The sequence below is a fragment of the Dufourea novaeangliae genome, unplaced genomic scaffold (genome assembly GCF_001272555.1).
Source record: "Dufourea novaeangliae isolate 0120121106 unplaced genomic scaffold, ASM127255v1 scaffold139, whole genome shotgun sequence".
NCBI classification, from domain to species: Eukaryota; Metazoa; Arthropoda; class Insecta; order Hymenoptera; family Halictidae; genus Dufourea; species Dufourea novaeangliae.
Genome location: NW_015374013.1, coordinates 70,518 through 197,568, shown reverse-complemented (window position 1 = coordinate 197,568; position 127,051 = coordinate 70,518). Strand labels below are relative to the sequence as shown.

Genomic DNA, 127,051 nt, shown 5'->3' with positions numbered 1-127,051 from the left:
AGTGGTACTCCGCGATTAAATGCGATTTTAACAGTGTTCTGGTCATTTATTGTTATTTTCAATGACAGGGGATTAATCTACGTTCTTTAAGCTTGAAACTGAATGCTTGATCAAGACGTAACCTGTCCATATAACGTTGGAAGAGCTATTCAAAGTGAACTAACCGGGGTACGCATGGCGAGATACAGTGTCAACCGTTGCAAATAAATTGCGATTTTAACAGTGTTCGGGTCATTTATTGTTATTATCAATAATAGTGGATTAATCTACGTACTTTCAGCTACAAATTGAGTGCTTTATCTAAACTTCCTAAATTGATATCAAAAGTAAATTCTGTAATCTCCCCTGTATAAAATGGCGTATCGTCCGGTTGCAGATTGTTGTAATTGTTTTGAAGTAATAGCAGTCCAGATGTTCGATCATACACGCAAAGTCGTGTAATTTTTATTTCAAAACAGTTTCTTCCTCTCTTCGTCGATACAAATTCGTCCTTTATATTCACATTAAATACTCGATGCTTTTTCACGTGAGCAAATTGTGGCACCTCAATAAATAATGATATAAACATCAAATACGTTTGCAACGTGTTACGTTGATTGAACGGTAAACCGCATATGACGTGCTTCTATTTTCCGTTTCTTCGGAAGAATAATCACGTTAAAATGCTGCCGAACAGGATTGCAGGCGACGGACAAACAGCAGCGATACAAAAAGCTGAAGGTAATTGAATAAGCGATATAAGAGTAGAGAAATGAAAGAATACTGCGTGTATTTTTCTACATGCTGGCTTACATGTCCTTAGAAAAAAGAAACGGGGTGAAACGAAATCAAAATACTGTTGAACATAGAATGCACGTTGTATTAACGTATAATACAAGCAGCTCGTGTTTTTCTTTCACAGTGGCTGCTTTCTTTTTTATCGATAAAAAGGAACTTGAGTCAACATAAGAGACAATAATAATAATAATTAGTCATTATATAATAATAATAATAGTAATAATAATCATAACGCGTGTATAGCGTAAAAGATCGAGGAGATATACGAGGAAGCGTACGTCCATGACAAGAATTCCGAAACTCAAAATAAGCTCGAACTCTACAAACGACTGATTCGAGCATTTTTTAAATTCTTTCCGACATGTACGGAACTTCCGCGCGTTTCTCTGGAACCCTAAGGAACCACTTGTAGCTGGGTTAGGTCTTAGTACATCGAGGACCACAAACAGACGCGTCTAAAATTATAGAGGTAAACACAACCGCCCTGATCTCTCGTCGTTAGACATTAAATATGCGGATTAAAAATACCCCGTTCGATTTTAAAAATCGTAATCCTTTTTATTCTTCCAGTCAAACACAATATACTTTTGCGTATTCATTTGAAATTTGTAAAGTCGAAGGATTCTTCGGTAATCTTTCCTTCCATCCAAGTTCTGCAATTCAAGTGAGGTCATATCGAAGTTCTTTGTTTCTGTTCTTTTTTTTTTTTTTGTTACCCGTTCGAAGGGAGATCCTCGATGCGACAAGAACGCCTAAAAGGGAGAAGAGAGGAAGGGAAAGTGGTTGCGGATGCCGGATTAATTGCGCGCGCAATTTAAAGTTCCTTCTCGATCTTGATCAGCTCTGCGATACCGTCGTGCATCTCCTTCACAGCCTGGTACTCGGTCAGGCCGAGGCGTCGTTTGTTGGAAATGTCGTAGATTCCACCCTCGGCTTCGGTGTGCTCTCCGCGTGTTCCGCGGACTTGAAGATTGAACTTGGAGGCAACCTCCTCGAGCTTCTCCTTGTTCGCGGCCAGCTTGGGCACCTTGATGTGCACGGAGGCGCGCACCGTGGTGCCCAAATTCGTTGGGCAGAACGTCAGGAAACCAAGACGATCGTTGTGGGAGAACGGTATCCGCTTCTCGATCTCGTTCACGGCGGTCACAAGACGTCGGTAGACCTAAACCAGGACGAAGAATAGATATTTGCAAATTGCAAAGTTACATTCTATAGGAGTTGATGAGTTTCAATGCGAAGTAATCTGTTCGAAGCTTTGTAACAATATACAGAGAACACATTCGAATCCCAAACGACAGACGAGGTATAGGAGTAGACATTTCATCCAATGTATTTTCTGGGCCCACTTTTCTGGAGTGACGTCGCCACCATTTCCATTTTAGTTTCACTACGCACCGCAGGTTCACCGTTCTCATAACATAGAGGTCACTAAAATCACAGGGTTTTTAAGGTGTCGGTACTAGAAGGTTTAGATTGGCCACCAATTCCCACAAAATGAAAAGTCTATTCTTATACCTCGTCGTTGCTTGAACGCAAAAATTTCCGAAAGACTAATATTTCTACCTGTCCAAGATCACCACCCATCTGCATGGAGATGATACGTAAGTGATCTTCCTCATTGCACCAGACCAAGAATGTCTTGGCATCGTTATGGAAAATACCACGGCCTGTGGGCCAGAATCGGCAAGCGTTTGCGGCCTGCAAGAACCGATCGCCTTCCTTGAAGAGGAAATGGTCGTCGATCAGCTCGGATAGAGTGTTGGAGACTTTCTCTTCCATCTCCTTGTACTGAGCTTCGGTCAAGCAGGGGTTGAACGGGTAACCTTCCATGGAACGTCCGCATCTCACACGAGTGGAAACGATGTATTCACCCTGCAGAAATAAAGCGGTAGTCAGTAGGTTGTAATTAACGGTGCAAATAATTAACAAGAGTTGCCGATCTTTTTCTTTCTTTCGGTACTAACAGTGGGGTCAAGGTTTCCAAGGGTGTCGACGTCGCCGAAATCTTTAGGTGGGTGCTTGTCAGTCTTCTTGAAGCCACCATGGTAGTCTTCGATAATGGGGTCGAAGAGGTCAGCGAAGACCGTGTAGGACTCGGCATCAGGAGCATATATACCGACGCCGGAGTCAGGGTTCTCGACACCAGACTGAATCACATCGAGAAGGCTGGAGCCAAAAGAAGTTTTTTTCGTCTTCAGCTGATCGAACACTTCCTTCGTCAGATACTTCTTCAGCAATGATTTGCTGTCAGATCCGGACACCTTAGTGAAGCTAGCCTCGAGCTTATCCAGAACTGCCTGGTCGACCATATTGCTGTTTTTCTTGCTGTAACAATGATGGAAAATTATTATATATTATTCAGTGAACGAATGATTATTGGTACGAAACAATAACCAATCACGTGACACTTGTGTATGCTTGGTTTTTCGAAAAATTGTACGTCGACCATTCGATTCGTTAAGACAGATTTTCGTCACCGATATATTCCCAATACTTGAACAATATTAAAGGCAATATTAAATTCCCAATATTTTCACAGTTATTTTACATTAAACAATTAGTAGGTTACTACCAATGAAATTTAAACGATTTCTGTAGCGAACAGTGAAATACATAACGGTTCTCGTTACTGTCAAGGTGTTGAATAATCAATCAACAATGGTCTCCGATGAGCTCGTTGAAATCATTATCATAGTATCTTATCTCTGCGGTTTCGCGATTATTTGCCCGCATTAGTTATAGTAGATTATCAACAATATTCGTGAAGATAACAATTGTTCGTTATCACAATGAAGTGCGGTGCCTGAGGATAACATTAGTATTATTGAACAGATATAATATCGCTCTTTAGCGCGTTCAATGCCGAGCAAAATACAAAGTTTTGGTGGCTGATACTCTCTCTGGACGTCCTCAGGATTGGCTTAACAACGTAACACGATCGGTTATTTCTTTACTCGCGAGGAAAACAAAACAATTAACACTCGACCTTTAAAATAACCTTTGACCGTTAGTATAAATCTGGCTAAAGGGGACCTACGAAACGAGCAACAGATTTCCAAGTCTTCGCGTTACTCACGTTCGTATCAGCCTGAACGGCGCTCGAATTGTACAACGGGCCAAAGGTCGTGTTAGGGCTTCGTTCGAGGTGCAGAGTGTTTTCAAAAGCTTGCACGGGAGCATCGAGAACTCGTCGGCTAACGATCGATTCCTGATGAGATGCCAGCAGCCCTTAGGGGCACGTACTTTCCGACCACGGGTACCTCGTGCGTGCTTTACGAAAGGATGCATCATCTCGTTATTCGCCCTTCGTGGCTCCTATTAGGGCTAACGCGTGGTAACTGTTCCCGAGAGCAAACGAATCACGTGAACATGGCGTTCGGAAAAGTTACAGTTAACATCTGATCGATCGACGAGGGGCAGAGGGGCCAGAGACAAATTTGAACATAGTCAGAAATCACTCGAGTAATGGATCGATCAAGATAACAGAACCTTAAATCATTTCCAATTAATACAGTAATTTTTACTTCATTCAATGTATAAGGTATCTTAGAATTCAGGTTAGAACGTTGGTAAATCGAGGATGCTGCGTTGAAACGCGGATTTCCTTATCGATGCCAGCTTAGGCATTGGAATTTCGGGCATTGAACACCATTGGTACACACATCGTGCGTTCGGTGCCGAGGGCGTGTGTCTTCGTCGGTGGTGCACACTGTGAGTGCTTCGCTCGAACTCGGAAGGGAAGAACCACAAACTGTTCGACTTCGATTTTAACGGGGTTTCGTAAAATGATAGTACACAGGTTAAGAATTATATTTGTGAAATATTATATGTAGATATTCGATAATTTTTAACGATGTAAACAATTGAAATTACGTAACCTTAAGATGTACTACGAATATACGTGAAACTTATCGAAGGTACAAGCTTATTGCAGAATTTCAAGTGTTTATTTATACTATTGTCTAAATATTAAACGTATATTTTGAAAATATTCCTTTTATATTCTATGAATATTTAGTTTATATTTCCTAAACATTTATTTTATCTGGGTATTGTCAGTCAGATTTTCTGGCTTTTTCGAATAATAATAAACATATACGAAAAACTCTTCTCGACCGAGCACGAGCGAAATTGTAGTTCGTGGGGCACGTAGTATGTTTAAGAGAACGTGCAGTGTGTGCTTGTGTGCCAAATACGTACTCGTCCTCGACAGCCGTCTCATCCGTCGACTCGCATATGCCCATCACCGACGTACATACGCCCATTGTCGACGATTATGCGCCCGATTATGCCTCGATTATCGCCCCGGGCTATGGCGTCTATTTATAAGCGACACGACGAACTGTTACGGCCGGTTCCTCTCTTTTCTCTCTCTGTCCTGTGTGTGTGTGTGTGCGTATCACCGAATAGAATTACTTCAGGCCGACGGTAAACGCAAGGATGCCACCTCCCGGTGTCGAGAAACAGGACCACGGTCCCATCATCGTGTTCGAGTACTTCCTGTCGAATTTATTCTTGCCGGTTTCTATTCATCGATACCAATGGCGCGACCATAGAATTCGTTGGTTTCGTGAATTCAGCGTTAGGTACGTGTGTACGTGTTGGTGGTGCTGTCGAACCACCAATCATCGGATTAACAATTTTAAACCTCGTCTAAATGATACGTACACGCTCAATTTTACTGCACAGTACAGCCGAATTGGGCAGGAATTATACTGAAATAATACATAGTAGCAATATCGAAAATTGTTATCATCCTGGCGTTTAAATAGCGAATGAAATTTATATAATTTTTGCATAATTATTTCAAAGAGATTTAATACTAAGAATATTAAAAATAAAAATATAATGATTTATTCAAGGAATATTGTTTTATTATAAAAATTAGAATTTTCACATTTGATCAATGAATAATTGCACAATACTTTCCTTCATCTTTTATTCGTTATTCGAATTTTTTTTACCTGGATAATGAATTTGCCAATTTTTACCCTACAGTAAGCACGTGAAAACAAGATATTAATAAAAAAAAGATTGATTACTAGCACTGTAGAACGTATAACATTTTCTATGTCCCCATACATTCTTACTGCACGAACACTTTTGTCCCTTGCTGTTACCTCTTGATTATCAGTGTGTGTGTGTGTGTGTGTGTGTGTGTGATACTTTCGTACAAAATGTGCATCAGCGAGAGCAAACTGTGACCACAGAGTTTTATGTGTATCGTTCGAAATGCAAATCAAATTTCTCAGATGACCTGCTTCCCCGTCCACGCCCCTACGCAACGACGAAGGGTTAACCCTTATGTGCGATCCAACAGGGGTTAGGTCTCTGGCTACAATAATCGCCCCGGGTATACACTCGTCGAAGCTCCTTCGCGTTCACCTCGAGAGATCGGTAATATTATACACAGTGTACTGAAACGATATACAAAAAGTCGTGAAAAATTAATATTCCATTGCAAACCGTGCACTTATCCAACCTTCAAATAACAAGTAAAGGCCACAGTTCCGTTAATCGAAAACCCCTTTGGCTGTTCCTCCTGACGATTCCATAAACCTTAACCTCAAAAATCCACTCGAATTCCCCTACGACAATCCTCGAACTCCCTAATTCACGTGCACCTTGAAGTGACTATATCCACTACCCACAAACACAGTACAGTAAATCCTCGATGAGTGTTCGATTCCCAGATGTAATGCTGCCTTTTTAATGAGGTTTAACACAGCGATAGAGCATAAAATTCTGAAGCCAAATGATATTTCTTCCATTCGTATATGGCCATTAGTTTATGAAATGTTCAGTCCTGAGGAGCTTTCGAACACTCAACGAGGATTCTTTGTATCATATTCCCCGCGCGTCTGATCTAACACACTCCTGCATCACTGAACGCCGAGTAGGAACATCCCCCCTCACTGCTGTGTTAGTCATACGAATATACATACTCATCAGTGGATGTGGTATCCTTCGAAGTGCATCCGCCCATGACGACGATGACGACGCCCCGACGTGAGGGAGCGAGAGAACGAGGGTGGAGGAAAGGGAAGAAAAAAAAGATATATATCGAAGGCGCGCGAACCACCACCCGTTCTGTTGTTCACCTCCGATAAACTACTTCACCACCACACCTCTTCGTTTCTATATCCTGTTCAGAGTCACTCTCGTGACACAAGGTCCCCACCGACGACGCCGGAAGTTCCACGGGGTTGGGTCCTCTCGGAGGACTCGCGCGCCTCGTCGACGCCTCGCGAAGCAAAGATGGACGGAAAACCGAAACGCGTGTTTCCCACGCGCAACACAACACACACTCGCTCGAAATTATTCTCTACGTCCTGTCCGTGTCACTTCCGGTCTTCGTGTGGTACGTAGTATCGAGGGGTAGCCACCCCTGTGTCAGCGATATCGAACGTCGGTTTAATAAAATATTTGCACTTTCCCCCTGTACAATCGGGATACTTCACGGTACAATGTCCCTCGAGGATTGCTTCCGATTCCGTGTGACTGGATCGTCAAATCGACGATTTCCCTGGTATATATACTGTTGAAAACGATCCGATCTTCAGTGTCTTTCCCCTCGATTTATTCTTTTACGAACACGCTGCTCTCGAAACGATTGGTAAGACGGAATTTAATTGGAATTGAAGCGGATACGATATTATTCAGAATCAGTTGTTTCCCAGAGCAGCGTATTCTTTCGGTTGCACCGACTGACTAACGTAGTGGTCAACGGTAAATACAAGTATAATACGTATAACAACAAGTATAACAAGCAACACGACCGATCGAAAAATTGAGAATTCGCTTCTAGCACGATCGGAACCCCGGTGATCGTTGATCACTTCATGGACGGTATAAAACAGAAACGAAGGAAAAACTGCGGAGTGAACAGGTGAGACCGGCGAAGGAGCGTCACACGGGGACCGGCAATCGCGATCAATGCGTTCCGCCACACTGTTGTATGCTACAAGTCCTTTTCCGTTCGCGGGTGAAACTCTCGACAGAGGGGAAAAACACTATGACACGACCGTCGATCGATATCGATACATGCGACTAACTTCCAGTCAAAAATCAATCGAAAAAGGTAGTCGGTGCAACCGAAAAAGAATATCCTTTCGTTCCTTCCCTTACTTACCGGCCTACGAAAGGAAATCGAAACTCGACAAATCGGGCGGGGAGACTCGAGTTAAAAAAGTACTCGAAGAAAAAAACCACTGTACAAATCTCCTGGTCGTCGAAACGTGCGCGTTTTTCCGTCGCTCCTGCAGGATAGTTCCTCTTTTTTCTCTTTCTCTCACACGTATATTCCTATCTTGCTTGCTACTTATCTCGCGTATCCTTCGAGAATCAACACGACTGTCGTGTGTCCTGCACGTTCTGTACCCGTGCAACAGAAACGACGTTCGTACGTCTCTCGAAACGTGTAACCAATTACGAACCGTAGAGGAATCGAAGCCTCTTTTACCCTTCCCTCGTAGAGCGTGTTGCGTTAAGCACACCGTGTGTTAATAAACCCGTAGTAAAAACGCTCCGCGTGCGGTGTGTGAGATGCGAACACTACAGTCTCTACGCTATCACTAAGCAGCAGGCATTTCTGCGTGCCGTGGATCTCTCTCTCTAACGCTATCTCGCTTTCCTCGTTCTCTGTCTCGCTCTCTAGGCCCCGCCCCCCACCCCTTCGCAATTCACGTCGCGTACCGTTCACTTTCTAGCGGGTGTCTCCCTCGCTCAGCCGATACATACGTCTCTGTTCCTCGCAGGACGAGACCGTTTTAACCTCTCTCTCTGTCTCCATGCTCCTGTCATTATTTCTCTCTCTCTTCGTTTTAAACGACTCCCTCCGCCCTGTTTCGCAAACGTCTCTCACCCCCGTAGGATATCCACCACAGTGTTCCACTCTCGCTTTTCCTACTAAGTCCATCTCGCTTCTTTTTCCATCCGTGTCCCATCATCCCGTTCGTCCCCTCCCCCCTCCATGGTCTCGCCGCGACGCATCTCTCACGATCGACGGTTGTCTCGTTCGCTCCAACCGGAAAGAGGTTAGTTCGAGCGGGACAGATGTCGTACCTGTTCCCCTCCCACATAGTGTGTGTATCGCTCTCCTTCGGCTGCTCCTCGGTTCAGGGTGGGGCACACCACCGGCGGCGCGTCCGTCCACCACGGAAGGATACCCGGTCGATAACACGCACCTCTACACCCACACAAGCACCCGGCGGAGAGAGCCTGCATGCGTGTGTCCTCTCTGTCCGCGAATGTATGCGTGGAAAATCTCACACGCGCTGCTCTCTCGTTTATGTATACACGCGTATAGCCCACTAGTGGCTGAATCGTCGTAGCAGTTTTCGGCCCTCCTTGTGACACGTAATAAGGGTTAATACACCCCGCCCTAAAGTTTCGCGCTTAGCCGGAGGAGCTTGTCGCGACGGTTATACCCGTTTGTATTAACACGCCAGAAACATCGGTATTGAATCTATACTGAATTAATGTGTGTAATATGTAGTAATATGTTTAATATAAAATGCAATATAGCTTAGTATACTGTAATATGAAGTGTAGCAGTAATTGGATTTTAATAATTGTAAAGTAGAAAATCTGGAATCCGTCATTTTAACGGGTTCGGTAGGTTTATTGTTAACACGACCATCGGAAGTACACACAACCAGAGTTGGGCGAAATGTAATTTAATTACAAAATCCAAATCACAATTAGAAAGTAATTGCAAGACAATTATTACAATTGCATTGTAATTAACTATACTAAAAACTACAATGTAATTGCAATTTAAATTTTGTAATTAGATTACATTTTTTCCAATTCTCGGGGCAACCTATGTCCATACCTATATTGAAAGATAACAGCTCGATAGGATTTACGGAGATTTGTCCGATTACCGATTGTTTCCACCTTTCTTCGGACAGACTCGAACGTGTCCGCGATCGAGCTTTGCAACTTTCTCGATTTTTGCACGGGGAGGTTGGGGGAAACCGGTGTGTCGAGAAATTCTGGATCAGGAAATCTCCAAAGGCCTCTGCCCCGTCTACTTTCAACGATCTTTGGTAATAGTTCACAATTTTCAAAGTATTGAATAGTATTTTAAATATTAAAATTTTATTTTGGGTCGCCCGCGACCCCACGGTGTTACTAACTAAGAAATGGAAGGATATCGTTCTAAGATTAACGCGTTGACTGTCGCAGTGAAAAAGGCCGTGTGTAGCCAGACACGCTGCATTTTGTTTTTGAAGAACCAAGTTTTCGAAAATGTATGCGTATAATTAGTTGAGGCTGCTGGTCTTGTTTTAACACTAACCCTACCGACCGCCGGTCAAATGACCGGTTTTTAATACGGTACAAATAGGTATATAAAAGTCTCGGTACGGTTAGTGTTAAATTATGTTGCGATATTAAGGTTGCATAAAGTTTAGGACGGTATTTATATAATCCAGCCCCCTTTGCAATGTACGCATCACCCATATTTGGACGACATGGTAGTCAAGGTATTAACAGTTGAAAACGGGGACTCATGTATCGGGAACGACATTTTCGAGTGTTTCTCAGGATCATCGAATGCCCGAAGGGATCTAGGTCTCACGTGGTACGACTAAATCGTCCATCATTGTTCATTGACGGAATTGTTTCATCGATGTCACTGGCGACGAGTGATAGGGGGAACTAAACTAGTCAAGGTGCAATGGAGGTGCACTGGATCCCATTCGTGAACGAACGATTATTATCCGGATAATGATAAAGGGTATGAACAATTGTAAGATCTCATTTTTTTTTATCCAAATAACGTATGCATCACTGTGCATCCCACGCGAAAATATTCTTCCGGTTCCAAAGTAGAGTAATTCCTTTACACCACAAACACTACACACGTGCAAGTGGTATTATTTAATATAAAAATCATCCTACCCTTTAAACAATCAATTTTTCCTTAATATCCCATTAACGAAGCCTCGGATAACATTCTTCCTAAGAAAAAACTCGTTCCAAATCGCCACACGAGTGACCTATTTCAGGGAGCAACAAAATTTTTGTTACACCCTGTGCAAAATTTTAAACAAGTCTAAACATCATCGTGAAATTTTGATTTTCCATCTAGCCTAATCCCTGGAAGCTGGCTGGAGGAGCTCGTTATATGGAATCGGCTGTGCTCGGGGGCGAGATTTAACCAGGGTGAAAAAGCAACGAGCATTCGTCTCTTCGCTGCCCCTTCGTAAATTTTTCGCGTTACCCTGAAAAGGCCCCGCGTGACGAGAAGATGAAAGAACGACGAGGGTGCAATGAGAAACACAACACGTGCTTGGTATAAACACAGAGACACTTTGTTTCCTATTGTTTCGCTTTGTTCGCTGGCTGGTCAACTTGCGGCCCCACTTGTACCCTCGCTTCGGGTCACGGCCAATGTTTTCTTTTGAAATTCCAAGTGACACTTTCCACATCTTCTCCACTAATCTTTTTGATTAGATCGGTGGAGTACTAATTAACGAACCCTCGTTATTTTCGTCGTTTTAATTGAAAGATGAAATCCGTGAACCGTGGCTGATGTGGGCAGGGACGGCGGTTCTAGCAAAACGTGAGACGATACGAGAAGTTGAACGACGTGGGAGAAGAGGACGGTATATAGAGGGGTCATATAAAAGTGATTACGATCTACCGGCTCAAGTTTCAATAATGTCTCGACGATAAAATTATCGTAATACCGTGTGTTGCGTGTTATCGGTAGGCCTGATAACGGCCCCCACGACTATTCAACTTGTCCCGTAATCACGTCGGCTGTGTCTCGCTTCTTTAAGGCATGATCGAATGATAACGCGATCGATGGCCTTGGCGATCGTGGTTCTTTATATTCACAGTGATTTTGGTCAGTGAGACTAGGAAAGCAAGAATTATTGATAAGATTACTTTGAGTTGAAGTGGAATGATTCTTTTATTCTTCAACAGGGGAGAAATTTTAATTGTTCAGCTGAGAAATTAAAATTTCTTCTAATTGGCAAGCAATGAACCGGAACATGAACAAGCTCCAGTATATTAGAGAAGTACCATATGGCAAGAACCAGTGTCAGTGTGTCTTTTTCAACCCCCCCGATGAAAAGAATTCCACAAGGATGCGGCTTACACCCGAAATCCTCAATAGTAAGAACTGTATAAAGAATAATTAACTTTAACTGTTTCGGAATGCAATTAGATGACTACAGATGACTTACAAATGAGTAGATTACGGATTTTATGCATTTATAGCCAATAGGACATTGTGTAATAGAATAGAGAAAGAACTTTTGGCAGATGTTAAGTGTTTTCGACTTTATTCTGAACCCAATAAGATGCATAAGAAAAGAAAGAAATTCTTATCTTTGTTGTCTTAAAAAATTATTTCAAAAATGTTATTTTACATAAAAATCCGCAGTCTACAAATGAGTGTCTGACTCGATTCGCCAATTTCTAGACTGATCGAAGAAAAAAAAATTGCACAACGTGTTAACTAAAATTATGCACGATAGAATTCAATGGTGTTCGAGAATACGGTGGCAATATCCTGTCACGTCACCGTCGCATTATTTGCACTGTGATCCACGTGGAATACAAATTCGTCTGGGAGGGTCTTATTTGGAAGCGATTATGAAAGGCTTCAACGATTGGTCAACTTTCGATTTGCGGCAACGACAAAAGAAGATAAACCGATTTAATGCCCGAAATCATTAAAATATTAATTAAAATTTAAATGTTCGCGTAAGAAATGGCACTGTTATATTTGTTAACAGAGGATCACCACCACTGATTTTTCTCCGATAAAATATCTATCATCGTAAGACTCATCGGATATACCAGAAATTGAAACGTGAGCAATGATTCTATGAAAAGTGATCGGAGACACCACTCCAAGGTTGGTCGTCACGGTTACAGAGCCTGGTAATGAGTAATCGCACTTTAAGACCAGAATTAACGTTAAGGAACTAGCTTTTACAACATAACAAATCCCTAAACCATAAACTGTTTGATTACTCAATGAGAAATTAATGTTTAAACTATAAAGAAAAATTGAGAAAGGTTGAAAATAAGTACAATTTAATTATACATTAGCTTTGAAGTAATAAGATAACTGAGTGTTTTAAGATACAATACATATATTGTTGAATTGTCGATCTTCATTTCAGAAATTTCTTTCAATAATATTCCGTTGGGAATAAACTTAAAAAAGCCATTTTTATTTCATGAACCGATTAAAAATTAGTGCCCGATCAAAATACTAGTTCCTTAACGGTACGCAGGATGGTGTCGGTTTCCGCGGATAGCTAAAAGCACCGAGTCCATTTAAAAAGAAGGTCGTCCCACAAAGAACATTACCATACGGAGACACGGTATTACACTCGAATGTACCAAATATTTGCCGACGATTATACGAACGGTAAATATTACGTTATCGCAGCCATCTGCAGTTTGCGCTCTTTAAAGTGGAATATCGAAATTCTCCGTTCTGAGCACACACAAGTTTCGCGTTGTATGATAACGCGCACCTCTAAATTTCATTCTGTCGATCGAATAATCGATTAAAGAAACTTGCCAAATAAAATATCCAGTGACGAAATTCACTTTGTAAACTGTGTTCAGTTAACAATTATTCGAATAAAATCGTTCGTGTCTGTAAGGTTAGGACGATCTTCAACTAGACCGAAGAGAAGGCGGGGATTGGTCGTTGGAACGGAGTAGGAAATGAACCGGACAAGTCTCGCGCACGATTCACCGGATGCAGTCGTTTCAGGCTGGCTTGGCTAATTCGCCGAAGGAATCGAGTCGAATTATGCGAAATTCCAAGCAAGCTGTATCGCCGTTTCCGTCACTGATCGACTGCCCTGAACTCACGACACCTCGTCGAGGCAGAAGCTTCGACTCGTGGAATGCAATTTATTTTACGAGGTGAAACAAATAAGAAAGGAACGAATAGAACGTTAATAAATGGGACTTTAGAACCGTGAACGATTAACTTTTAATGGAACATTCTGATTAGACTGCGGATTTTATGCATTTATAGTCAATAGAGATTTAGAATTAGCGAATTAAAATTAAATTAGCAAATAGGAAATAAAATTAAACTTTGTGTAATAAAATAGAGAATGAACTTTCATCTTATTTAAAGTGTTTTCTACTTCATTCTGAACCCAATAAGAAATTTAAGGAAAGAACGAAATTCCTATCTTTGCTGTTGTCTTAAAAAATTATTTGAAAAAATGTCATTTTGCATCAAAATCCGCAGTCTAATTATGATCTCCGACGAATTTCGGAGTCACGGATCATTTCTACAGGCTGTTTAAAAAGTTAATAGTAACTAACATTTTCGAATAACTCGATTGTTATTTTTCGTTCCTTTCCTCGAGCTTCATATAATCTTCCTAGGAGCCGAATATCCTTTGAAATGATACAATGTTTCTGTATGCACACCGAACGTTCGGACACGGAACTCCTCAATTGGGAATCGCGTCAAATGTCGTGAAAAATAGCTCTTTAAAAGCCGCCCACGCAAATTTCTGAAGATATTCTTGCGATTAACCTGTATCCGGTTACGAAGTTCATGAAGATAAATTACCATGCACTGTAAAGTTGACATTTTATCATTCGAGGACAAGAAATCTCTGTTATAAAAAAGAAGAGAAATAATAATAAAATACTAGAAACATATTAATGTTTATGCAAGTTACGGTTTTTTGTGAGATATTTTACGGAAAGCAAGACGGAAGAAAAATGTACTTTAATAATTAAGGGGCCCCTTCTAGGTAATAATAAACTAAAGATTAATTTTATTAAGATTAGTTTTACAATCTAGCAGAAAGTGTAAATATATGAAATGTGCAGTCTATCATTTTGTAACCTTAATCGATTTTACCGACAGAACTAGTCAAACTGCATGGTGGCGCACCCTGTGGGCAATTGGCGGAACCCACTTGCAACTACTAGGTGCACGCGCGGGAAAATTGAATCGTGATTTGTGACATCGTTTAGTATGTGCATGCTTTTGGTAGATTATCTAACACGAGTAATTGCGCAAGTCGATTAACAAGAACACAATGTTGTACTTATAGCTACATATATGTACATAAATTTCAGAATACGTTACAAATGAATTATTACATCAAAATAAATATATCTGATGCTACAAAATTGTCCTCCGTGGAAAATTTTTGTACGAGACACATTTAAATCGAAACATATATTTAAAACAAGATGACAAACAAGTCGTTGCTTGAGGCCAGTTAGCCAACTTGTATTTTTAAGCTCTCCTAACTTCACGACTGGTGCCAATTATTAGCTACTAAGTTTACATTTGTTCTCTTTTGAACAATCCATATTAGAAACTTGGCGTCAAATATGATTGTTTTAATCTTGATCGTTACATTGCTTTTAAATAAACAATTCTCAACGCGTAGGATCGTTTTATTTCGCATTCCCCGATAGTAATACCAGACTTGAATTCCAGTGTCCATTATCTCAATAAGAATGGGTTATGTTGCCACATAAACTATCGCGTGACCGTTCCAAGAAAACTTTCCGTTGCACGACAATTTCCCACGAACAGAGTTCAAGAAACAATTTTTAATTCTGACACGCATTTCAGACCATTCGAAACCAGTACCACGTGTGAGTTGCTAATGTCAAGGACAGATGGAAAAGGCACCGATAAAATGGGTTGGTATGAATTATTCGGGTAGATTATAGTCTGCAAGAACCTTCCGGCGCAGTGTGCACCTTTCGAACGCTGTGTAAATTCTTTGCTGAATACATGATGCCAGAAACTACTAAAATATTGAAGGTAGCCAAGGTCAGTCGACAATTCCAGGTTCCCCTCGAGTAGAAACCTGAGTCTCCGCGTCCCTGACGCTTATATACATTGTAATTTTAAAGTTATAATACACAGTTCTGTGACATATACACTTTGGTATGCATACAATGATGGAAGATACGTCCTTTTTCCGTTGCCAGTGTTAGAAAAATCATTATCCTCTAAAAATAAGATTCTATTCGAGCTTTTCTAAATCCGGTTAATTCACTGAAACCACCATCGGCCGAGCGAACCTCTAAATTTATCTTCAACATTTTCATTGATATTTCATTATCCTGGAATAGATTGCTGGGAAAGGGACGAAACGAAAGCGTAAATATCATTTTCACCGACTGCGATATACCTCAAACTTAAATATCACAGGCACGACACACGTGGCAGATAGATATCCTGAATCGATATCAACGATTCGTTGGACACTATGGTTTAATCGGAACATAACTACACTACTAAACGCTGTGATACGTTATTCGAGCACACAGACCACGTCTGACCTTCAGGTAACCACGAAACGTTTTATTCCACGTTGTGGTTAGCACGAGTTAAATTTAACTCCATACACTGCAAAATACGTCAAAAGGATTCAGACAACTAACAATAGAACGTGGTTATTACATAATATAGGGTACAGTATCACACCAGTAATGAAGTGTACAATGCTGTGTTGAAACTAAAGGCAAGGTATATGATACTTTGTATTAATCCTCGTACAACGAATGCACGGAATATCTGGGAACCTAAAAGAGACCTCCTATTATATGTATAGGAAAAAGTTGTTTAGAATGATGGCCTTGACAACACATTTCAAGTTCATTGAAATCGGTACTGAAGTCCATGTTCTAAATAATTACCAAATTAAGTTGGAAACATGAGAGAGGGATGGGGGTTAACCAAAAATGAATGGAAATTCTCGAAGTCATTGCTATTTATTAGAAATGAAAAAGGAAACAGAGTAATATCCACTAATTAATTAACTCTGCTGATTATTGAAGTCATTATTCGTGTTAATGGTATGCAAGAAGCCCGCCTTCCTGCCTCTATGGGTTAATACGTGTACATACATACACCATTGCATACATACACATGCAAATGCGGTCGACGATGCGTTCCTTGCACTCAGAGCCTCGATCGGGAGACCGCACCAACTATCAATTTCCGTTTTGAATTACCAAACGCCATAACGCATGCACGCGCCGCTCAAACGAATCTCCGGTTTTCTGGCCTAACGAGGTTCCTCCTAAGAAACGCATCGATGCACTCTTCGTTGCTAATAAGACACCTGGCCGCCGCCGTCGCTCGCATACATTTCGATCGGCGATAAATCGTCGAGTGGAACGGCCCCCTTTCTTTTTATTAAGGTTTCGGAATATCCGTAATCATAACGACTATATAGACGTGAAAATATACCTACGGTAGTTCAATAGAGGTTATCCTACCAAGCACACGATGAAATACTAAATAGAGGTTATCCTACAAGATGAAATACTACGATCAATGGTGTCCAATAAGCACTATCAAAGAAGCGAATGAAGCTTTACTGTGGATGCTGAATAACGTCTTGAACGAATTAGAAGTTACACGCGGCCACGAAATTTACCTTCGTAGCGGAAAATTTGAGAACCACTGCCTATCCCCGGTCTTACGTAATAAGGCTGCACCCACTCGTTTCACTGTACCGCGTAGTCCGACCGTAATCTGTCAATTTACTTTTGACAGGATCCCCGGAACGGAAATCCGATGCAACGCGCCTCGCGATTTGCATATTCGATGTATTTTCGAATCATCGAACTCGATACGGTCGATCAAGGTGAACCAACGGGGGGAAGACTGGTAAATTGCATAACGATCAGGATTAACCGGAAACGAGATCGCGACGCAGACGAAATCTTGTTCCCGACCGTACGCGACGGAAATTGTATCGATCGATTCCCTGTTCATTCACTAATCAGACCAAGCCATTTTGTTATGCTAATGAAGAATCCGTACTAAAGTACCGCTTCGATTAATTTTTGGCGTGTTTTCGTTTCGTGCAGCATTAAAATCAATAGCGAGGGAAAATGATCGTTTCGTGCGGAAGGAAGAACTACAATAATGTAATATGGTAATACTGAAACCCCTAAAGTGTGGTCGATAGTAAGGCGGACGATGTAGTAATCAAGAACGTTGCTACGAATTTGAACACATTTTACTATCAAAACAACTATGTATTTCGCGCTATCCAAAGCAAACAGCGCATTCAGTTTATTTAAGTTTTTAATGGAAAATTACAATTTTAATGGAATCCAATGTACTTCTGGCGTCTGGAATTGAATACATAACCTTGAAACGCGAAATAAGCAACTTCTCATAATTCTGCGAATCTGAACTTGATACATTCAATTATGAATTAGGACGTACATCGTAGAAACGTAGATTAATGATTTCATAAGAATGATAGTTGTTGGTAATAGTTTGAGGCAAGTTATAGTAAGCTTACGGCGTGCTCGACAGTTCGCGAATATATGGCCATATAATCGAAATTTTTGATTCCTCGAATCCCGAATCATTCCCGTGAAAACGTATCGCAAAGTTATGCAAGAGAATGTTAAGAAAGCAAAAAATAATTCTGTGAAAATTATCTCATAATATGAATCACAGAGATAAGATCACTTAATCTGATTTCGGTCCTAGCGAACACACCTGGTCGATCTCTAACCTAAAAACCGGCATAGCGACTGATGTAATACGCAACCGCCAACGGAATAATCGAAGATCGACGCTGCTATGAATCATTGTCGGAGTACGCGACACGTTAGTCAAGAGTTTCTCTCACTTTGCACAATTACGGTATCAGAGTTACAACGAACCATAAAAAACGCGTTAATCCAAGCCACCGGCACAAAACAGCGATCGATCCAATTGATTTCATCCGTTTCATCGAACTACAGCTACACGCGTGTTTGTTCCGATTAATTCAAAATTGTTTCAAATATTCATGTCCGTACAACTTTTCTCTAATCACCAAGGAAAGAACGTTTCGAACGATTAAGGGATTCGCCAATGGCTCGTTTAGAACGACACAGTTTTTAATGATTAACGTAGGAAACGTGGTCGATGAAGAAGCAGTAATAGAATAAGTCTCTGTCGCTTACCGTTAGCAGAGAAGAAAGGCGAAGGATGCGGTTCCACGTTAGTCCTCGGACACGTCCTACGTAGACACGAGTCGGAAACGAAGTGGCGCGGAATCAAGTCGCTTCGCGACAGCCGAGAACCTCTCCTCTCTGCCTCGGCCAATCGCATCCCTCCTTTGTACATATTCCCCTCGTGCCCCCTCAATGCCCACCCTAGGACGACCCGCGGTCCATCCATGTTCCTCTGTTCCGTTGTTTCTACGAGGACTCTGCCGTTGCTACCTCGACTTTTTTCTATTTCTTTGTCCCAATTATCCCCTGTTCCATGTATTCTTAGGGTAATGCAGCTAGATATGCAAAATTCAGACATAACACGCTATTAAGACCGATTTATTCGTTCGATAAGTCTGCTTCCTTTTCTTTGTAACGTGCCGTGCACACGAATTTTGGTAGGTTAACGATTTATTCTGTGAAAACGTGGAACATGGATCGACATTATGCACACCAATAAAGGAGTTAACGGGTTTCGGAAAAAATAAAAAGATAATATGGTAAGGTAGGACGATTTAGATTTTTTTTTCGATAATCGTTTTGTTAATTCCGTGGCAAACGATATACGTTATTATCAGTTTGTAATACTGTAAATCAATAAGATCAGGAGCAAGCCCATTCTAGATAAAGAAGTGATAATTATAAATTCTCTGTGTCTGTATTATTTTTAGCATTTTCTCTTCGTCGTTCATATACTACGAGGACGTTATGCAAAATATTTGCTACGTTTTTCAATTGATGTTACAGGATAATATACTCGATCGATAATCGATCTGGTTATACGATCGGTCTACCGAAGTCAACGACCTCGAAACAAAGAACTTGTGACGGAAGAACGTAATTACTCGATTGCCACATGATCAGAAAACCACGGCAGAAACGTCCTCATTGATTTTTCTAAAAACTTAAACAAGAAATACCGTGATACTATAAACCCCAAACAAAAGATGATCATTTTCTTAAGAAACATACTTATAGCTTGCAGTGGAATTTTTTTCGAAACGATCGAAAAAAAGTAGTAAAAGACGACTAAAGCCAGACCAGTCGCAAGCTATACTACATTGAACCAAATGATTACAGGCGTCCTTCTTCAGGGAACAAGGTCTGCCATCGTACTTGTGAATCGTAGCGTAAAACGGAACAATTGCCGGTGTCGTCGATCCCAAAAACTCTGGGGTAATTAACGCTAAAACCGTTTCCACACTTGAGAGCACCTATCGACACGAAACTTTTCGGGTATTCATTTATTTCTATTTACCTCACGTGTTAATCAGATGCTGTACAAGTGTAAATGTAACGGGCTCTATAAATAACGATTGTCGTGTTCACAGCTGAGGTTCTTCAGCGGATTGTGACGTCGTGTTTCTCAATCGTGACGCAACGTATGTGGAAAAAAAGACGTAATCCCCTTTAGGTGTACTTATGCGTTTAATTCAGTCATCTACCGGTGCTGTTGGAGACTTTAAAAATGATGACCGTACGGTAACAACTTGTTCGATCCATTTAATTACTCTGGTACATTTGTATGCAGTGCCGGCGCCAGGCTATTTTGCGCTGTGGGCCAAGCTAATTAACGCGGCCCCTATTTCACAAATTAGTTACGTTTTTTAAAAATCGAAATTCTAAAAAAAAGAAAATTTGAATCCACATATTTATTATCAATTGTTTATTGTCGGTAGTTCTAGTGTTAATGGTAGCGCCGGCCCTGCTTGCATGTTAAGTACATCTGGTACCAAGAATTCAGTAATATCTATCATGCAGACCGAACAATATCACGATTTCAGGCTACCAAAAGATTTGAAGGAAAAGCTCGAGCATTCGGGGATCCCATCGAGCGGTTTCGTTTGCAACTTCGAACCGGTAGTGCCCATCCAGCCCGATTCCGCGACGTTCCCCGGATTCCCAGGCATATATAGGTCATGGAGCGTTTCCGGAGAACGGTGGAACTCCGGGTGTTGTCGCTCGGCTGTTACGAAATCAGCTGTGCGCCTGCCTCTGGTTGTTGTAGGTCGCGTCAGGACTCCCCTCGGCCTCCCTTCTTCTCGTCCTCTCTCTTTTCATCCTACAGAAGAGGTAATGAAGGAGAGGGGATGTTAAAGGTCGCCTGAACGCGGTGATCAATACCAAGCCTACATACCCACCTTCCCTATCAGACCAATGGGAATACCCGAAATGATCGTACTCTACCAATTGTTTAATTACTTCTATGTCTGTTCCTGTAACAATCGTTCTCCAATCTGGACACGATTATTTCAACGTGATATTCACGATTATCATTGTTAATGAATAATTTTTTTTTTATATTCTTCTCAGGATACCAATGGGAATACCCGAAATGATCGTACTCTACCAATTGTTTAATTACTTCTATGTCTGTTCCCGTAACAATCGTTCTCCAATCTGGACACGATTATTTCAACGGATATTCACGATTATCATTGTTAATGAACAATTTTCTTTTTATATTCTTCTCAGGGGATTAATTGGCAAGTCAGTGTCATTCTGTATAATCTCTCTAAAAGGATTTCCAACTACGTTATGCATGGATTTTTAAACCGAGCTACGAGAGCACGTCAGAAACTACAAAGATAGCATTGTTCGAATTTCGGTAGGTATTTTTAAATCGTTCTAAAACTGTGACGTATAGAAAATTCACGGTGCATTGTAATTTCATTTTCAAATGTTTTCGTAGCTAGTCTATTGCCGATCGATTGTGACCAAGCATGGATATGTTTATTGGTAATCGATACGATTGGAAATCGATTCGTCTCGATGAGGCTGCGTATCGCGTTCAAGGAAGAATATTACGAACCGATCATCGACGACGTTATGGATTTATAATTAATACCAAGATATCGTTCAAAGCGCATTAAAAAAATTCCATTTCGTGTATTGGATTCCGGTTACGTAACCGCGCGGGCTGTCTGGCACGAGCTAACGAGAGATGTTTGCGCCAATGGCCGGGAGAAATTACTTTTCCTCGCTTGTTTGTTATTTTTAGCTCCCGCGTCTGTTTCATATTCTTCGCGCTACTCTGGCTTTACGAGAGGCAACCGGAGAGCTGGTTTGTTAAATCGAAATTTCTGTTTATTGGCGTTACGAAAAGAGTCTATTATACGTTTTTACGATAGTCTACAGTATATACTCTACATTATACTTGTCGCATTATCAATTAGGAAATAACGATTTTAGAAATTAAGATTTCTTGTAGCCCAGGGCTATCAGATTTTCGTGGGCCCCTTAGTTGAGGGCGGGGATTTTTGTAATACAGCACATGAAAATACATATATCTTGAAAAATTGAAATTTATGTTAAATAAAATTAAATAACATTTAATCATAACGAAATGGAAGCTTCAGAACGGTGCCCCCTGGAACGTGGCGCCCGGGGCTACAGCCCCCCCCTATTCAGACCCCCCTTGATCCGGCGCTGGGTGGATCAATAGTATAAAATCTCTTCTCTGCGTGTTCCAGGTTGAAGATTTTGCGTCGCGCGGGCCGAACCAACGAGAAAATTAATCGCTGGGATCGCAGCCTCTGAAACAACCGCTTTAAATACCGCAATAAACGCATCAAATGAACGGCTTAACTGCCCGGAGAGACCGGCGATTTTATCGCGTGACTAGCACCGTGGCAAGCCAGTATATACTGCAAATATTTGTCGTCCAGTTTTCCCAGACTCAACCCGCGTGGCTTAACGTGTTTGAATATGTCTGTAACCCGAAAGGAAAAAAAAAAGTGAAAACAAAATCGTAAATTCATCGCTTCAACGGATAAAATTCGTCTTTAGTCATTGTCCAAGGTCCAGATTCTCTCAGTGTCAATGTCTCTCGATGATCGAGCACCACTGACAAGGTGGTTCGGTAATTTCGGCACGCTCGTCGAGCAAATCGGCGAACCCGATTGATGGCCACCTTGCTCGTTTATTGCATAATGTTGGCCGATGATTCTGCCCCCTCCCCCCTCCCCTTACTGACGCAGACAGGGATACTTGGTTTCCGTGAAAACGTTCGAACACGCCAAGTTTATCCGCTGGCACACCGGACGTGGAAAACATCCACGTTTAAACGCTTCCTTATCGATCATCTTTCGCCCGTTATTATCGCTCGCTAAATCGAACCGATACGTTGCGTGCTTTAGGTGCAGAATTTTTTCGAATTAAATAAAATACCGGTATTTTTTCAATTTGTATGAGGGTAGGGCTTATATAGGGTTATACAGGGCGAAGGTACAATCGAAAATACCGGTATTTTACGTTTCGGTAGAAGTCGATGAGGGTAAGTGTGCGTCATTACTAAACTGAGCGTGAACTACGGGAAAGAATTCTCTCTCTCTTTCTCTGTTGATAACGGGGGACTGTATCCAAGCGCTGATTAACTTGGTAACAGTTCTGTCGAATGCGATGAAACTTGTGTGATAATTGGCAGGTGAAACTTTCAACGATACCGTATCGATAACATCTAGTCGAAAAGATTCCATTCAAGCTTCTCTATTGTATCATACTTCCTTTCGTGCTATTCTTAATAGTTGATCATCGACGAATTACTATTTCAAGTAAATAATAATAGAAAGCATTCACTTTGAGAACCCATAATGTAATATTTTTATTTCTACCATAATCATGAAATCTGCCCCCCCCCCCCTCGAACAATTCTCTAGACTCGTGCGGTTCAATTGCTAAGTCCGAGTTGATACGCGGCCAATGCAATTAGCTAAGAGGACAATTAAGTATCATTCAGCGAATCCTAAACAAGCTTCCCGACAATCTCGCGAACAGATTACATCGTTGTTCATTATGTATTGCTTGTTACCGTATGGAACAATGAAAGAAACAGCTGTGCTTGGCACTATTCACCATGGACGTAGCCAGGGGGGGAGGCAGTTCCTCCCCTGGACGGAAAAAAGTGGCTGTTGCTCCACCCTACGAGAAGAAAATTTGATTTTGCCCCCCCCCCTTCCTTCCCAGAATTACAAAATTCTTGCGTAATATTTAATATTGCAGTATAATTTGAAAAACGACCAATATCGTCTATTAACAAAACGCATATATTTTCAACTATTTATGACTTTAAAAACAAAATAAAGTTCGTCTGGCTGCACACAGCCTTTTTCACTGTGGCAGTCGATGTGTTCATATTTTTTCACCCTAATATTTTCACCCTCAGCATTCCATCACCTCGAATTCCACTTATCGTTATCGGAATCGTTGCACATAAATATCTATAGTTGACTACACTTTACGAGTGAATATTATTAAAAAAAAAAAATCAGTCCTAATTGCTCCAGAGGGGTTCCCACGATATCTTGAAAGACAGTTCGAGAATAACCGTAGGCGCACGTGGGGTGAAAACAATTATTCCCAGAAGACTCAGCGCAAAAGCACAATTATCTAGCCGTTTCGGCGGGGCTTAAATTTAGCGTGGAATTTCGCTAAGACAGGGAGACCGTAAAGTTTGGAGGGCCCAGCCGCCGCTGGGACCGAAATACACGTCGGATACACCGACGCCGCTCGAATTGTTCCTCTTGTCAAAGGGGGGGAGGGGGTAATTTTTTTACTCTTCCCTGGCCTATCTGCACGCCTCTGCAAATGTAAATCTTTTCGACGGTGGTACAGTCGCGTGAATAATTCAGGACACTCGTGAAGAAAGGCATTTCATAATTGAACGAACTTCCAAAAGATTCGCCGAAAATTTCGTATGCAGGGTGTTAATTTTAACTCGAGCACGTAAATTATTACTGCTCCTATTGAAAATAAGAAAAAATGACTAAGTAGGATATAGGACGGCTTCCGCTAGGGGAATAAGTGGCGTTGGAGAATCTAAAATTTGGTGTCGAGAATTATTGAAGTTTATTTTTTTAGAAATTCCGCCAGCTGTAAAGAAATTATTACTGCTACATTTGTAGACCTTTCTATACTGAACAACTTTCGTTAATAATGCTAATTCTTATCGGACCACCCTGTATTGTATACATACAAGTCGACGTCCAATTATCTCGTAACAGAAGGTGCAACCAACCTGTAAACGAACAAATCATTATCGTTTAGCTGTTCTTACGTGAGCCGTTGACGTAATACCCGGTGCACGTGTACGATTTAACAACTCCCTGAAGACGCACATACGTGTTCTTTCCGAGATTTATTAACTCGCACGAAAATAGTAGGACCGCTTGAAAAATCATTTGATGCTTTCAACTTTTTATTAGAGGACAAGCAAGATTCGTTCACGCTTTCGAACGTTATCAATCGATAAATCGTGAACACAATAAGCAACGAACGGTTGCAGATGTGGATATTCTTCACTTACCACTGATTCTGCGTATTGCATCGATTTTTCGCGATGTCAACGTTTCGGCGGATTATTGTACCCACTGTCTCGACGGTTAAAAAATAAAAGAAATTCTCGAGACCGTGTTTAGCAGACACAGCGGTGCTCCAATTAAATTTGGCAAGATATCCTGGCACGATTTTAGAATGGGCGACATAGCCGATTTCACGGCCACCACTTTGCTAGACCGAGAGACAACGATGTCCCAAGACGATACCGTTTTCGTTGCGACACGAATATTATGTCTTCGACCATTGCGACCACCCTAATATAAAAATACACGGAGACTGTCCCTATATTGATCGACGTTACAATAATCAGGAAGATCACCGAACGGAGTCGATACGAAAGAAAATCGTCCACTTGAAAGAAATTACCGTCGAGTCAAGTTTTATCATGGCCATCTTCCACACAGTTTGGCAACGTGTAACATGTTGGTAGCGCCGAATCAAGGGTGGTCTAGGGGGCTGTAGCTCAGGACCCCACTTTTCAGGGGGACCTCGATCGAAGTCTTCCCTTTATGTCAAAAATTAATTAAATATAATTTGTAGAACAAATCGGATGAATGTTAGTAGAATACAACGGAGCATTGTTCGTTATAATCAAACGTTCGTTATGATTAAATGTTATTTAATTTCACTTAGGATAAATTCCAATTTTTTAAGATTTATTTGTTTTACACCCCCCCACTCTCCCGCCACGCTTTTTAATCAAGGTGACCATCGAAGGTTTGATAGCCCTGGGCCACAAAAAATCTGAACCGAGCCTGAATGGCATCACGTGCGACACCAAGTTTCACGGGATTTCCTACGTTATCCGCCTTCTATCTCGGTGTTTATAAACGTTTAATTATTCGCGGACCAAGTGAGACTTTTCGGTCGGTTTGCATCTCGGTGCAGGCTATTGCAATACGTTCAACAGCTGGGAAAGCTACGCTACGGTCTATTTTCGCGTCCGAAGATCCGCTGTTGTTGGGCGGACGTGTTTGCGTTAGACCTTCATCATTGAATTTAAAGAAAGGCCTTTGCTAGAATGCCAACTGTTTCTCGCTGGTTGCAGAAAGTACAGATTTATTTATAGGCAGGGGTTCTATCGTTTCGTGTCCCGGGTAGCCTATTATTTTTTTAGATTTCATGGTTCGTCAAATGGGAGGAGCGAAATGAAACAAGAAGAAGAGGGGGATGTAAGGTCACGTGGCTATATAGGTTTAGCTGTATGATTGAGTGTTGTATACGCGTTTTAGGGTACAGTTTGTAGCTGGAATGTAAAATGATGTGCATAAAGTCGACTGCATTTTAGAGGGGAGTCCGTTCAGTACCCACAAGTCGACGAACGCATGCTCACGGACACGATCTTCCTTTTATTCCTTTGCACTCTATGCCATATTTACTGGCTGTTGCTTCTGTTTCTCTCACTTCGGCTAATTTCATCTGTACTCGGTGGACTGACCTCACGAATGTTTGTCGGCGGACCGACTGTGATATTTTCAGTGAGTTACTAGCGACGGGCCTAGATTCCTGTGTATTTACCAATACTATTTAACAATACCTTGAATGCCAGAAATATTTATCGGTATCAATGGTTCAATATCATATTTTCAATGGTCTTAATTACAGCTAGCATCTGATGAACCTTGTTGGAATTAATTGAACTAGAAAAATGAAGAAATTTGCAATTGAATATCTTTTCCAGCGATGTAAGATTGATTCTGAAGATTTTCAGACGTCCATATTATAATATTCGATTGTTTTTATTTATAGATTATAGGTTTTTTTATTGTAATAAAAAAAAAACCACTAGTGGCGCCCCCCGTGGCAAAACGCTCAAGGTGTTTAGTACACAAATCTTATCGGAAGAATCATAGAAATAAATTAAAAATAAAATGTAAAACATAATTCCCGTTACATGCCTACACTAAAAACAAGATATACATATGAACGGACCTGTTACCCAATGATTCTGCGTGGTTAGATTTTGTGGGGTCTAATGATCGCATTACCATTTTAGTGTCAATACCGGACAATACCGACAAAGTATGAATTCATGGTTAACGGGGTCTTGCGGTATTGGGTCGATGCATTTGATTGTTAAGAATAATTTGAGGCTATCGACGTTAATTGTGAACGCCTAATTATGTACATACATATTGAGATATGTACATTAATCTAATTTTTTCATCACCAGGAATGTCCACTTACTTGTCGGTATGGTTTGGCTACAAGTTTGAGTGTTTCGCCTTCGGATGGCGCCACCAGTCAAACGGTTGTGGAGTCAGATGTTATTGGGATAAGAGAAATTTCTTCTTTATCGATTCCATCAAGACTGGAGAGAAGACTCTTCTTGAACAACTTTTAAGAACAATAAATTTCTTAAACAAATATTTACGTATATATCAAGAAACAAAACGAATGAAGACTTGTTATTCAATAATATCAATACAGAAGACTTGAAAGAATGTTTTTAGTAATAACTAGACTGCGGATTTTTATGCAAAATGATATTTTGTAAAGTAATTCACGATTTTGTAAAGTAGGAATTTCTTTTTTCCCTTCAGTATTTTATTAGTAGACTACGGATTTTATGCATTTATAACCCACAGGATTCTGTGGAATATAATAAAAGACAAAACTTGCATCAGATCCATTGATTTTTCTATTTTAGTCTGAACCCAATAAGAACTTAACAGGACAAATAATTTTCTACATTTGCTCCTGTCTTTATAAATTACTTCTGTATTGTTCTTCTGTTTGTTCTGTACAGCGTGTACTAAATCAACACATGTCGCGAGGAAGCAGGAAAATTGAGCTTTCAGATGGAATTAAAAATACGCTCGGTTAGTATCAAAATAGCCGATTAGTCTGCGAAAATTCCACGGATATCGTTCTCCCACTTGAATCCAATGGATAATTAAGTATCTAGGGTGGCTGCGGGTCGCGTGTCGACGAGAGTCATTCTCGCCAGCATAATCGCACATAAAAACATATGGTTTCCACGCACGGGGTTTCGAGGGTTCGTCGAAAACACTCGAGGGAAACATTTTCAAAGAAGCGATTCCAAAAAGTTGGAATCACGTTATGATCTCTTATTTGACGAATCATTTATTGAATTTTACGTATGAATATCAAGTGAAATCGAGTGAAACGGAATATAAGTAAGGACAATGTCCCTATTTCTAAACATGTAAGAGATTTTTATTATTTATTTATGCAACCATCGTCAAAAAAACTTATTAGGTATCAAATTTAAACCACCCTTTATAATTAAATTTAAATAAAAGTATTTTTAAAACCAACCTTTCGCGAACAATATTAAAGATTCCGTAAGTTTTTTAGTAAAAAAACAACGTCCACATGATGTAACTCACGATGCCAACGGAACCGCTCAAATCACGTTTCTTTACGACGGACACACTATTAAATTTATTTCTACTAAAATCCTGCCATCTATCGAGCACTGGATTGCAGCATTTCGTACAGAAATACAGAACTAATTTAAATAATTTTTCGTGTAACTAATTTATCGTTTAACTTTTCACATTAAATAAAAAATATACGCACTGAGCAGAAATCGTGACGTGATAAGAAATAGGGACATTGACCTTACAATAGCACCATATGAATTCACCTATTCCCATTTTCGATCCATTTCAGGTCCTTTCTCCAAAACCGATCTTGGGGGAGATTATAGTAGCATACACATCAATGTGTCCGTGCCACATTTCTGGATATGGGCGCAGTTTTGTTTGGACTCTGAACTTCGCCCCTTCCCGCCTTACCCCAAATGCAGAAGTCCAGTGTAATCAGATCTAAAGACGTCCTCGTAAATTCCCACCCGCAGCCGTGTTATATTATATACGTAGGCGATCTTATGCGGGATGATAGACCGTGTTTCTGACCTCCCCCCTCGCACTATCAATCGCCATTATGAGAAACTGAATTTTGTCGTTCTCACGAAACATGTGGGCATACGGATTCCTGGCTAATTGGTCGTCGATGAGGATTCGATCCTTGGGACGAGGAAACTGCGACAAATTCTCGTGAGAATCTGTACAGTTGAGCTCTTCCTTCGAACAGCTTGTCATATTTTTTGGTTGATACCATGGGCATAGTCAGGGGTGCAGGGGGGTAAAGTGTCTCCCACCTCCTGGACGGAAAATAGTGACTTTTGCCCTAACCTAGAAGAAGATAATTGGATTTTGCCCCCCCCCCCCCGAATAATAAAGTACTTACTATAATATTATTATGTATATTATAATTAGACTTGCGGAGTTTTATGCAAAATGACATTTTCCAGAATAATTTATAAAGTCAAGAGCAATGGTAGGTATTTCTTTCTTTTCGTAAGTATTTTATTATTCGGTTCAGAATAAAGTAGAAAAATCGTGGGGGTTGATAAAAAAATTATACCAAGGTGAAGACGAACAGCGAACTTTGTACGTTTGTACGATTGTTGTGTAATACTGGATGCAGATCGGTTCTACTGCTATTCGCGGGAAATTCGAGAAATCAAGGTATCATTCAGAGATACACCCTGTACAATGTGAATAGTAACGGGACGGATGTGACTGCGCCGGTTTAATAAGGATGCGACGTCATCGAGCTGCGACGTTACATTTTCTCCTTTGAATCACAATCTCCGAATCCAGAACCGTGCGATTAACCCTCGTACAGCGAATTCGGGGTCATTGTGACCCGTATGAAGCTAATGTCGTGTTTTTTTTTTTTCGTAGTTATATGTAAATGTAATATATGAACTTGAAAATATACACAAAATTCGGATGCATAATTTCTTCTTGAAATCTGCGCACAAGAGAAATTTTACTATGGGTCAAAGTGACTCTGCATTCATCTTTCGTGTCCCTCCCAGATCATTCGTCTTCCGATAGTTAAGGTGGTTCGTACCTGACTTTAGCCAATAAAGCATCATATTAATAATTGGTATTAAACACCCGCTAATACATTTTAATAATGTATAAAACTTGCATCTATTAAATTCAACGACATTTCCATTGATCATTCATCATTATATTGTAAATAAAAAATATGTTTTGGTTAGTCGTACGACTTCATTGTACCCGTTTCTGGTACGTTTGGCAACGTTATTTTTACACGCATATCTGTATACGTGGTGCCTGTTCAGTTACATTACGTTTTTGAAAATTATAATTCGCTCAAACACAACGTAAGTAAAATATTTTTTATGAATCCACGACGGATATCATTTCCACACGTGAATATCCACCTGTCACTTCGAAGAATCGTAAAATTTGCGTTCCCCAGTGACCCAACACATAATAGAGTCACAGATATTTGGAGATGACCGACGATCCCCAGCCAAGTGATAGTTGAATAGACACGTGTGTATAAAAATTTCCAAGGGGGTGAGGGTGGTTCTTTGTGCTCGATCGAGGGTGCATTTTCGGACCAGCAGACTCGTCGATATTGTATATGTATCCGACGTCACCCATCTTCCTACGCTTTGATGCGTGAAATGTACCAGCATGATAATATATATGTATAAAGTGACTAATACCCGACGATATACACCAGGTCTCACACGGGACCCGTGTATCAACTGCGGGACGTTCAGTTTATATGGGGGTGAAGGTATGGGGTGAAAAAAAAAAATACAAGAATAGACGTTTATTGTGATCTCGATCGGGGAATCTCACGTTGGGTCATGTGGGTAAGCTAATTCGTGGGTATCGCCGTCATAATTGCGTTACTATGTCACCTTTTTGAACGACGCTATCGTATATACGGTAATTTCGAAATGGTTCCCCGAAGCAAACTGAACTTTTAACTTTTTTTTTTCTCGTTTATCGAACCTCTAATAAGCGTTTGAAAATTGCAAAATTTTTTTACGTGTTGAACAGTGTTGTGAAATAGGGGACAGAATAATTAAAGCTTATTAGTAGACTGCGAATTTTGACTGTGCAATACTATAAAATACAGAACTTCCATTGGATACAACGAGTTTTCTATTTTATTTCGTACCCAATAAGACACTTAAGAGGAAACCGAAATACCCACATTTCCTCCTGTCTTTACAAATTATTTTAGAACATTTCATTTTCAATAAAAACCAACAGTCTACTTGTTAAAAGTAAAAGTTCCTATAACGTTTGCGTAGAACGTTCGTTACGGTCTTCGAAATGATTCACGAGCAGAAACCTTGTAAAACGATAACGTTAGGACGTTTTACAAGCAACGATGACTTGGACTGTACCCGCCAGTCAGCCCCCCGAGAGGAACGCGTGTACGGCCGGCGTGTAGCGGAGGTTTCCCGTCGCCTTCGCGCAATTACGTCCAATTGAACTAATTCAGTCCAATTGACGTTAACAGGCTCAATTGGTCGGCCCTGCTGGCGTGCACTGCGGGCACACGGCTATACTATCCGGTCGACATACCTACGACGTAAAAGACCAAAAAGAAAAGAAAAGAAAACAAAATAGGGACTGCTTGCCCGCGAGAAGAAAGGATACCAAGAAAAAAGAACCGAATACTCTCCACTCCCCGGATCGTCTCAAAGTAAATGTATACTTCTAATAATCGTTCCGATGCCGCGTACACTACAATTTCGTTCGAAACTTACGAAATACACATCATACGAACGAATCCTATTGTAAAAACGGATTTGCCATAGATCTGCATACATAAGAATCGCTATTGGAATAGAATAAAAAACGAAAAATACAATAGAAATGCAATAGAATAGAAGTGAAATAGTCGTTTATGATTTTCCTAAGTAGAAAAGTATTCGTTACGATCTGTGTTGGTGACATTTAACCTTTCGGGCATTTATGGAAAGATTTCGATCGAGGAATACTCGTGTAGGTGGTATCGACTGGTATCAATTTCGAAGATGTATTATAAATTTCGCGATTCTGCGTGTTCCGAAGGAAAGTCGAAAATCGAACGGTTATTGTTTAGGTGACAAGAAGGGACGTGTATACGCGTGAACGATAGCCTTATTTAAGAAGAAGACATGGAGTAAGTGTGTGTACAGAGCCGTGGTTCACTATTGACGGGCGACAGGGGTAGGAAGGGGAATAGGTGGAGCCCAGGAACTCCTTCTGTCCTCCTCGTCGAGGTAGTGGGAGTGGAACGTATCGTGTTACTTCATTCTTATCTTTGCTCCCCTCCACAATCGCTCCGAAGAATAGTGGAGGGGATAATTATTCTGCCTCCCTTCTCCATTCACCGCCATCTTTGTTAACACGGGATTTTATACTCGTGACAATATTATCTTGCTGTTGCAATTACAACCAAGCTTTTTCAATCCCTCTCGTTAAATGGCAAAATGATCTACAGTAAATCCTCGATGTGTGCTCGAAGGCTCATCGGCACTGAACATTAAATATTTTATAAATTAGTGAACATATGAAACAAATATCATTGGCTTCAGAATTCCAGATTCTATCATTGCGCTAGACCTCATTAACAGGTTGAATGCCGGATGATTTTCGTACGTTTCAGCCACAGCGTCGAAGTGATATCTTCGTTACACTATCAACTATGTTAACATACTTTTGACATTTAGTTTCTAGAAGCTTACCAGTTTATAGTTCAATATTAATGATACCGAAAGGTATACTGCCTAGAGTGGGGGTCACTGGTGACCCCCACGAGATTCAACGTGTTAAAAAGTCAGCGTTACACCTGGGGACCAATTGCCAGTGCTGAGGAGCCTTTGGACATTCATCGTGGATTTACTGTAGTGGACACGCATGGTCCGTAAACTTTCTCCTCGGTTTGTTAAACAACGCTATTGTTTAAATAATCATCTACAGAACGTATTCTAAATATAGATTGTATTCTCTCGGTGTGTATTATCCTTTACAAAATTTTCTTTATGGTATTCTTATGGTATGCACGCTAAATAACTTTCACGCGTCAAACTAAATTTGCTTTTGCACTTCTGATAACAACTACGGTATTTCGTATCGATCGATCGCATATCAACGTTGTATTAAATAAAAGAAATAAAAAAAAAAAAAAAACAGTTACTACAACGGCGTAGTTTTCGAATCTCGATCCTGAATGACACCTCAGCGGAAAATCCCGCGACACCATATTGTTACATGTTTATGCCTAGCGTAATTTTTTCTGAAAGCTTGCGTCGGAATAATAGTAAACACTCCGGAGGGCAGAACTTCAGTAACATCACCATAACAACAAATGCAACGAAAAATGTCTTTGTCTGAATTCATTTGTCCGGTACGTATTGAACGTCCCGCCGCGAGCTGTCACTTCCAACGGGGCACGTGTTTCCTGTTTCGCGGCCGAGTGTGTACTGCACACATACAACGCCGACTTCGGGTATAATCGGTCACCGTCGCCGTCACGGTACACCGAGTGCATCCGTTCACCACCGTTTCCCGAAGAAGAATCCTTTCTCCGTTCTCCAACCAATCCATGGGTCTTCGGCCCTTTATCGAGAACTCGATACGAATCGCGTAACGGAATATGCTCCGCGGAATGAAACCGAGGAAATGTTGCGAGAGAAATTTGAAAAGAAAAATGTTGCTGCACACGAAGCGACAAGCACGGATAAAAGGGGGCTCGAAGGAAACAAGGACGGTGCGTCGAAAAGAAAGTCGTCCCCGGAGGGTCAGCGCAGGAGGCGACCCGTTACTGCAGCCGGGCACCACCGGGCCTTCACTTATATCGTCTCTCGGCTAATAACGCTAGTAATGTGATATGATTAGCTTAGTTGAGTTCAGTTTAGTTCGTATTCGTTCAATTTAGTGGTTCGCCAGCAAAATCACATCGAGTTAAACCCATTTAGGCCAGTTAAGTTACCGACTTCTCCTCGCCGTTGCGTTTGTTCGCCTGGCATCGCTCGCTCGCGGGATCAAACGCCTCCTGCGTACACGGACGAGTATCCTTCCTGTCCACCTTGAATTGTGTAATTGAGGATGGGTGTCAACTGGAAGCTGATCGAGTCGGGTCGCTTAACACTAAACCTACCGGACCGTTAAAAATGAAAGAATCGTAACGACAAAATCGGTCGTTTGACCGGTCGTGGTGGGTTCAGTGGTAACGTCCATAAATATGTTCTGTGGAATATAACGTGTTCACACTCTGGGCAACTGGGTACCCCAACACTGCTTCCTTGAAAAATATGATTTTGCATATAAATGCGCAGTCAAATTATAAGGGTCGTTTCTCTGGAACGCAGGGCGACTTTTCACGACATCGTAGCACTGCCCTCCTCTTCCAATAAGCCCCAACCGCGTCGAACTTCAATTCTGGATATACCATTGTAGCTGACGACTTTTCATACAGTCGCAACAATCCTATGCTTCAAAATGTAGACTCGATAAAGTAAGGGTGTTTTAGTACTATCGAGGTAATCCCTTCCAACAGGTAGCACAATTTTCCTGATACCATTCTCCTGTTCTTTCCTCCTGACAACCACCGAAATCGTTCGATCGGAGTCGACACGGATAAACAAACCGATTGATTAGCTCCGATAGGAGGTAAGGCCGCGTGAACCCGGTGGTCACACACAGGTCCCTCGTGGTCCCCGTGCAGAGGAACGGAAAAGACTCCGCAGAGCAGAGGGGACGGAGGAAGGAAAGTCTCCGCGAGGCGCAATTAAATCAGCGCGTGACAGGCACGCGCTAATTACCGCCGATGAAATTAGCAGTTAATATACGCGTATACACACGGAATGGGGGTAGTTTGATTGGGCCAATTCGAGGCAATTCCTGGCGATTGCTGGTTTCATTGAGCCTGCGCTTAAGAGCTCAGTGCCACGCTGCCGGTCAACGGACATGGATCTCTTGGAAAGTATAAGTACCTTTACCTTTCACGTCCTTTACGAGGATCCTGGACCGATTGACGACGATCGATCGCCGAACAAGATCCGCCGTGGCGTCGGTTAAACGCCTCGAACGCTTCGGAGGGCAGACATCCGACGGTATAAAATCAGGCCACCGTAGTCCAACGCCGAGTTGAAAGGATGTAATGAGGGTCCATGTGAGAGAATCCTTTTGGTCTTGTCAAGCAGGAAGAAACGACGCAATGGGAAAACAGTGTCATCAGCGATCGCCTCGTGCCACCGTGTGGTCTCTCTCGAATCGTTGTGGATGGTCGAGGGTTCAGAGGTCGGGTCCAAGGACTTCTGGAAATGACGATTAATGTGATTGCTGATCGACGTGACTGCATTGTGATATATATATATATTTTCTAACGGTTTGGAAACGGTGATAGAAATGAAACGGATCGAAATTTTTCGTTGGAGTTCGGTGGTTTCCGATTGGTTCTAGTGATTGATTTCCGGTTGGTTCAGTGTTGTGACTACAAAACGAGAGGTGTTTCCCGCCATCACGAGGATCGCGTGACCGTGGATTGAATTTACGAAGAAGGTAAATTACCAATCACAGACCTGACCGTGGCGAGCCGATTATGACAGAAGCTATTGTTACGTGACCATTGGAGCTTTTGAAGTGGATCGTTAGAAATTTCGAGACACAGAACACTTCTAAATTTCGGTGATCACACCTGGTTAAACAGAATAGTAATTCCGTACTTTCGGTCGATACGAAATGACGAAAAAATTCGTAACACGGATAACCCTTTCTGCGCGCTAGAAATCGAGTAAACGGCTTGAACCCTGACTACGCAGAACCAGGTGATTTCAACGCGTGACTCGATTTAAACACATTCGTCCAACCTGCTTCCACACCTTGAAATATCGATTAACGCGAGATTCGAAAGTATCAGTTGAAACAACGGTCAGTTTACGTCGCGAATTCGAGGCGAACACGATCGACAAAAATCTCACAAATGACAAAAGTCATCGAGCCATCACCTGTAAGTTTCATGGAAGAAGATACAACATCCCATAGAGCTTGATCGCCAGAGAAATCCCACCAGACGATCTACGTTTCAACGATCTCCGTTCCAAGAGACGCGTGAAGGTCGAAAGGTGACGACGCGAGGAGTCCATAGTTCAACTAGAAACCATCGCCAATTTTTCCCATAACGACAGGACGGTCCGAACGTGAACGATCGCATTCGTTCCGATTCCCACATACCCCCACCACGCCGCCCCACGCGTGAATCGTCGTCGATGGAACGGCTCTATGGCGTTCTCCGGGTCCGTGAGACCGGGGGGCGGTCGCAATGATAGCGATTCTTCGCGTGCATTCTGTTCTCTCTCTGAACATCACGAACAACGTCTATCATAAACGCGGGAAAGAGATAGCAGTAGACGAATCGAGAGTCAGAAGAGGCGTCGCACGATAGAGAAAGAGGTAGAATTGGAAAAAGGGTCAGGGGAGAGGGGGGATAGGGCGAGAAGGAGAGGAGACAAGAGACGTAAAAGGGAGAGAAAAAGAGAAAGAAAGAGGAAGAAAACGAGCTAGCACCGCGCCCGCATAAAACGGCCGTCCTCTCGTGAAGCACGTCGAGGCTGGTAGGTGCTACAGGATTGGTTGGCTTCCATGTGTGGGGGCGGCCTGCCCGGCAACCCGTTGAAAATATAAGCCTGTGTGAGTGTCGGTTGATTAGCCAGAGTCCGAACGGATCGTCGGTAGCGCAAGATAGGCCAGCGGCTCTTGCTCGATCAAACCCAAGTACCCCTCCCCCCCCCCCGCCGGTCCATAGAAAGCGTGTCCCGGTGCGGTGTAACTACCGAACCCGATTCCATTCCGCGGCACACCGTCCTCCAAGGTTCCCGGTGTGTTCCTCTGTTCCGTTGGACTCTTAGAGTTTGCTACTCTCTGGGGCAACGTTCGTCTGGCGCCTCGGTTCCACTTAGTTAACTCCGCTTAAAACTAATCAAAATTAATCATAACCCGGGCAACAATTGATCGCAATTGGTCCGGATTCCATTACCCGGGACCGCCTAACGCGATCAACCCGTAAGCGTGCTTTTTTGCATAATTGCGAACCGGGACCACCGCGAGACTTTCTTTAACGGCGTTGCCAACGGTTCGCGGAATCGACGGGTATATCGCTGAGATTTATGGTGGAAGATATATTAGCGGTGTGATCGTCGAGTTACCAGGAACACTGATTCCCGGTGGCCTCCCGGCTGATTAATTCCGATCGAGCCGAAGGTGACGCTAGATTTCGGTTACGAGATCGGTCCTGAGAAAGGAGGAACGTTCGAAGCTTGGAATGAACGGGTTCGAGGCTAGGTGGCAAGGACCAAAGTTTTCGTGAAAAGTGGATGTTAACAATCTTGTTGACTGATCATCGATCTGCCTTGTGATTGAACTATTGGAGGTGTGCAGTTCCTATTAAAACCGTGTGTCGATTCTCGACTAAAGCTATCGTGGTATATCTCGATATACTCTGACGTTTAGAGACCAGAAGATTGTGAAGTGAAAATATAACCTGGTGCGTTCTTCTTCGAGTCCAGGCAGCAGGGCTGATTTCGTACCGAGTCCCGACGAAACGCACACGTTTGGTCCTTTAATTTTGAAACATGGACGGAGGCCCGTTCGACGATCCGATCTTCTCCGATTTCGGCGGCAGAGGTGGTACAGGTGTTCACAGCATCCAGGTGATGTTGGGTCTGCACGGTGGCCACCACGGCGGCGATCTCATGCCCACCGGCGGTCACCTCCACAAATTGGACTCCTCGAATAGCCCACCGCCTCATCACCAGGCCTCCCATCATCATCTGCAGCAACAGCAACAGCAAAAGGAATTGAAAGAGCTCGAATTGGCCGGAATGTACGCGCCGCTTCCCCAAACCCAGGATGTCACCACCTCGACGTCGAACGCTGCGACGCCGACCTCGACGACCCTCCAGCAGGGTCTCCAATTGGGCAATCCGTTAAAGAGAAAACCGGAGGATCCGATGAACAGTCTAGCGCCAGGTTAGCGTCACATCTTAGTCAATACACGAACTATCGGGTCGTCAGAATATATTTCGATATCACCGATGTTTTGATTGTTTGTAACAAATCCACTATGGAAATTTAAATTTGACTTGTTAAGAATTGGGACCGTAGATATGGGAATATAGACTGCGTGTCAGGCTGGACCAGCGTCCAAACTTTAGAAAAAGACGGATTACTTTAGGGGGACTTGCTAGCCAGATAGCATATGACGCCTTGAAGGAGTCTTTAAGCCGTCTTGAAGGCGCCATGTGCTATCTGGGTATTTCTATGTCTATGGGACGGGATATTAACGTAGGTCCAAGACCGAACAAAATCAGCTTAAACTTAATCGAACGCGTGATTTGTTTGACAGTCAGCAGCGAGGCACAGCCAGCCAAGAAAGACTCCAAGAAAAAGACTGACAATAATGGGATAAAGAAGAAGAAAACTAGGTACGTTTTACTTAATCCACCGTTCATGATGATTTGATATATTAAGTTTAAGGTAAACCAATTTTTACTAATTTTAATGCGATCAATTACAGAACCACATTCACCGCCTATCAGTTGGACGAACTGGAAAAAGCGTTCGAGCGTGCACCGTATCCGGACGTGTTCGCACGCGAGGAACTCGCCGTGAAACTGGCTCTCTCGGAGTCCAGGGTTCAGGTTTGGTTCCAAAATCGTCGTGCAAAATGGCGAAAGAGGGAACCACCGCGTAAAACTGCCGGTTACATGGCCGCTGGCTCGGCCAGTCCTGGCTTATCAGGTAATTGAAACAGAAATTACAGAACGGCGCACCGCCAACCGGATTTAGAGACTCCAAATCGGTCTAACATTAAAAACTAGAAATATCTAAGGGATTATACAGGGTGTCCCAAAATAGTTGTAAGTCCTTGAAATGGGTGATTCCTGGGGTGATTTAAAACAACTTTTTCCTTAGCGAAAACGTCCTCCAAGGTTTTATTAACAATATATTAATGAAAAACCCTAACCAATCAGAGCTCGGCCAGCAGACTCGCGCTTTTTCGTTAATATCTCGTTACGATACCCCTCATTTCCGAGAGTCGAAGCTATTTTGGGACACCCTGTATATCGGCAAATCATATTGAAATCTAAGTGTCGATCGAATATAACCGTTCTTTAACAATTTCTATAATTCTTTTCTAGGTTCTTTTACTTCCCTGAACAACACACTGAACCCGTTCGCGTCCCCAACAACGGCAACAGCACCGCCGGACGCCTGGGCGTATTCGCCGGCGTACGATCTAGCGCCGCATTTGAATTTACTGAGTCCATCGAATTCACCCTACTCGACCTCCTTCGGTGGACCAAGCAACAACGGATCCGCGTACTCGTACGCGACCATGCTGCCGCAGCACGACGCCTCGTTGTTCTCGACCCCGTCAGGCAACACGATGCGCGTTCATCAGGACTATATGAACGCCAGCAACAGTCCACCGCCTCCGTTGACACGCAACGATTACCAAACGATGGTGGCCGCTCACTCGCCGCCCACACACCTGGCGAATTCGATGTCCGAAGAGGACCATCAGCAGAACAAGCAATTGGACTACGTTAGCGGGCTGAGTCCACCGGATAAGTATCAGCACGAACAGCCCGATTACACGCAGCAACAGCAACAACAACAACAACAATCCCAACAGGATCAGAAGCAGGATTACGGTATGCACTCGCCGCAAGGACGTCAAGGAATGAAGGATCAAGTGATGGTGAAGAGTGAACCAGCCAGCCAACAGAACTATGTCCAGCTGCCTCCTTTTCTGAACTGACTCGAAACCTCCGTTCCAGACTTGTTTTAGAAGAGCTTCGTCCCTCTGCGAAGACGTTCGAGGACTAAACGCCTGGTCTGGAACACGGGTTGGAGATAACGGTCGAGTCTTGTATATATAAAAGTCCTCTGATTCGCAACGGTTTCGGTTTAAATCCCCGATTAGGACAAACGTGTAATCACGGAGTGGAAATCTACTCCTGTAATATAGGCTTCCCAGGAAGGCATACAGCTTCATACCAATTGAAAGTTTTCTTACTAATATAAAGCGTCTGTAAAAAGAATTTTTTAATTAGCAAACCAGGATTCGTGTTTCAACTTAATTCCTTTTTTTTTTTTTTTTTAGTATTTGTACATTAAATCACATTATATTATAGTGTATATTTATTGTTTGACCACTTTTGAACGATTGAACGAGAGGGGATGATTTCTTAAGCCCTCCCCCTCTGTTCGTAAGTTTGTACTTTTAAAAGATTGGCGCGACTTTCCTAAAAGAGATTCGAGTAATCGATTTGAAATAAGCGTTGATCATGTTTTTTTTTTGTAGCATTTTTATAATAAATATAAACACGTAAGAAATACCAAATACTTGTAGGGATAAGCAAAGGAAACATTACGTAAAATTACAATTAGAATTGTGAATCTATCGAATGGGAGCATTCCAAGTGCCTTAAAAATCGTAGCTTTATACATTTGAATTCATACGAATGAATACGGCTATTTTTGTATTTTCCCTTTTCCATTTGGTTTCACCTTTATTTGGGTAGGATTAGTTAATGGCAAGCAAATTCGAAACCGGTGACTTTCTTTCATTCTATGCACATTATATGGTGATGATATTGTTTGTGAAAAACAAATTGTAAGTGCAACGTTTGTAAAAAAAAAAAATATATACCATGTGTTTGCATATCCTCCTATTCTTTCTTTTCTTGGCCAGATTACTATATAAGAGTGAATTATTAAAACATGTGATTATTAATTTGGCAAAGTTGTGTTTCGAAATGTTTTCTAAAAGAATCCAGTAACGTAGTTACTATCTTATATAGCAATATCTAATTTGTATACAAGCATAATTTTTAATAAATTGACCATATCTAATGATACCTAAGTAATGGTAATACAATTCATGTGCTTAAAAATAATTTTTCTCTAAAAAAGGAAGTGTATTTTTTATCCGTATAGTAAACGCTATTACATTACGTGTTCACTGTATTTTACTTCACTTTATCTACACACCATTTAGACATTCGTCGAAATCCTCGAAATTGACGTCATCTCGGTTTTCTGGAGCGTTCAACATAGTATTTTCATTTTCGTCACTGTACATTATTTTCCAAACGGCATCGCCAGTAAAATGGTACATTTTCTCTAACATGTATACACACAATGCGAGACGTTGGCTTGGAGTGAAATCATTTTCTTTGTTTGCGGCACACCTGTCATTTATTGTCGTCAACATTTTCTTGATCACGTCCCTGCATTAAAAACAATATTTCTCACATCTCCTGATAAACTGTTAAGAAATTTACATAATAACTAAAGATAGGACCAACAGTTTTCATCCTGTGGATTTCTTTGTAATTTGTAAGATTATCAGGGATATATAAGTATTTTGTTATGCTTATGAACTTACTGTGGATACAATATGATTTGAATGTTTTGAGATATATCTTCCACCGAATAAATTGACTTTAAATATTTTAGCATTTTCGCTACATGAGAAAATGGTATATTTCTCCAATGAGGATGTCTTGTTATATAATTAGACAAATGTAGATAGTCTTCTCCAAGGTGTTCCTTAAATATAAATTGGAAACACCTTCTCTTAGCTACTTGAGGATGTCGGCCATGCGCGTAACTTCTGTAAAAGGAAATTTTTCATTTAAGCAAAGAAGATTCACTTCATTATCGGTAAGCGTAATTTATCGTTTCATATTTCTTTCAACCTGAAGAAAGTTCGTCTTGTAGTATAAAGTGTATGAAAAGAGATATTGCCCAAACGATTCATGCTACGAAGAATTTCCACACGTTCCATAGCGCATTTAATTATTAGCATCACGTATGGCAGCATCGGATGCTTTATCCACACACTAAATTCAGGATGGTTTGCCAATGTACTATATCTATTGATAAAGTCATGTTTTTTCAATCTTAAAACATCTATATGTTGATGAATTATTTCATCCGATATTCCATATTTATTGCAGATATCTAGCAAGTCTATGGTATTATTTGCATCCCAACGCAAGAGGCGTGGACACTTTCTTATCACATCGTAACTGTCTACTCCACATATTTGAACACTTTTGAATTTATTTATAAAATTAGTTACTTGATCCAAATCCAAATTTAGCAGAAAGGAATTTCTGTTTAACTGTAACATAAATTAAATTATATTTCAGATGATTTTGTAGAATAATTTCCATGTAGATTATATAAGAAATAACTACACTTACGAAATCTTTGCTCAGGCGAAGATCCTTTTTAAAAATATTTGCTAATTTATGTAATACCCTGAAGCTCCGATACTTCTTCCACAGAAACTGTGTTACTTCTATGTTGAGATAAACTGTTTTATAATATGCTAAACATAGGAGATACAACTGCGACATACATGTAGAGGATTCTTTTGTTTCAAAATTGGCATCATAGGTCAATCCAATACTTTTGAATATGTTTTTTGCTATACATTCATCGTGTGGGATATTGTGATATCGCTTAAATGATTTTATCGTTTTGAGCATAAATGTTGGAAATCTGATACATAAAACAAATTAAAGAAACTTAGAGTTACAACAATGGAACTTACAACTTTAGGAATGATTATATATCCTAGGAATCCACAATTCTTCATCAAAACTTGTTCAACTATTTAAATGTACAATTACTTCATACCTATTCAATTATGTTGTTTAAAATATTGATGTCATTTTATGAAAGAGTAGTTAGAAGTAATTGTTGGAACGATATTAATACAAAAAATACATTGCTACGTATAACTTAAAAACATAGACTTACCTGGAAATATGTTCCAAAGATATGTTTCTAGCACCCATTTCTTCAAGCAGTAAAATCCTATGACTCAATACTTTGGAATCAATATTTAGACAATTTAATAAATAATATGGGTTATCCATATTCACTGTCATATTCTAATAGATGTAAACAAGAATAATGATTAGTAAAATCAAATTATATGGTATTATATTGTATTATAAAGAATACGTACCTTAAGGATCGAGTAATTTTGTATAATTTGTTTTTCAGGTATTTTAGAATTATATATAGTTTTGCCCTGCATAACATGGTTAATAGTATCATTGTCTAGTCCTAAATGAATAGACAATATCTTACGAATATCCGCCCGTTTCGAATAGAATAAAACCGATCTTCCAAGAAATATTTTGGCAAGTCCTTTTCGAACTAGTAAACTGTACATCTTTCTTCATAATACACCGTTGACTAAAAAGTAACGAACGCAACAACTTTATCTAAAATCACAAAATATTCACTTGAGAACAACGAGTTTAAATTGTACTACAGCTACAGTGCTAAAATCCATTGTCAAATTTTCTTGATATAGGTTATGTTTCTAATACGAGAATAACAAAACCGCCGCCAGATTTTGCCTGAATGACGTACGACCACGTATGACGTACGCGTTCACAGTTCGCTCTATCTTAACGGAGTAGAATTTGAAAACTTATCACGTGACGTTCGTTTACAATGAATTGGCTGCAATTGGCTACTGACAGTGGATACACTACATATCCTATGTAAGTCTGTGCGTTCGAAAATTTCGATTCAAATTGGTTTAAATGGTAATAAGGGTTCACGGATATTGCACATAATCTTGTATGCAAGTTACTTTTCGATGGTTTATTCTAATATACATAACATATAATACATGTACCAATTTCTTAAAAGATACAAATAAAAATTCGAGATGCTTATCTTTTTTATTGCGGCACGAAAGTACGGTTTCCAGGCTGTAAATTAAATAAGTTTTATGCATGTGAACGCAAATAGCATAGCAAAGTTCTAGTTTTTTTTTTTAAAGTATTTGAAAAATATTCTTTTAGGCTCGGGTTGTTCAGTTTTTGTGCGCTTTAAAACATTCACATTTTCAACACTCTTTTTCGTAAGTACAACATCTACAAACACTCAGAGTGTAACCAATGCGATAACGTAGAAGTATTGGGTAAAGGACCATTCTAAATTTTTACGACCATACTAAAAGAATCACTTACTTTTTGATACTAAACAACACCCGCGACAAATAAACGTTTCATATCACATTTCAGTTACAGCATTTGATTGTAATACATTTAATTTCACATCCTGTATAGTTGATTGTTGCAAAACTTAAATTTCAGACGGTTTGATTCGTAAAATTACAGGAACGCTAGTGCATGGTAAAATTGCCAATTCTGTGACAACAGCTGTGACCAGATCAGCTGGTGTAACATCGTACGTAATGTTTAAAAGGTTTAAAGATTTCTTGGTCTTCCAATTTGTGAGCTGGCACTTCTTCATAGCATACCCTTGTGCAAGTTCATCCGCGTTGCCTGAAATATTAAAAATACTTTTGGATATTTAAATATTAAAGTAATGCTCGTGCCCTCTAGTCTCTTCCTCGAGTATATTTCAGTGTAATTAGCTCTCAAGAAACAGCTAGATTTTTAAGGTACTCTTTGCTTCTGGGAGTTCAGATCCAAAGAATTTCAAACGATCCGTACATTGTCATTCTAAAGTGAACAATAACGCTTACCTAATTCATTATAAACGATAGAATCCGTCTGTACACGTTCGTAGGTTTTGTGGGTCTCGCAAGCAACTAAAACTGGAATATTGAAAGCTCTCGCCATTAAGGCAACTTGGGCAGTACCAGCTCTTGACATTACCGCGCCGTTAGCCAATATTGCATGAGCACCCAGGAACACTTTACTTACCTATTTAGTAACGGGAGATAAATTAATCATCACAGAACAGAATTAAATAAACGGTCTATTTTATACTTACTTCTGGCATGACGTAGCTCAAAGCATTAATTAAGATATAGGAGCATTCGATACTGTGCTTCGCTAAACGCCTTAGCTGTTCCTTTCCTTCCAGCCAGGGTCTCCCATCCACAACAATAACACGAAACTGTTTACCCGCAGTGTGCGCGTCTAATAAGATTTTATGAATCAAAGACGAACTAAAAGCAGTATCGATTTTATTGCTAATGTAAGAGTTCCTATAAACACTTGGTATCTTTTAATCTGATGTCGCTTTTATTCAGAATGCGCAGATACTTACTAGCCATATGTCAAGATCACATCACCGTTGGATATCTTTTTTTGAATTGTTATTGATATTGCCTTGTCGGCAAGTTCTATCTGCTCGAGAATATAAGTATCTATTGCACTACTTAATTTACTTTTTGCCTGAAACGTATAATTGTATTTTCAAGATACACCAAATATGTCTACTTACGCCTACACGAACTGGTGCTGCATTACATTTCTATGCAAAATTTAAGTACCTCAGACCCTAAATAAATATAAGTTAACAAATTTTATAGAGGATTATAGAACACAGGAAATTACACAATATTGCGGTGTCTTCATCGGTGCTTTTAAATAAACTTAAAAATTATTACTTACATCTGCGTCAGACAACGCAGAAGGTAACTGTGTCATTTGCCTCAGTAGGTGCCTCAATGCGTTTTGCATAGAAACAGCCGATGGTCTGCAGTGATGCAAATACGCCACAGACTCTAGCAAGCTTGCCTCGAGACCTCTGATAAAATCAGCCTGCGATGGTCGTTCGAAATCTTCAATAAGCTGCTTCACAGCGGCCAGAAGTGCAACGCATCTTGCGTTGCTGCCAACTATCACTTTCTTTGCGTATTGTGTCCCTAGTCTGACTATTGCTGGATGTATTTTTGAATTAACAGAAGGAACATCTACAATCGCTTGCGTCCTTTCGTGGTACAAATGTTTGAAGAGATTTATTTCATGAGTATTATCTTTTGGAACACTTTTCTTAGGTGTTGTAGACTTCTTTGCGGAATCAGTTCCACCTGTGACTTGTTGTGCTACGCGCGTTTTATTGTCTTTATTCTCTTCAGTCTTCACTTTACTTTTCTCCAATAACAGTTGTTGCTTAGCTGCTCTTTGCGCATCTTGCTTTGCTCTCCTCTCGGCACGTAACTCTGCTTTACTTTTAACGTCATTGTTAACTTCGGACGATGCACTTTTTACGCATGTATTAGAAGTTTTATTTATCGTAAGGGTGTTATTCTGATCTTGGACATTTTCATTAGGTACACTTTTCGGTGTCACAGTTATCTGAGTATTCTTCGGACAGTCAGGCGATACAGGTTTATTGTTTAAGCTATCTTTATTTTCTACCTTAGCAGTTTTCGCTTTTGTTTTAGCAAGCGCCCTAGCTACCTTCTTTGCTTCACGTTCAGCTTTCACTTTATCTCTTGTCTTTTCTGGGATATTTACTTTATTTTCGGTCATGTTTACAGCTACCGGTAATTCCGACAATGGTAAAGATCCCGATCGATCAGGCTCAATCTTGCCTAAAAATGAAAATGAAACATAAATGGTTTTATACGTATTCAGTAAACAAAACAGGATAGAAATAATGTGTTTTATGATTCAATATTTTTTAAATATCTACCGTGTACGATAGATATATTTGATAATTCCTTAGTATCGTGCGTAATTGTGAAATCGCAACTTGAAACTAATCCAGTTTTTGGTTGTTCTTTAATTAGGTGCCTGGCTGTAGAACGTGTACAGAACTTTGGCTGACCGGTTTGTATTATCTAGAATAAAATGATTTGATATTAATAAATTACAACTGGAAACACTATTGACTCTTAAAACTACACATAAATGTACCAAATAAAATATATATATGTATATCAAAGCATATCACAAAAAAAAAAAAATATGTTAAATGAATAAAGATATTTATGAGATAATTAAACCTCTGTTGAATCATTAAATTATCATCTCTTTAAACAACAGAACTAAATTATAGTAACATCATGTATAAAATTAAATAATAATTCTACCTGAAAATTATTAATGTACTGTGATTAGTGTTTTAAAATATATAATAATATTAGAACATGCAAGAAAGATGTAATGTATGAATAATATAATTAGCTCCTTAGAAGAATTAAATAATTAAGAAAATAAATTTACAAGAGGAAAAAAATAAAATGAAAAAAATTCTGGTGTTAAATTGAAATGCACAAATATTTACGGACATGTGCCTCCAGGTCCATCTCTATCAGTTCTCAGTCACAGACATACGTAGTATCCAACTAGGAACACCAATATAACTTTAGGAGCCAAAATATTTTCCCTTATGGGTAATAATGGTTTTCATATATGATTTTGCATATATTATACTTTCACAAGAAAGTATTAGGAGTTGATTTTCATACAGATTAACGTCTGAATCATCTTTAAATAATCTGTAAATAACATGAAACTTGCAACTTGTAATTTCATATTGAATACAATGATATATAGAATATGTAACTTATCAGATTATTCAGAAGTTAATAGAATTTAAACAATATACGATTACATAAATATCTGAAATTGAAATTTCAAATAATTTCACGTTGTCATGTTTTATTCAATCACCAACAATGATGATGCAATGTTGACATACTTTAAGTGTTAAACAAATGATTATTTTTATGATTTCAACAGTATGCACTACCTGTATGTTATATTAGAAAATGTAGTATTGAATATATTATAAAAAACACTGATATATAAATATTGTTTTCTAAGTTGGATTTTAAGAAATAAATATGTGACGTCATCACATAACTGATAATTTCACAGAAAATACCATACGACAACGTTTCTTGTCACGCTACATAAACCTTTTAGCAGTTTATCAATTACTTTGAAGAAATATGAACGTTTTAAAATTTTAAGGAATATTTCTCTCAAAAACAACATAATTTCTTTCGTTAAATGTTTTCTACTTCTTTCGCATACTTGTACATTTCTTGTATTTATATATAAATCCATTTTTCTAACCTATGTGTATTCCTTATGTTCAACAGAAGTTGTCATTAAACAGTACATCACTGTAATATATCATACATGAACAGAGTACCTTTGATCCTGTTATAAATATATATTCGTTAACACTGCGCGTCGGGAAAGAATTATGTTCGTCCACTTTTATTCAATTTTTAGACATTGTGTACTCAATTTTCTCGCCATGTCCTGCAAAGTAACAATGCTTCCATCTACGGGTACCACCGGTACTGACATAAATTAATTTCGGAAATATACAATTTATATATTTAATCTGTAAAATAATACCCCTTTAATAAAATAAAATATCTATCTGGTATATTTAAATTTATATTGATATCGTTAAAAAGAAATATGTACACACGTAATAACATTTTAAATATCTATAATTGTAAACAATGGACAACTTGAGTAACCATTATGAAACGAAGTATCGTTACGTTCCGTATTTCAAAATGTTAAAAACAAAAATCAATTATGCAATTTTTACATACTATCAAATTTCTAAAGGGTTCTAGCAGCTACATATTTTGTATACTACACGTAAAATTCCATTTTTCGAGGACGACTAACTTGAAATAATAAAAAAAGATTTTGTCTTTTTATGTTTTATTTTTACAATAGTTTTTATGATTCTTAAATCACTTCTTCTGCGCTGCCGCTGCTTCGTCCTCGCGTTGATACGACTGTAGTAACTCTTGTTTCTTCGTAGCGATACGTTCTGCCCTTCGTTTACGCGCCTCCCTTACTTTAGTACGACGCGCTTCGGCTTGATCAGAAAGCATTTCTGCTCTTGCCTTCTCAGCCTTCTTCTTGTGAATAAATTCCATCAAGACTCTCTTATTCTTGAACACATTACCCTTAGCCTTCATGTACAAGGAGTGGTATAGATGTCTATCAATCTTCTTTGTCTCACGATATTTCTTCAAGAGTCGACGGAGAACTCTCATTCTTTGAATCCACAGATCCTACAAACAATACAAATACTCAATAATAAAATAGTGCACAGTGTTAACTTCTACACTGAGAATCATTCTGCCTTTCTACAGATTCATTTAAATGGCGATCGGTAAAGAAAAACTTTTTATTCACCTTTTGTGGAGTTCGAGCATTCGCTGTACCCTTTCTCTTACCAAAACCACAGTGACGTCCCTTACGTCTGGCTTCAGTATTTTTACGGACACGTGCTCTGGAATGAACAGCTACAGGCTTCTTAATGATGAGACCATCTGTGATCAGTTTCCTAATACTTTGTCCTAAAAGAAAAGAAAATTTGTACACACATTTAGTGGTGGATTCACTGACAAACAAGTTTAAAGAAAATTTGAACCTAGTAAGGTATTCGATCTCCTGAAAAAGTTTGAACAAACTGAACTTCGTGTCAGGAGTTTGAACAATCTGATAACCCATCACTACACATATTGCAGAAGAATGGAAGATGGAACGGTACTTTATTGAAGTTAAACTTAAGGGAAAAAAATTATTCAAGTTATTGAAACTTACGAGAATTCGTGTTTGCAATTTCATTGATTTCATTAGGATCCAACCAAACCTTCTTTCTGCCGCATCGCATAACAGAGGCTGCAAGCCTCTTCTGTAACTTTAACGAACTGAAAGAAACAAAACCAGGTTATGGCATGAGGATTATTTGTTAACATAAAACGTAGTTCTGAACGTTGTGAGACATTATTTACGCGTTATTTAATTAACACATTCATAAAAATTAAAAAAAAACTGATCATATACTGCATAATGTACGAAAGAACATGAAGTGGATACACAGAACCATGTGGTTAGCCGTCAACAAACTATCAATACAAAAATAGGAAAATACCATGTTCTCAAACAAAAATTGCATTTCTAAAAGAATAAAAGAATTTCCCGTAATAATTTATATGACACGAATTCAATTTTAAGTAGTACTGTCAAAATATTATATAAAATCTTAAGAGGGTTCGTACCTCATGACGGAGTCTATGAGTTCTCCTTGGTAAAGAAGAACAAAATGGCGGAAACCACATTTCCTATTTTCGGCCGCTCAACGGAAGTGTCGAAACAGAAAGCGACCTCACTTTGAATTTTCAAATAATGCTACAAGAATAAAAGTAAATTTCACATATTAATTTCTATTTCTTCCTTAAATTTTATTTAGGCATAACATAATCATTTGATAACCTTAACGTGATTATAATTCACTTTGTATTGAAATATATACAACCACAAACGATGGTAAGTTAAACAAATAATTATTGGTTTCAATAGAGAATAGTTTTACATAAGAAATTTTTTAATAATTATCGTGAAATAAAAGAAAACAATAAATGAGTACTTAATCCGAATCGAACAGTGTTAATCTATCTGTTAATCTGAATTGATCGTAATCCAAGTTAATAATGCAAAATGTTCAATCTGACAATGAGTGATTTAGTAATATTGTAACCAACCTGAGGAAAATCGAAGACACGAATTTTGAACGAAAATCCGAAGTAAAATTTCCCGCCAACCGTGTTTCTTAAGTAGTAAGAAGAAGATATACAATGCTGTACGGTTCATTCATGTATTGTACAACGTGTCGCTATCTTTGACGGGGGGCTGGCCGTGCTGGCAGCTGGAAAGTGACAGGAGAAAATATGTGAGTGGATTCGCAGCACTTTGGAACATGGGACAAAGGTGGACAAAGGTGTTTACCATTCGCTGGATCTATCTACACATTTGATCTGTGCTGATAATTGATTATACAAAAGTGACGTTACTGTTACAAACATTGATATTCGGAGTAGCGACTGGTATTGTGGATGATTAGTTCAGTGTGATGCAAATCTATACGGAAGCGACAGTGCACAGTGAATCATCAATGAGTATGCAGAAGACAATGACTGTGAACAAGGATTTGCAATATGAACGGGAACGGTGCACGTTTGATCCGTTGGAATTAACTCATCTTCTCGACGGTGGCCTCGAGAAGACTCAACGTCGTCGTGAACGAGGTAAATATATACTTCAACATATATTTAAAATGTTATCAGTTTTACTTTTGACAGATGCTTATTACTTGAATTTTTAATTTGGTGTATATTGTATCGATAATCCGTTTGAGCTTAGAGAATACTAAATAGCAAAAACATCCCAGACAGTACATGACGCCTTGAAGACGGCTTAAAGACGCCTTAGACCTGAAATAGCCGTAAAATGAGCGTCTTAAAGGCGTAGTGTGCTATTTGGGATTCGTCGTATGATCGTACTATGTAGTAATTATTTACATTACAGCTGGATGTACTCTGTACAACATTTCGATCTATAAATAAATAAATTGATAAACACGAATAAACAAAGATCAAGTTAACGGAATGAAATAATTGATAATCTATCTGCGCGTAGAAACTGGTATCGAAATACTTGTGACTGTTTCTCTGTTATTCAGTTCTTTTTTCTACCATCAATTGTCAGTTTTCATGTTCGTAATAAATTAAGAAATAATATGGAATTTCCAGTGTTTTCTGGCATATATCAATAATTGTAACGGTAATAATTAAAGGATCGTTTCTGAAGCAATACGGACTCTAATTAGGCGAAATACCTAAATACCTTAATAGTTTCGTATGCTTTTATCCCGTTGTTTTCGTAATAATAAATTAAAATTACCAGTCAATGAATTTTAATTAAGATTTGAATTGCGGAGGTCATTTCAATGTAATCACGGATTTGATGACGGATTGATTGGCAGTGTTAATTCTGTTTCCTTATTAAGCCAAGTTTACGACTCGAAGAACAGTTTCTTTTTATCTGTAAAAGATCAAAGAGTACTTCCGATGTAGGAATATTTATGTGTGCGATCGTGATATTTAATCTGCCAGATTGCATGTAATCTCCTGATAAGATTATTGAAAATTTCTTGCATAATCTTGTTGTAAATAATGTTAAAATAAGATTTAATATTGATTATTAATATAGAACTTTTATCCAACTATGCATAAATGTGCCTAATCCATAGTAATATAATAATCATGAATAATGAAACGTTCTTAATAATATTCAATTAATATTCAATTAATATCAAATAATATTCATGTCAAATGACAACAAATGTCAATTAACAGTATTACAAGATATGTTACATCTTAAGCTATTCCAAGGAATCACAAAAGTTGTCTTCTCATCTATCAATGCCTACAGGCACACCTATTTTTTTGTTAACTGTGAGTCATTCATATACAACTCAAGCTCTTCATGAGATTTGTACTCTAGAGAAAATTAGAATTCATACCAACAGACAGTGCCTTTATAACATAATTTTACAGAATGATTACAGCATAATTACAGAAATGAAATATTAAAATAAATATATTTAATTTTGAAGAAGTGTAAACCAGTATATTCCTTAATATTATAACTCCTGTATTTTAGAACAATTTTTCCTGGACGATCCAGACCTACAGGATAATGTGCCAGTCAAATATAAGAGCCACAAGGAAGTATATGAAGATGGAGTGCGTAAAGCATGTAAGGTTTTGCAGAAGGTACGAGAACTGCAAGAGCAAGGAAAAGCTGGCATGGATGTTTTTACGTATGTTCTTCATTATTAAATTTTATTCAATGAAAAGAAGAATCTTGTCTCTCATCGAAAACATCTTTCAGGCATATTTTAGGAGGAATGTTTGGCTCTGGTATTTTGAAAGATGGAAATCCACTAGTGGTTCATTATGCCATGTTTCTCCCAGCGATTATGGGTCAAGGAACCCCAAAACAGCAAGAGTACTGGATATCCAAATCTTGGGGTGGCAATATTATTGGAACTTATGCTCAGGTAAAGTATAATAATAGTTTTAAGTATCATAGTATAAGTAGTTCTAGTAATGTTTAGATGGAAATATTATATTTCTGTCTTTGTTACAGACTGAACTGGGTCATGGTACTTTCATTAGAGGTTTAGAAACAACAGCAACGTATGATCCTCAAACAAAAGAGTTTATACTAAACAGCCCTACTTTAACATCCTATAAATGGTGGCCTGGTGGCTGTAAGTATTTAATATATTACTGGTACAGTAATTGATTTTCGTTGAAATACTTGCATTATAATTTTAATATTCAATATCCAGTGGGTCATACAGCAAATTATGCTGTGGTTGTTGCACAGTTGTATACAAAAGGAGAATGTAGAGGAATCCACCCTTTTATTGTACAATTAAGACACGAAGATACACACGAACCGTTACCAGGTGCATAAATATCGATTTATACAGTCGTTATTCTAAGATAGAAAAATTTATTATAATATCTTATTATTGTACAGGCATTAAAATTGGAGAAATTGGTACCAAGTTGGGAATGAACGCGACAAACAATGGCTTCCTCGGATTCCACAATTTCAGAATACCACGCGAGAACATGCTCATGAAAAACACTCAGGTAACAGAGAAAGTAGTAACTTTCACAAAGTACACGTTAATAAGGAGACAGTTCTATTTCTCTTCACTAAAACTATGAAGACATCGGTTATTCTATATTGCATAACTTGTTTATCGACAGATTAATGCGTCACAATTATATGTATTTTTTGTATGTTTTTTGCTCGGTCATGTTTCTATGGCAGTACATGTAGAAGGTAACTTACTATGTTATTTGCATAAATAGAACTGTAAATAAAATCACCAATAATTAGGAGTGCATGATCTAGTCTTATTTTATTGTAGGTACTTGAAGATGGAACGTACGTGAGAGCGTTAAATGACAAATTGACCTATGGCACGATGATGTTCGTTCGTGTAGTTCTGGTTCATGACATTGCAAGTTATTTATCGAAAGCCGTTACGATCGCGACTAGATATAGCGCAGTACGACGTCAGAGTCAAATAAATACCGAGTAAGTAAGAAAACCGAAGACAACCTTGAAGTACTAACATTGAGTATATTTCATTAAATAAATTGTTAATCGGTATGTTCGAGTAAATATCAATATGCAGTATGTAAATTATTGCTACAATGTTCACTTGTTATGTTATATAGTCATCGATAAATTAAATACGAAATCATTTAATTGTTCTTCTTTTAGGGAACCCGAGGCACAAATTATTAACTATGTAACACAACAGTACAAAATTTTCCCGAACCTTGCTGCGTGCTTTGCCTTCCGAATGTCCGCGGATTGGATTTGGAACATGTACAATAACGTCACAGCCGAATTAGATCAGGGCGAATTGGACAGACTGCCCGAGGTGCTGAATCTCGTTTGTTTCGATCGTTTTTAATTGTACCTTTCAGTTTTATTGTTTTTATAATACCGACCTTTCGTTGCAGCTGCATGCATTGTCGTGTTGCTTGAAGGCAGTGGCATCCTCAGACGCAGCAACCGGAGTAGAACAAGTACGATTGGCTTGTGGTGGTCATGGATACATGGACGCCAGCAATCTTCCAGCGACTTATGGCTTAGTCACTGCTATCTGTACCTATGAAGGGGAGAACACTGTTCTATTGCTACAAACAGCTAGATATTTAGTTAAAGCTTGGAAACTAGCTGTCAGCGGCCAGTCATTACCGGACACCGTACAGTATCTCACAATTCTTACGGCGGGCGTCAAACAACATCCATGGAAGAATAGTGTGAATTGCATTATTAAGGCTCATCAGGCAGTGGCTGCAGGGTAATTTTTTTTTTATTGTCTGATAATAATTATGTAAAGTGTTTTTCATTGTACGAAAATGTTGGAGAGAAACATGCTTTAATTAAACAGCAAAATTCTACTAGAAGTTGTCGTTATTTTCTTACAGAAAGATTCGTTTGGCGACAGAGAATATGGACCGTAGAATACGCAGTGGAGTATCGGCTGAAGACGCGTGGAACCAAACGAGTATCGAATTGGCTCGTTGCGCGGAGGCTCACTGCAGAGCGTTCATAGTGATGAGATTTGTACAATCGGTTCAAGAAATTACCTCGGTGTCTAAAGAATTGCGTGACGTCATGCAGCAACTTTGTGAACTGTATGCTGTATACTGGGTGTTGCAGAGACTCGGTGACTTCCTTCAAGTGAGTATAAAATACATACGTTGATCTCATTATTAGAAAAATGTTCTTAAGAATTCCTTGAAACTTAGAACTCCATCTGAAAGTGTGTTAACTTTCTTAGTTTGTACTATATATGTATACAAGTTATCCCAAAGAATTTTTTTCATCTGATTTTACTTTTCCAGTTCTCCCCGTTGAGAAATAAGGATGTCCCGGCACTTCAAGCGCGACTGGAAGAATTATTAATGGCCATCCGTCCAAACGCTGTCGGAATCGTTGACGGTTTCGATATTCGTGATGAAATCCTTGGATCGGCTCTGGGAGCTTATGACGGCAATGTCTATGAGCGATTGTTTGCAGAAGCAATGAAGAGTCCTTTGAATCAGAAGAGTGTGAACGAGTCTTTTGAAAAATATTTGAAACCGTTCCTTAAGAGCAACTTGTAATTCAGTTTTCGTTGGCAATTTAAAAGTGACCTTTTATTCCATGTACTCCTAAAGGTTTCAGTGAGATTTAAGTATTGTCTATATTGCAACTAACTGCAACTTTGATTCTGACAGTTCTTTCTGATGTTTTCTGTTATATAGCAAATGTTTAAGTGTATGTTAGTATTGAATCAGTGAGATTTTTTTTACCTTTTTTATTTATGATCAATTACATTGTTAAAAAAATTTATGAAGTTTATAGTAATATTATAAATTTTTTATTTTGAATAGTTTATAAATATATTTTTCTACAACCTTTGTAGACTATCACTGTAAATACTTAAGAAAGTGAAATACCGCTTTAATACTTGCGGGGGTCTTCCGGAATAATGTTTTAATTGTTAAAACGATTTTTTTTAGGAATGCTTAATCATTCCACGAGCAGAGATATTTTAAATGTTTTATAATGAAAAGATATTTTCTATGTACTTTTGCTGTTAATAAAATAATGCGTAGAGCTTGTAACAAAATAATTGTCCTTCTGTTGTTGAGACTTCGATCCTTCAATCAACAATTAAATATATATCGCTAACCTATTCGAGAAGATCTGCGTTTCCTACATTTTCATTGATTTTTACCATAGAGAATTACATCTCTGGGATATCGTCCTTGTACGTTTGTTTTTCCGTTTTATGAGGGCGTTGCCTAATAAATGCAATAATGACTAAAATATACGTACATAAATATATGAATACACCAAATGGTAAAAATATTTTCGTAGAATATTGGACAGGACTGCCCTAAGATAACGATATCCACCGATCGTGACGCGACGATGGACGAGACTGAGTGAGATGAGTCAGACAACCGTTAACCAACAGTCAGCAAATGTCAGTATTTTTGTTGAATCAGGTTGAATCTGTATAGTTATAATGTACATCACGACAAATAATCATTTCGTCCCAAAACAATTTATCGTGTGTATGTTTTACGATGAAAAGACTTGTTTCTGTTGGAATGAAGACAAGCTTATAATATTTCCGTATACGAACAATGATTTTGTATCCGTTGAAGTTTTGACAGCTCCGGCTCCGATAAAAAATGTACAGTGTTTCACAAATCGAATTTTCTTAGTTTGCATTCCACACGGAATATATAAACTTTCGAGGGATCGAAAATTTGCTATTTTAAGTACAAGTGCGATCGGAATGGGCACTGTTTTCTATGAAATACTGACAGTGAGAAATAAATATCTGTACTTAGATAATAAACAAACTAAGACGAATAAACTGTTATTTCAATTTTCTTATGAGGAAAGCAATTCAAACGAGTTATGTGTATATCCACTGAATAGAGAAAATACGAACCAGCAGTTCATCGGGACAATAACAAATAAGGATTCCACTGTAGAAAATTTATGTCTGTTGACAACTGGAAAGAAAGTCTTGACATTAATGAACGGAACTGTTCAAATAATATACAATAGTGTTTATTCTATTAGAGACATAATACCTGTACTAAAAGATTCAATGGTTGCTGCTTTGTTGTTTCTCACTGGAGCGGACATTGTTATTGTAATGTATGCAAAAGATGATACAATGGCTTTTGAGAAGGTGTGTTTAGGAACAAATATACAGGCTCTCTGTGCAGGCTTTAGTCGATCGATGCAGGATGCATTATGGTTTGTCTATTCTGATGGGTCTAAACTGTATTATGTACACAAGCAATTACTAGTGGACAATGCTCAGAAATTAAGCATTCAAGATAACAACTTTGCTTGTTTACAATGTTACAATTCAAAAATAATTTTGGGCCTAACCATGGATAAACAATTGTTAGAGATTTCTGTAGATACAGTAGAAAAGACATTATCAGTTGAACATGATACTTTGATTAACCTTCGTTTGGATATGTTGGTAGGCACTAATCTTATAATGGACAGGATTTATAAAGGAACTCAGGAAATACACAGATTAAACGAAATATTACTAATGGAAGAAGATAAATTGAAAAGAATAAATTTGTATGCTCACAAACATAAAGTACAAGTATGTCCAAAAATGTCAATACACAGGATAGCTGATAAGTTGTTTTTGTCAGCAAGGTTTGAAGATATATTTCCAAAGCACAGTTGGGTTGTCCTGAATGTGAAATTAGAAAAGGAAAATATATCTTGTACAAAAAAAGCAGGGGATCAGGAGACTGTAGTCGATATTTGTATACCAGAGGGTAAAAAAGTCAATTCGTTGCAGGTCACAACAGATTTAATCACATTGAAAGATGAAGGACATCCCTGGTGTCTTACAAGGAACTATGTAACTTACCCTCTGAACGAAAAAACCAAGAAAAAGAAAACAAGGTCGGACAAGACAAATTTTATAAACTCTAAAATTGCTATACTCGAAAATTTTATACGAGAAGGAAATATTGATATGAAAAAGTTGTCCGAAATTAAGAGAATTGTAAGAAGAGAATTTAGCGATGCGTAAAACTGAATTGCGTTCAGAAGGTAATTTAGTTTAAAGATCTTCAAGTCACATTTACTGAAACCAAAAGAACCACCGTTCCGTCGGAAGTAGACTTTGAAAATTGTTTGATCGATAAAACTATTGTTAAATCGATATTTATAAAATTTTTCATTACATTTTAACATATTTCGTCTTGTACAACTGAACATAATTAAAACACGAATTTTCGAAACAAAAGTACTTTATTCTACACTCATTTAATCGATCTTTTCATAACTTCTCCGAGGTAGGTACTTCAACGATACTACCTATACTGCAACTGGAGCTTTTCTTCGAGTGTTTTGGTGGATTTCTGGAGCTGTTCGGTGTTCTGACGCTGCCCAACCGGATCTGAAACGCCTCCAATGTTTTCGAGTTTCTCTTGGATCCTCTGCGTTGTTGCACGGTCCTGGTATTGCTGTCGAGTCTACGTCGCCAAAGTTTCGCGAAACAGACGCGAAAATTCTCGGAGAATACACCGTAAAGGAGAGGATTCGCTATGGTATTGAATTGCGCGACAATCAGTGTCCAAACGAAATGATGGGATCTCAGAAAGAAATCTGTGTCCTCGACAGGTCGTCTGCCGTCCACGTAAATCAACAGCATCACGGTGGTTATCGGGAGCCACATGATTAGAACGGCCAGCACGTTTAGCAGTAAAATTCGTACGACACGTAGATGCTTGTGCAACCGTATTTCCTCGTGCTGCGAAAGACTACCGGCTCGTCCTAGCCGCCCTGTCACCGACGCACTGGACAACTTTCTTCCCGGCCAAGGTAGCAACGTTCCGACCACCGATAGCTCAGAATCTCTTCTACCTGTTGCGCCGCCGTTCTCCAACCCCTGGATATATTTGTACCTTTCGTTCAGAAAAATAGATTGACCGTGACATCACAAACGCTCGATTAGAAAGTTTGCTGTGCAGAGGATATAACGTGTCGTATGATATCAAGGGTTATGCGAAAACATAGGGAGACAATTGAATTACTTGCGTAATGCACGGTACAGCCCATCTGCTTCGGGAGTCGAGGATCTTTTGGAAGATTCGTTGATAATGGTAAACCAGAAGGACCATCGGTAGAAGGCAAGCCAGAACGATGATCGGTACCGTGAAGCACAGCGAAACGTTCAGGACCTCGCTTCGTGGGAAGACCAAGGTGCAGATCGTCAGATCGCTCGCAATATTCTAATACGCGATTGAACATTATTAGCGACTGCTCGAATAATTATTTATCGGCCGTGTAAGGTATACCTTCCGTTTGAACCAAAATATGACCGGCAGGAATATGAAAGCCGCGACGATCCAGACGACAAGACTAGCCGCTAGGACCTTCGGTCTGGTTAAGGCACTTCTGTAAGGAGCTATTGCCAAACATCGATGCCTGTCCATCGATATGAACGTCAGTGTCCAGAGCAGCACGAAGCCGCAGACAAACTGTGTAGCAAGTGAAGAAAATAATCGGTATTTATAACAGGGACTTAAACCGGTATGATTTTGATACCGATATTATGCCATCAAAGCTATACCGAAACCGATATATTACCGAAAACCGAAATAAATACTGGTATTTTTTCGGTTTCTATAAGGGTTGGGCTTACATAGGGTTATATAGGGCGAAGGTACAACCGAAAATACCGGTATAATACCAGTATTTTTACGGTTTCTATAAGGATAGGGCTTATATGTATAGGGTGAAGGTACAATCGAAAATACCGGTATTTTACATTTCGGTAGAAGTCCCTGATTTAAAACGAATAACGATACGATCATGTTAAATGGAATTCGTGGAATGCGAGACCAAATACCTGGGAGTAGGGCAACAGTTTGCAGATCGTTTCCCCGAGACACCAGGTCTGGCTCAGTCTGGTGTAAGCGACAGCTGGTACACCGAAGCTGAACAAAAGATCCGCGACGGCCAAGTTCACCAAGCACAAATTCGTGGGCGTTCGCATTTCCTTGTATCCAAGTATACAGCCAGCTATTCCCAAGTTGCTGGCAACCGCCAAAACAAAGCTAACGGCTAATACCACCACCTGTAAGCACGCGATTACATACCTTCGATTCTTTATTCTATTCGCAATTAGAAGACTGCGGATTTTGTGCATTTATAGAATATTCGATTGTATAAAATTCAATACGGTAAAAAGTTTCACGAAGTTTATTTAAGTGTTCTTTATAGTTCGAACTTCTTGAAGAACCCTTAGCCTTACGATTTTTCTGACGACTTCACTCTTCAGAATTACTTTATTGTTAATGATACTCCGCCGATATTAACAGATTCGCGGCGACAGTCGTACGAATACAATGCGCGAAATCAATTCTCGTTACCTCGAACGTGCTAGCTGCTTTTCGGTTTCCAAACTGATTGTAGTAAGTGAAATAATATCGTGGTCCCCATTCATCGTCTTCACCCCAAAGGTAGGACGAATTCATTCTTAAATCGTCGATCCTCCGTTGTCGATCGAGGAACAAACTCGATTCATTTTTTCCCTCTTCTGTTTTTGCTTCTTCTACCACGGAGTCGGTATATTCTGAAAGAAATTCGATTCGTCAGCGTCGTTCGTCTTACAAGAACCGTTTCTGGATCGACGACGATTCCGTACCCTTCGCCAGGTTTTTATCGATGTTATCATCCGTTGTGTATCCGGTTGATAGGACTTATCGGAGATCTGTAACAGGCGAATCGTTTAATGCAATTTAACTTCTGGCGAAACGAGTTGCGCTCTATTAGAGTCAGTTACGGTCGATCGTGTGACGGCCGCTACCGATGTCCTTTGTATCGGGTCGAACGATCGACTAATTATATCGCGCTTCTGGTTGGTAGCGCGCAACGCTGCGTTTAACAGGTGTCGATGGTGTTGCGATGGTATTTATTTGTACCACGGCGAGTCGATTCGAAAATCAATTCAGGAACGATCAGAAATCATCGGGAAGAAACGAAACGTTGAGCATCACGGTAAACTCGAAATTGAAGACCGAGAAACGGATCACCAGAGAAACACTGGTCCAGAGTGTTTCAAGTGCTTCGATCCGTTATACTCTTTAAGGGGGATCAAGTACTACTACGTGTTCGATCGATTTCAAGTGGTAATTAACGTAGCCGAGATTTCTGGATAGAAGCGTAAAATCGAACGATGCGGAACAAGATAAGAGGAGATGAGGAGAGTCCTCTTTCATTCACCACGCCAGAATTTCTCTTTTGTTCGTTCAGCCTACGGTCTCTACGTAACGGGCTAATGTTGTATTCCCAGTAAAGGCCCCCTTATTCGTGCCCTCCGAGAACCCGTCATCGAAATCGTCCGTTGGACGAAATGTTCTACACCCAGTCTCTCGGTTCATGGTTTTTGTTTTTTTTTCCCCCTCCGTGTAAACAATGCCTTTGTACGATCTCCTATTTTTATCGAGCCGCTGAACAGGGTAGTAATACGAGAACAGGGGAAAATATTTACGGGAATTTATAGACGAACGGCGATTAACAAGTCCGTTGGATTTTAAAAAAAGCCAGGGAAACGGTATCGTCGTCGGAAATACCGAATCCTTGCCGAACGATCGTTTTCTTCGCAGACAGTATACATCGTCGTACAGGATGTATACATGCTCGTTCGATTTCTTTGGAACGGGGCAAAAGTCGAGTTTCACGGCGCGTAAACTCGTATATCAATGATCCAGCGATCCATGAGTCGATCGATCGTTCATCTTTTCACGTTCGACAACGAAGCAACGATCGCTCAGGCCCGAATTAAGATTTTTTTGCGGCTCCAGGACTATCAAATTTTTGGGCCCTCCTTAATCGATAAGAGGGGGGAGGGGCGTAATATAGCACAACAAAATGCATAAATCTTCGCAAATTGAAATTTCTTTCAACACTAGAACTACCAAGCAAGTCAAAATGACTTGTCAATACACTCTTACAACAACGATTAAAATGTTATGACAATACATTTTCTCAGATCTTTTGCACCTTTTATTACGATATTAAAGTGAAGAAATTAGTCAATTTCTAAATTTTCGAAAGTGCTTCACGTTTATCCACCGATCGAAGCAAATATACGTTTATCGTCGGTAGTTTTAGTGTTAAATAAAATTAAATAACATTTAATCATAAAGAAATGGAAGTTGCAGAATGGAGCCGCGACTAATTAACATTGCAGAGAAAAAACAACGGGGATATGATAATCGATAGGTCTTTTTTATACGGTAACTCGGATATTTATAAAGTCGACAGAGCATCGATACGGTTCGGACGAAAAGCAAAGAAGTGTATATATGGGGGAAGGGGGGATGGCTTCAATTTCGCCTTTCGTCAACGAAGGAACTGAAATATCTTAACGATCGTAGGGAGCGGCGCTTCTCCCTCTATAAAGATAAAAATTCACTCGCTGTATCGTACAATTATCCCGCCGCGAGTTCTCCTACTCTTGTTCTCCAAGAAACTGTCGCTCGATGGTCGAAGTATACACAGTTATTATTTTTCTTTTTGTTTCATCGATTCGCTTCTCTACAATCGTCCTCGACGATTCCGTCTCGATCGTCCAAGTTCTTCGTTTGAATAAATCATTTTTTCGCGGGTTCGTTCGTGCGACGATCAATCATTTTCATTTTGCTGTTCCGGATCAAACGGAATTCTTTTCTTTATATTAGGTCTACCGGAAAGTTCTGACCGATAACGTCATCTTAAGTTTCAAAGTGTTCATTCCCAGATACCCGTAAAATGGATGTCTTCAAGGCGTAATGTGTTATCTGGGTTTGAAACATACATGGCTGCGTCTATTTAGAATTGTACCGGGTGATTAAACGATGGAAATTATATTGTTCAGTAAATATGAATACATGTATTATTTTTTTTTAATTCGAAAACGGGCAGAGCTTTCCGGTAGACCTAATTATATATGTTTGTATTCCTATCCTCCTCGCGGTTCATTTTTACGTGTGTAATCTTTTTCGCGTTCAATTTTCATTTTCACGTGATAATTAAATCATTGCAAGGTACAATTAACAAATCATCTGTGACAATTAATAGGGCACGTACCTTTGAAACGGTGTATCAATCCGACATTATTAAAACGCGCAGGCAAGTTCATCGCGTGAAGTAAATTGTCAGTTTGAAATCTTAACGAATAGAATAATACGCCGAAAAAGAAGAAAAAAAATAATTACATTTTGTTTTTACATTGAAGTTATTTGAAAATCTTGAGTACAAAAATCGGCGATTTTAAGGAGCCAGGAGGCGAACAATGCGACGCCTGCGAATGCTACCCGCTGACTATTCGCATCGAGCAACCATCAACCATCGGGAGGCATGTTTTAACTCAGTACGCACGTTATACCGCGCAGGATTTAGAAGTTTAAATGTATTGGTCGATGGAATTAAAGGATCGGTGCCTTGAAAACTGAATTGTACTTATATTTTGTGAATTACAGTAATACGCTGATAAATATTTCACTCTGCCTCGGATTGTAAATTTGTATAGATGTACATTTAGTCACGTGGTCATACACCAATATATGGGATGAGCCAGATTTCTAGTATTAGAATCCATAAAAATATTATATTTACTGCAAGATTAACGAATTTTTTACCAGCTTCGTGAAAATTTATAAAGTAACGGTTACCATAAAAATGATATTGGTGTAAGCACCATGTAGTCTCTACCTTGATTTCGAAGCGTAGTAAATTACCCAAATCACGGATTACGAATCATAACACGAACCGATTACTTTTTTGTCTCTGACGTTTCTGTTTACAATTTCCACTGCCAAATAAGGTGTTGATTATAAAGATGACTTAACACTGTTACAAATACATGCGGATAGAGATAGTATTAATAACATCTACAGTTTCTATGAAAAACCATAAATATTAATGATTCGCAACAAATACAGTAAATTATTTAAAAACAATATATAATAGCTAAGTGGGCTATAAAAATACTGCGTATAACATCCATTGTAAATTAACAACAAAACAATAATCACTACCCAGAAAAAAGTAAACTATATAAAACTAATAAATGCTACGAATACATGACACCTGTTCCTTGTATCACGTAACTATTGCAGTTTAAAGATTCTCGTTGTTTTGTTTAACTGATGTTAATCCGTACACTTTCATAGTACACCGCGAACGCTTTAAACTTAGCACGTTGAAATGAATATATTTTAAAGCTATATCGTAAATTATTTAGTATTCAACGAAAACACTCCACAAAGCTACAAACGGCATGCAAATGTATATGCTTAAGTAAAATCGTTCAAATTATACGTATAGATATATGTGGATATATATATATGCATATAAAAAAATAAAATCTGAACGATTTTGTACAAGATATGCTAATCTAAAATCGATATAACTTTGTAAGCACGGCCGCGTAGAATTCGACGATTTAAAATTGAATTCTCGTTAAAGTTATTTCGAAGAATCGATACCCGTATAATGGTGGCGATCAGACTCGAATATTCAATATCTTCTCGAAAATCGTTTAAAACAAACATTGAAACAACAATGCGTACGTATAAAAAATATGGCAGTAACAGTCTAACTATTAAATTTTAAATGGAAATAACAATAAACCGCAATAATTTAAAGGGGGAAACTGTAGATCTCGCCGCTATTCTAATAATCCTATTTGTTGAACCGGTTCTGTTTCTTACGTTAAGTACGCTAGCTGATTATTCCCGTAAAAAATTCGACAAGTTCTTTTTTTTTGTTTTGTCTTATTTCGTTACTTCGCAGATTTAACAGCTTATTAGATAATTATTATCTCTTCGTTAGGGACACTTTGAAATTCGGAAAGATCTCTATTCGTACTTATTTTACCTATTTCAAACACAAGATATGTACAAGTGTTGATCGTCACTTTATATAGAGAAATGATTTTGTTTCTAATATAGTAATTAAGAAAAATAAAAGCATGTGTATCATTAGATTACAGTATTGAACTTCGTTAAATTTACTATTCTTCTACGGGGGATTGTACTGTTGCGCAATTATCACGTAACAATCTTTTTTTTTGTTTTTTTTTTGTTTTTTTCAAAATATAAGACTGTACTTTTACAATACACTGTGCTCGAGTATATCTTCTATGTATACAATAAATATCACGTATTATATGAAAGTGTATGACGAATGAAGAAATCTGCCTCGAATCGTAAGCATGTAAACAGAATGTATCAATTGTTATAAGAATGCGAGAGTATTTAAATGAATGTAATATTTGGAACCCATTGTAGATATTATATTCACCTTCTATTAAAGTGCATTTCATTGCAGACTATTGAACATAGTTTTATAATTTGTTAAGGCACTGAATACAAATATAATCAATTACCGTATTTCTATACCGAAGATAGTTTTACAGTTGATTAATAAGACGAAGGAATAATTCCTATTCACACTATTCACACTCGTATTAGAAATATGACACAAAGAAAACGAGACAATTTAATAAAAGCAAATAAAAACAAAAAAAAAACAAACGATTTTAAAACCTCATTTGTATTTATAGAATAGACTTATAATGCACTGAATAATGCACTTTGTACTTCCTTTTAATGTACACCCAATGTGATTTTAGTCGAATACACTCCTTGTTCTTGCAACAACTATTAGAATAATATGATCTCGACTATATATGTATTAGACCAGTGATCACTGTTTTCAAATCCTTTCAAAATCTTCTTCGCACTTCAGGGTAGAAACATAAAATATTGCGAAAAATGCAGAGACATAGTTGCCATAAAATATTACGTAAATGTGCTTCATTGTCGAAAATGAAATGCACATTCCAGAAGTTTCATGTTTCTAGAGCAAAACACGCGACAAAATAATATTTACAGATCCTAAGTATGAACTATTGAATAGTAAAGAAAGAAAGAAATGATGTTTTCCATGAGAGTGAGAATTATGTTTCGATAAGCGTTCCGCTTTCTCGCTATGTGTACACATAAAAATTATGCATTCTATGTAGCAGTGCTCGAAGAGAAATCAAGACGTCCAATGACGGAGTGTGCATTTACGTTTTGGTTACGTAGTCTGTTATTTACGTAGACTTATAAGAAGGATACGTCTGAAAATTTGGCAATCTTCCCTGAGCGTACTAACTTGATAGAAACTCGGATGTCGCGGACAGTCTCTGGATCAACTATTTCGAAAATTAAAACTCGCGTGATCAGTTATCGATTTGTTTCGGAGGATAAATATTTAAGTAATTCGTTAAGTACCTAATGCTACGATAGCATTGTATGTCATAGAGGTTTTTCCTGCTCTTCGTTGTTTGATACTTGTAAGTTTATAAGCGTCGATGCGTTTAAACATCACCGACTGTTCTCCGAACGTTAAGAGTCATCTTGCTTAGGCAGGAGATTCGTTCTTTCTTCTTCTTCGAGCAATTTCTTAGCCGACATCACTCTGTTCAGTTCTTGACGCGCAAGAATTTCCGAATCCAAGTCTAATTTATTCGGTCCTTGAGTGGGACTTGTTAACGAAGGCGTCTGTAACGTATCTTATACTTAAGACATTGTCTTTTTTCATCGCTACACTTCAAACGTGAAAATAACGAAATCGCATACCTTTATCGGTGAATTTTTAAGCTTGCCATTATGATCGCTATAAGATGAAACGAATTTCGAATGCGTAACTGGACTGGCGCTAACTGGTGCCGGTGACGTTGGAGCGGTTGCACTATAAACGGGAGATTGCGAGCTGTCTTTGTCCCTTTTCGGCTCCTTTTCTTTATCCATTGGTAACACGGGAGATTCTGGCACGCTACGATCGTCCTCGTCCAAAGAATGCAATAACTACAAAACGAAACATTCATGAAAACGTTTATACGACGTCACGTAAAATTATCCGAATCAATTTTTATATACGATCATCGGATATATTCATTAACCTTCTCAACTTCATCGTCAAATTGCTCTTGACCGGGTAACGGATCTTTTTGACTTCTTTGCAGAAGCGTTGCCCGTTTCGCAGCCAAATAAAACGATCGTTTTATTTTCACATAAAACACTTCCGTTACCGCTCGTACTGAATAATCAGGGACAAAAGTGCATCGTAGCATGGAGTCGAGATTGATCGATTGTATGCTTCCTACCGCTTGTGGATTCGCGCTAGTTGGCGATTCCGCTGAAAAAAAACGTCCAATTCATTAGGAATCCGATAGGTAAGATTTTATCAATTAAAAAGATCAATTGATCATATTAAACAGATGTCTTACAGACTCCTATATTCACGGTAAGCGCTTGACAACCGAAATATGTAAATGGACCGCTTTCAAACATCATATTCTCTTTGCCGACTGTAACCTCAACGCGACCTTCCAGGATCAAAACAAAGTAGTCAACCGCTTTCCCTTGTTGATAAATCACCGCTGCCGGATCATTTCTCGCTTTTTCGCGGGATTTCACTTTGATATGATAAATAATGTCTTGTTTAAGCAAACGACGTAAAATAGTTTCCGATATTGTATCGGGCTTAAATGCATCTACAGCTGTGAATTATACACATTACACTCAGATGTATTTTAAGAGTATTTTTATCTGATATTTTCTTAAATCAAAACACTTCTTCCTACTTGTGGATAAATACTGAAACATGGCCAATGTCAACTGTGGTGATATATGAATTCGTTGGTTTTCTTTCTTCTCCGCGAACACAGTAAAGTCTTGCACTTTATGCTTAGCCGGTCTTCTACGTTTCGTTTTGTTATCCGCTGTAACAGATCATAACACAATAATAATAATTACGTTCTACACGTATGGAGCGCATGTATACGTATTATGCCCTAGCAAAGATAAACGAGAATCTTACTAAAGACGTCAGTTTCATCCATGATCTCGGCTTGAATCAATTCTTCTATGACATCCTCCAATGTAACCAATCCTATTACTTCATAAAATGGATCTCCTTCACCTTCGTTGTTTACTCTTTGAACAAATGCCATATGACCCTTGTGACCTGACATTACATAGATCATTTTATTTTCCATCGACTAACAAAGAAGTAACTTGATCCGCGTAAATCGTAACGTTTGTTTCAAACATTTACCTTCTTTGAACTGTTTGAACATTATGTCTAACGTAACATCTTCGAAAATAAAATTGCATTGGTTTTTATAAAATTGGCACAAAGTTTTCAACGGCAAATTATCATCCGGATCAACAAACGCAAGATCCTTAATGTAAAGCATTGTTACTATATTTGTTCTTATTCCTTCATACACTGGTATCCGCGAAAAACCTGAAAATAGTTGATAAGTATTATAGAAATTCAACTAACCAGATACGTTACCTGATCCAATTTATCAATAATGTAAAATCCGTGTAAAATACCTACCTGACTTCATAATCTCTGACACTGTTTCAAAATCTAAGATAGCGTTGTAATCCAACATATATACATCTTCAATTTTTGTCATTATGTCCGCAACACTCTTCTTTCGTAATTCTAATGCGCCGGCGATGATGTTTACTTCGTCTTTTTCTAAATCATTGTAACCCGTCGTGACCTATAAACAATTGACACTGACATGATTATAATTTCACGTGGATCGATATGAAATCTTTAACAGTGTTATTACATTATATTAAGTAGAACACTCAGAAAAAGGTTCTGGATATTAATTACACAACTTACATTTCCTTTGCACTCGTATATGTACACAAACACATGTATCATATAGAAATACATTTTAACGATAAGTTCAGTTTAAATTAGCACAGTATAAATATGTAAAGTTATCTTATTTAAGTTTCACATTGATAAGTAATCTAACACGTACTTTGTAGAATGTGAAAACTTCAAGCAAACGTCAGTAGATCTATATCTTACCTACACATGATTGAATTTGGATGTCAGTATAATTATCTGCCCTATCCATGCTCATTCTGATAAGATCCATAACAGTAAAACGTTTGGAAATGTGTTTGATAATGTATACTTCAAATTACAATCAGAAACAACTATATTACGTACATACTGTGAAAATAATACAATTCGACAATAGTGCGGTTTTGCTCTCACCTTTACAAGTTCTTTTAAACGTTCACGATTATACACATTGCCAATTTCTTCGCCAAGAAGAACGTCTAGAAGCTTGCTAATGGGATAACTCAATGGAAATGTTATTATCATGGTCAACTTTGTTACGTAAATTGTTTTAGCTCCGATACATAATCCGTGTCTACTGCAAATAGCCTAAAAGAAAGGATACATTTATACTACAACTGTGCATCACATAATTATATCCTTTTTAAATGTTTCTAGTGATTCGGTAATAAATAAGTCATATAAATAACGAATATACGTACTTGCGGTGAAATTTCGCCAAAAATTACAATAGCTAAGGTGGAGCAGATAATGGCAACTAATCCAGAAGTTAAGTCATCTAACAAAATAGTGAAGATTGAATTCACTAAAACGTTTGAGAACAAAATCGAACATAATAAATAATTCCCATGATTCCTGACTGGTTGTATCGTCCTTGCGTATTGTTTTTCCTTCAAAAAGATGAACAATTGACGAATTATGAAATTATTATGAAATCATAATTCTAGACTGAAATCTAGAACAAAATCAATAGAATATTACCTTTTCAGTTCCAGTGTTACATAGTATTTTCAATTCAGTTCTATCCATTGCCATTAATCCCAAATTCAAACCGGAGAATAGAGCAGAAAAGCAGAGACACATGAGAATAATTACAATACCAAGCCAAAGTGGCAAGAATTTTTCGTATGTATAGATCTGTAAATAACTTGTTGTTAATAGACACATTGTAATTTTAATACAATCATTTTTACTAAAACTTTATTTATCTCTAAAAGATATACATCATAAAAGATATTACTTACAGTTTTCCATGGTTCAATGCCTTGATGTTTGAAAAGTAAGAGATCAGGCCCTTCCTTTCCATATACCGGTTGCTTTATACAAACATAAAATGGCGAACCTAGTGGCAGCACCACATCAATGGTTGCAGTATTGTTATGTACATTTTTTACCTATATCAACCACATATTATAATGGAACTGCTGAATATATACAAAAAAAATAAAATGATGAATAACACAACTGAATGCTTACTGGAAATTCATTGCTTTTGATTTTATCACAAATGGTACCCCTTTTTGATGGTTCATCAGTAAAAGTGACTAATGTATCTTCTGTGATACCAGAACCAAATAATCTTATAACAGCCCTACTCCCAGCTAATATCTCTGGGATTCCATCATTTCTATAACTCGGATCCTTATCTGATGTTTCTATTCTTATACCTTCGATAAATGCTTCTGTATGGACTTCTTCTGTTATTAAACTTTCATGGACAGCATTGCCAGAGGGTACAAAATCTGCACGACGCACAAGATTGTGTTTCCTAAGAACAACATTTGTTCTAACATTATTTTACATTCAAAATTGTAATTTATTGAGTAGTAACAATTTTAGAAAATGTAAAGTATTTGAATCAACAATTTGCAATAAATCATAGCTATTTCCTTTGTTCTCATTAATTTAAGGAATCAATTAATATTTTATTCACATATCATAGATTTTGCTAATCACACATATAGTAAACTAAATATGGATATCCAGGTCAAGGTTACCAGTATTTCTCCAATTATAATTAATGGTGTCACACAGAAATATGTAACTTCTTTTGCAATTATATGTAAAATGGCTTTAATGAAAAACTGTATTGTAAAATCTATAGATAGTTTTCTATGTTATCTAGTCTCCTATGTGTGCTTCCATGTTTGGACACAATGGTAAAATGAACCAAACAGCTGTCTTTATATCATATTGTACTAAGAAAGTTATAAACACTTGATGCATATAAATGCCGTACCACAGAATAAAATCAATTGCCGTCGGTAATATCAGTATTTTCACCTTTTTAAAAAATTTATGCAATGTCATATGATGGACGTCTATTATTAGTAAACGAAAAACGTTTTCTCTGATGACGGTTTGTGGAAGATAAAATTATCGAGTATTCGAAACTTACTCCGATAGCGACGGAAGAGGACTGATAGTAAACTTGCTCCCAAGATTGGTCCATGTTTCGCCGAACCTGGTGACGATTCTCAGACAGAAATAGATTGTGGTAACCTTAAAATTAGGATCCTCGGTGAACTGGTATATTGCACGACTTCCGTTCGACGCGATCCAGATCGCGTACAATTTGTTGCTGGGATCGCAATCATCGGATGTAGGTGACCAGCATAAAGAAATATTGCTCTCGAGGCCGGTGCCAAGAACCTCGACGAAGAAATCTGAACTATCGAACGAATGTTCAATCGTATTTAATTCTTTCCTATCCAAGATATTCACTGATTTCACATTCGGACTACCGATTACTTTCACTCCTGTAATTGCATTAGCGTATACTATGTTGAAAATCGTAAAAACAAGCAATAAAAGAGCTGCCGGTGTGCATAAACGGTCAACATGTTGCGCCATCATGCGACAAGTGCACCGTGACAACTTCACACCGTCGTCAATCAGTGATCTATTTATAATCTCGGATCCTGATACTGCGCCTGCGTATTACGTTGATTGCATCTCTCCGTTATTTGAAAGTGGGGGACAGTATGACTCAAATTCGGATGTGCATTCACTTTCCGTTAATTATTACTAGAAGTACATCTATGCATTAAACAATTAATTCTCATACCTGCAAGGAACCGTAACGTTTTCATCGATGTTTATGAACAATTTTCTGTAATTCATTGTTTAACGAAGAATAAAGGAAATTGAAATAAGGAAAAATCAAAATTTTCAAGAGACTATTTAGACGCTAGTCAGATGCCTTTTTAACACGTTTGTCTCTCGACGGATTACGAATGGCCCTTACAATCAGTACAGGGTCCATTGTATCTAAACATTTAAATACAATAGAAATCGTATTTTTATTTTCCATTATGCTTATTACACCTGATGTCTGAATATCTTACCAGTTATAAGAAAAAATCTGTGTAAGTATGTATAACATTTTAATAAAATCCGATTAATATCTGCCTAATTGTCGCTATCAAAGGACGGTATGATCATTATCGATAAGTTTTACGTACAAATTTTATTACTTTATATAGATAATATTATAATGAATTATAAATGTAAGATGGGTGTATCCGATCACAGATAAGGTATAAAGATAGACCTATATATATGTAAGTATACGTATATATAGCATCTTATCCCGTCGAACCTAACCTAACAACTAACTGTAAATCCCTGTAAAACTTATAGTTTCAAAGACGCCCGATAGAATACGCGGGATTCGTTTTAGGCGGGAATCAGTTAACGGCAGTTAACGGTTTATGTACATATGGCCCACAAGCTGTCTCGTTTTAATAGACGCATAAAGAAGATTTTGTGTGCGTTTGGTGCAATATTAAAATTACACAGCCGCAAAATCTTATGTGGCTTTTATTCAGCATAATGCCAGTCGGTTAGTTTCTCAGATATCATATTTCGTTCGAAGAAATTACAGTGGATACATATATAACAAGATTGCTTAATGTTTTAGAAACACTTCTATCTGTGCAACAACAAATAGGCACTATTATTAAAAGATTCAAATTCGAAGAATTAGAATCAGCGGTAATGCCTATTTTTCCTGAACTGTCTTGGCATAATATAAAATCCGAATTAGTCAAATGTCATAGTACTTTCACCTCGGCTAATGTAGTTCAACTTATGAAGAAAACTATAACTGTAAGTGTTTTACTAATATATTGAAATTATGTATACTTAAATATATCTTCATTTCGTTTCTATTTCTGTGTATCTTTGAAATAGGAAAGAAGATTAAGGGAGAAGAATCTAAAAGATCGTTTAATCACATTACAATTAATTGGTAATATTTAATGTTTCTCTTTTTCTTTGATTATGTTCTTGTTATCACTGATATTCAATTGTTTCAGACATTAGTTGGCACAGTAACAAAAAAACGTGGTATGGGTATTCGTTAAAAGGTTCTGTGAAACCTCTAAAATATTTCAAACCAAGAAATATTGAACAAAACCTGCAAAACTATTGTGAATTTTCAGATATAGAAATGAATGTTAAAGCATATGCACACAATGGCATTATATATGTTTCATTTAATGCACTAGGAAAAAGTGCCACGCGTAGAAGACGTAGGATTCAGAATGTAAATCCTATTGTTTTTGCTTTATTTTTAGGCCAAACATATTTTTTTATCAACAAACAGAATGTTAAAGATACAGTGTTAAACGCAGTAGTAACGGGTATGGGATATAACAAAAGTGAACAAATTAATCTAAAGGGCAAAAATCTGAAATCATTAAGCAAAATGTGTTGGCAAAAAAAAGAAGGAGCATTAAATTATGAAAATATTAATGATACTGTGAAATACAAAAATACCAGTCCAGAGATAAAGTAATATTCATTTTAAATATCTCTAAATTATTCAGATTCAACATTTGCATTCACAATTCCATAATTTCGTATACTTTTCCAGAGCCACCGGTATAGATTTTACTCAGCATAGACAACGAAAAAAATTTGCAGAAGAATGCTTCGGAGACAATCCTGCCACTTTAGAATTACTTGTTATAAATGGGTCCAGTAAGTCTTTTGTGCATGAAGAGGTGGCTACAAAATTAGCGGATGAGACTATGCGCGCAACGTTAGTACTGTTTCTTATAAAACTGTCATACATTGTCATGTTTCATAATATTATAGAACCAATAATCTGATGTATTCCAGGTGCGAGTTCCGTGGTCCTAATATCGCCGTATTATTAACGAAGTTGATAGAACGTCAAATAATTAATATGCCTGTACCATATTATATATCAAATTTTATGACTTTAGGTGAAAATGAATTCGTAATTTCAAATGGTTGACGATATTTATATTCAATTGGAATTTTAACATTGACATACACTTAGTAAGTGTTGACTGATACTTTTATAAAGTGTTAAAAAAACAGGAGAGCAAGAATCCTCATTGTTGTAGTGTTGTGTTATAGAAATCAAATAGGTTTGTTAGTTTGTGCAATTTATATTTTAATCTGTTTTGTTATATGTGACTTCAGATAGTTATTTGACTAGGTATGACATAAACACCTGAAATGTGTTCATGTTTAGCAGAATAAAGCATTTTCGCATTGTTATCGGCTATTACACTTTAACATGTCAATAATTACTTTTAATATATTAATTTGTAAGGCGTGAATTCATTTCAGACCGATGATACATCATATGTGTCGGACAGATCGTCTTATAATTAAATTTCGGCTTCTAATAGATTAAATTCAAGAGCACCGGGTAGTTTTTTATGTTTCGATATTTCGCTGTAATATAACAGATTGCGAATAAAGTAATTTTATATACAAAAGTTATGTACCTTTATTATATGTACAATATTTCCGTCTTGATGATATAATGAATCATTAACATTACATTGTATGTACTACGAGCAAATACAAATTATTAGTAATGATACTTTTCCGATGTTAAATCCGGATCATCGACTTGAGACATACATTTATCACAGCGACAAGTGAACATATATAGCAAGCTTAAAGTTTTTTGTCTAGAATGTCTACTTCTTTCTAAGTCACATTCGTCAAGATAACTTATACATATTTCCTCCTCAGGTTGAATGTCACGTATCGCTCTGACAACCAATACGTTATTCGAGAAAGGAAATTCTACAACTGCATTTGGTACACAACTATGATTCAATGCTGATTGAAGAACATACAGACCAGTACCTTCGTTATTTAAGAAAGATCCAACCTCTAAACACATAAAAGCACTAATAAAATAAAAAAAAGCTTATGTTGACAAATTTTAATTGTACTTTTCTAACAGACTTACCTTCTTCCATTTCGTCATAAATACGATCTATTAATTTATCAACATCAATTCTTTCTTCTCTTGGTAAGTCTAATGCAGACACATTTTTTACCCAACGACTGAATGCACTAGTACCAATGCCCTGAGCATTTGTACCTACCAAGGCTATCAGATTTTTAAATCCATGTGGAGTGAACCACTGCAAATTAAAATTTTTTACAATATATATTACTGTATAAAATTTTTTTTAATGTACATTTGTAACACATACATGAGATGTAAATTCTGTATTCAATGCTTTTTGCATCATTTGTCTGAGTATATTAAATTGACCAATAAATTTTTCTTCCATTAGCTTGCATTTAACTTGATGTATATTGTCATCTGTACAAAAGTTAGAATGACAAAACTTGGAAAATATGGAAAGAATATCATCTTTATTATTGGCTTGATTAACAAGAGCTACCATTCTGGCAAATAACATTATTGTTCCTGTTTCTGGTGGATAATGCATATTCTTCCAAGTTTCATTTAATTGCACAAGAGGATGAGATTCATGTTTTTCTCTCAAGCATAATGTTTTATGGTACCTAAAATGCAAATAAATCATACATAAATAACATTACTTTATTGTTAGAATATGTTATAAATTGCTAAATATTGCCTTAAATAAGCTTCATTTTGGCATTCAATGCTACAATATTTTGTGTCACATTCGGAACATTGTGTAATTAATTCTGTTTTTGTTTCACAGCATTCTGCATGAGGTAAAAATATCATTTTATTCCCTGTCAATCTGTGTACATTTTCTTCGGCAGTTTCCAAAGGTTTCAAACAATTGTCACAAGCTAAATATCCATAATCTAAATTCCAAGAGAGCTGACATGAAACTATAGGTTTCTCTTTCAATATTACGTCCCCAACTTTAAAAGGACCCGTAGCAAAAATACCTTTTCCCTAAAATGTAATTCGAAATATTTATGCTCTGAATAATATTTCCGGCAACATATTAAATTTTATGAAATTCAAAAACACGCCACGTCTACGATTAAACGTGACATAAATAAAGCCGCAAATATATCATTCATACGAAATACAATAACGAGTAATTACATTAATAGCACCTACCTTTTCCTCATTAATTAATCTAATGTCAAAATCATTGGAATTCATCGTGATTAAGCCCTTAATTAAAAAGGGACACGATATAAAAGATTAACAAGATATTCTAGCCCTCGAACATGTGTTTTTTGGCTATCGTAATCGTACTACTGGTACTACTGTAGTCAAATTACGACCAAGGTAGAATGGTTCAATGAAAGGAGAAAACATAGTAATAGTACTATTAAAGAAACGATTTAAAAATGTTAAAATAGATATTTTTTTATTTCAAGCGAAATGAGGTGTGTCATATGTTTTCTGTCTTTCTGGATACTGCATATACACATATGATAAAGTAACGTTATTGTTAGAGGGTGTAGAGGTACGAGAGGTACTTATAGCACTTCCGTGAAGGCAAGCTTCAGGTCGCTTTGGATGTAAGTTACTTGTCGTGAAATTATTTCCTATTTCCTTAATAAAGGACGTTTAATAGACGTTTAAATTGATCTTGTTTTATTGGACTGCAGGGGATAATGAACGGAGCAATGGCAATGGTAAGTTAACATTTATCATTACTTTTATAACAAACGCCGAAATGGTGAAAGCAACAAACTTTTATGGATCATGATGGCGGTTGGAAATGCTTGTAACGTATTCGAACGACTTCTACTCGAACGATTTAATAAATTACATGTACACAGTGACAAGATTTTCTGTAATATGTTTAACAAGCATAAATTATTAACCAATTAGAAGTGAATGAATGTAATATTACAAATAATTGAAACAATAATATTACTGACTTTATCGTGGAGTTTAATATGAATTCTTGTAATGTATACTTCGTAAATGAAGGCTTCGCTATTAACCCTTGGCCTTGAAAGAACAAATCAGACTCGTGTTGAAGATTGCAAAGTGAAGTTAATACATATTAAATACTATTTAATAATTTTCCTTGTCTATAAAATGAAATACCATTTTGCTTTTATGGATGTTTAACCTTTAGAGTAAGTGCACAATTACAATGAACATAGAATTCTTTTCTCTTTTTGCAAAGTATTAACAATAAATTCAATTCTGGCTCGCACAGATTAAAAAAAAAATCATAAACCAAAGGATTAAGTTTTCCTAAAAATATGTGAGTGCCAGTAAAATAAATATAGTAAATGATTTTTGTTATTTTTAATATTTAAAGAATCCATTATTATTCGGTTTATAATGATCAGCAAGAATAATTGAAGGCATAAGAAACTATTAAATATCATTTTAATTATTGAATATAAATATATTTAATGTTTTTTTTTAGGCACCAATGTCCCAGAACAATGCGGAGCCACCTAACAAGAAACCTAGAGTTGAAGGTACATTGCTAATGCAACCAAATAACTGTATCCCCCTAATCTCTAACAAATCGTACGGTTAAGCTTACAAGTGGAAAAGACGGTGAACACAGAAGCAACAGCAAGCGTAATATAATTTTAAACAAAGGAAACTGATGAAGAAAAACATATACTATTTATTTAGGACAATCAGGTGCTAGCTTTCTATTAAACTGCTGGCAAACTATAAGTGTTGAGAGGTCTATCACAGTTTCAGAATATATTTTGGTAGGCTAGGGTAATAGGTGATCGTTGGCCCTCAATAAAACTAATGTATGGTTGTCCTTCTGTTCTGAGATGTTACAGCGGAGAGACAGTACAGAATCTGTGGCCTACGACTGAGCTGTGATCATGAGCGTGCGCCAAACAAAGAAAGAGAACGCTACATTCGTTGAACAGAACAAATCAGAGTTTTGCAAACTCCACTGACACAGCATCTATTGTCGAGTACCAAATATGATGCGTATTTTAGATAGGTCAGCATTTTAGGGTAGTCTTCTTCCATCCTAATTATAAGCTTCAATTTATGTATCAGTGATTCTGTTAAAACAAGTCGTGTAGAATGTATTCTACATTGCTAATTTGTTGTATGAGTTCGAAATATAATATTGTACATTCTGGAAGAGGCTTATAAATAGGATAGGCAATGGCGATATGTGTATCTGTCAAGATATTCTCAAGTGAAATTCATATTTGTATTTATATTATATAAGCACGAGGTAAGACTTTTTCTTTTTTTTTTTACTAAAGAAGATGAGCTCACTGTAATTTAACAGGACTTTATTATGGACGGGCGTGCAAGACGACGAAACATATGTTTCCGACGATCGATCGCGTTAGATTTCTTGTCTATTAGGATCGCCATTGCTGCATAGAAAGTGTTAGGGCTAATTGCGTGGTAGGTTGGAAAAGGCAAACTGTAAGAAAATGGCGCAGAAAATGCACTGAGAGTATTCTCCTTTGCTTTGTGCTTACAGATTTGTGCGTCGCCTCAATCTCGGATAGTTTGCGCACAACCATCATTGCTCAGCCCAGAACACGGTTAGCCGTTAATCGAATGATCGAACAAAGTTAACAATAATAATTCGTGAAAGTGCAAAAAGTCGTAAAAGAGAAAACGAAGCGTTTCAACGTGTTCTGATTTCTGTTTCAGAGACTAGCAGACCAAATTGGTTATGATCGTACGAAACCTAATCTAGTTGTCGGTAGTCTTAATTTTTTTTTTTTGAGGCTAATAGCATAAACAGTAAAATAAAGTTCAAATGAAAGTATAATAATGTATTCGGACGCAGTGATCCCTTTTAAATTTTAATATTCAAACGAATTTTTACAATAATGGCGTGCAGGAAAAGAAGGAAATTCCACTTTTTCCTTGATATGTACATACACGTGTACTATGTATAATGTATGTTTTATACATAGTGCCTCGTATTATTAAAATGTAATATTATTATTCCTGACTATTTTAATTTCTTTGAACTTACAGTTCGGAGGACGGTTCTACCGTGGGAACTGCTGCACGACGTCGTTACTTTTTTCATCTCGTTTTAAGTTAAAAAATTGCTGTGGCACTTCATGAAAGTTATATTTCATACTATTGTGCGATATATCCGCACAGCGAATGATATTCCAATTGAAAATTACTAACGCGAATATTTCGAATTCTATTTAATTGTACCAAAGATTCGAAGAAAAAGTTCGGAAACAAAAATTGTATTCCCTTCAAAATTATGTCATTTTAGTATCTCTGTCATAATGAAAAAATGAGAAAAAAAACGTATATGATAGAAGTACTAAATGATATTAGTTCTAATGTTGCAAGTTTATCTAATACTAACTTTCTTCGTAGGAAATGCATCAGAGTTCTTGCCAGGCCCTATATATGATCTTAATCAAATCGGACAAGTTGTTGCGGGTAAGAAGTACCATAGTATTACATAATTCTTAAAATGAAATTACGAATGATGTATATAATAATTGTGACAATTAACATGTTAGTCACTCCAATTTAAGTTATATTGAGGGTTGATAAAAATCTAGTGGACAAGTAGCTGATAAGATCTGACAAGACGCCGATTGTATAATTTCCTTTGGTTATTATAAGCTTTGCTTTTAAATACTGTACTTATTTTGTTACAGGACCTGGAGCTAAATATCTTACGTTACCTGGCATTCTAGGTGCAGGTCTTCCAAAAGTTACGTCTGAACAGCAGGATACAGTAAATAGAGCAAAGAAATATGCAATGGAACAAAGCATCAAAATGGTTTTAATGAAACAAACTCTCGCGCATCAACAACAGGTAACTTTCAAACATAAAGCTAACAAACTTTACTCGCCTAACATACATTTTCCATTCCATTGTACATTCATAAAAACTTTTAAATTTAGCACTTTTTCGTTCTATTATCATTATGCTCTAATATTGTTATTAGTGTATCAAGCATTAAAACATTCGAATGAATAAATTTCATCTGTACTATTCAAACGGGCGAGAAGTGTTGAAAAAATGGTACTCGTATATTAAAAATTTTGTAATCGAATGTTACGTCTCTTTAAGAATGCACAATGGATTTAATGTATACTCTTACGAAATTATATATTACAATTTTGGGGTTCTTTTTTGTCTCAAAAAGTGTCATTTATAAAAACTATATTTTATATGTCGCTTCCTCTATTTAGCTCTTTGCCAATAATACCAAAAAAAGATGTAATTTCAAATGTATGCACTTAGTGCTTTAAATTAACGTTTGTCCTTGCAATTTAGCTCGCCCCGCCGAGTAATTTTAAACCATTAGTATAAACATTTTCAAATCCTGTGTTCGTTATGACGAGCGAGTAAAGTGACAAAAATATAACAGAAATCTCAAAAACGAACACTGGAACCTAACTCTGATCGGTTGATTTTTTCTCCCCGCAGAAGAATAAGTTGGTCATGCGGCAGCAAGTTTTATTGCTAATGTGCAGGTTAGTGTCAACCAAATCAAGATAGAAACAATATGAAACCGCCTTACGATCAAACTCTCCTAAACGTTTCCCTGAGTTACTACTGTAAGAGAAGGTTAGATATCTTGAGAATAATAGTCGGCGGGAGCAGAGCTGTACCAGCGCGAAGGAGGACAAGTTTTTGTGCATGAATCTCTGGACGATATTAAAACAAATTTATATGATCGATATATACTTCCGAGCTCAACTGTTCTTCGTTTGTTGTTGTAATATATTTCTTTCATAACCCAGACTACATAAGGGCTGATTTGTTCTCCTCGTAGTGTTTATTCCATCATAGTTACTCCGCTTTAGACATTACGCTTTAGTCTGTCCTCAGATTGATTACTCATTTTTGATAATGTTGAAAATTAAGCGAAGAGGAGTTGAGCGAAGAAGGTGGAATGGTAAAAGAGCTTGGGGGATTTTTGAGATGAACGAGACTGGTGTATGTAAGGGGGAGGGATATCAATAGAAGGCCTATGGTCCTTTGTGTTACAGCAAATGGCTAGTCAACGGAATCAGGTGCAGAGACAGCAGGCTCTCGCCCTCATGTGCAGGTTTGTTTGTTCTTTGTCTTAGCCCTCCAAATTTCATCCTCGAGACTCAGCATTTTAAGTCGGAAGATAATCTTCAACTCTTGTACTCTGAAATGTTTTTTATTCGTAATTTAACTCTTGAGTTACGCAAAATATTTCATTAATCGCGACTTTTTCTTTTTCTATCATTTTTTAAAACTGTATAAACGCGGAGCTAGTATTTAGCATTTTCTGTTACTTCTTTCCAACTAACGACAAGCTGATAAAAAAAAATATTCTTGTACAAGGGATTCGGCACAGAAAAATTGTTATGGTGAAAACAAATTTCTTTTAACGCACGTTCAACGTGCAGAAAGTATCGTCAATAGTTCTCTTTCGTATTCTATAGAATCGACAATTGGAGAAAATAGTAAATATTTTGATAATTGCTACAAATAAAATGAGAAAGTTATTCTAATAGTTGAGGGAAGTTGTTAGCTGAAATAATATTCCTGTACGACAGGGTATATGTGGGCAGCATCAGTTTCGAATTGAAAGAGGACACGATTAGGCAAGCTTTCTTGCCTTTTGGTCCTATAAAATCAATCAACATGTCGTGGGATCCTGTTACTCAGAAGCACAAAGGATTTGCGTTCGTCGAATACGAGATACCTGAAGCGGCACAACTTGCTTTGGAACAGATGAATGGTGTCATGATTGGTGGACGTAACATCAAGGTAGCGGGACGTACCTATATAACGAATTTCCTGTCCCCCAGCAATCCTATCATCCCGCCGGAGGTCGGCAAATTTTTATTTAGCCTTATCCAATATAATATTCTTTTTGATCGAACTGCATCGTTCACAGAATGCACTTCGATCAAAATCTTTCTTAATTCCTTCTTTAAAAAAAAAACCTTCACAAACGCTTTTTCATAGATCTTTTAAATATTCCTAGTAGAATGATACTTGCGATGTCTTAAGGCATTTGAAAATAATTTTATCATATTGCATGTGTTCAATGATTATAAGAAGGTATTCATATAAAATGCAGTATATTTTATTCCGAAAATTATTTAATTATTCTAGCACAGGGTACTATTCCTTTATGATTTAGTCTTTCCATTCCATATTTTCATAGATTAACTTCTCAAAATATTAAGTTGATAATTTAGATTTATAGCTATACCTTTAACTGACTTTCGTGTAAATACCTATAACGTTGAAAATATCTTTCCTAAATCGGTGTGTTTTTTTTTCAGGTTGTGGGGCGTCCATCGAACATGCCCCAAGCTCAATCTGTAATAGATGAAATTACCGAAGAAAGTAAACATTATAATCGCATTTACATCGCGTCTATTCATCAAGATTTGACCGAGGATGATATTAAATCAGTATTCGAAGCATTTGGTCCTATTACGTATTGCAAATTAGCACAAGGTAGCTCACCCCACCGTCATAAAGGTTATGGTTTCATTGAATATGAAACAATGCAAGCTGCATTGGAAGCTATCGCGTCAATGAATTTGTTCGATTTGGGCGGTCAATACTTGCGAGTAGGCAGAGCTATCACTCCACCGAATGCTCTTATGGGTCCACCGAGTGGAACCAGTATGATGCCTACCGCAGCTGCAGTTGCAGCGGCTGCAGCAACTGCAAAAATTCAAGCAATGGATGCGGTAGCTAGTAATGCCGTAGCTCTAGGGTTGACCAAACTCGGTGCTGCTGCTCCCCCGATACTCAATCAAGGTATATAAAAACTTACAAAGAAGATTATTATAGTTATATAATAGATATTTACTATTTATCTAATATCAATATGTACGCAGCCTTGCCTGGTATCGTGAGGCCTACTCTTGCCCCGGCGACAATGATGGCACCGCCGACTATAGCAACAGTAGCACCAGTTATTCCTCCACCTGGTATAGCTATACCACAAACTTTAACTCGACCACCAGCAATTATTCAACCTATACCCGGTCAACCGGTTGTCATACCACCACCAGCTGTCGTCGCGCCTACAATAGTGGGAACTCCAGTTGTAAGTTTTCTTTCATTTGATTAATTCACTTCTATTTTTCTGGATTACGTACAACGCGAACGAACGTCGAAACAATTGAAATCTGTACGATCATTAGATACCGGTCACGACCACAACGAATTCCGATATAATGAGACGGGCACAAGAACAAGCGGCTCATCAGAAACAACAGGAGGAACTGCAGAAAAAGTTATTGGAGGAAACGGAACCGCAAACACTGCAACAACAGGAGAACATGTCGATCAAAGGGCAAAGCGCGCGTCATCTCGTCATGCAGAAACTTATGCGGAAAGTTGAATCACGGGTTGTCATTCTGCGAAACATGGTAGCACCCGAAGATGTCGATGAAAGTTTACAGGAAGAGATTCAGGACGAATGCTCGAAATTCGGTGTTGTAGAAAGAGTTATTATTTATAATGAGCGGCAATCTGAGGACGATGAAGATGCAGAAGTTATCGTGAAGATTTTCGTCGAATTCTCGCAAATGAGCGGTATATTATTATTCAGTTCTTATAAACTTCTCCTTCAAGTTGTCAAATTTTTAACAAGTGATTACATGGGATCGTTCATTATTTCAGAAGCGGAACGCGCGAGGGATTCTTTGAACGGTCGCTATTTTGGTGGACGATTGGTGAAGGGAGAATTATATGATCAAGCTCTATTCGACAATAGCGATTTTTCAGGTTGATCGTACAACATACACTTTTTGTGTATCGAATTGTTTCAACTTCTTTCAAGTGAAAGAATTTGTATCTGCTGTTGACTGATGTTTCGTGGTTCAACGCACCCGAAGTACTGCTTCTTACAAACTTTTGGAATTATAGTCCGTCTTTTCGTTAAAAAGTGCAGACTTGGAGTTTAATTTTGACACCAATGTATCCAAGTTTAAAATTGATCTATTTATCTGAATTAATTTTTTGTTTTCTTAGAATAATACGTATTAAATGCATGATCTCATTAAATTCAAATAGAACTTTTAAGAAAAAACATCAAAAAAGACTTTAACAGAAAGCGTAAGATTGTGTTAACAAAATTGTCGAAGTTCCGGAAGAAGAGAATATTCCATTTATACTCGGTTTCAATCCTGGTTTCTCTTCGCGTTAGATAAGGCACGATTGATGACGTACAGAACAGAATACCTAAATGTATATGTATAGAATTGTAGGAAATAATAGATTGTTTTACATATAGACTATACTTCATACAAACAATAAAAACATAAATTATACATCATAATTCAAGTACACATAATAAAATTTGTACATATTTACTAGACATTTCATTGATTTTTAATGTGTAATGAGTTAATTTCATACATGTATAATTAGATTCAATTAATCTACTACTTAAAAGTATTTCTCGTTTTTTTTTTTACTCTAATGTTGTTTTGTTTCTACATTTTCAGTGTGTAGGTTTTATTTTATAATTTACTCAATCATTTTTGTACTCTTCGTATGTAGGAAATGACTGTTGTCCCTTTTTTGCATTAAGCAACTGTGGTGTTTCTGACTTAGAATTCGCAAATTTCGCCGCTATCTTTGCAGCATTTTCTTTTTTAAGCTTTGCTATTTGATAATTGGTTTCTATTTCTTCTATCGTCGGCGGTTCTGTTCTACGGTATCTTAGCCATGATTCCCATTCTGCAGGTATTTCCTGTTCGTGATCATCTTCATTTACAGGTGTGAAATAACGAGACGGTTTTTTTCGTACAGAGGTACTTGTAACCTGTACTTCGTAATACTTTGTACCAAAATAATCGGTGCCTATTAATTTGGGACGATTAAAATTTGGCTTCAGAGAAGCAACAAAATGTTTCCAAATCAGTTTCATCACGCCTCGTTCTTTTCCAGACATTTTGTTATCTTATTAGAAAAAATCAAACTAAAACGATAAAAAGAAATACCCAATCAGAATAATATTAATTTCTTAGATGAAACTTCTTTTTATTTTTTGGACTGATTGATCTTCAAATTCTATATTGGTTATGTGGTGCAGTGAATAAGATTTCAAGCAACTAATCAAATAGTTCGTAGTACTTACACATTCTAGTTTAAATACACGAAGATTATGATTTCTAACAAAAATGAATTATGTGTTAGACAAACTTTTATCAAACCACTGCATTCAAATAAACGTGAGTAGGAAGTAAGGAAGTCAAACCCTGACTAATTGCAACGGAAAAGTTTTCGTAACTTTTCGTCTACGACATTCGGTACTACAATATAATTCTAATGATTTCGCAAGCATAAGATATGTAATAACACAGGCACTTGGTTCTCGTAGCGATTGCACATTCTTTTAAAATATATTAAATGATTATATGTAGTTCAGTCAGTGTAGCACTGGTAGCAGCTGATCAGCTCTGATGTTCACAATTTCTTCCCATTACTTCCTACCTTAAAACTAGTAACTAATGTGCATCACGTTGGTAGTCTTGAACAAGCAAAATTGAATTACTATATCCAAGTTTTCAATTATCCTTTCAATTAAAATATTTCTCTTTTTAATTCTCCGCAGTTTCTCTTAAAAAAAGACATTTATGTTATTAGTATAGATATGTCACTACCTACTCTGTTATCCGGTTGTTTCGTAGCCAGAAGGTATAACATTAGAATTATCATTTTATTATTAATTTCCTACGTTTTTTAATTCCAACAATACAAAGACTAAATTCACGAAATTTTTACGTTGTTACGAAATGTAACCGTGTTTTACGACAGTACTTAACAAGATCATACAGTTAGAAGGTTTCTGCAGAGGTAACAGCATGAGCATGTCGCGAAATCAATGCTCTGTAACTTAATAATGGACAGTCAATTTTCTTAGGTGCACGCGAGAGAATATAACGTGCATTTTAAACTTTGTCTCGGTGTGCAAAATCATTTTGCTTTATACATTTAACATGGAAAGAAAAATTTAATTACATATATTCTTGTTAAAATTCTCAAAGGATGTGTGTTATTTAAACCACGATTTATTTGTATTGGTATTTTCAATAACAGTAGTTAATTCCTAACCAGCAATCGACAATTTACACAATCCTATTGCCGTGCGCCTACACAACTAGCAGAATATACGAGGAGGTGAAACTTTTTTTTTTAAATGCATTTATGATGCATTTGTATGTTTTGCAAGTTAGAGAGCCTCTCGCAGAATACAGGCACACTTGCCGATTGGTTACGTCACTTCCAGGCGTGGTACGGTGCGATGTGTTATGTCCGTGTGGCTACTGAAAATGGCCGTGTACGTACGGGTCCGTCTAGTTTACTGATTTCGAGATACTTTTTCACGTTTCCTCAACTATTTTTGGAAAACGAACAGTGGAATTATTAAGAATACGTACAGTCTGTGAGATTCTGTGAAAGGAAGTTTTCAGTGGATCGTCGATGATTAGAAACTGAGACGAAGTGTGCCCGTTTCGTCAACGGTGGATCATTAAAAGAGAAGGTGAGCAGAGGATGTGTCTACAGATTCGTTCTTTTTTTTCTTTCTTCGACGATTGTATTTTTCGTTAATAAATCATACATGATTCTTGCCTCGGCGACTGTTTGCGACACGTGTATCCAATCGTTTATCGGAATGAAAATATTCTCTTACGATTTATTACATCTTGCATCGAAAGAAACACGTATCGGCTTTAGCAAGCAACGAACTGTATAGATGACTTCGTGAAAATTTCTCAAGATGCACTTGAAACGCATTCACGCGTTGCTTTCTTTGTAGAACTCATTTTCAATCGGTGTTAATTAGTTCCGTCTTGACGAATTTCATCGACGATACATTTCCGATTCATGGAAGATGGGGAAAGTGTATTTACAAAACGATGGCGGCCAGACACGGCTGAAGATTACTTGTCAAAATTGTGTCAATCTCGTGACTGCCAAGTTTCGACATGTTTTAGCAGATTTCTGTTTTTATATTCTGTAGCGAGCCGAATTTTTCAACATTGTCACGTTTACTGAACTATATACATGTACACTTTTATTTCATATCTTGAAAACGATTGAAATTTAATTTTAACAAATTTGACAGTTTTTGGGAAACAAATAGTAATTATTAAAACATTGGAAAAAACGTACAATGCAGTCTGATATGATTTTTTAATGAAACAACCGACCATATTGAAGAATTATATGATGCAGATCTTTACTGTTATTGCAATTATTTAATCTAAAATTAAATGAATACTATTGCTGAAAAACCGTTTATTAAAGTACGGTAGAATATAAAAGCAAAAAGAGATTTTGTAGGTGAACACAAATAATTGCATTAACTATCCAATATACGATTTGACAACACCTTTGTTCAAATGTTATTTTTATTTTATTTATCTCACCGATGTCTGATAGTTTATCACAACTAACTTATCTTTATCTCTGATAAATCAATCTTCTTAAGTGACTTCTGCTATATTATCAATGTTATTGTATATGTAATTCTTGTTATAATACTAAGTCTTATGGGTTAAAAACCATATATTATTGCAATCATTTGTAGTAGATTCAATTTTGCAAAGCATTTCAGACAAACTTATGCCACAGTATATAAAACTAGAGGTCTCTTTAATTGGAATGTTGTTCTGTTAGCTATGTGTCCCAGTTTTCTCTATCAATGGAATTTGTATAGTATTGCAGGCAGTATTCTTAAAGAAAGCAGCTAAATACTTCACTTCTTTCTATTATTAGTAGTAAATTATTAATTTTATATGCAGAAAATCAATAACCTTCTTTAATTCTCTTTTCATTACAGCTGTGTCTATTAGAAGAAAAATAGGGATTATTAATGATGGGTTTCATTCTTGGTGCATACATGGCTGTTCATTATACAATGAATCTATCAATTACTCAGCATAGATTATAAGTTACCAAGATGCGGGAGAGATTTGGTACGATCCCCTGGTATCAAATGGGGATTTGAACAATATCTTTTTTCATAAAACATTTTCTATTGTGCTAGAAAATACATTAATACAATAAGGAGTATGAAAGGTGGTATTTAAAGAAAAAGAAAAGATGATTTTATGCATCTTGTAAATGTTTCATGTAACAATGAATTATTCGAGCACTGCATAAGTTTATGTTTATGCGCAGATTTAAAGTAGTTGCTTGCTTTTAGTGTATATATTAATGAATCTTATAACATAATGTAATAGAAGTACAGTTTTATACATGAAAGTGTATTGAACAAATATTGCAAAAATGTCATTCTTGTCGAATTTGAAGAAAGCATTCCACTTTGGTGGTAATGATGCAAAGAAAAAGAAGTTATATAATAATATTAAAATGGATTGCAACCCAGAAGAATTCTGGGAAATGGTGGGTGAACTTGGAGACGGAGCATTTGGCAAAGTTTATAAGGTAATCTTACAGCCAACATTATAACGTAGCTGTTTAATTTATATGTTTCATTTCGACAATCGCGTATCGAATGTTTTTTTGCGTTTTCTAGGCACAACATAAACAAACACATCAGCTTGCTGCTGCAAAAATGTGTGCACTCGAAGGAGAAGATGATCTTAGCGATTTCATGATTGAAATAGATATTTTATCAGAGTGTAAACATCCAAATGTTGTTGAATTACACGAAGCTTATTTTATTGAGGGCAAATTATGGGTATGTTTTTGGATTGTGTAGTGTTTACAAGGATAATCATGTTTTATCTAATAATATTTATAAATTTACAGATGTTAATAGAATACTGTGACGGCGGTGCTGTTGATTCCATAATGGTCGAATTACAGAAAGCTTTAACAGAACCACAAATAGCCTACATATGTCAGCATATGACTAAGGGTCTTGCATTTTTGCACAAATCTAAAGTAATTCACAGGGATTTAAAGGCGGGAAATGTATTGTTAACAATGGCTGGTGGTGTGAAAATTGGTAATTTTTATATTTCAGTAAACAATATTTTCTTTACGTTCACTACATTAAGAGAAAGCTACTGAGTTTTTGACTTCACAGCTGATTTCGGAGTGTCCGCGAAAAATAAACATACGTTACAGAAACACGATACGTTTATTGGTACACCATATTGGATGGCACCAGAAGTAGTATTATGCGAAACATTTAGAGATAATCCTTATGATTTCAAAGTAAGTATGGAACTTTCGATTTATAAACGCAACGTATTAATTATCTAGCAGGTAATTATAGAGTACTTTTAACTTTGTGTTGTATTTTTCTGATATCTAGGTAGATATCTGGTCTCTTGGAATAACTCTAATTGAATTCGCGCAAATGGAACCACCGAATCATGAAATGTCACCAATGCGGGTACTTCTTAAAATACAAAAGAGCGATCCACCGAAACTCGATCAACCTGGGAAATGGAGTAAAGACTTCAACGAATTTATTGCAAAAGCTCTTATAAAGGATCCAACATCAAGACCTACAGCTGAGGAATTATTAAAGTATTCATTCATAAATCGTAATTTGGATTCGAAACCGATTCGGGATTTGTTATTGGAGTACAAAGCGGACGTCGTCGAAGAGGAATTGGTCGATGAGGAAGCAGAGGTAGATTTTGTTTTTCAGTTAATTTCAACGATAATTACGTTTAATAATGGAGAAACTGAATTTATTATACTGCATACACAGAGTTATCAGAATCATTTAGGCAAAGTTAACCTTTTTCTCTGCAAATTGATAGTTAGAATTAACATATTTGTGTATGTACATTGTTACACGCTTTCGTTTTGATAGAAGGCTAAAAAGGCGAAAAAGCACAGAGAACAATATCAGCGGATTGGTAAGCTGCTTTTGAATGAAACATATAAACGTATTAGTTGTTGTTCAGTAATAAATAAATTAGAGAATATTCGTTTACACTCCAGATGATTGGTTATACGTAGGACCAAATAGTTTTGTTTGCATTCTTACGTCTCATTAACGTGAAATCATTTATAAGATATATAATTACATTTTATGTACTCATGCATGATAAATGTTAATAATTCTCTGAAGTACATTCGTGCATGCGATACTTGATGTTTAATTATCTTTTACTCTTAATTTGCCAAATTAATATGGCAAAATGGTTTTTATTTAAAGGGAATGAGCATTTCCGATTTTTCTTACATTCCATATTCGTTTCACATCTTTCTACAGGATCGCGATTTAATAAAATTTTCTAGAATATTCTTTACGTTTCTTTTCTATATTTAATCTTATGACATCCTAATAAATATGTTATTGTAATTTGGATAATTTGGCTGTGCATGCGGCTCTCCTGGGCCTCGCCAGCCCCATCACCCCTGCATTTGTCAGGTCAGTAGCTTATGCAATAAGTGCTGTCTACTTTGATTTGAATAATGTCATGGTTTTACGTGTATCACTATAATTTTTCATTATATTTTTCCCTCCTTTTCTGACTGCAATGCATAAGCTATATGTAATATACCTCGGCGGTCATGTTTAGATTTTGATTATTAATGTTACATTCATTTTATCTGATATATCGACGCGTATAGTAATGTTTTCGTTATTTTACAGAATTTTTAATCTCTTTGAGACATCACGCGGTTTTCAGGATAGAAAATACATATTTTGTTGATCCGGGCACTATAATTAAATGATCGAACTTTACTGTACGAATACAATATAAATAAATATTTCAGGAGCAGCGCACATCACAGCTTCCTCTGGAGGTGGATCAACTCGGAGATGACTCTGCATCTATGCGCAGTGACGCTGATGTTAAGAGTAAGTGTTAATCTTGATACGACAGCTACATAAAACAAAATGAAATTGGTAAATCGATTAATGTTCTTTTAGTCTCTGAGAAAGAAAATCTTGCCGCATCACCCGTATCCGCGAAAAAAGAAGAGAGCAACAAAAGAGAGATCAATAGAGATGGTGAAAAGGAGGACAGGAATAAGAAATTACGGAAAGCGGAATCGAAAGAGAACATACCTGTGTCTCTTGAGAAGAAACAAGTAACTATTTTACATTATCTGCTTATATTTTTAATTGCGAATATCGACAATATACGAATCTATGTTCCAGGCACCTAAACCCCCTAGTACAAGTGAAATCAATGAACGTAGAGTATCACGGGAAAAAGGTCCTGCACCTCCTCCACCCCTAATGCGTCAGGATAGCAAAAACGATGACAAGGAAAATAGTTCGAAGATCTTCGATAAACAAAGTGCTGTCGAGATATCAGATCAATGTAAGATTGCCGATGAAAATAAGCGAGAGAAAACTGCATTATCAGAGAGTACAGATATAGAAAGGGAACAAACAAATACAGACACACTCAATGAGAAGCAAAACGTTAAAGGTAGTTTAGAGAAAATAACAGCTGGTAACGAAAAAGGGAAGGATAATTTGGATAATGAGAAGAAAGTCGACGTTAGAAAAAAATCGATAGATAGTAAAGCAAATCCATCGTTGAGGACTCAGTTAACTTCGGAAGAAAAGAGAAAATCTGCACCTGTTCGACCAGAATTGACAGAAGATTGGACGAAGCCGGTGTTTAATAAACAGTCCTCTTTGGAAGAAAAAAACAGGTGCGTGTTTATTTCTATAAATTGCCTTTTCAAATGTTTTTTTTTTTTTTCATTTTATATTTAATACCGATTAATGTTATCGAGATCAAAACGTGTCTGATTGATTTTAGAATCTACAAAAAAGCCGCTGTCGACGTGCAAGTGACACGACAGTCTTCCACGGAAGAGAATCGCAAGAGCCTGCAAGAGAAACGAAAATCAGTCGAGGACAAGTTGAATGCAGTTTTAGAAAAACGTTTCTCAATGGACTCGGAAATGCGGAGGAATGTTCCGTCTTTAGAGACATTGACGCGCCAAGAAACTCCAAATGCGATCGCGTCCGAGAAGAATATCATCAAGGCTTGTTCCACCGAAAACATCAAAACAGATTATGGAATGTGTAAAGGGGAAACGGTTATTAAAAGTCACAGCGAAGGATCATCCAGGTACGATTCGTTGGAAAACTTCCCGGAGGAATTCGATGGCCGGCGAGAAAAGAAGAAGTGGTTGAACAAGGAACAGAGTCACGAGAATGCCGCGAACGATGCATTAAACAGCGAAAAGAGAGGCTCTTCGGTAAACGTGTCAGTGATCACGTCGACACCTATTAGAAGTAGAAGTACTTCTAGAAGAGGCAGCGGGGACAACGTAGTTGTCATTACTGGTAAGAAACGCGAAACTTTGCTTTATAGTTTCTATATTTTCGATGTAGCAGTGCCGACAATTTGTCGCCAATTATCACCGGTTCTAACAAGGGGAAGGTACGGTTGTGGAAATTGCTTCTGGAACGGCACTATGTGAACATTATAGTACACATATAATAGTAAAAAATCCTCATGGATTTCCACAGAATGGGTATCGGTTTTCGAGATATTTTTGTTTATAGTTTTGCACGTGTCAAGCAGTCTGGTTGGTAGAGTACCTGCTTACCACGTTGCGGACCCGAGTTCGAATCCAAAAAGATCTAACCCAAACCTAACCTAATAACTTCCACATAGTGCCGTTCCAAAAGCGATTTCCACAACCTTGCCATCCCTTTAAGTGTTTACAAATATGTAATACAATTTCTAGGTAAAACTGACCAAGATATACGTCCAAATACATCAACCGTCCGGATTACGGCCGACAGTCCAGATTTATCGAACAGTCTGGCAAGTAACATAAGCCAAGTAACAGTCGTGACGACGCATCCGCCGGTGTTGGTCGACGCGGTGTCGCCCGCAGCGACTCTTTCTTCACGTCCATCTCCAACGTCCGAAGTCGTGATCGTCGCGAATGAATTGAACAAGACGCAAGTCAACGAAAGTTCCACCGACGACGACGGATTTCCTAGTCTCGACAGTTTAGAATACACGCCGCAGGAGCAACCGATCGTTCTCACCGACACGTCCAAGAGAGTCGGCAAGAAGTTGGACGAATCCGAGGTGCTGATCGTGAGCCCAATTGTAGACGAATTGCAGGACACTAGTCACGTTTCCGTGGTCACCGTCGGCGAGGACAAGGAACAAGTGAAAGACTCCTCCGTACTTAACAAACACGACGCCGTTCGGACAGCCTCGTTGCAGAGCGACAGCGGGGACGAAATAACGAAAATGATAGTCGCTGGAACGACTGTCGAAGCCGTGGATGTCGACGACGTGGACAGAAACACGAAGAAGATAAACGGTCTGATAAAGAACGACAACAAGCCTTCGGTGAATCGCGTCGACGAAAAGGTTATGAAGACGATCAAACAGAAGGACGCGGGCAAGGTTTACAAGGAGAAACGTATATCACCGGACAGCTTCGAGGGATCCAGATCACAGAGCGAGTCCGGATCGACGAGATCTCACACGCCGAGCAAGAGTATAGATCGGTCCGACGCGGAGTCGATCTCCACCACGATCAGTCAGGACAGCAGAGAATCGAACAAGGAGAATCATATCGGTCAGGGACAAACGCCGGAAACGGAGGAGGAAGTGGTGTTGCGGCGGAAGCCCGATTACGCTCGCGACATACAACGACCGACGAAAACGAAAGAGGACATACAGATGATGAATCTGAAGAAAAAGACGCGGAAACGGACGAGAAAGTTCGAGATAGACGGCGTCGTGGTCACGACGACCACGTCGAAAGTGATATACGGCGACGACGAGAACGGGAAAGTATACGACGATCAGATCTTCAGGAAGCAGGAACTGAGGGAGTTGAAGATGCTGCAGAAGATGGAGCAGAAGCAGTTCCAGGATCTGTCGCAGAAAGCGCAGTTCAACAAGGATCAACAAGAGAAACGTTTCGAGCAGGAACGCCAGCTCCTGGAGCGAAACGCCGAGACCGATTTGGAGACGCTTGCACGACAACAGAGGCAACAGATCGAGCGGGCGGAGGCGCAGCAGGAGGCGGACCTGAGGCTCGCGTCGAAGAAGATTCGCGGCGAGCAGGAAAGGGAACTGAAGCAGTTGAGCGCGTTCAAAATACGAAAGGAGAAGCTCGAGATGGAACACGAGGAGAGGGAGAAGCATTTCTTGGACAAGCTGAACGAGAGTCACGAGGTGTCGTTGCGTAGGCTGTCGGACAGTCATCGCGAGAAGATCGCCTTGATGGAGAGGCAATTCCTGCAGCAGAAGCAACAGCTGATGAGAGCCCGCGAGGCGGCCATTTGGGAGCAAGAGGAACGGCACATACACGAGAAACAGCAGCTGCTGAAGAAACAGCTAAAGGACATTTTCTTCCTGCAGAGGCATCAGATGCTTATACGGCACGAGAAAGAACTGGAACAAATGAAACGTATGAATCAGAGGAAGGAGGAGGAGCTCGTCAAGCGACAGACGGTCGAACGCAGAAATCTACCGAAACGAATCCGTAACGAGATGAAGGCACGGGAGATGATGTTCCGGGAGTCGATGAGGATCTCGATATCGTCCGTGATCGCGCCGGATCCCGACGCCGAGAGGGAGAAATTGAAGAAGTTCCAGGAGAACGAGAAGAAGAGGTACAGAGCGGAACAGCAACGATTCGAGCTGAAGCACTCCAGGCAACTGGAGGAGGTAAGAGCGCAAAGCGACGCGACCATCAAAGAGTTGGAACAGCTGCAGAATGAGAAGAGAAAAATGCTGATGGAGCACGAAACGATGAAGCTGAAGGAGCTGGAGGAAACTTACAGCCGGGAGCTGCGCGAATGGAAAGCGCAATTGAAGCCTCGGAAACAGGTAAAAACGACATTTGTATCGCTCTACTGTTTATCATTCTGCACTCTTGGTTTTTTTTCTCCCTTTTGTCTTTCTTCAGTTTTTTTTTTTCTTTTATTTTCTTTTCTTATCCTGTAGAGTTATCGAGCGCGCGTAATTCCGTTCGTACACTGTCCAACAAATTCAAACTTTTTTTCCGATCTGCAATATCCATTGGGAGATCCTTGTAGAATTTCTGGTCCAGATTGCGAATTCGGAAGCAGAATTTCTCCATCTCTCTCAGTTTTTGGAAAACATGAGCTTTTTTAAAAACACCCGATTTCGGCCAAAAATTACGTATTACGCGAAAACTAAAGCCGCTAGGAAGTTCATTTTAACTTTGAAATGTAGAGGAGAGTTTCCTGTAACTCTCCTGTATCTTTCAAGGTCAAATTAAACTTTCAAGCGTTTTTAGTTTTCACGTAATACGTCATTTTTGGCCGAAATCAGGTGTTTTTACAAAAGTTTATATTTTCCAAAAACTGAGGGTGATGCAGAAATTTTGCTTCCGGATTCGTGATCTGGACGAGAAACTAAACAAGGGTCTTCCAATGGATATTGCAGATCAAAAATTGTGTTGAACAGTGTTATCGATCCTTCTCCGCTCTGCAGATTATAGAGGTCGCTAGGAATACTCGCGAGTAGTACCAGTTTTGCGTTCTCTTATTTGCATTAGTATATCGGAAACCTCCTTATAGTCTGGGAGCCAGTGAACTCTTTTCTTACGTTATTTCATTACAGCTGAAAATTTGTGAAGCTTTAGTGAGGCTTCGGTGGTTTCACCCCTTAAAGTCACGTCTCAACCGATAAAAAAAAATACGTATCCGTTATTTTTGACTGCTTAGCAGACATACGAAGTTTCATCAAAATCGGAGGAGGACACTTCCGTGGCTTCCCTTGTAAGTTAACTAAATCCTCACAAATTTTCAGCTGTAATCAAATGACAGTAAGAAAAAAGTTCACTGGCTCCCGGATTATTATGATCGGCCCATTACAGCGAAACAAAAAAAAAAAAAAAGAAAACAAGAGGAGGTACGAAACCGTTGTAACTTCGATCGTCATATAAATTCTGAAAGGGTGCCCGGATACCGGCCATACTGAAATAAGTATTAATGTACTTGTTATAGAGGTTAGAGGCTGAGCTGACGGCTGAAATGGAAGCGTTGGAAGCTCGCTACCGAGACTATTTGCCCTCGGGTCTTAGTGGTCTCTCTTTTCCCCCTCTAGACTATTCTAACATCCTTCATTTCGAAAGCTGGAAGAAATCGCCGCCCCGTATGCCCCGCTCCACCCCCGCATCACCGTCCCCGTTCACTATTCCGAGGGTGTCGCTGAGAGTCGGCGGCTCTGACACCAATTCCGTAAACGGCATGCTTTCGCGAAGCCACTCCAAACCGGACTTGGTGCCATCATCCTCCTCCTCGCCTCGTAGATAACGCTCCAATTGATTCGTTTTCCGGCCTCTTCGTGTCCTTTGTCCCTTTCGTAGAAGTTTCCAAGTAAAAATGTTTGGTTAATATTTGTGTGTTTTTTTTTTCTTTCTTTGCTCTAGTTCTATCGTGAATTCTTTGTAACTTCTGGTTGTTGCTCCGAACGAGGTTACTTTGAAACTTCTCTATTGTTATCGTGTCTTTAGCATCGAAGGATAACCATCTCCGCTTTACTCACTATCTGCTTTAATATATACGGGGTGTTCCGTTTAAAACAGGCCATCTAAGTATCCTTATCTGTGATCATACGGGAAATATTTTTTACGTAATTTAATAATGGGTTCAAGAGACGAATCGAATCGCGGCAAAAGTTCTTTAAAAGAGTCGTTAGTTTTTTTATGGTCACCCATGGTTTTTTTTACGTATGTGCACGTAATTTTAACTGGTGTATGTTATAGCCAACATTATTATGCATTTATCCATGTATAATTTAAATTATGTAACAAGTATTTCTCGTGTGCTCACAGATAAAGAAGATATTTAGGTGAGCTGTTGTAAGCGGAACACCCTGTATACATTTAATACATCTTGATATACATATATATAATAATATATTGTTCGTAACCAAGCCTAGAAAGAAGGTATCACGTATGTATAAACATTTTAGGGGCTCGCACGAAGGTCGAATAACACGTAAAGCCACGTTTAATGGTATACAGACTCCTCTCGATTATCGTCCGGCTTGTTCTACACGATTATTGTCCATGCGTTATCTCCACCACTTGGGGGGGGGGGGGAAGGCATGGAACCAATCAAGCGCATACTTTGTTGTCTCTCTGTTTTTGTTGCCTAGGCTCAGGCTCCTGGCAAAAAAAAATTAATCTACGAGGGTCTAAAGCATTTCTCCCTATAAGATTATTGTCCTGGCGCAGACCCAAGTTCGGAACGATAATCGAGAGGAGTCTGTATATGCGTATTATGGAGATCCATTAATTTATAACATTGTATATTTTTAGACACATTACGTGAGTAACAAAGATTCAACGAGTATATATATATATATGTATATACAAGTATTTAAAAAAAAAAAACGAAGAAAAACAGGAGCTTCTCACTGTTCGATAGAAATCATAGTTGTTGTCCCGAGCATCGAAATGTGGGAGAAAATGTGTTGGCATATTGATTAACTTCCCATTGAATTCGTGCTCCGTGTTGTGTCATTATGTAGCGAATTTTTCGTGCAATCGCAGATAATGTGTTCGTAAAGTTCGCGTCAAACGTTCGGTTCGAAAACAACTCGCGATGTCACAGCGGACTCAAACGGCTCCAGATACTCATAAATTCGTCTATCGACTAGATTCGTCGTTTCCCTACGACAAGAATGTATGCTTTTCGACCGAACGGGAGACGCTGCTTCGCGGTCATCTTTATACGGGGTGGCCCAAAAGTCACTAGACCATTTAAAAATAGAATAACTTTATTGCGTATTTAAAAATTTACGATAATGCTTTTATAGTTTTGTTATGCCTTTTAAATGGCCATCGTTTTGTTCTTGACAGTGGCGCACTCTTTGGAAAACGTTATTACACTTTAAAATTGTGCAGTGAGTTTTGGGCAACCCTGTATATTCCTTTATATAGATACTTACATCGTCGATCGTATTATCGGTAACAGTGTTTCGACTGGTCAGCTGAAACTGTACGATTATAACACAACAGGGGTGAGTCGGTGGTAATTGTGGTAATTGCTATATATGTTGTATACTTATCGTTCTCCCAATGTGTACGTTCGATTCTATTACTATATCCCCCCATACGTTGTTACGTACTCCTAAATACATGGAACCTAACCGACGAAAATCGTCGAGAGAAAAAAGAGATTCCACGAGTGGATATCAGAACGGTGTGTCTACTAGGGTAATGGAACAAGGTCAGTCAAATAACAGATCTGTTGATGCGATTACAGTAACAATAAGCTATCGAAAATTACAAAATTATTAGTAACAACGATCAGCTCCATGATCATTGAACTTGAGTCAGTTTCTTGTGAAAATCGGTGCCTGGTACAGCGTGGGAACGTCTCAGTTCCCTCGTGACCGACACATGTTACCTGTGTTTCGTTTCTAAAAGCTCGTTGACATTCCGTTACAGAGATTGGAGGAGCAGTTTGCTCTCCAGCTGGAGGAACAGGAGGCGATTTACGGACCGAGCGCGATACCGTTGTGTTTGCCCACGGATCTTCCAGACTTGACCCATCATACGGCCGGTTCGACGCGCAGTTCCCTTTCTTCGGTGAGCGAGGGTTAACGTGTAGAATTCACCGTCAACGTTACCGTACATACAATCCGGATCTTCCAATATTTCGTTTCTCGTTACGAGTCACGGAAGCAACAGAGAGACACGCACGCGTGGCACACGTGAAACGTAACGGGGAGGTGTGTTGTTTGTGCTCCTTTTTGGCGATCAGTCTCGTTAACGGAATAAACGTGCTTCGATCGTCCGTAGCAGAGAAAAGACGAGAAACAAAACGGAAAATTGTATACTATATAGAAACAAGATAAAGGTACTTCTGCAATGGCGCAGATCGTTGTCGTATCGAAAACGATTTTGTTTTTTTTCTTCTCAGTGATACGCGTCACCGGAAGAGCTAAACGACAGAACGCTCACCTTCGTAAATGTAGAATGTTCGAAGGCGTGGGTTTTTTTGCCAGAGCATGGCCGAAATAATTTTTAACGCGGTACATATACATGGGTCTTCCCCTTAAAACAAACCACCTAAATATCTTCTCTATCCGTGATCATATGAAAAATATTTTTTACGTATTTTAAATAGTTTCAAGAGACGAATCGGATGGCGGTAAAAATTCTTTAATAGTCATTTATATTAATAGTTTTTTTTCAAAGTCACCCATGTTTTTTTACGTATATTCACGTAATTTTTTCCTGTCGTATGTTAGAGTCAACATTATTACACATTTATCCATGTATGATAGTATGACCTTGAAATGGCCTTGCACTCTAAAAATGTAAAATTTACTTCTGAAAATGTTAAATTCAATTATATAATTTTTTTTACCATCTGATTCGTCTCTTAGACCATTTAAATTACGTAAAAAACATTTCTCGTATGATCGCAGATAGAGAAGATATTTAGGTGGGCTGTTTTAAGCGGAATACCCTGTATATTCTGTACGTTGAACTGCGCGTATAGTCTTCGCATGCGAATGTAATTAATTTCTTACGATATATATACATATATATCGAGAGTATGTAACCCGGTACAATCGACGAAATCCGCCCGATCCCGAAAATCCCGGAACAACTGAAAGTAGTTCTCGTTGGACCGCCGAGAATATGGCGGTGTTGCGCTGCACGATAACGCGGCGTAGCGAACCGATTTTTTTTCTACGTCTTATACACACGTATATCGAACTAGGAATCGAGAATCATTTCGTCAATTCGAAGGTAATCGTCCGTTGTACGATCGGGGGTAGGAATGCACGCACGGGACAGAGGTGTCTTAATTTGTTCGAACGATGCATTAGCTATTTTATACGTATCCTCACGAGCAAACTCGGTTTCCGCTATGGGAAAATGTGACGTAAGGGAAAGGCCTCCTACCACTTGGTCTCGGAGTTACTGAAATTTATGCGAAATAAACATTCGGTTTAAGATTTATTTCAGTATTTGAAATAAATTCACCAAGTGTAAAACACCGCTAAACTACCGCCGATCGATTGTTCTTCTATCGAGAATGCACACGGATTTATATTTTAGTAAATAAAAACACGTTCAACACTACGAATCAAAGGTTTACGCCAAATATATGTACACAATGTATGATTGCCCGCGTCACACACACGACGTAATAGTCCCGGACAGGCATTGTTAGAGAGAGAGAGAGAGAGATAATCTCTTTTCGAATCGCGAATTCGTGGTTGAGATGCGAGTCCGTGTAGATGTAAAGGAGTATATTTGTATAAAATATTTCTTTTCGGTTTTCTCCATCGTGTATTCTCTTCCTTTTGTTTTTTTTCTCTCTTGTCGTTTGTATATTGATTTTCTGACTCGTGTCCGTTTCGGGCCCGTCTAGGCCAGCCTTGCTTATCTGCAATCATCCTCGACAAAAGGAATTTTGTACATATTATACGTATATATAGAAGCGACCGGGGATAACCGATGTATTTTGAATTATTGTAACGCGCCCACGATACGAGGAGTGACTTTGCGACTGTCATACCGTTTGAATACTGTTTATTCTTATGGGTCTGTCTCACCCTGGCAAGACGTAATTTCCGTTTGTGGAACGCGAAGACGCGCGTATCGGCGAGTGAACGGAATTTCCGTCGACGTATCTCGTTTCGAAACGCCCAGGGAAATTCGATGGGTACTCTTTACGTGGAACTTTCGCTCGAGTCCGCTTGCGATGCCGGAATACGTACGTGTACAGTTTAAACGCGAAGACACGAAAGTTATCGCGTAACCGAGTCGAGGAAACAAGGAAAGAGGACATTTGCCAAAGCATGCGTACATACATATTATGTGTCCATATATATATTCTTGGAGTACGAAGGTTTTACAAACGTAACGACGGCGTACTGGGGTCACGGTTACAGTTATAAATCTAAACGTACTGCCCCAGTCGTCGTAGCTGCTCGTCGGAAGCTACAGTCACAGACGAGATATAAGAGTAGACGTTTCATCTGATAGGAGTTGATGGCCCACCGAAACTGTAGTACCGACACCTTAAAAAAGCATGTGATTTTAGCGACATCTACGTTATGAGAACGGTGAATCTGCGGTGGGTAGTGACACTAAAATGGAACTGGGGCGACGTCGCCCCAGAAAAGTGGGACGAACAAATACATTGGATGAAATGACTACTGCTATATCTTGTCTATATTACGGTACGGTCCAACAGTGTTCGTTAAACGCTTCCCGGATTATCCTATTTCGGAGAGATTTCAGATTATTATACTAGTTACCGCGAGATTCCGTGAAAAATCGCTCGTAAACGGGATTGTTAGCCGAGAATTCGACGATGCAGAAGGAACCCACACGAGTATCGGTGGCGTCGAATTGCGCGGGCATCCCGCGGAGAGATTTCGAACGTTCGAACTTCTATGGAACTTCACGTGGATTTAACGAATACGTAATTTATAGATGTTAATCGGGCGAGAGCCACTGCGAACGGCACGAACAGAGAATAGGAAAAAAAAAACAAACGAATGAAAGGAAACGTCGCTTCCCGTCGAATTTTCCACAGTAGCCTTAATCACAGTGTGTTTTAGAGTATCGTCGCGAACGTTGTACACGATCGAAAGTGTATTTATATCGCAGAAATTAGAAAGCGAAGCATTGTAATATATACAACGGCAAGAAAAGAAACAGTGTCGACGAATCGGTGCATCGAATCAATTTTGTCGATTTCGTTCGATTTAGTCAACTTAAGGGGGGGTATATGTATTTGTACCCAATTGCACGAATTTCGTTTTTTTTTTTGCCGATACGTATTTAATATGACGAATCGTATCTCGACCCGTGGACGCATACTTATATAGATTTATATATACTATACGTACATAAGATGTATGCGGAGGATCAATAGACTGAGAACAAGCAAAGAATGGGAGATAATCGGGGGACGAGATTATTTGTTGATCTGTTTGTTGCGTTGAAATGTTTACAGGTGATATATTGTTTTCGTCGAGTTTTATAATTTGATGGATCGTCGAAGGAGAGTGGCATTAGAAAAATCGAGCATGAAGAAATTAGTCTTCCGAATGGAACACTACGGATCGACCTCTCACACATTGAGGCTCAAACGACGAAGCGTTTGTTTTTTTTTTTTTTTTTTTTTATTATTAACCAGGAATGCAAATCGGGTTATTTATCATATTTATTTCGATTTTCAATGGAAAATTGCTTCATTCCACAACTTCTCTCGGGCGAAGCAGAGAAAAAAAAAAGAAAAGAAAGGGATAGAAAGACAAAAGATATTCTCGTTTGGCGGTTCCTCAAAGGAAACGTGGTTTCTTCGTACCTTAACGCGTGTTCGATGGATTTTGGCGGAGCATTGTACTTGTTCGTTTTTAGGTCGAGTTCATTTTACGTATTCATATTATGAGTTAAGTTTTAAGTTCTTTAAATGGATTGTCAGTATGTTTTCGAGAGTACAGAATTCGACGAATCTTCGACGCGTAAAAGGGTTCAGAGGTACCCAGCAGTTTATCGGTCGTTGTCGGTTAGAAACATCCACGCGTGTCCATGGATAATATACAGGGTATCTCACCTAACTCTGCCACCCTTAATTATTCTCTTATTTGTCACGATGACCTTCAATCTCATAGCTTAATTTCACCCCTAAAATACACTAACTTTCTCCCGAACCATTTTTTTGTACCGTGACAAATAAGAGAATAATTAACGGTGGCAAAGTTAGGTGGTTCACCCTGCATATACATATATTGTATATAATTCTTACAAAGCTAGCGAAGAAACTGTGTATTCGAACTGTTTGTTCCACGATCCGCGTGCGAGAGTGATGTTTTTCTAGTCCGGTAAGAGAACTCATCCGGAAAAACGACGAATATTGGAGTGACGCGCGAACGCAGGCAAATCGTGAAACGATTTTGCCATGCAACCGCAAATAAGTGTGTGTGTGTGTTTTGTTTTTTTTTTTTTTTTTTTTTTTTACATAGAACTTTCGAGAGGGACGTATTATTGGCTTCCCTCCCGTGACTCGCCGATTCTGCCCTATGGAAACCAAAACGATTTACTTTTTGAGATACTGTTTGCAACCGGTTGCAAAGTCCGATTAGAGGTAATTCCATGTATTCTACGCGACGTCCACAATTCGCGTTTAGCATTTACATTTGTACTGTTCTACTAAACGAATGTTATATGGGGAAGAAATGTGTGAGAGAGAGAACATTTTTTATACACGGTAACTCTCGTTTGAGTGTGGTATATACGATGCGTCGACTGAGATCTATACATAGAGATATGTGTCGCTGTAACATAGACTCTTTACAATTAATTGCTCAGTACTAGGTATAACTGGATTCACCACGATCATTAATATAGACCGTAAGATTAACGTTACGATTATTTACACGATAATGTTATTAAGGAATAACGCAATAAATATTTTACTTCTAATCGTTGATCACGTTCATATAGTTAATTGTACGCGTCTGAACTGTTTTGTTATCACTTTATCGCGGCACACTTGGCGAGACAATTGCCTATCATGCATGACACACGAATATAATATTGAAATTATGTTGATAATACAGTGATAGTGGGTTTGTGGTTTATTCGTTATTATTTCCGTTGTCAACTGTTTTGCTCTGTTTACGTAATTTCCCCCCTTATTTATGCTTAGTTAAGATATAAAGTGGCTAAAAAACCGAGTAAAAGATATAGTTTAGTTGAGGAGAGTAGACGAAGAAGACATCGTGTTTTAATTTATGTCAAGTAAGTGGTACTAATCTTACGATCGACAATGCCACGAAAGTTCGTGGTTCTGAATCTCGAAAAGAACTGACATCCGAGTTGTAGTTGATAACTTGCAAACATGGTTTCTTAATTTTTCGATTTTTTATACAATAGATATAATTGTTTCTGGAAATTTTGTTATATTTAGGTTAAAGCCGAAAGAACTGAACAAATTGATTAAAAGGCGATTAGATCTGTGATTTAACGATACAAATTTCAAATCTTGATCTCCGCCATCCTTTGTTTGTAATGGATTCTGAAAGGTTTTAAAATTTATTCGAACCAGCTGTTCCGAAGGAATGAAAATATGTGTATCGGTGGTCAAAACAGTCGTGCGCCCTACTCTGACTGACTCCGACAATGCGAGAGTCATTAGCTACAAAAATTAGAGCTTTTTTACGCCGTGGTATACAATGGTACATACTGAATTTCAATGGTCGGGATAGGTATAAGGAAAAATGCAGAAAAGTTACGCAAATGATAATTAAATACATGTTTCAAAGGTGTCAGATTGTTTGGTGAATTTTTCTGGCACGCTATTGCGTACACAAACAGATTTCAGTTCTAGTATTCCTAATTTGTGCTAATTTGTTTAATTCTTTTTATTTAGCAACTACTATCCATTCACGTTTCTCAAGATTTATGTATTGTTTTTATGATGCAAAACCTATGCACATAAGGCTGTAAGTGTAATTGGAATAAGTAATCGAGATTCAAATAATGTTTGCCGTTCCGACCATAAGGTACTGTGTAAATTCCGGCAAGAATCATTTGTTCTGGAAAATCAAATGATTTCACCCGTGGCGCCATCCGTGGCAAAACGCTGAAACTAGTAGGAAAATTTTACCGACAGGTAAGTGAAGAGGAATCGACGGTGGCGCCATCTAGCGGGAGGGCAGCGAACTATTTTGCCTAGAAGCTTGGGCGTTTTGCCGCGGGCGGCGCCACCGTCGCCTCGCGTTCACTTACTAGTCGGTAAAATTTGTCTACCAGTTTCAGCGTTTTGCCACGGATGGCGCCACGGGTAAAATAAATTGATTTTCCCGAGCGAATGATTCTTGCCGGAATTTGCACAGTACCTTATGGTCGGAACGGCAAACATTATTCGAAATTGAATTATTTTCATATATTAATCAAATTTACAGTATCATTTTAAATCTTTTTCAATCTCTAAACGTGGGATTGAATGCTTAAAGAACGTAGAATAAACTGTAATAACTATCAAGTACAAGACATTGCAATGATATAATTAAAAAAGGGTATATGATAGAGCTGTAATTCTGGTTAGTGAATCTTTGATTCTCGGAATGAGATGGGAAAATCTTTTGACCGTGAATGATTTGGGCCCCGGATATTTCGATATAATTTTTTAATCGTAGAATACGCCCGAGTACAGAGATGACCGAGCGACAGAGGAAGAAAAAGGTGTGCGTGATAGGAGCCGGTGCAGCGGGTTTGTGCTCTGCCAGACACTTTGGGGGACACTTAAAGTTCGAGGTGGACGTTTACGAGCAAACAGACAATGTCGGTGGCACGTGGGTTTACGTCGAGGAGACTGGACTGGACAAGCACGGTTTGCCTATTCACTCGAGCATGTACCAGGATCTCAGGTTCGATTTTATACTCACGATCGACACGAGACGATAATTACGTTTGTTTTTTTCAATTAAAAACTTGCGGTTCCATTACAGAACGAATTTACCCGCGAAAATCATGAACTTCCCCGATTATCCGGCAATGAACGCCGAAGAGCCTTGCTGCGTCCTGCGCCAGGAGGTTTTGAACTATCTGAAATGCTACGCGGAGCATTTCGACGTGCTCAAACATATACAGGTGAATGCAATACAGACACCTCTTGATTATTGTCCTGACTTGTTCTACACGATTATTCAGACCTGGATTAAGATTTTGCCGGCCCAGGGATATCAAATTTTCTACTGTAACGTTGCAGTTCAACACGATAGTGACGTCCGTTCGAGTGGACGAATCGGCCGGTGGCGAGGACAAGTGGGTCGTTCGAATAAAAAGGTTGAAAACTGGCGAAGAGGAAGAGCTTGTTTACGATGTCATGATGATTTGCAACGGGTACGTTCAAAATTTCTGCAACGTTTCGTCCACGGAATTTATAGTGAATCTGTATCGTATTTTCTTTATCCGAATGATTTAGACATTACTTCGAGCCGTACGTGCCGAACATACCTGGGATTGAGACATTTCCAGGGACAATAATACACAGTCATTCGTATCGTAAACCAAACGTGTTCGCCGGAAAGACTGTTTTGGTTTTAGGAGCATCCGCTTCCGGAATCGATATTGGGATCGATTTGACTCATCACGCGTCACGGGTATATTTAAGCCACAACACCGAAAGGTATCGAACGTATACACTAGTATACTCACTAGGAACCAGGGACTTCTAACGAAACGTGAAATACCGGTATTATACCGATATTTTCGATTAAACCTTCGTCCTATATAACCCTATATAAGCCCCACCCTTATAGAAACCTAAAAAATACCGGTATTTATTTCGGTTTTTCGTAATACAATGAACTCTCATTATATTGCCACGGTCGACGCTGTACGGGAGTAAAATGGCAATGAGTTTAGAGTTCCCTACATGCTAAATTCCATATAGAGTGGCAATATAGTTAGAGTCCACTGTATATCGGTTTTAGTATAGCTTTGATGGCATAATACCGGTATAAAAATTATACCGGTTTAAGTCCCCGTTGGGAACCGATTTTTGTAAACACGATAATTGCACGTTTGCATTTCAAACAAATAGGTGGACGGTTACATTGCCGACGAACATGGTTCAGGTGACGGGCGTGGACAGAATAGAGGGTGAACGATTCATTTTAATGGACCAAACCACCGTCACTGCTGACGTTTTCATGTTTTGTACCGGGTACAAACAGAGCTTTCCATTTCTGCACGAGAACTGTGGAATACGCGTGGATGATAATTACGTAACTCCCCTGTACAAACATCTCGTGAACATCGATCATCCGACGATGTGTTTCGTTGGACTCCTTTCTCTCGTCCTACCGTTTCCCTTGTTTCACATACAAGTATAGAATCTAGTGTATATTTTTTCACGAACTAAACCGCCGTAAAACCGATTCTAAGGTCAACGTAAATTTCTCTCAGGTACAATACTTTCTCGCGGTGTTGGAGAACCGAACGAGTCTACCACCGAGATCGTTTATGTTGGAGGATTCGAGCCTGAAAACGGCGAAGAAACGGCACGCGCATAAGTTAATGGAGAAACAATGGGATTACAACGATTCGCTGGCGGACGCTGGTGGTTACGATCGTTTGCCACGATTTTATCGGCTGGTGTTCGAGAAACTGATGGCCCTGAGGAAAATGAATATCTTGAACTTCAAGCTGGGCAAACTTGTGATTTCCACGGACGGGGAAACCATCGACTGGACCGTACCGAATCGGAATGTCGAAGGATAGATCGGTGAAAGAATTTTTCTGTGTAGGGTAGATCGAGGCGATCGGATCATTTCTTGATTGATAGTAAAAAACATAATAGTCCAAGCTTAGAAAGCTAATTATTTAGTATAAATTAATTTAATAAAATCATCCATTTTTTAAGGATTTATTTAAAATGAATATTTTATTATTATCATTATTATATATATACATAAAAGTAAACGTTGGATATCAAATTCTTAATTGAATAATAGTAAATCAATCAGGGCGGCGATACTGTTTTTCTACCCGAACGGCCAACAAACCAGGAACGGCCTTGCTCGTTTCCATGAGGGTATAACAAATACGGACTGAATTCTTATTTTGAACCGATTTGCTTCGATTTCCCCTACTAACAATAAAACGGCACCGTTCACGAAATACAGACGGGAATAGATTTATACAGTCGTCTTGTTCTTGACCCAGTCCACGAGGCCGATGACATCGGTGTAAACACCCGGTGAGTTTGGTTTACCGCAATCGTCGCCCCACGAAGTGATACCGATCATGGTGAAATTCTTGGTGACCAATGGACCGCCCGAGTCACCCTGTACAGAAATGTTGACAATCGTAATCTTGGATTTCTGAAACAAAGATGGTTGACGCAGAGCCGTTCCTGGCGGGAGTGCAGGTTGTTTATCAAATGCAAAATTTTGAAGTAGTAGAAGCTGTTTTTACACCCGGGCGACCAACAACATAGGAATGGCCCTGGCTTGACGCTTACCTTGCATGAGTCTTTTCCACCGTCCTGAAATCCATAGCAAACTTGACGGTCCGTGATTTCGTACCGATTTCGGTAATCTTCCGCGCAAAGTTTTCGGCAAACTTTCGGCACAATCACGTACTGCAGGTTGTTCGACAATACCGGATCGAAATCCTACAAAATCCACGATTCCGTTTGAAACGATTCCACGCTAAATCGGGCAATTTTTGGAGCACCATTACGGATTTTGTTCAAATTTGGATATGTTGCAGTCTTTAGCGATATATAAACGTATCTCGCAGGATTTTTGACAATTTTTAAAATTGTTCGTTTTACAGCTGTTTGAAATTTAGGCTCAACCTTTTTTCAATAAATCATACCTAAGAAACTGATCATAATGAGTGTAACAATGAGATTGAAAAATGGTCGACCCTAAATTTTAAACAGCTGTAAAATCAACAATTTAAAAAAGAATGGTGCTCTAAAATGTGTCCAATTTCGTGTGGAGTGACCTGGGAATAATGTCCCTATTTCTAATCATGTATTATATTTATTTCACACGTATTAAATTTATTTCTATTAAACTGAAATAATTTTTTGCGCAATCAATGTGTTATTTAACTTTTTGCACTAAATAAAAAAAAAAAAAATACGTACTGAGCAGAAATCGGGACGGTGATTAGAAGACTGCAGATTTTTATTTCCAAATAAAAGTTTTTAAAGTAATTCATACAGGCAGGAGCAATTGTAGACATTTATTTTCCCTCTTAAGTATCTTATCGGATTCAGACTAAAATATAAAACTCGTTGGATCCGATGAAAATTTGGTTTTTTATTGTATTTCACAGAGCCCAGTAAGCTATAAATGCATAAAATCCGCAGTCTAGTGATTAGAAATAGGGAAATTGACCTTAGGACTTTTGCGAAAGGATTTCGTACGATGAAGTCACCCCAACCGGCCACCAAACCCCAATCAGTGTCGTAGAACCGGGAGTTTTCTGGCAGGTTCGCCGGTTGCGTAACGTTGTTGAAGCGAAAAAACGGATCCACCTTGAACACCGCGATGTCGTAATCATTGTTGCCAGAATCGTATTTCTCGTGGTAGGACATGTACGTGACATTGTGAACGATCCCGCCGTAATCGTGCCTGTTCGATCCGCTGCGAACGCTTACGAAGTTGTAAGGACTATCGATGAATCTGTAACGGTCGAATTATCGTCCTGTACGACGTGATTCGCATTATCGCGGGAAGAAATTTTTCTATACTGACTCGATCACGCAATGAGCCGCTGTTATACCCCATTCTCGTCCAATGATACCAGCACCGCATACGTGGTCGCCATTTACCATGAACGATAACTGTACACGGAGAAGAAGTTCATCGGTGGGACCAGGCCCGGTTAAAATTTTTTGTGGCCCAGGGCTATTAGATTTTCGGGGGCTCCCTTGGTTGAAAAGCGGTATGGATTGTTTGTAATACAGCACAACAAAGTACATAAATCTTAAAAAATTGAGATATATTTTAAATAAAATTAAATAACATTTAATCATAACGAAATGGAAGGTTTAGAACGGGGCACCCTGTGTCCAGGGGCGAAAGCCCCCCCTCCCCGCCCTTAGACCCCCCTTGTTTCAGCACTGGGTGGAACTACTTTGCTCCATTATCGTTATATATGATTTCTTAACGGTCGTAAGGGAGCTCGAATTAAAACGTAAGGAACGAAAAATAATAAGGATTACTTGCCATGTACGGGACCTTCGTGATGTCGATCGGTGATCCACCGACTATTCGATCCACCGAGGGAAGCTGGAATTCGTTTGCTTTCACTGGGCATAGTTGCGAACGGTACGAAATGTCTGCATGGATAACGTTTCGTGCATAAATACATTGAAAGTAGCATAATGGTGGTGTCTAAAAAAAAATAAAAAAACGTATCGACTACTTACATCCGAGAAACAAGAAAAGTCTCCTGGCGAAACGACACGCAGTCATTATTACGCCTTGTCCCCTGAATTGTCTAACGTTCTAGCCACGAAGTGAGTACTTTTACTCGTCGATCGTGCAATTTATCCTGTAATCTTATCGAAAATTTCGAACGGGTTTTAACTTATGTACATATGCGAGAATTTCATACAGCAGTAATTACAAAGTTACGTGCGTGGTATTGTTATCATAGTATTATGCGATTCGTTTCGTCGCAGGAAAAGAATAGCGAACGAAGAGGACATCGTACTCAGGCTCGGATTAAAACTTTCTGTGGCCCAGGGCTATCAGATTTTCGGAGGGCCCCTAGCATGGGGGGGGGGGGTGGATATTTTGCAATACAGCACAAGAAAATAAATAAATCTTAAAAAATTGAAATTACTTTTAAATAAAATTAAATAACATTTAATCATAACGAAATGAAACGGGTGCCCCTGTAACGTGGCAACCGTGGCTACAGCTCCCCCTAGAGCCCCCCTTGATTCTTCACTGATCGAGCTAGTTATTCATTCATGATAAACCATCTCGAGGTCGAAATTTTTTTTCGAAATTCCAAGCCAGCAATTAGTCTGTCGAATTGGGTGATAGGGGCTTCCTTGGTTGAATTGGAAACGGGAAGTATCGGACGATAGGTTAAGCAACTCTAGACTGGTGGGAAGGGGAACAGACAAAGGAGGCCACGGGACGGGTGCGAGGATCCACGTAACGCGTGCCACACGGAGAGAGCTTTAAAAAGCACGAATTCGGAGCCAATAGCTTTGCGAGACAATAGTCGACGGAATACATAGAGAACGAAAGACACACACCGGTGGTCTAGGCGAGAAGCCGCTTTGGTTGGTCGAGGGGTGGCGGTGCGGTAGCGACGCGCGTTGAGTCGCGCCGAAACAACCCTCAGTCTGATACTTGCCGCGCACGGGTACGGAACAAGTACACTGGTGCGACCGTTACGACGGGCACGGATTACGGGTACACAGGGATAGGGGGACATACACGCTTTTCGTGCCTCAGTTATCACACTACGGTCATTATACATGTACACACACAACACAATCCAGTCGTGTCGTTTTGATCGTGTGCTTCGATCATCGCCGACAACCGTCGTGGTCCTCGCCAACAGTGCCTGATCCTCATCTTTAGTTTTTGGTTCGTTGGACGGGACAAGATATCGTTGGAGCGACGACGGGGAACCAGTGATCGATGATCACCCGGACCTAGTTACCAGAGAGCATCGTCTCGGTGAGTCTGTTTGATCCGTTGCCAGATTCAACGTTACGCGAGTGATATAACCTGACTTTTTGGACGAAACCGTTGTCGTTCTATCTTTGCTTGGTGGATCAGGACCGTTCCAAAACTCGGATCTCGCGAAACTGTGCATATACATGTACATATAGTGACCCCGCTCGTTTCAAGGTGGTTCCGTGTCGTGGGGGCCTGTTTTTTTTTTTATATCTGGACGGTTTGTGTTACGGGAATCGTGTTTGTTTAGGCACGAAAGGAAAGTCTATAGGATATCGAACATTCGGCGGGGGAAAGGGGGGGGGGCATAGTTGCGTAGGATGTTTCGGTGGATCGGTAGGATATCCAACGAAACGATTGAATTTTGAACGACATGCAAATTGTGTACTCGATGGAAAAAATAGTTCTTTCCCTTGCTGTTTCATTTCGACCGTGTGTCATTGACGTGGGGCCTAATAAATCGAGTTTCCGCCCGAGCAGCCTCACGGGTCGACGGTGCTCCGTCACTCTCGATAGGCCACCCATATCGAATCGATATTTATCGTACTCGACGATCGAACGTCGTGCAGACATTTTGAATTTTTCGTAGCTCTGGCGTGTCTGGGTCAGTGCTGCAGAATGATCTTGTTCGTAAAGTGCCTTCGCAAGCAAACTCGACATTCGCTAGAGGAAAATGTGATGTAAGGGAAATACCTTCTACCATTTGGTCACGGAGTAACTGAAGTTTATTTTCACGTAATTAACATTCGGTTTAACATTTATTTCAGTACTTGAAATATATTTACGAAGCGGTAGCAGGCCCTTGGAAGGTGAGTTTCTTTATCAATTTAAAAAAGGATTTCTGTGAAAACGACCAGTGGGGGGGCTTGTTGTTCGGTGGCCCGCGCGCGGCGGGATGTCTCGTCCTCGAAATCGATAAGTTAATTGCCAACCGAGATTGGAGAGGTTAGGAGTGCATCCTCGAAGTACTCACCGATGCCAAAAATAACGTACGAGCTGTGGACCGTTACTACAGACTTTTCTATAAATTTCGTTTCTGGTCGTATACATGACGCTGCCAACAACGTGTGTGTGTGTGTCTGTGTTCCATAGGGAATTGGGATAAACGAGAATAACCGACATTCGGCGGCGGCTTGTCTCGTTCTTGCGTGTATTACGCACTTTTCGCGGCGATGGTTTGCACCTGCTGTATTTAGAAACTTGAACACGATTGCGTGTCTCTCGACGTCGTCCTTCGCACGATTAAGCGGATTCCACGTATTCTTTCGCGCGCATGCGAAAATCCTATCGTCGAAATGAACACGAAACTCGACAACGGAGAAGTCGAGGAAAATATTGTTCGCCATATAGTTGGCTGGCTTCTTTTATCGATGAATTTCGAAGTTCGTCATCGGACAAGCAAGGATTCGTCGGATAATTGAACGTGAACCAACGCCTGTTTGTGGTTCAGGATCAGAGTCTCAGGAAGGGACCATTTTCTAGGGACATTTCTGGAATGTTCGGTATGGTACAAGATTTAGTTTATTATCAGAAAGCTCAGGATTTATACTTTCGGTACCTGCGTAGTTTGTAGTTAGCAATTCTAATTTCTGTGAATAGAAAAAATCGTAAGACTGCCATAAAAGCTGTGTTGAAAACTCGATTTTTGACAAGCTTTTTCTTATTTATTGCATCAGCGACAGAGTCTCAAATTTTTGTTGTGTGTGTATTTCGTTCTAATAAACAATCTGTATTAATTTTATGTAATTATCTAATCTTTGGAATTTAGCACGAATCACCTTAAGGACGTTGGCAGGGTAAAAATGGCGCGAGAAACACGCTTTTATTTCCAGTCGGATGAAAGACAATTCGATCGGGGACAATGGGGCCGTAGAGGGTGGCGGGTGGTTTCTTCGGTGTTGAGCACGTATGTATGGATAACGAGGGGTATGGGGTTAATTAAATTTTCAAAGATGAAGTAGAGTCGTCGATGTCCCCGTCTGCTGCATGCATATTCATGATATGCATAGTGTGTGTCGTTACACGATTTTATCCGTGTTTCGTATGTGTGTGTTAGTCGCGTTATGACATCACGGACAGATTGGCCCCAGCATCGTGGATAATACTCGAAAATGATCCCTCCTCCCCTCCCCGCCCACGCATCTGTAACCGAGGAGAGTTGATTAATCCATCGGTCGACGGAAATCGGCTAACGATCGATACATTCGACGTGTGTATGCACTATCCTATCCGCGGACGATTAATGCCCTCCAATCCATTTCGTTGCCTCGAGTTTCTCCACCGAGTGGTTGAAATAACGTCGTTGCTCGTGTCGCACTCATCGAGACATCACTGTATTACGTAACGATTCTTTTCTGCTGTTTTCATTTTCAACCACGATTCCGAGATCGTGTGTACCGATCGGGATAGAGCCAGTTCCCACCTGAAAACTCATCTCGCAAAGGAACGAGTTGCTCCCACAGGAATACATCAACATCCCGCGGGAAACATCGATCATATCGCGGAGGGTACCGGGGTGGGGGGGGGGGCAACGGAGGGCGTTGTATGTTGCGTGTCTCTATGCTCGCGATAACATTAACCGTTAAACGCAATAAAGCATAGTGTAAATAGAGGCCGGCGTCGAGGGTGGACCCGACGAGGGGTTAATGGGAATATTTCGAGGAAAGTAGTCCAATCGGGGGTTGGCACGCGTGCGGAAGCAACGGCGAGGTCAAAAGTTCACACGCCCCCCCCCCTCTCTCTCTCTTGCCTCTAGTTGTGACCACCGTTTGCTCCAGCTTCTTCCTCCATGGCTGCCTGCTGCCCGCTGTGTTTCTCCAATTTCGCCTGGAGGGAGGGGAAAAAGTTGCAACGACCGCAAAAAACCGTTCGACCGAGACAGGCACCACCAGGAGGTACACCTCCCTGTACTTTCACGAGCGTCGCCATGTTTCGAAACCCAGCGGCCTAGGTTTTTTCTTCTTTTTTTTTTTTTTTTTGTTGAACCAACCAATCGTTGGATCGTTTCCTTGTCATCCTGTCCTTTGCGTGTGTTCTGGTGGCCTTTCGAAAACAGCTGAACGAACCGAACTATCTGTTTGGGAATTACACAGCGTTCTAGAGATAAGCGACCCCCCTTTTTTTTTTTACTAAGAATATATATATATACTTTTTTTTTTAAATGTCAAGCTCTAGCATCGGCTTTATAAATATCAGGTCAATCGGTCTATAAATATCGAGAGTCTTCTATAAATATCGATTAACCCTTTCTCGTTAGCACGGGCTGCTATGATCGCCCTCCGTGAAGCGATCTGTGTGTATGCCACGGGCATACGACTATAGTTCGCCCCCCCCCCCTCTACCATCCGACATACATATGCATAGACGGTAATATATATTTTTTTAAAACAACGGACATGCAACGGAATTTCCACCAACGCTTTTAATCCAACACTCGCTTTTTATCCCTCTTTGATAACATTTTTGCTAAGGAAAAACTTGTTTCGAATCACCTCACGAAGCCTCCATTTCCGGGTCCTCCAACATTTTTGTTACACCCTGTATATTACACCACGACCGACGACGGAACGATAAACGTGTAACGACCAGACGATAAACATTATCGTATTAGGTATGCAGATAGTATAGCGGCGCGACTGTAAGACGTTGGTAGTAGCGAAAAGGGGTTAAAAGAACGTGATGCCTATAAACGGTTGGTACCGTTTATCATCGATGTATCCAGAGTCGGATTAAGGGGATGGGGGTTGCAGCCCCAAGCTCCACTTTCCAGGGGGGTCCCGATCTAAGCATTCCATTAATATAAAAAAATAATTGAATGAAATTTTGTTTACTATGTTCCCTCTGAAATACTAGGAATCTGCACGAAATGTAGAAATAAATCGGATCAATGTTGTTAAAATATGTGGGATCGGGAACTCCGTACCCAACAAAGGAGCAAAATAACATCTTGGGAAAATAGGAGGGTTCCGTGGAGTAGTGGGTAGAGTCTCTGCTTTCGGTGCCGGGGGTCGTAAGTTCGAATCCCGCTTGGGCCCTCTCATTTTTCCAACGCTCCTACAAATACAACGAAGCATTGTCCGTTATAATGAAGGCTTCGTTGTGACTAAATGGTATTATATTTAGAATAAACTTCAATCTTTGAAAATTTTTGAATTCTATAATAATACCCTAAATACCGGTATTTTTTCGGCTTCTATAAGGGTATGGCTTATATAGGGTTATATATGACGAAGAGTTCAAACGAAAATACCGGTATTTTACGTTTCGGTAGAAGTCCCTGAAGCCACAAGACATCTTAATCCGGGACTGGATGTATCGAGGTCGTTTCTTGGGTCTCACACACGTTCCACGATTTACAGGTAGCGTCGAAGGATCCGACGTTCAAGGTGAACGAATCGAGTACTACTCGCAGGGCAATCGCGATTGACCTCGATCGGATCGTCCTCGTTTGTGCCAGGTTCGATCGTTAATACTACGCCGGCTAACCGGACGTTCTAAAAATAATTTATCGACTGGGGTCCTCGGTGGTGCCTATTCGCGCAGGCGGGGGGGGGGGGGCTGATTGCGTTCGCCTCCTCCTGGTTTCACGTTCGTCGAACTCTCCGCTCGATCGATGCTCGGGGAGTGGACGGGCGGGCACGATAACCGCGACAATCAAACGGGCTGATAATCTTGTACTTGAAATTTTCGCGCGAGTTCGGATGCAAGGTTCGCGGGCGCGGTGTCTGGTGTGTTGCTGGCTGTGGTCCAATCGCTGTTCGGTGACGGCGAGACCGAGGGATGCACACCTGGTAGCTACCGCGATGATGATGGCCTTAGGACGCTATTGGCCGCCGATTCCAATATTGGTACCGCGAAAAAATGAAGAAAAGTTTATTACAAACGGATGATTAAAGTTATGATAAGAGGAATATATACCTAAAAGAAGGGGGGCATGACGGGGTAAGGTGGGTTATCTTACTTAAATGCTAATTTAAAAGATGCTTGAAGCTATTATGTTATAACAATTGAGTCGCCGACAACAATGACTGGGGTAGCAAGAGTCTTGTGTTTATAGTTGTAAATAGCTGTGTTTAGATCTTATTTCGTGTGACAAAGAAATTTATAACGCAGATACAGATTGTCTCATCAAACTTGATCGCCTCGAATAATGACTTAACGGTGCACTTTATGAAAATCTCGAGGCGTGGGACTTAATCAAGGGGCACATCTAATAAGAGAGTTTGAGGATATTTAATCTAGAGTTTGAGGATATTTAATCTAGAGTTTGAGGATATTTCGTTCGATGACACCGCAAATACTGGAGCCCAGCAGGGGCCGACGATTTGCTTAATGGCGTACTCATCGTCGTCCTCGTTGTCGTCGCTATACGTGGACGCGCGTGACCACGCGTACGGCTTACGGAGAGTGAGGGTGGGAGAATCTAGTTTGGCAAACGTCCCGTTGCTCCTCTCGGCGCGAGACATCGCCATAAAGCTCTCTCCTCGGTTCCCGCGTCTTTAACCCATATAAAAGTGGAGCTCGTTTCTCTCCGCGATTACTCTGGCTTTTCCAGCTTGCACCGACTCGGAGTGTACCCCCACTATTTCCTGTGGGGGTTTCCCTATCGGGGGTGGGTGGTTTCAGAATATTCGAGACGTGTCTGGGCCTTAGGTGAAAATGTAATAAATCGCGATCGTGCCTGCGCTCTCTGATTTGGCAGACGGACGGCGTAAGTCTGGCAGAGTTGTTTGTTGCGGTAATGTAAATCAAACGTTAATTGCACGGCCTCGGGTGTCCTTTACCTCTCCTGGCGTCCCTCGCCTAGACATAGGGTCAGGGGGGAGGAAAAAATATTAACATATGACTGCCACAGTGGAAAAGGTCGTGGGTAGTCAGACACCCTTTATTTTATTTTTAAAGTCATAAATCGTTGAAAGTGTACGCGTTTCGTTAATAGTGACTGTTGGTCGTTGTTTCAAATTATACTGCAATATTAAATAATTTCGGGGAAAAAATAAATTACGAGAGGTGGAAAACCGTTTCAACTCGCCACGAACAATCCGAAGTTGATTCGAGTATGTCGCACTCATCGAGACATTAGAGTATTTAATTTTTATTAACCGTTTAAAGCTCAGGATGACGCCCCTTAGGTACTCGGAATCTTTTCACTTTGTATTAGTCGAATAAAATTGTGCCCAACTACGCCCCCTTCGTTGTCACCATTCCGACAATGTCGATCGGCTTTTCTGCTGTTGAGAACCTCGACGAGTAACTCGGCCGAAACGGGGTCGAAATTTCCACCGTCGACGGTTATTGTCGACTGGATTCGCAAACTGAATTTCCCGGAAACTATGTCACCGGCCGTTTCCGTTTCCTTTTCCCGTCCACCATCGTCTTCGGTCTACGTTTCCATCTTTCCTTCGCTGGTCCTGTGTCCACGTCCGTTCGTATCCGTGTCGCCTCCGCGATGCGATGCAATTCGTTAATGAAAGGTGCACTTAGCGTTAGTTTCTGACTCCCCCTCCCCCCCCTTGGCCTCGTGGAATCGGGTTAACGCATTAGACGAGATTGAATAGCGCGTGCTTCCGCCAGCTGCGCGAACCGCGGCAGGATTAATTTCCACCTTGAACGGTGTGTGTTTCTAGTTTTCGAATTATTCCGCGATCGGATAAAGGGTGAACACGGCTTTGGATTCGAGAATCTACATATGAAAAACAGCCAAACGAACTGTTGGAGGGCAACTGATATTCGTCGGAGAGGATATTTCCAGGAATAATGTTTTACTTCCAACTATGCACTAATTGTGATCTGTCGACTCTTCCTCCCGGAGCAAAAGTTTTAATCAGAACGAATCGTCGCGGATGGAATTCTCGAACAAGTATTCTGACTTTTTTTCGGTACGTTATATTTCTTGTCGGTGTCTTGCCTTGCAAGCATTTCGCTTTCTAGTTCGTCCCCTATTATCCGAATGGTCTCGTGTATCTAGGATTTGGTGGATGGTAATGGAACGCTAGTACAGGTATTTTCAAAATTCAATCTTGCCTTGCAAGCATTTCGCTTTCTAGTTCGTCCCCTATTATCCGAATGGTCTCGTGTATCTAGGATTTGGTGGAGGGTAATGGAACGCTAGTACAGGTATTTTGAATGCTGCTTTTATTAAACCTACCCTGCTAACGCAGGACACCCGTTAAATGTATAAATCGGATAACAATATAAATCGTATCGTTTGGGGGAATCCATGGCGTGTCACGGTCGGTCGTTAGACTTTGATGCCAGTTTTCGAGACGATCCAGTCGCTGAAAGCAGCGACTTCCGTGTGAACGCCGGGGTATCCTTGTCTGGCGCAACCGTATCCCCAGGATACGAGACCAGCAAGACGACCACCGATGGTCATAGGGCCGCCAGAGTCGCCCTGGCAGGCATCCTTTCCTCCTTCTTGTACAGCGGCGCAGATCTGTCCAGCTGGGACACCGCCGTATGGTTGGTAGGCCTTGTTGCACACGCTTTTGGATACGATGGGAACGTTGACCGCTTGAAGGACTTCAGCTGTGGAACCGCCCTCCCTGACTGCGCCCCATCCAGAGACCACAGCGTTGATTCCCACCTTGGATTCCTCGTTCTGCTTGAAGATACGAATCGGCTGCCTGGTCTTGTCCAGTTTGAACGGGGTGCTGAGTTTCATCACAGCGACGTCATTCTCCGGGACACCGTAATAATTCGTCACGTAGTCCTCGTGGATGATTATCTCAGCCACCTTGTGGACACTTCCTCCGGAGGACTTGGTCGTGGTGCCAGCGCGTACGGTCATCCAGTCAGCTGGGTAGGCCATGCAATGGGCGGCCGTGACCACCCATTGATCAGCGATTATGCTACCACCGCAGAAGCTCATGCCAGAGGATTGAAGGGATACCTGGTGCGGTACCTCCTCGATATTGACGTCCTTGCCACCCACTATCTGGCCACTTGGAATCAACGGGCTCAGGAAGGGTTGCCTCGCCAGGGGATTGGCTGAGAGAACAAGAGAAGAAACAGTTTGGATGAGTACTATGAATAGGCAATAGGCTATTAGCAGAAAATAGCTAGTTAGCTGAAAATAGCTAGTTAGCAGAATTAGATCGCGATTGCGATCTTGGTCCAGAGACCAAGTTTATAGGATCGATTTAGAGAACACTTACCTGCCGCGAAGGCGAGCAATGAGAGGATGCTTGCTTGTAGGAACATCTTGCTTCGAGTCTCTGGATTGTTATGCCTTGCTGTCGGTATCCCCGAAGTATTTATACAATAATTGGGTCGAATATCGCTCGTAGCCTGTCTGAACGGCGGTGCATTGATAAGCGCGCGGAACGATTCAGAGAAAGGCGAGATTAAACCGGGTCTTAAGCTTGCTGATCTGCACATTCGTGGGTATTATTAAAATATCAATCAAAATGGTTCCCGGTTTCTGGGCGCCCGTTGTCTGCCACTTTGCCCTCTATCTCGTCTGCTGACGCAATTCACGCGGACCATTCGTAATGAATCAGCGAACTCGCCGAGAGTTTGCGTGTTTACGAACTAACAATACGCGTAGTACAGAGTGACTATATACAGGGTGGTCCGTTGTTTGTGGTTCAGTATATTCATTATAATGGGGTAGTAATAATTGTTTTGCAGTTGGTGGAATTTCGGGGATTTCAAGGTCACCTAAGTTTTTTTCAAACGAAGTCATATATTTTTTTTATGCATTAACTGACGCAGTTCGATATTCTCTATAGAAAAAAAAAAATATTAGAACGACACTCTGGTAAACCGAGCACTGTAATTTCATTCAACGGTCGCTTCGATTGTTATTTAAAATCTGCTTCAGTTCGACAGAAATTCAATCTACGTAAATGCGTACGGTCGAGTAATTCGCACACACATTTGGTCATGGGCTGTGAACGAAACCAGGCGATAAAATGGTTAGTAACAAGTCATTTTTATTTGGTATCAGGTAACATGTGCGGGGACACAGTTCGCCAGTACGAAATAGCTTTTGCTCTCGTTGTGTCGCATCGTTCATAAATAATGTCATCGTTTACACTTGTACATGTCTCGCTTAAACCTATTCCGAGGATAGAGAGTCGACGGTTAAATCGGCTTACACGTTAAGTCCTGACGGTTAGGACCAGTCGAACCGTCTCCCTTGTCGTAGTTCGATGCGCCAGGTATCATCTTGAATCGCGTGAACACCTATATACACTCCGTTCCACGAGAGAAGGGACCTTTTTCGCGCAGCTTTAGTCCTAACTGTGTTTTCTGTGAAATGAAGTTCAGAGACATAGGGGTGTCGTCTAAACGCAATCATTTGTCTTGTTTCGAGTGTCTATCATAGGTTTACACGCGACTTAAACGAAAGATCATTTGGAGGGATGATGGGATGGTTAGACTCCGCTGTTCTGTTTGATCCATTGACGATAATGGGAAACGTCCGTGTAGACACCTGGATAGTTAGGAGTACCGCATCCTTTGCCCCAGGACACGACACCGACTAGTTCTCCGTTGACGGTCAACGGGCCGCCAGAATCGCCCTGGCAGGTATCCTTGCCACCAGCTGTGTAACCAGCGCAGACTTGTCCCTTAGGAATGCCTCCCGAGCTACTATACGCGTTCGCGCATTGTTGCTTCGTGACGAAAGGCACCGTGACCTTTTGCAGCATCTTCGGGGTACCATTGTCCGTGGTACCCCAGCCGGTGGCCAGACCGTATTTGCCAACCAGAGACGAGGAGTTACCCTGGAACAGTCTCACGGGTTGTCGGCTATTGTCGAATCGGAACGCGTCGGAATTGACCAGACGCAGCAAAGCGATGTCGTTCACCGGAATATCGTTCTTGTTGGTGTGGTAGTTTTGGTGCTTGATCACTTGTTGGACTCTGTGAAGGGTCCCGTTTTTCACGTAGGTCGAACCCGAACGGATCTGGTACGAGCTCGGCCCGTAAGAGGTACAGTGAGCCGCGGTCAATACCCAATTCGAGGCGATTATGCTACCGCCGCAGAAATGACGGCCCTCAATTTGCAGGCTCACTTGGTACGGGGCCTGCTGGATGCGTGCTTCTTCGCCGCCCACTATACGTCCGTCCATTCGCAGATCGAACAAGTTGTCCGATGTCTCGGTCAATGGATTCCCTGTGGAACAGAAAGGAAAGTTAGTTTGATTTCGTGTGGTGTTGCTTGGAGTTGGTGTTGGTACTCTTTAGAAGTTTCGAGATAAGGGACACTTGAACCGAGGTCACGTTCGAGGTTGATAAAATTGGCGAGACGTCGGTGTATGTTGTAGAGGTTGTTTGGAGTTTGCGTGAATGGCGCTTGGTTAGGCATGTTGAATACAGGTTGTATATGGGTCAGGATAATAGAGGTATAGGGGTGGAAGGGTGAAATTAGATAGCGAGTGTTGAGGAGTCGGGTCCAGGTCTAATGTCAAGCGTAGTACTGACGGGAATTGTATATTTCGAGTAATTAACGCTCGAAAAGTTTTCTCGTGGAAAAAGTTTCCTACTCGACGGCTGCGTTTTTCATATAGGTACATGCACTTCCGGCCGAAAGTGTGGGAACAGAGTTCATTATTAGCAGAATTGTAACTAATTGTTCTTTTCTTTTCTTCTTCTTTTTTTTTTGTCGTGGTTTCTTTACTGTAGAATTTTGTAAGTTTATTTCCTGTTCTGGACGTGTATAACAAAGGGCTTATTGCGTGCAGAATTTTCTTTATGTATAACTTCGCAACGTTTATTTCTTATTTTAAGTAAAACAGTCTAGAATGACAGTAATTCGTTTAGGCAGTAAATGAGTTTTCTACCCTAGTAGTATACGATAAATTATTCGCGGTTCGTTGGCAAAGAAAATATAATGTTGCCGTTTCAGGAACGTTTTTCAACGGACGGAACAGATCGATGATGAATTTCTCATTCAAGAGGGAAAAGTTTCTTCGTAATTTCGCGAGATATTTGGACGTGTCGAGGGACGACGAATCACCGTGCCGCGTTCGTGAGAGATTTCCCCGTTGGCCGTTGCCATCCCTTAAGACCGCCTGAGTCCGCGGGAATTGGAAGTTTATTCGAATATTTCAGAACTTACCGGCCACTAAGGCCACGAGGGCGAGGATCGCGGCGAACTTCTCCATTCCGAAAGTTTCTTTCGCTTTCGTTGTCGGTAGCGAGTGTTGTGATTGAAAGTGGATTCATCGGACAGTATTTATAGTGAAAAATTGAGCCGTTAATAGACGTATCGGTGCGATCTAGATGCAATCTAAAAACTGATTTCCGAGCCGGTTCTCGAGTGGGTTTATCTCGAGAGTTTTTTTCGATCGATATTTAACGTGATGTATATATATATATACACGTCAAGAGACGCGTAATAAAACTATTATCGAAGGCTTTTAATCTAGTTTTCGATAGAGAGAGAGAGGTATCGATTCCCGCGGAGACCACTGGCCAATTATTCCACATGTGTCACCAGCTGCGACCGTGACTATTCGGTTCGTCATCCTTGATTCCGAATCGTTTCCGAAATAAGCGAAAAATTTTCAAGACCCTCGATCGTTGGCGTAACTAACGTGAAGCTACTTTATCCTGTATTTATTTCTTCTGAATTATCGTGATTTCTTCGTTCGTGAACGATTCCGTTTTCATTCCAACGAAGATCAAGATCCGTCTGAGGTCGACTTTCGTTTGGTTCGTGTTACACCAAAGGTCGTCCCTGCATGCCAACTTGTTTCTTTTTTATCGTCGTTAGTGACCCACATCGATAAAAGTAAAACAAAGTGCATGCTCGCGGAACGGAAAACGCGTCTCGAACAGTCAATAATCGCGGTCTATCAAGGCTATTCATCCGCGAAACGATCGATATTAATCCTTTTTACAATACATTAACCCTCATCCGTCCCTCATTTTCCCAACTTAATTTGTTCCTTGGTGTCAAGTCGACACGAATGAATATGAAGAAATAAATAGTTAAATTTGCAGATTCTTTAGAAGAATAATGTGTCAAATTGGCACAAGGTACATATGAGGGTTAAAGTAAACAATGGAATGGTATCGCCGCCACTATTAATTTAATATAATTTAATATTATTTTATACACAACTGCAAATTGCATAAAAATTGGTATGCTTAATTGCAATTCCAAAGTATGCGAACGATCACGTGAGTTACTATAGCCAACACTTGGAAATATCGTCGGCCAAACAAAACGGCGGAGGGGTAGATCCTGGGGGAATCGTCCTGGAGCAACCCAGTTTCTCTTAGTTCTCCGTTTTTTTACTCCCCCTATGAAAATATAAACGTGCCAAGCTGTCTTCTCCTACTTCCGGATTTTGCCTTTTACACGCCTCCACCATCTTAACAGCGTATTAATAAACGAACGGGTCACGTTTCCGGAATCTCGATTCTCGAACCCTTTTTCTCACTGTCATCACGTCTTGCATGTACGTGCCAGGGCTCGAGAATACCGAGGGCTGCGCCCGCGTACGTAATACCTAGACTGCGGATTTTATGCATTTATAGCCAATACGGCTTTGTGTAATACCAATGTCGATTCATTCATAAAGAAGTATTATTTTATTATAAAAATTGAAATTTCCACGTTTAAGCAATTAAAAATGACAAAATATGTTTTTTTATCTTTTATTCGTTATTCGAAACTTTTTATCTAGATAATGAGTTTGTTCATTTCTGTGTGATACAATAGAGAAAAAACTTTCATCGGATGCAATGTCTTTTCTAATTTATTCTGAACCTAATAAAATATTTGAGAGAGGTAAGAAATTCTTACCTTAGCTGTTGTCTTGAAAAATCACTTGAAAAAATGTCATTTTGCATAAAAATCCGCAGGCTAGTAATAACTCACGTCGTGCGGAAGTTTTTCCTGCATGGAACTCGGCGAAAATCCATGAGTACGTACCATAACGGTTGGATTGGTGGGGAATGAAAGGGTACGGTGTGATTGTTGTTTCAAGCGTTTTTTTTTTTTTTTTTTTTTTGGTTTTTTGTTCGTTTACCAGGGAGCCGTAGAAACGTATGAAATCACGCGTTCAAAACGCTGTCCATTGTTGACCCGTGGCTAGGACTCGATATCGCTTGAAATCGCTCGAAAGCGAAATTGGGGAGGGGGTTGATTCAATGAAAAAACGTGGCTAGAGAGGAGCGAAATTGCCTTCGAATCGTTAGGGGGGGTGAGGAACGCGTCGACACGAAGCGGAGATTATCGGGATTTCGAGGATCGCGTGTCATCGAGTGGCCGACAGCGAGATCGCCAAGGGTTTCTTAAGCCGAGACTTAGCCTACAAGCTCGGACACACGTCGCCGCGCATCTTTGCTCGTTATTCCGCGAGGTTGGAGCTCGATTTGCCTCGAACGTTTACACGTGCGTTCTCCCGTGTACTTTTCGAGCGGGGATCTTTGTTCGTTAGCGTACTTTCGTATCGATTCAACGTTCGAAGTAACATTAGCCACCAGCCAACAAATAACCAAAGAATAACTCCTCCGAAGGTCATTTGAAGGTTAACATATTATACATGGTTGAATTTGTCTTTTCATTAGATATAATATTACACTAATCAAAATACGTTATCCTATTTAAAAAAAACGACGATGACCTTGAAATATCGGAAAATATGACCTCGTGAAAAAAATCTTCTCTATAACAATAATTGCCCCACTGGAGGAAACATTTTGTTCCATACACATTTTCTTGTATCGTCAAAAACAACGGAGATATTTCAGGTGAAAATTTTAGGGGACTCACCCTTATATTCTATATATTATTGTATTATATAATTTAATTTAGTATACGTTCAATGCTGGTAGTTCTAATGTTAATCGGGCCAAGGGACACGTGTGCGTAGTTTTAACAACGATCGTTGGAGGGGGGGAGGGTGGAGGATGGTTAAAGGACGACGGTTTCCCTCGGTTGGTCCCGATCACAAGGAGAAGTTTTATCGCGAGCTGTCAGGAGGCTGTCGTCGCCGAGAACTCGCGGGCTCGGCTGCGTTTCCGGTCTATCAAAGACAGAGCCGCGTGTTCGCTTCCGCTCGGTCGAACGCGCTCGAATTGGAATTCTCGATGAAACTCGAGACTCGACGGTCTCTTTTCGAATTATACACGGGGCCGTTTCATAATTCCGTGGTTTAGGTCTGTGACGTGGGATCGACGAAGGGTGGTCATTCGTCCAGAGGATGGTTCCATTTCGCTCTAATTCGAATTGAATTTGAATATTTCCGGAAGAGACTGAACAGGAGCGAACGAACTATAATATATTGCGATGGAAAAAAGTAGATATCTGTTTAATTTATGACCATGAAAAGCGAGTTTTCAAACCAATATGCGCATACCCTAATAGCACAAAAATATTGGTTAAGTATGTTTTTCAAATATTGAAAAATCTGCATTTCCACAGCGTCTGATTAATGTCCCGGTTGCAATGACAATAGTCACGCATTTGCTGTTTTGTGTAATTCCCCGCAGCAAACTTACCAGTTCATCGCGTACGAACACCCCCCCCCCCCCCCCAGTTGTAGTCGTCGAGAACAACCGTATTAATTTCTCTTAACTGGGCTCCCTGTCACTCGCGCACACGCACGACACGCGCTCGAAAGGGTTACGACTCTCGGCGTCGTTACAAACGATCCGAGCAGCATATTAAATCGGCGTCCTTGACCCCGACGACGACGACGACAGTATTTTCGTGATCTAGCAACGCGCGGCTCGCGTCCTTCGTACTGTTACCCGAAATAACCATCCGGCCGAGACATGGATACGCGTCGATTCCAATAACACTTGGCACAGATAGACACCTGCCGGCACCGGTAATTAAACAGAATAATGGGGAGGTGACGACCAGGTTTGCATCTAAATTTTAAATTCCTCCGCCACAGCCGCCGATCTCGTAAATTATTCACCTGTCTCTCGACGATGCGTTCACGGAGACATTGTTGTGTGTGTTGTGCGTCATCACGGTGTAGAACGTAGTTCCTGAAGTCGGAAAGTTTTATGGGGAGTACGCTCGAACCAACGTGATTTTCGTGGGACACCAAGTCCCATAAGATGTTAGGTCTATTCTTATAATATCGTCTGTGCTAATAGCTCGCGCCCGAGTACATAGTATCTCCCTTGTATCCTTTGGCGAGATACACGGGAAGCTAATATTCTTCTCGGGGTCAAAGTAGGAACTAAAAGCGGCGTTAAATGGGGTCGGTTGGTTCTCTCGATACCGTGTTATACGCAGAGCTGGGTTCTCTCCCTCTTCCCTTCGTCACAATCTTGCTTCCTCCCTCTTTGTCTTACCCCGTATGACGTCACGGGGTGAACGGAGAATCCTAAAACCTTCTCCAGAGAGTGTACAGTTAACCAAAATTTTTGCTAAGGAAAAAGTTGTTACAAATCACCTCATGAGTCTCTTATTTCCGGGCCCTCCAACATTTTTGTTACACCCTGTATATACATCCTCTAAATTTTTTCTACTACAGCAGATTTACTGTTTTACTAAACTGATCTAACACAGATTTAAAATTCGTTTTATTTGTGTATTCTTTATTAGCGACCGACACGCGCATATCGCACCGCAGCCAAAGGGTTAAACACGATCCGCGAGTCGAGCGCTAAACGGTGTAACACGTTTAGGATCGGCGATCGACGACCGCGACTCGAAAATAGCTAATTAACATTAATTGCATTCCGATTGGAATGAACGTCTAGAATGACCGAATCGTAGAATGGCGATCATGGTGGTGGTAGAGTTCTCCCTCCCTCTCCCCCTCCCAGGCATCTCGAGTCTTCGCTAAATTACATTCCGTTTCCGTGGGCGCGTTCCACCTCTCGGAACGAGGAGAAGACCGGGCTTATCTCTCTGTCTGTCTCGAAGAGGAAGAAGAATGAAAAATAATCAGGCGCCGGGTTTCCTTGCAATCCACGCGAAACATTTTTCGCATTCCTGGTATCGATCAGCCGCGCACTTTATCGAAGGGGAATTAGTTTCGATAACGAGCATACGAAGATGAGTATACCGGCTCGAATAATCAGATCAATCACGAGATTGTTGCGAGATAAGAGTCAGCCGTTGTCGGGCCACGTTCTTTAGAGATTATCTTGTTCGTGCCACGTGAACACAGGCATCACACGCGCACGGTGGAAAGACGATATCGGATTTTGGATTGTCCAGTTCGGCTGTACACTCGATTCGTTTCTTTGTGACTCGGGACATTATGTCGCCACGTTACAAGAAGAGAGTTCGAATTATTTAACCCTTTTAGTATTTCACAGCCGATATGTCGGTATTCCATTTTTAATATAATTTGAACGCACGACACTTTATTTTCATAAAATAAGTTTATACGGTGGAATATACGTTTACTGGATAGGAATAATAGAATGAAACAAAAGACGTGAAAATATCTTCAGTTCTAGGAGAAATGTGTTAACATTAATAGATATCTGTGTGC

At 39.4% G+C, this 127,051-nt stretch overlaps 17 protein-coding genes and 1 long non-coding RNA gene across 20 annotated transcripts; 6 read left to right on the top strand and 12 right to left on the bottom strand.

Moving 5' to 3' along the window:
- Positions 1-744: 744 nt before the first annotated feature.
- LOC107188685 (arginine kinase) lies at positions 745-3,102 on the bottom strand. Its single transcript, XM_015577015.1, has 3 exons — positions 2,742-3,102; positions 2,341-2,649; positions 745-1,939 (listed from the first exon to the last, which is right to left on the bottom strand). The coding sequence occupies exons 1-3, from the start codon at positions 3,084-3,086 to the stop codon at positions 1,592-1,594; spliced, it is 1,002 nt and encodes a 333-aa protein (XP_015432501.1). The 5' UTR covers positions 3,087-3,102; the 3' UTR covers positions 745-1,591.
- Positions 3,103-37,537: 34,435 nt separating this feature from the next.
- Positions 37,538-40,033, top strand: LOC107188661 (retinal homeobox protein Rx2). Its single transcript, XM_015576990.1, has 4 exons — positions 37,538-37,934; positions 38,311-38,389; positions 38,482-38,705; positions 39,107-40,033. Exons 1-4 carry the CDS (start codon positions 37,538-37,540, stop codon positions 39,727-39,729), a joined length of 1,323 nt encoding a protein of 440 aa, XP_015432476.1. The 3' UTR covers positions 39,730-40,033.
- Positions 40,034-40,956: 923 nt separating this feature from the next.
- LOC107188617 lies at positions 40,957-42,877 on the bottom strand. The gene is made up of 5 exons (XM_015576936.1): positions 42,747-42,877; positions 42,185-42,485; positions 41,675-42,102; positions 41,362-41,589; positions 40,957-41,203 (listed from the first exon to the last, which is right to left on the bottom strand). Exons 1-5 carry the CDS (start codon positions 42,875-42,877, stop codon positions 40,957-40,959), a joined length of 1,335 nt encoding a protein of 444 aa, XP_015432422.1.
- A 776-nt stretch (positions 42,878-43,653) lies between these two features.
- On the bottom strand, positions 43,654-46,486 carry LOC107188689 (translation initiation factor eIF-2B subunit delta). The gene is made up of 6 exons (XM_015577024.1): positions 46,404-46,486; positions 45,377-46,302; positions 45,030-45,157; positions 44,751-44,928; positions 44,500-44,680; positions 43,654-44,296 (listed from the first exon to the last, which is right to left on the bottom strand). Exons 2-6 carry the CDS (start codon positions 46,238-46,240, stop codon positions 44,094-44,096), a joined length of 1,554 nt encoding a protein of 517 aa, XP_015432510.1. The 5' UTR covers positions 46,241-46,302; positions 46,404-46,486; the 3' UTR covers positions 43,654-44,093.
- Positions 46,487-46,498: 12 nt separating this feature from the next.
- Positions 46,499-48,008, bottom strand: LOC107188691. The gene is made up of 3 exons (XR_001516225.1): positions 47,874-48,008; positions 47,002-47,058; positions 46,499-46,551 (listed from the first exon to the last, which is right to left on the bottom strand). It is a non-coding gene; the product is annotated as an uncharacterized LOC107188691 (long non-coding RNA).
- A 381-nt stretch (positions 48,009-48,389) lies between these two features.
- LOC107188690 (60S ribosomal protein L19) lies at positions 48,390-49,779 on the bottom strand. Its single transcript, XM_015577025.1, has 4 exons — positions 49,759-49,779; positions 49,301-49,407; positions 48,890-49,053; positions 48,390-48,765 (listed from the first exon to the last, which is right to left on the bottom strand). The coding sequence occupies exons 1-4, from the start codon at positions 49,761-49,763 to the stop codon at positions 48,439-48,441; spliced, it is 603 nt and encodes a 200-aa protein (XP_015432511.1). The 5' UTR covers positions 49,764-49,779; the 3' UTR covers positions 48,390-48,438.
- A 651-nt stretch (positions 49,780-50,430) lies between these two features.
- On the top strand, positions 50,431-55,245 carry LOC107188688 (probable peroxisomal acyl-coenzyme A oxidase 1). Its single transcript, XM_015577022.1, has 11 exons — positions 50,431-50,784; positions 52,202-52,361; positions 52,433-52,601; positions 52,691-52,814; positions 52,896-53,015; positions 53,090-53,205; positions 53,490-53,659; positions 53,849-54,011; positions 54,094-54,437; positions 54,565-54,820; positions 54,985-55,245. The coding sequence occupies exons 1-11, from the start codon at positions 50,610-50,612 to the stop codon at positions 55,243-55,245; spliced, it is 2,058 nt and encodes a 685-aa protein (XP_015432508.1). The 5' UTR covers positions 50,431-50,609.
- Positions 55,246-57,890: 2,645 nt separating this feature from the next.
- On the bottom strand, positions 57,891-62,897 carry LOC107188667 (neuropeptide Y receptor type 2-like). Its single transcript, XM_015576997.1, has 7 exons — positions 62,762-62,897; positions 60,336-60,401; positions 60,061-60,263; positions 59,538-59,765; positions 58,984-59,166; positions 58,720-58,917; positions 57,891-58,574 (listed from the first exon to the last, which is right to left on the bottom strand). The coding sequence occupies exons 3-7, from the start codon at positions 60,163-60,165 to the stop codon at positions 57,963-57,965; spliced, it is 1,326 nt and encodes a 441-aa protein (XP_015432483.1). The 5' UTR covers positions 60,166-60,263; positions 60,336-60,401; positions 62,762-62,897; the 3' UTR covers positions 57,891-57,962.
- A 2,761-nt stretch (positions 62,898-65,658) lies between these two features.
- LOC107188653 (metal transporter CNNM4) lies at positions 65,659-71,200 on the bottom strand. Its single transcript, XM_015576982.1, has 14 exons — positions 70,743-71,200; positions 69,821-70,112; positions 69,589-69,738; positions 69,326-69,481; positions 69,046-69,234; positions 68,759-68,932; positions 68,072-68,243; positions 67,784-67,975; positions 67,547-67,693; positions 67,311-67,448; positions 66,954-67,226; positions 66,627-66,862; positions 66,304-66,531; positions 65,659-66,225 (listed from the first exon to the last, which is right to left on the bottom strand). The coding sequence occupies exons 1-14, from the start codon at positions 71,198-71,200 to the stop codon at positions 66,070-66,072; spliced, it is 2,961 nt and encodes a 986-aa protein (XP_015432468.1). The 3' UTR covers positions 65,659-66,069.
- Positions 71,201-72,059: 859 nt separating this feature from the next.
- Positions 72,060-73,610, top strand: LOC107188616. Its single transcript, XM_015576935.1, has 6 exons — positions 72,060-72,188; positions 72,267-72,454; positions 72,539-72,596; positions 72,664-73,141; positions 73,224-73,391; positions 73,472-73,610. Exons 1-6 carry the CDS (start codon positions 72,158-72,160, stop codon positions 73,608-73,610), a joined length of 1,062 nt encoding a protein of 353 aa, XP_015432421.1. The 5' UTR covers positions 72,060-72,157.
- Positions 73,611-74,198: 588 nt separating this feature from the next.
- Positions 74,199-75,827, bottom strand: LOC107188615 (SET and MYND domain-containing protein 5). The gene is made up of 5 exons (XM_015576934.1): positions 75,696-75,827; positions 75,232-75,524; positions 74,839-75,157; positions 74,589-74,766; positions 74,199-74,509 (listed from the first exon to the last, which is right to left on the bottom strand). Exons 1-5 carry the CDS (start codon positions 75,738-75,740, stop codon positions 74,199-74,201), a joined length of 1,146 nt encoding a protein of 381 aa, XP_015432420.1. The 5' UTR covers positions 75,741-75,827.
- A 236-nt stretch (positions 75,828-76,063) lies between these two features.
- LOC107188643 (poly(U)-binding-splicing factor half pint) lies at positions 76,064-83,451 on the top strand. 3 transcript variants are annotated; one of them, XM_015576963.1, is made up of 11 exons: positions 76,064-76,105; positions 76,196-76,222; positions 76,975-77,029; positions 78,897-78,962; positions 79,187-79,347; positions 80,532-80,590; positions 81,072-81,285; positions 81,810-82,296; positions 82,377-82,588; positions 82,686-83,079; positions 83,167-83,451. In XM_015576963.1, exons 2-11 carry the CDS (start codon positions 76,202-76,204, stop codon positions 83,274-83,276), a joined length of 1,779 nt encoding a protein of 592 aa, XP_015432449.1. In that variant the 5' UTR covers positions 76,064-76,105; positions 76,196-76,201; the 3' UTR covers positions 83,277-83,451. The 3 variants fall into 3 exon arrangements, with proteins under 3 accessions (XP_015432449.1, XP_015432450.1, XP_015432451.1); XM_015576964.1 differs by lacking the exon at positions 80,532-80,590 and adding an exon at positions 79,966-80,012; XM_015576965.1 differs by lacking the exons at positions 76,064-76,105; positions 76,196-76,222; positions 76,975-77,029; positions 78,897-78,962 and adding an exon at positions 79,966-80,012 and having other exon boundaries at positions 79,333-79,347.
- Positions 83,452-84,019: 568 nt separating this feature from the next.
- Positions 84,020-84,697, bottom strand: LOC107188678 (mimitin, mitochondrial). The gene is made up of 2 exons (XM_015577009.1): positions 84,629-84,697; positions 84,020-84,469 (listed from the first exon to the last, which is right to left on the bottom strand). The coding sequence occupies exon 2, from the start codon at positions 84,440-84,442 to the stop codon at positions 84,020-84,022; it is 423 nt and encodes a 140-aa protein (XP_015432495.1). The 5' UTR covers positions 84,443-84,469; positions 84,629-84,697.
- A 3,035-nt stretch (positions 84,698-87,732) lies between these two features.
- On the top strand, positions 87,733-98,484 carry LOC107188614 (STE20-like serine/threonine-protein kinase). The gene is made up of 13 exons (XM_015576933.1): positions 87,733-87,945; positions 88,037-88,201; positions 88,273-88,471; positions 88,553-88,683; positions 88,784-89,107; positions 90,208-90,292; positions 90,365-90,525; positions 90,596-91,101; positions 91,212-91,744; positions 92,152-94,268; positions 95,414-95,714; positions 97,357-97,436; positions 97,867-98,484. The coding sequence occupies exons 1-13, from the start codon at positions 87,787-87,789 to the stop codon at positions 98,020-98,022; spliced, it is 4,917 nt and encodes a 1,638-aa protein (XP_015432419.1). The 5' UTR covers positions 87,733-87,786; the 3' UTR covers positions 98,023-98,484.
- A 4,629-nt stretch (positions 98,485-103,113) lies between these two features.
- LOC107188657 (flavin-containing monooxygenase FMO GS-OX-like 2) lies at positions 103,114-106,659 on the top strand (the record flags this gene model as incomplete). Its single annotated transcript, XM_015576987.1, has 7 exons — positions 103,114-103,194; positions 104,595-104,825; positions 104,907-105,048; positions 105,167-105,300; positions 105,383-105,586; positions 106,004-106,289; positions 106,369-106,659. Coding segments are annotated over exons 2-7 (1,269 nt in total), but the record flags the coding sequence as incomplete, so codon positions are not given.
- A 220-nt stretch (positions 106,660-106,879) lies between these two features.
- LOC107188660 (vitellin-degrading protease-like) lies at positions 106,880-108,758 on the bottom strand. Its single transcript, XM_015576989.1, has 4 exons — positions 108,675-108,758; positions 108,344-108,602; positions 107,426-107,578; positions 106,880-107,249 (listed from the first exon to the last, which is right to left on the bottom strand). The coding sequence occupies exons 1-4, from the start codon at positions 108,752-108,754 to the stop codon at positions 107,100-107,102; spliced, it is 642 nt and encodes a 213-aa protein (XP_015432475.1). The 5' UTR covers positions 108,755-108,758; the 3' UTR covers positions 106,880-107,099.
- A 9,106-nt stretch (positions 108,759-117,864) lies between these two features.
- LOC107188613 (trypsin-1-like) lies at positions 117,865-118,826 on the bottom strand. Its single transcript, XM_015576931.1, has 2 exons — positions 118,781-118,826; positions 117,865-118,613 (listed from the first exon to the last, which is right to left on the bottom strand). The coding sequence occupies exons 1-2, from the start codon at positions 118,824-118,826 to the stop codon at positions 117,865-117,867; spliced, it is 795 nt and encodes a 264-aa protein (XP_015432417.1).
- A 1,178-nt stretch (positions 118,827-120,004) lies between these two features.
- Positions 120,005-121,738, bottom strand: LOC107188659 (trypsin-1-like). The gene is made up of 2 exons (XM_015576988.1): positions 121,693-121,738; positions 120,005-120,747 (listed from the first exon to the last, which is right to left on the bottom strand). The coding sequence occupies exons 1-2, from the start codon at positions 121,736-121,738 to the stop codon at positions 120,005-120,007; spliced, it is 789 nt and encodes a 262-aa protein (XP_015432474.1).
- Between the last annotated feature and the right edge of the window lie 5,313 nt (positions 121,739-127,051).

Excerpts from the sequence above, each read along its gene's own strand:
- LOC107188613 (XM_015576931.1), bottom strand. The coding sequence starts at position 118,826 with ATGTTCCTACAAGCAAGCATCCTCTCATTGCTCGCCTTCGCGGCAG. Across the intron at positions 118,614-118,780 it reads ATTGCTCGCCTTCGCGGCAG|CCAATCCCCTGGCGAGGCAA; the intron begins GTAAGTGTTCTC and ends TTGTTCTCTCAG.
- LOC107188617 (XM_015576936.1), bottom strand. The coding sequence starts at position 42,877 with ATGACAGTGAATATGGATAACCCATATTATTTATTAAATTGTCTAAAT. Across the intron at positions 42,486-42,746 it reads TCTTTGGAACATATTTCCAG|ATTTCCAACATTTATGCTCA; the intron begins GTAAGTCTATGT and ends TTTATGTATCAG. Across the intron at positions 42,103-42,184 it reads TTCGCCTGAGCAAAGATTTC|TTAAACAGAAATTCCTTTCT; the intron begins GTAAGTGTAGTT and ends TTTATGTTACAG.
- LOC107188688 (XM_015577022.1), top strand. The coding sequence starts at position 50,610 with ATGCAAATCTATACGGAAGCGACAGTGCACAGTGAATCATCAATGAGT. Across the intron at positions 53,206-53,489 it reads TGCTCATGAAAAACACTCAG|GTACTTGAAGATGGAACGTA; the intron begins GTAACAGAGAAA and ends ATTTTATTGTAG. Across the intron at positions 54,438-54,564 it reads CATCAGGCAGTGGCTGCAGG|AAAGATTCGTTTGGCGACAG; the intron begins GTAATTTTTTTT and ends ATTTTCTTACAG.
- LOC107188659 (XM_015576988.1), bottom strand. The coding sequence starts at position 121,738 with ATGGAGAAGTTCGCCGCGATCCTCGCCCTCGTGGCCTTAGTGGCCG. Across the intron at positions 120,748-121,692 it reads CCTCGTGGCCTTAGTGGCCG|GGAATCCATTGACCGAGACA; the intron begins GTAAGTTCTGAA and ends TCTGTTCCACAG.
- LOC107188678 (XM_015577009.1), bottom strand. The coding sequence starts at position 84,442 with ATGTCTGGAAAAGAACGAGGCGTGATGAAACTGATTTGGAAACATTTT.
- LOC107188667 (XM_015576997.1), bottom strand. The coding sequence starts at position 60,165 with ATGAATTCGTCCTACCTTTGGGGTGAAGACGATGAATGGGGACCACGA. Across the intron at positions 59,766-60,060 it reads AAGCAGCTAGCACGTTCGAG|GTGGTGGTATTAGCCGTTAG; the intron begins GTAACGAGAATT and ends GCGTGCTTACAG. Across the intron at positions 58,918-58,983 it reads TATTTTGGTTCAAACGGAAG|AATATTGCGAGCGATCTGAC; the intron begins GTATACCTTACA and ends ATCGCGTATTAG.
- LOC107188616 (XM_015576935.1), top strand. The coding sequence starts at position 72,158 with ATGTGGCTTTTATTCAGCATAATGCCAGTCG. Across the intron at positions 72,455-72,538 it reads TTATGAAGAAAACTATAACT|GAAAGAAGATTAAGGGAGAA; the intron begins GTAAGTGTTTTA and ends TCTTTGAAATAG. Across the intron at positions 73,142-73,223 it reads AATACCAGTCCAGAGATAAA|AGCCACCGGTATAGATTTTA; the intron begins GTAATATTCATT and ends ATACTTTTCCAG.
- LOC107188690 (XM_015577025.1), bottom strand. Across the intron at positions 49,054-49,300 it reads AATTGCAAACACGAATTCTC|GACAAAGTATTAGGAAACTG; the intron begins GTAAGTTTCAAT and ends CTTTTCTTTTAG. Across the intron at positions 48,766-48,889 it reads ATGCTCGAACTCCACAAAAG|GATCTGTGGATTCAAAGAAT; the intron begins GTGAATAAAAAG and ends TATTGTTTGTAG.
- LOC107188660 (XM_015576989.1), bottom strand. The coding sequence starts at position 108,754 with ATGGTAAATGGCGACCACGTATGCGGTGCTGGTATCATTGGACGAGAA. Across the intron at positions 108,603-108,674 it reads GCGGCTCATTGCGTGATCGA|ATTCATCGATAGTCCTTACA; the intron begins GTCAGTATAGAA and ends CGACCGTTACAG. Across the intron at positions 107,579-108,343 it reads CCGGTTGGGGTGACTTCATC|GATTTCGATCCGGTATTGTC; the intron begins GTACGAAATCCT and ends TGGATTTTGTAG.
- LOC107188689 (XM_015577024.1), bottom strand. The coding sequence starts at position 46,240 with ATGACCGAAAATAAAGTAAATATCCCAGAAAAGACAAGAGATAAAGTG. Across the intron at positions 44,929-45,029 it reads GTGATCTTGACATATGGCTA|TTCGTCTTTGATTCATAAAA; the intron begins GTAAGTATCTGC and ends TACTGCTTTTAG. Across the intron at positions 44,681-44,750 it reads TGAGCTACGTCATGCCAGAA|GTAAGTAAAGTGTTCCTGGG; the intron begins GTAAGTATAAAA and ends GTTACTAAATAG.
- LOC107188653 (XM_015576982.1), bottom strand. The coding sequence starts at position 71,200 with ATGATGGCGCAACATGTTGACCGTTTATGCACACCGGCAGCTCTTTTA. Across the intron at positions 66,532-66,626 it reads TTGACGATGAAGTTGAGAAG|TTATTGCATTCTTTGGACGA; the intron begins GTTAATGAATAT and ends TTCGTTTTGTAG. Across the intron at positions 66,226-66,303 it reads TTAAAAATTCACCGATAAAG|ACGCCTTCGTTAACAAGTCC; the intron begins GTATGCGATTTC and ends GATACGTTACAG.
- LOC107188685 (XM_015577015.1), bottom strand. The coding sequence starts at position 3,086 with ATGGTCGACCAGGCAGTTCTGGATAAGCTCGAGGCTAGCTTCACTAAG. Across the intron at positions 2,650-2,741 it reads TTGGAAACCTTGACCCCACT|GGTGAATACATCGTTTCCAC; the intron begins GTTAGTACCGAA and ends TTATTTCTGCAG. Across the intron at positions 1,940-2,340 it reads TGGGTGGTGATCTTGGACAG|GTCTACCGACGTCTTGTGAC; the intron begins GTAGAAATATTA and ends GTCCTGGTTTAG.
- LOC107188614 (XM_015576933.1), top strand. The coding sequence starts at position 87,787 with ATGTCATTCTTGTCGAATTTGAAGAAAGCATTCCACTTTGGTGGTAAT. Across the intron at positions 88,472-88,552 it reads GGCTGGTGGTGTGAAAATTG|CTGATTTCGGAGTGTCCGCG; the intron begins GTAATTTTTATA and ends TTGACTTCACAG. Across the intron at positions 89,108-90,207 it reads TGGTCGATGAGGAAGCAGAG|GAGCAGCGCACATCACAGCT; the intron begins GTAGATTTTGTT and ends TAAATATTTCAG.
- LOC107188661 (XM_015576990.1), top strand. The coding sequence starts at position 37,538 with ATGGACGGAGGCCCGTTCGACGATCCGATCTTCTCCGATTTCGGCGGC. Across the intron at positions 37,935-38,310 it reads GATGAACAGTCTAGCGCCAG|TCAGCAGCGAGGCACAGCCA; the intron begins GTTAGCGTCACA and ends TTTGTTTGACAG. Across the intron at positions 38,390-38,481 it reads ATAAAGAAGAAGAAAACTAG|AACCACATTCACCGCCTATC; the intron begins GTACGTTTTACT and ends GATCAATTACAG.
- LOC107188615 (XM_015576934.1), bottom strand. The coding sequence starts at position 75,740 with ATGAATTCCAATGATTTTGACATTAGATTAATTAATGAGGAAAAG. Across the intron at positions 75,525-75,695 it reads GATTAATTAATGAGGAAAAG|GGAAAAGGTATTTTTGCTAC; the intron begins GTAGGTGCTATT and ends ATTACATTTTAG. Across the intron at positions 74,767-74,838 it reads ATACAGAATTTACATCTCAT|TGGTTCACTCCACATGGATT; the intron begins GTATGTGTTACA and ends TTTAATTTGCAG.
- LOC107188643 (XM_015576963.1), top strand. The coding sequence starts at position 76,202 with ATGAACGGAGCAATGGCAATG. Across the intron at positions 76,223-76,974 it reads TGAACGGAGCAATGGCAATG|GCACCAATGTCCCAGAACAA; the intron begins GTAAGTTAACAT and ends GTTTTTTTTTAG. Across the intron at positions 83,080-83,166 it reads CGAATTCTCGCAAATGAGCG|AAGCGGAACGCGCGAGGGAT; the intron begins GTATATTATTAT and ends TCATTATTTCAG.